The sequence below is a fragment of the Elgaria multicarinata genome, chromosome 2 (assembly GCF_023053635.1).
Source record: "Elgaria multicarinata webbii isolate HBS135686 ecotype San Diego chromosome 2, rElgMul1.1.pri, whole genome shotgun sequence".
Classification (NCBI taxonomy): domain Eukaryota; kingdom Metazoa; phylum Chordata; class Lepidosauria; order Squamata; family Anguidae; genus Elgaria; species Elgaria multicarinata.
This window is the reverse complement of record NC_086172.1, coordinates 76349649-76465252: the sequence shown is the minus strand read 5'-3', so window position 1 is coordinate 76465252 and position 115604 is coordinate 76349649. Positions and strand designations below refer to the sequence as shown.

At 47.3% G+C, this 115604-nt stretch overlaps 3 protein-coding genes and 1 pseudogene across 6 annotated transcripts; 2 read left to right on the top strand and 2 right to left on the bottom strand.

The window, feature by feature from the left end:
- The first annotated feature begins 3011 nt into the window (after positions 1 to 3011).
- Positions 3012 to 22950, top strand: DNPEP (aspartyl aminopeptidase). The gene is made up of 16 exons (XM_063118338.1): positions 3012 to 3052; positions 3545 to 3695; positions 3928 to 4006; positions 7161 to 7249; positions 7633 to 7746; positions 8873 to 8998; positions 13071 to 13201; positions 13947 to 14031; positions 14282 to 14389; positions 14978 to 15055; positions 16226 to 16309; positions 18871 to 19031; positions 20217 to 20256; positions 21187 to 21288; positions 21727 to 21894; positions 22785 to 22950. The coding sequence occupies exons 1-16, from the start codon at positions 3012 to 3014 to the stop codon at positions 22833 to 22835; spliced, it is 1608 nt and encodes a 535-aa protein (XP_062974408.1). The 3' UTR covers positions 22836 to 22950.
- A 3465-nt stretch (positions 22951 to 26415) lies between these two features.
- PTPRN (protein tyrosine phosphatase receptor type N) lies at positions 26416 to 67305 on the top strand. 2 transcript variants are annotated; one of them, XM_063116799.1, is made up of 23 exons: positions 26416 to 26587; positions 42209 to 42259; positions 43056 to 43169; positions 43585 to 43690; positions 45555 to 45738; positions 46569 to 46767; positions 47228 to 47320; positions 48718 to 48755; positions 49155 to 49480; positions 50543 to 50629; positions 51575 to 51654; positions 52330 to 52394; positions 52988 to 53200; positions 53882 to 54097; positions 55645 to 55792; positions 56267 to 56340; positions 57509 to 57586; positions 58882 to 59001; positions 59354 to 59520; positions 64660 to 64713; positions 65075 to 65139; positions 65398 to 65471; positions 66208 to 67305. In XM_063116799.1, the coding sequence occupies exons 1-23, from the start codon at positions 26473 to 26475 to the stop codon at positions 66277 to 66279; spliced, it is 2739 nt and encodes a 912-aa protein (XP_062972869.1). In that variant the 5' UTR covers positions 26416 to 26472; the 3' UTR covers positions 66280 to 67305. The 2 variants fall into 2 exon arrangements, with proteins under 2 accessions (XP_062972869.1, XP_062972868.1); XM_063116798.1 differs by having other exon boundaries at positions 46569 to 46884.
- Positions 67306 to 68427: 1122 nt separating this feature from the next.
- Positions 68428 to 90593, bottom strand: LOC134392451 (dnaJ homolog subfamily B member 2-like). 3 transcript variants are annotated; one of them, XM_063116793.1, is made up of 12 exons: positions 90416 to 90592; positions 88729 to 88797; positions 84550 to 84641; positions 81007 to 81116; positions 79001 to 79054; positions 78176 to 78292; positions 76744 to 76827; positions 76316 to 76421; positions 74166 to 74236; positions 72840 to 73082; positions 71219 to 71273; positions 68428 to 69340 (listed from the first exon to the last, which is right to left on the bottom strand). In XM_063116793.1, exons 3-11 carry the CDS (start codon positions 84612 to 84614, stop codon positions 71245 to 71247), a joined length of 879 nt encoding a protein of 292 aa, XP_062972863.1. In that variant the 5' UTR covers positions 84615 to 84641; positions 88729 to 88797; positions 90416 to 90592; the 3' UTR covers positions 68428 to 69340; positions 71219 to 71244. The 3 variants fall into 3 exon arrangements, with proteins under 3 accessions (XP_062972863.1, XP_062972864.1, XP_062972865.1); XM_063116794.1 differs by lacking the exon at positions 88729 to 88797 and having other exon boundaries at positions 90416 to 90593; XM_063116795.1 differs by lacking the exon at positions 71219 to 71273 and having other exon boundaries at positions 88729 to 88799; positions 90416 to 90591.
- Positions 90594 to 97418: 6825 nt separating this feature from the next.
- On the bottom strand, positions 97419 to 108754 carry LOC134393617 (dnaJ homolog subfamily B member 2-like; annotated as a pseudogene).
- Positions 108755 to 115604: the final 6850 nt, after the last annotated feature.

The window sequence follows — 115604 nt, the reverse complement described above, 5'->3', positions numbered from 1 at the left end:
ATCTAGCCAGGATAGTAGTTAGTTAGCATATTCTTTTGAGTTATTTTCTTATATGTCTGAATTTATCTGTGTGGGGAAGCAGTTTTTTTTTTTTTAATAAGATCAGGTTTTTGGTGGTTTGGGACTAGCGTGTCTGCCCTGCCTCTGTGCTTGCTTCTGTGCTCTCCCACCCCTCCCCTGCAATGCATGTTTAACCTGTCCCATCTATAAATGAACTGTTCCTCATGTAGGCATTATATACTCCAGAACTCTGCCCCAAAGAAAGTCACTCTGCCTAAAGGTCATCCTGAATTCCCCACTGCTGGAGGAAGTGCGTCAGATCCTAAGAGATTGCCATGGAATATGGAGTAACATAGCCTCTGAAGTATGATGTACCAAGATCATAGAATCATAGAATAGTAGAGTTGGAAGGGTCCTATAAGGCCATCGAGTCCAACCCCCTGGGAAAATTCAAATCCTGTATTTTGCCTTTGGCGGGGGGAGGGGGGAGAGAAAAGAGGGAAACAGTTCATCCCCCGGAAGCCCTGGTGTACTATCCTTCCAGCAGCCTGTCCCCTCTGGGCCACTGTGTTCTGCGCTGGCTGGTCATCGATTTTGTCAAAATGTGCTTGTTATGTGAGTAAAGTATCTGAAATCAAAATTAGCTGATTTACAGAGCCAGGCAGGGGGTGTGGGGAAAGATTTCCTGGAGTTTATGAGCAGGAGACTCTATTGTTGCAACAGCAGCTCCCCCAAGTGGGAATAGAACCAACACCAGGAGGGCAAGGAAGAAGAAACAGAAGATTGTGTGATTTTTGCATGAGACTTTTTGCCTCTAGAGCACTCTGTGTTTCCATGGCCTTGCCGTTCACTTGACCCTGGTGGGAAGCAACCTCCCTGCTGTTCTTTGCTGTGTCTGAAGAGCCAAGAAAAAAACAGCCATGGGGTTTGGGCATTAAGACCGTAAGTGGAAGTTCTTGGACCAAGGCATTCATGACTGGATCTTGTGACTGGCGGCGTGGGGGAAGGCAAATGCCCTGCGATGTCTCTGTTTCCTGTGACTGAATGGGTAGGAGGTGCCCTGCAGTGTTTACACTGTAGGTTCGAATCCTGGTCTCACCTTCTTTTGCCTCTAACATGACTATTGCTGGCTAGGCATGAAAAACAGGAGGGGGCATTCCCTCCCCCCCTTGATGGGGCTTGAACTTGCACCTCCTGCTTCCCAACTCTGTGCCCAGTTTGCTGTGGCTTGCTTCCCTTGTTTCCTCTCCTGGCCCCTGCTTGTCAAGAGGAATTCTCTCCTATGGTGGCTGGAGCTGCTGGGATTAGATGCAGCCCCCTCATGTGGCGAAGCACCAAACTGCTGGTGACAACGCCTCAATGAAGGGTGAGGGGAGCTGTCCAACAAGGAGTCAGTCACAGCAAGACTTCCACGTTGTTTCAGCACTGGGTAGTTAGTAAGGCTTCACCAAGCAGCTTTCTGGTTGTTGTTGCTGCTCCACCCTGTTCTAGCCTGTAATTGGTGGCCACTGGAGGTGTGGCTGTTGTTTTTCTCCATGTCCCCCTGCCCGCCCACCTCCTGTTCTGGGCTGAGTGAGTATAAGATTTGGTGGTGGCTATGTAGTGTTTGGAGATATCTGGTGAACATGGTGTCCCTCCCTATTCTGAGCAAATTTGGAACACCCTGGAGCGAGGCCTTCTTGGGCGTATTTTGCTGTGCACATCATGCTTACTTAAACATTGCTTGGTGCTTCATGCTCAGTTGACCATAAGAGGAAAGTAAGTAAAATTCCATAGATCATATTGGGATCATTTTGGGGGAGGGGGTGTAGTGATTTATAATAATGGCTGTTTGTTTTCCAGGGTAGACTCAAATAACCCTGAGTGTTTTAGATACACATAGACATACAGGCCAAGGTTCAGTTAGGAGAGCAATTGCATCAAGTGGCAGAAAGCAACCCAACTGCCTGAAACAGATAAGCATAGTATAAACTGAGTCTGAACTCTCCTTAGTAAGGAAGAACTGCTGAAGAACATTGGAGCTATGTTTTGTTTATTTACCACCCAAAGCTACATCTCACCACAGCCAAAAGCAACATGTGTTTTGCTTGAGTTAGCCAAGGGAAACCTGGTCAAGCATGTCCATGGTGTGAGCTAAAGGATATAAGTATTCCCATTGCTGGTCAATAGTGGCTTCTATAAGAGGGTAGCAAGGAACCTGGGCCACTAGACATCACGGTCACTAAGCTTGATTATCCCTGCAGAGTGGTACTGGGACTTCAGGTGAGATCATATAACTTCTGTTTCTTTTTCATTGGTAGCAGATCTGTGTAGATAGGTACAGTAATATTTGTTCATGTGTGCAGTGTAGTTTGGTTGCATGCTTTTATAAACCTTTGGACCTGCATTTCAAATCTGTATTCCTTTGAGTTGTAAGTACGACAATGGAACCAGTTACCTAGGGAGGTTGTGGGCTCTCCCACACTAGAGGCATTCAAGAGGCAGCTGGACAACCATCCAACTCTACTATTCTATGATTCTATGAAGGTACATTCCTTTCTTTCAGGCCAGTGAAAAGATCATTTGGGATGACTCAAAGGAGGAGATCCCTCCTGTGGGGTAATTTCCTGAGAAGATAACTGCCTGTCAGAAACAAATAACAGTTAAGAGTAACAGTTGTGCTGGCATATTGGTGGTATATTGATTCACCAATATACTACCACTGATTTGTGTATAGGCTCATTCAGAATGTCTTTCACCCTAACTTTCCATTCTGATATACGGGCACATTTTTTGTGCTTCCTGCCTGTGTATAAAAAAGTATGAGAAAAAGACATATAGTGGCTGCATTGTTGCCATCAATCTGCATTTGCCCTGCATTTGATTTAAAAAATCAGTTGTTTAAATTTAAAAAAAAATGAGTAAATTTCTCATTTTAAAAATAACAGTGACAAGCATCCTTGTAAAGAGTTCCTGAAAGTCGTTGATCAGAATATATGGAAGATGTGAACGCGGGACAGCAATCCGAAAACATGGCTTGCAAGATGGTCCCTGGTGTGAAGGAATGCAACGGGTGGGGCAATTGCACTGAAGTTCAGCAAGTTGGCGCTGATTAGCGCCTGGATGGAAAGACTCTTGGAAACGTTCAACTCTAAGTAGGATTTTACTTAGAATAGACCCATAGAAGTAAATGGGATTTAAGTTAGTCATGGCTGTGGCCTTAGCTAGACCTAAGGATTATCCCAGGCAAATGGAGGGGTCGTCCCTGCTTGCTCCCGGTATCCCCTGTGTGTCATTTGAATGTACAGGGATTGATTGATTGATTTTATTTATTTATTACATTTCTATACCGCCCAATAGCCGGAGCTCTCTGGGCGGTTCACAATCCCGACGATCCCGGGATATAGACCTGGTCTAGCCATGGCTTAAGTCAAGTCCCATTCATTGCAGTCGGTCTACTCTACTCTTCATAGGACTTTCGCTGGGTTTTACCCTTCGAGCGCTCTGTTTTTTCAAACTTGGAGCCAACCTCCCGGCCTTCGCGATCTTCCTCGGTCGTACCCAGGGCCGCCCGCAGGGGGCTCCGGGCCACAGCTTCCCTTCTCGAGTCCCCAGCAGGCCGAGCGGTGCGGGGCGGAGCCGGGTGCGAGCGCGGCCAAGCAGCCAAGCGAGCCGGCGCGGTGCAGGACGCGGCGCGGAACCGGGGAACCATGCAGGTACGGTAAAACGGCGCTGCGATCGGAGCCGCCCCGCGTTTGAGCACCGCCCGTTAGGTCTCCCGGGACAAATGGCAGCAGGGCCTCTTGGGCGGCGGCCTCGCCTCGGCCTGGGATCCGGGGCTTGCGCGCCCCTCTTAGCGAGCGGCGAGGCTGGGCCGGGCTGTTCCGGCGGTGGGGGCGGCAGAGGCTCCTTCTTCGCTGGGTGACGCGGACCTCTTTCCCTTCGCAGGCGCGCTCCAAGCAGGCGGTGCAGGCGGCGGCGCAGGAGCTGCTGAAGTTTGTGAACCGAGGGCCCTCCCCTTATCATGGTAAGGCGGAGGAGACGGCGGGCTTCGATCCCCGGAAAGTAGTTCGGCCCGTGTCCCAGCAGTAGGGAGCATGAACGCAGGAGGGCGTGGAGGCCTCCCTAAATCTGCTCCGGGCCCATCGCCCTGCTGCCGCCTCGGCGATTTCGGCTGGTGGTCGCTGCACTTCGGCTTTGTCGCGGGTGCATTTTTATATTCTCTATCTATCCTTCCTTCCATCCATCCATCCATCCATCCTGGGACTGAAAGTGACACGCACGAGGTGGACTCCCACCCAACACTGACCAGACCTAAACCTTTAAGCAAGGATGCTGAATCCTATCTTTTCAGACCATACCGTGGGACTCTGTCAAACTTTTGGCCTGAACACATTTTAATTCAAGGTGGATAGAAATCAATTATTTAAAATCAGCCACCACCAGATCTTTTTTAAAAATAAATAAATAAATAGGATTATTTTAAATTTAAAAACACCCTCCCCTAAATTTCTTATTCGAAAGATAACATAGGTGTCATTCTGCACACTCAAATAGCGCTAACAGAGCTCCATCGAATCTTTCCATTACACAAGCCCTTGTGCAACCAGTGACGCATTATGTTTGCACAGGTGGTTGCACAAGTGTGATGCACAAATAGCGCTACATAATGACACAGTTGTATACTGCCCATAGTTACAATTAAGCCCGTAACTAGACCTAAGGTTTATCCCAGGATCATCCCGGGTTCGTCCCTGCCTGAGCACTGGATGCCCTGTGTGGCACTTAGATGAACAGGTTTGACCCCAGGACAATCCTGGGATAAACCTTAGGTCTAGCTACAGCCTAAGTCTCATCATAAACATGCTCAACCTACCCTTATAGTCTGGCAAAATCCTGAATTAATGGCTCTGCCACACTCATACACACTAATAGGAGATTCTGTCAAACAAGAGCATTCGTTTTAGTTTTTCATCTCATCAAAGTGGCTCTGCTTGGCCAAGCTACACACTCTTGCTTCTTGACATTTCTGGCTTTTGCCAGAACAAAAATCACTTGTGCAAATATGCAGACTGCATAGGCTTGTTGTCGTTCTGTGGTTTTGTAGTGGAGGAGCTGGGCCAAGCAAGGCAAAGGAGTTAGTTAAGACAGAAAGACAATATACCACAGTGGATTAAAATTGGTCTTTTCTTTAAAAACAAACAAACCCAGAAATATTGGAGTTTTAACATTTTAAATTGGATTTTTTTAATTAAAAAAGTAAATGCTAGGTTTCTCCTAAATAATAACATTAAATAATCCTTGGTTTCAGATTCATTACCATTGTGGAGGCTCAAACAAGTTTTCCCTGGTTTAGGGAGGCTCATTAGGAAATGTTTTACTACACTTAAAAGTAGAGAATGGCTTATCTATCCTCTCCTCCTTGTGACTAAACCTGCCTGTTCCTTTGGAGCCTCTTCACTAGATGCTTATCTTCATTTAACAATAGCTCTATCCTCTCATGATGACACATGATAGCAGCACCAACTTTTCCCATCTATCTCACCGATTTCCTTTTCATGGCTGTGTTTTTTTCTCCCCTTTTATAACTTGAGAAATATGGAGAAGCTGCTATACCCACCCATATGTACTTGCTTTGGTCTGTGGCAGTGTACCCTCTGGGTTTTGGGTGGGGGTGTTATTTATTTCTTAGTGTCGCTGATGAAATGGTCTAGCTTTTTATTACTTTTTAAATTTGCATTCTTTATCCTGCCACAGGACTAGCAGTCTTTGAGACACAGAACAGTGCTCCCAATGGCCAAAGCAAGATACATATGAAATAGACACTCTGTTTGCAGGTTAAGGGTCTCTGCTGTACCAAAGACTTCTCTTTATTGACATGATACTGACCCCATTTGCACATCACAACAAACCACAGTTTGTTTTAGGGTTACAAGTCTGGATTGTTCCTTTCCCAACTACTTACAATTCCAGCTTCGGATGTCACAGAAACAACCCAGAGACAGAACAGCCTTGGGTTATTTTGCTCAGCAGAAGCATCTGGCCAACTGGGAACTAGTATGCTTGCTCGCTCCTGCTGTTCACAGCTATCCAGGATTTGTTTAAACCATGACGTGTGAACCAAGCTATTGTGTCAGATGATCAGTGCACCAGAATACACACTCATTTCTTTGTTAGGGTTTCACACAATCTTGGATCAGGGCACTGAGACGGCGCAAGGGAAACCTCTAGAGGAAAAACTTTGGTTAATAAATCCTTAAAAGGGGTAGATTATTGGCCTTCATGCTGGTGAGCACTTTAAACTGAGGAACCTAATCAGAAACTGCATTTTGTGTGGGGGTTTGCTTCCCCTATGTAGTTTCTTTGCTTTTGTCCAGCCTCTCCCTTCCTCAAGTAGCTATCTTACTTTCCTTAATCTTCTTTAATCAACGTTTGCCTGGACATTGAACTCTGTGAGCAGGAATGAGTTGGCAAACCTTTCATTGCAGAGACAGCAGCAAATCCTAAATATGCCTGTGAACATAGGTTGTGCTTGTTGCTGGGGTTGTGCTTGTTGCTAGTCCTAGAACAGGGGTGTTGCACCTCAGGTCCGCAAGGAAAATCTGGCTTTCCTGGGGTCTCAATCCAGCCCAGATAGCCACACACCCTTTCCCCTGACTGTCAATTGTTTGGAGGTATTCCCAGCGTTTGCTTGTGTTTTTTTCCCCATTCTAAAAAGCTGAATTCCCTTTTAGTTACCACCAGTAAGAGCTTTAAGCTAAAATATGCTGGCATTTTTGGTCCTGCCCCTTTTGCCTTTGGCCCTGCCCCGAGAGCTTCTCCGAAATGGAATTTGGCCCTTGAGCTGAAAGAGGTTCGACACCCCTGTCCTTGGATAACCAAGTCAGGATGGTGACAATAGGCTGTGACTGATCTGGGTTGAAAAGTTTGATAGCCAGCTGAATACCGAGTGGAGGTGCATTGTCCTGATGTGTCACGGGGTGTGTAGGTGGGACATACACATGCTCAGGGTCCTGTATGCAAAAGGGGGGGTTTCATACCGGGAGTGCCACACCCTCTGTTCAGGGGACCCAAATGGTTCTTCGGAGCCTACTCTGTTCCCTGCAGCAGCTTATGCTTGCTCAGCTGCAATGTATCCCTGTCCCCTTCATGGCTGCTTGTTTTGTTCTGCCTTCCTGCAGTGGTGGCTGAGTGCCGGAGCCGCCTGCTTCAGGCTGGCTTCCAAGAGTTGAAGGAAACGGAACACTGGGACATCCAGCCTGACCAGAAGGTGAGGAAAGTTAAAGGAAGCCAGATTCCAGCAGGAAAACTTCCTGACTGTTAGAGCAGTACGACAATGGAATCAGTTACCTAGGGAGGTTGTGGGCTCTCCCACACTAGAGGCCTTCAAGAGGCAGCTGGACAACCATCTGTCAGGGATGCTTTAGGGTGGATTCCTGCATTGAGCAGGGGGTTGGACTCGATGGCCTTGTAGGCCCCTTCCAACTGTGCTATTCTATGATTCTATGAAAGAGCGTTGGATGCACCGTTGTGAGTGGCCTTCTCTTCATGCCACTGATCTGATGTTGTGATTGGAGTAGAAGGAGGTGAGGTTGCCTGACATGTCACCTGAGAGACTGATGCTCCCCAAACTTTCTCTGTTCTTTTGCCCAGTATTTTGTGACCAGAAACTACTCCACGTTGATTGCCTTCGCTGTGGGGGGGCAGTTCCAGCCAGGCAATGGATTCAGCTTGATTGGAGCCCACACGGACAGTCCCTGTCTGCGGGTAAGCACTTGCACCACCCATGCTCAGGACTGCCTTGCCTGTTCCTTTGTGCCCTTGGCTGGATGTTCTTTCTGTTTCCCTTCCATTATCAGTCTCTCTTTCACTTCTCCCCCTCCCCATGCCCAGCATGGACTTCCTGTGAACATGGCTTTATATACCCAATATGGGTTCAATTGCTCTCCCGCCTCTGGCTGTGACTTTAGGTTTGCATCCCTCTTCTGACAATCGTTAAGAGGGTTCCTGCTTGTGTGGTGACAGTACCTATTCTTTCAAATGTCCTTCTCCCACTCTCTAAAAACAAAGAAATATCAATTAAAATTTTGGGGTTTTGTTAAAAACATGTGAATGGGTAAGTATTCAACACTGACATTCTGTTAATGCCAATGATGTTGCACTAGCGGAAACCAATGTTGATGCAATGGGAAGAATAAGACATAGGATGGGCCCTCCAGAGAGCTTATGCTTCGCTCTGAAGGATTCTCAAAGAGAAGCCTAGGCCCACCCAGCTGCAGTGCAGCTCTCCAGAGAGCCTACCTGACTCAAATGTCTTGCTCTTCATCAGAGCAAGGCATTCTGGGTAAGGTGGACTTGGAGATTGACTGTCACCATAACACTTCTTCTAAATTGTATAGCTATAGGCTCATTGCTTGGTTCAAGAAACAGTTCAAGGTGAATAACTACAAGCTTGGCAGAGATTAGTCCAATGATAATTTCCCAAGTCAGGATGTCTATGTTTCAGGATACAAGGCAAGGTCATTATAACCCAGGCAAGAAAACATTCCAGGCAATTCAAGACATGGTCCAAGAGCAAGTTACAAAACTAGAATTTACACACACATGCAGAGTTCAGTCCAAAAATAGATTCTACATTGGAATCTCCATAGTGTGTGTGTCAAGGCAGACCAAAGACAGAAGGGTCACGATAAGTCCAGGCAAGGGAGTATTATGGACTTTTAAGATGTCATTCCCAACACAGGTTCTCCAGCCTTTGTTCCAGCTCCCATAACAAATCCAGGGCAGACTACAGTCTCAAGTTCATGATAAGTCCAGGCAAGTCCAAGATTGTGGAGCTATCTGTGTGTGGGAATGTTGGATATACAAATGAATGTGTTTCTGTGTCACCTAGGTGAAGCGCTGTTCGAAGCGTAACCAGGAGGGCACAGTCCAGGTGGCTGTGGAGACCTATGGGGGCGGCATCTGGAATACCTGGTTCGACCGGGACCTCTCCATTGCCGGAAGAGTCATTGTCAAGGTCAGTGCAGCCTCAGCTACTGGGTCATGGTACTATGTGGCTACCGGCTCATAGATTCTTGGACTTAAGATAGCCTGAAGAGAACTTAAGACTTGTCCCATCTGTTATCCAGTGTCATGTTACATCCTTTTCATATGTTACCTCAGCAGCATGGGAGCCTCTATACCAGAAATGAGCAATTTGTGGCCCTCTACAATTCCCTTCAGCCCTTTCCAGAATGTTCTCCCATCAATGATAAGGGATGATAGGAGTTGTACGCCAAAACCTCGGGGGGGCGTGTGTCAAAATTTGGCTTCTTCCAGTGCCACTCCAGTAACATAAGAACCATGGGGAAAGTTGATGTAGTGACTCTTCCCTCTCCACCATCACCTTGAGATGGGTGTGGGAAGTAGCCCTGATTCCAGGCTCCTTTTATTTTGGTCACTTGTTAATACATATGCCAGGGTTCCCCAACTTTTTTGGACCCGTAGGCACATTTGAGAACGTGAGAAACTACTGTGGGCATCATGACAAAATGGCTGCCATGGTGGATGCAGCTAGTTTGATAATGGATGTGGCTTAGTCACTTTAATGGTCCCGCCTTGAGGACCTTTGATATATGCTTTCAAACTGTAGGCGCTGGTTGATTGTCTTTGGGGTTTTTAAGCCGTTGATTGAAGATTAAATTCTAACATGAATAGATACATTCTGAAGCTGTTTAATGAAGCAAAGTTTTTATCCTGTGAAGCAATCGTGCTACATGCATTGTTTTGATTGAGAAAGCTACAACAGCGGTGCTAATAGTGAATCCCCTTCACAGGGGACAGAATCCATAAAAACGTTATTAAGCATCAGCACTTTTAATCTGCTGTCTAATAAATGACCTGATCAGTGCTTTCAGACCCAGTAAACAGGAGTGTGCTCAGAGGACCTGGTTGCTTAGCTACCTTTGAGTAGGATGGGAGTCTGGTTCAAAGTGTGCAGTGCAGCATTTTGCTTGTGGTCCTTAAATCTCCATGAGACCAACCCCAAACTTTTAAATACTGTTTAAATCGAATCTCAGCTGAGCCGCTGAGAAGGAAAAGTTCTGATAAAAGCAGGAATGCTTGAATTTTGTCATTTCCTACAACACTTAAGCTGCACACCTGCCTAAGCGCAAACCCCGTTGAACAAAGTGGGATTTACTTCTGAGTAAACATGCATAGGATTGCCCTTTAAAGATGGTTGAATTCCATTTAGAAATAATAAATGCTGTGAGGAACTCGTGGTGGGCATGGAGAGGGAAGATAGGCAGGGTTTGGTTATTCATTTATTAGGAAAGACGCTTTGTACACGCTCAGAGGTCTTCCGATGTTCTCTCACTTAATAAGTGGTGAAAACTACTTCTGGTGCTGTCTTTGCTAGCAGCTTTGGAATACATGACCAAAATTGCAAGTGCGGCTGTGATTTTCCAGAATGTTCTTTTCCTTTTTTCTATCTGGGATGAGGCAGTTTCCTCTCTGAAGCTATATCAGTGTAGAAATCAATTGCCAGGTACATTTTCCCCTTTGCGTTTCCCCCCCTTTTTGTATTTTTTAAAAAACCTTCTAGTTCAGAATGCTTGATTTGTTTTGTTTTCCCCTATAATTTTCAATGCTCTGTGATTTAAAAGTTGTTGTTTTTTAAAGTGTATGTTCTAAAAATAAATTCCACTTTACCATAGACAGGTGGGTATGTTGGGGTGAAAAGGTTTGCAGGACTTCAGTAAATGCAAAATACATCTAACTTATTTGAAACCAGAACACAAAAATTGAAGGAATCTTACACATGTTCAAGGCATGCTGGGAATAAAAATTCAGGATTGAAAAGGGCGGGGGGGGGGTGTTTTATAGGATCACTCAACATAGCAAGATACACACAAATTTATCTTGCAGTGTTGAGTGATCCTATAAGTCAGGAGTGACCAGAAGGTAGATCTCCAGATGTTTTAGATTTCAATTCCTATGTGCTTGACTATTCACTATGCTGGCAGGGGCTTCTGGGAATTGAAGTCCAAAACATCTAGAGATCTACCTTCTTACACTTGCTATAAAGCACAGTGTTGATTTAGGCCAGCTGTCCTCAACCAATGGCCATGCTGACTGGGGATGATTTTGTTTATTTATTTATTTCATTTATATACCGCCCCATAGCCGAAGCTCTCTGGGCGGTTTACAAAAGTTAAAAACAGTAAACAGTAAAAAAAGTATATAAAATTTAAAAACATCAAAAATGTCAAAACAACAGTATAAAAACAACAGTATCCATTTAAAAACAACAGATCTGGGGTCCGTTAAAAAACAAACTTAGCATTGTTAAATGCTGATAGAAGCTGTAGTGTAACAGATCTGGAGGGCACCATATTGGGAAAGGTTTATTTAGGCTAAGATTAAGCTTTGTTTCTATGCCCCCCTCTGGAAATTCAGGACTTTCGTTACCCAAAAGGGATGGACTCCCATCGCCACACCTTACGGCACTCTCTGCCCACTCAGCCTGGGATTGATTTTTATTTGGGGGGGGGGGGGGTCAGGGAGCGGCTGCTTTTCATCTTGCCCCAACCACAGCTGTACTAGCCAGGCTTGTGAAACTGTATGTGTGTTTTCTTCCATTTTGGTTTGCCCTCCTTAGCTTCCCTACTCATGTCAGGCCCCAGCGCTAGGTTTTTACCACACCCTTAAAGCAGGCAGATCATCCATTCCACTTTGGGAAACCCTCTCTTCCAGAGTCAGATCTACATTACAGCTTTTCCTGTTCAGATTTCGAACTTGGAACCTATATTGTTGTTGGATGGAGCTTATAGACCACAAGAGGAGGAGGAGGAGGAGGAAGAGGTCTCCTTGCTGTAATTTAAAATAATGTAGTTCAGCAGAGCCCAACCAATTCCACTCCTGGGGATTAACTCAGTAATCTCTAGGTTGTAAGCCTAGTTTGAATACACTTCAGGGATTGGTGAGATCCCAGACAAATAGTGAAGTTCCTATTGTGCGGAAGGGAAGGGAGAAAGTGGGGGAGTAACAGATAAGTTAATTTTACCTGTTTATGCTTGCAAAGTCATTACAACCAATTATGAAATGTTGTGTGTAAGCATCTGCAGGGAAACTGTAATTGCTTGTAGCTAGCAGGAGTTTATTAAAAGCAGATTGTTTTCTGGGAAGACCTGCAAGCCATGATAGCTTGGAAAGACTTTCTAAAAGTTCACCTTGCTTTTTGCTTTTTTTTTAAAAAAATCCTGGTCCTCATGGTTCCAATAAAGTACTGAATGTTTCTGCCAAAACGTTAGAAATCAGAGCATCTTGTCTCAGGGGCACGTCTTTCTGAGAAAACACCTCCCAGGGAGTTGTGTTACAGGGAACCAGCCTGCCCATAGGCCTGTGTGACATAGAATTGTTTGCTTCTGTTCAAATCATGACTCACTGTGAGGTTTAAAAAAAACAAAGTGTCTTATGGTACCTTAAAAGACTAAGGCCACAGCTAGACCTAAGGTTTATCCTGGGATCATCCAGGGTTCGCCCCTGCTTGAGCACTGGATCCCTGTGTGTCACCTAGATGAACAGGTTTGACCCCTGGACGATCCAGGGATAAACCTTAGGTCTAGCTATGGCCTAACTTGTTTATTTTGGCATAAGATTTATGGGCCCTCTCCACATCAACCGATGCATCTGATGAAGTAGGCAGTGTCCACGGAAGCTAATGCTAGAAGGGATTATTCAACTCTTTCCCCCAACCCCAGTAGGGCTAATAGTGGGGGATGGGTTGGGGGGGAGACAGTGAAATATTAACCTCTTCCTCCCCCCACCCCTCAGTGTCACTGTGGCTTCAATCAAAACCAAAGCCTCTCCACACTGCTGGCTACTTTAAAGTTGGGGAATCCATCTGTTTTGGCCCTTGATGCTGTTTCCCCCCCCTCTTTGACTGCCACTTTTGTTGAATTGTTCCCTGGTGCTCTGTTCGCCAGCACCTTCTCAGTTACATTATCCTTCCTCCCACCCCCACAGCTATGACAACCTTGGCATCGAGAGAATGTGGCGAAACTGCCCACAGGCTCCTCTGACCTCCCTTCCGCTTTTGATTTCAGGACTTGTCCACAGGGCGGCTGGAGCAGAAGCTGGTGAGGGTGGAGCGCCCCATTCTCCGCATCCCACACCTGGCCATCCACCTGCAGCGCAATATCAACGAGAGCTTTGGGCCAAACACCGAGAACCACCTGTGAGAGTGTGAACAGTCTCCGCCCGTTACAGCCTTTTAGGACGGCACAGGGGCCAACCCAGCCCTTATGGCTGGCCCCGGCCGGCACTTTAGATTAACCATGGCTGGTCTGTCTACTTGCCTTCCACCAAGGGAGCCTACCCCAGGGAATCATAGAATAGTAGATTTGGAAGGGGCCTAAAAGAAGCAATACTGCGATTGAGAACATGATGACAGCAGAGTTTTGGTTCAGTTTTATTGTTTCTCACCCTACACGTCATCACAATATAACAGGCAGAACATATCCAGAATGTTACAGAAGTAAAAATAAGCCAGTTAAACATAGATGAAAGACAGTGACTGATAATTCAGGGCTGACAAATTAAAATTAACATTAAAAATTCTTTAGTCCTGTTTTCCAGATTTCTGCTTAGGAAACCAATATAGAATATACAAGGCTTAAAATTAAGTATCAGACAATCCATTTTCCCTAATTCAACTTATTTCATCTGCTTTACAATGACAGAAGAAGAGCTATACTGGATAGGGACAGTGGAAGTTATAGGCCAACACACCTGGAATGTGCCAGGTTGGCCAAGACTGGTTTAGGGATTCTCAAGCTGCCCAGGGGCAAAGATTTCCTTCCTGCTTCCTTGGAACCCCCGTGGCTTTGTTGAGCTCTGGCAGATATGGGCTCTAATTCCTTTGCGTGGAGTGCAACACGTAACTAGCTTGCTTAAATGGCCAACCTGCCTGCCTTTCGCAGGGTCCCGATTCTGGCCACAGAAGCCCAGGAGGCACTGGAGAAGGAGGGGTCCCTGATGCAAACAGATTGTGCCTCATCCTTCCAGGTGAGTTGGGAAGGGGGGAATGATGCCAGTGAATCAGCTGGTGGTGTGCAATAGAACGAAGGATGTGTATCGAGTGGGTAACTTGTAGCCCTCCAGATGTTTTGGCATAGCTGCTGGTGAGGGATCATGGGAGTTGTGGGCCAAAACATCTGGGGGGGCACAATTTGCCCACCCCTGGTCTATATTACAGGGGAGAATCTGTAGTTTTCCAGGGCACAACATGTGTCTTAGTGCAGCTTGTCATTTCTAGCAGAATCGCCACTCTCCGGCCCTGGTATCCCTTCTCTGCTCCCAGTTGGAGGTGAAACCTGAGCAGGTGGTAGAGATGGAGCTCTGTCTAGTGGATACGCAGCCTCCGGTGAGTGTCCTGTTTTTGTTGTTTGTTTGGTGGCCTCTGGGGCTTATTTTTGGACAGGGCTGCCTTTTTTAAGGGCCAGGTTACCAGACAGATGATGATGATGATGATGATGATGATGATATATTTATTTATTTATTTATTACCTGCTTCTCCCTCTGGATCAAGGTGGGGTACAACACAGAATACAAAACACCATAAAATAATATAAGTGATTAAAAACATATAAAACAAATACATTATTAAAAGGCATCTTAAAATTCAACTGGGTAGGCCTGCCGGAACGGGTTTCCTTGTTCTGTACAACTGACCTTGAGGGTCTTTGTCTATAAGTCAGTACTGATAAAACTTTAAATATTATAAAAATGAGATCCTCAGAGGGAAATGGAGAAAGAAAAAGAGCTTCTTATTCCAGATACCTCTTCTGCTCCTGGGAGATGATCCTGGCTGTTAACTTCCAACCTGTTTGGAAACACACAGGTGTACTGTGTGAGCATGAGAGATGGACAGACAGACATTGGGAAGAGAGTAGTAAAGGCAGGTCTGGATCCATGTTGTTGTTGTTTTTCCTTCCTGTGGCTCCTGTTCCAGGCACTGGGTGGCGCCTTCAGTGAGTTCATATTCTCCCCTCGCCTGGACAACCTCCACAGCTGCTACTGTGCCCTGCAGGTGAGTACCTCAGCTGGGGGCAGGACAGGATGTGATCCTGTTCTGTGGCCTGTACAGCTTCTGTGACACCCTCTACACCAGAGGAGCAGAACCTGAGGCTGGGAGGTTAAATCTGGCCCTCCTGTGGTCCTGATCGGTCCTCCAGGTTTCTCCAGTTGGCCGCCTCCCCTTCCTCTGGCCCCACAATCCGGTTCTTTGGTGGTTTCCTGTCTTCTCTAGAGGGTGGTTTTGTTTTTGTTTGTTTTTTGCCTCTCCTAAGGCTCCGGTACCGGCAGCGAGAGCTTTAAGCTACAATATGCTGGTATTTGTGTTATTTCTGCCCCCTTTGGCTGTGCCCACTACTGGAGTGTGGCCCCCAAGAGTTTGAGTGAGTTTCTCAGAAATGTATTCGGCTCTTGAAGAGGAGAGCTTAAGATCTGGGCCTGGAGGCGCTGCTCCTGCTGCTCAGCCATAAGAGGCTCAGGAGAACTGGGAGGAAATCAAAACCTTGTTTTCCCTGGACTGTTACACTTCTCTAGGTAGGTATTCCTGGCAGGAGCTGTAAGTGGACTTCCCTGCATTGTCCAGAGTACAAACTGTTCCAGCACCTTGCAGTTCCCTCTTTGCTCTTCTTTACAGCATTGGAGCCTTGCTGCTGGCTGTCTCCCCTCCCGACCCTTGGAGTTAGCTCTGCCCTTTTGGGGCTGGCCGGCACAGTAGCCAACATTTAAAGTGTGCCCAGATCCCAGCTTCACGGCGGCCACACTTGCCCATCCTCCCCACCCCCACCCCCACCCCGGCTTTCCCTAGTTGTTCTGGTAATGGGACTTCTGTGACGCTGGCCTAGTCCCTCTTCTTCCTGGTATCTTTGGGAGACGTCAAACCTGACCCAGAACTGACGTGGGTGTGGTGAGAGTGGGTTTGGGCAGAAAGCCGTTGGAACCCAGTTCTCAGCAAAATCCAGCATTATCTGAAATGGATCGATTCAAAACTATGTAGCTTCCATTTTCCCCCTCTTTTTCTTTTTTATGGTTTTGGTTTGTTGAAATCTTACAATAAAAAAGCCAATATGGCAAGACCCTGGCTGTGTGCTGAGAAACCAACTCGCAAGCCAGCAGAAAGTATTTCTGAGCATTGCAGGACAATACCGATCCTGTCAGCCAGTCCTTTCCCCCTTATCTGTCTCTACAGGCTCTGATTGAATCGAGCGAAGGGCCGGGAGCTCTGGCCAAAGAGCCAAACGTACGACTCATTGCACTTTACGACAACGAAGAGGTCAGTGTGACGGGTTCATAGATGGCTAAAGGCTCCTTTCTGGGTAGAACGTGGACGGGGGCGAGGGGGTGGCAGTTTGGATTTGGGCAGTGGCGTAGTGCAGCCAGGGCTCACAGGGCACGTTTTAATTAACAGGGGTGTTGATGTCATCTGCCACCTATCTCAGACTCCCCTGTCCCCTCTGAGCACAGCTGCAGTCCTCACAGTAGCTGGTGGGGAATAAATTTTCCAAAGAAACCATATATTGCTCCTCGTTGTAATCTAAAGTCCTAATGTAAAGCCCTTGGTGCTAGTAGTCCTGCTCCTTTCCCATTTGTTTGCCCCTCAGTCACCTCACCACAGAGGGGCTCATGAGAATTCAAACGTGGCTCACGCATAGTGGATCCCCCTTCAAAAATGTGCATGCGGAGTAGTGTGGTGTTACACCCCACAAGTCAGTTCCCTAATGTATGTCTGCAATTGGTAAGTCTATGGTGCTTAGAATGTTGACCTGAGTGGGTGGAGTTAGAATGTCTTAGGAGTGGGGAGGAGTGATATATAAGGGAATGACTGAGGGGATTGTGAGAGACTTTTAGGTACTCGTAGGCCGTAGCTAGACCTAAGGTTTATCCCAGGATTGTCCTGGGGTCAAACCTGTTCATCTAAGTGCCACACAGGGCATCCAGCGCTCAGGCAGGGACGAACCCGGGATGATCCTGGGATAAACCTTAGGTCTAGCTCTGGCCTTAGAGTCTTTAGCCTTTAGCGCTTGAATTCTCTCTGTGTTAGCTCTGTATGTTAGCTCTTGGTATGTAGAGTACTTGGGTTCTGGAGAGTTTGAGGTTCAGTATAGAGAGTGGTGTCTTTTGAGTGGGGTGTGCAGATAGACAGTTTGTGTAAAATAAACAATACTGATAATAAAATTCAAGAGTGAATGTGTGTGTAACAGGAAAGCGTATATGTGAATGGGTGAAAGGATTGGATGAGAGGTTTCAAAAAGGTTTTTAAATGTTTTATTTTGAAACAAAGCTTGTGAACTTTTAAAATAAATTTTAATTTTTTATTCTAACTACCACAAAAATCCCACGTGTCTGTTTGGCATTCATCATCTGAAGTTTAGTCATTTAGCACCCACTCTGACAATAATTCACCTCAGCACATATAATTCACAGCGCATTATTTTATTATTGAAATCCTTCTCCATTTAACCCCTTTCTCCACATAGTTTGGAGAAAGGCGGTGTTTGTCCATCGCCTCAGGCGTATCAAGTGGTGGTGCTTGGCTTGAGCAGGGAGTATCCGCGGCCGGGCCTGTTGTTCAGAGCCTGTGTCGTGACAAGTAGCCCCCCCTCCCTTGCATGCCCCGATTGGGCGCCTCTGTCCCCTTCCCCCTCTCCGGTGGTGGCGTCAGCCTAGCTGTGTGGCTGCGCCCGGGGCCCACCTGTGCCAAGCAGGCTATCCATCGTGCCACTAGCAGAGGGGCTGCCCTGCCGGTTTGGCGTGGAGGAAATGAATTGCTATTAAAGTTCAAGCTTTGAACTTTTTCGAACTTTCAAATTTTTTGCATTTCTGCAATGCTCAAGCTTCAGTTTAAAACAAAAATGAGCAAAATTGGTTGGGTAGATCTCGAGTAATAAGCCTTACACTACCGTGTTCTTACATAGATTTTGGAGTGATTTCATCTTCAAAGGGCAATGAAGACCCGTGGGTTCTTCAAAAGACCTGCTCCTAGCCAATAAAAACTCATAGAAATAGTTTGTTGATATGGATCAAGGCAGCTGCCTGCAGTGTTTTGACTCTCCTTAGGGTGTGGCTCTGGGCACTGTCATGACAAGTACCTGCGGTTCCAAATGTACCCCTACACCACTGGAGTTGAATGAATATAAATATTTGGAGAGTGGATAAACTGCATGGATTACTGCAGCCTTCCCTACCCTGATGCCTTCCAGATGTGAACTACAGCTTTATTGGCTGTAGACTTCTGGGAGTTGCAGGCCACCACATATGGAGGGCACCAGGTATGGGAAAGGTGAGTTGTTGTTGTTGTTGTTGTTATTATTATTATTATTATTATTATTATTATTATTATTATTATATCCTGCCTTTTCCCCAATACTGGGACACAGGGTGGCTTTACAAAATTAATACAATTAAAACATAAAAATAGAAATATACAAAAGTGAAAATAGAATCAAATCAACTGTAATATTAAAAAAAAATTAAAAATTAAAAGGCAAATAACAAGAAACAATCCAGTGCATTAACACAGGTACAAAGGCCTGCTGGAACAAAAAAATGTTTTGCCTGCCTCCAAAAACATAGCACGAAGGGAGCCAGTCTAGCCTCCTTGGGAAGGGAGTTCCAGAGCCTTGGAGTAGCCTCAGAGAAAGCCGTCTCCTGCATTCCCACTAATGGATGTTGAGTTAATTGATATTGAAAGGTAATATACTAGGAATAAGCAGAATTAGAGGTAGGAAGAGGGAACAGCTGATACTGCTCTCCCAGATAGGATCGAAGACGGAATTCTGGCCCGATCAAAAAGGCCCTCGATGGCTTCTTGACTGTCTTGTCCCTTCCTGGCAGGTGGGTTCCGAAAGTGCACAAGGGGCCTCCTCACTCCTGACTGAGCTTGTCATTCGTCGCATCTCAGCTTCGCCCCAGAACCTGACGGCGTTTGAGGAAGCTGTGCCAAAGTCCTGCATGATCAGTGCAGATATGGCCCACGCCGTACACCCCAATTATGCGTGAGTATGTTGCTGCCCCCAGCATGAAGAAATGCACAACGACTTAGCGAGTCGTTAATTTTTTTTTTATTAAAAATTAGGCATTGTCACGTAAGCTGAGTGGCTGCAGCGGTTTGGAATTTGTCATCTGCTGTTGAACTCTGCTTTCATTTGGAACAAAAGAAAATCCTAGCCTTCATCATTGTATAAACGGTTGTATCCAGTCTTAGTCCGGCTTAGAACAGACCCATCAGAAATGAGTGGGACTTAAGTTAGATGAACATTGGATAGAAACCCACAGATAAAAGTTTTTGACAGAATAATAAAATTGCAGGCGTGAGTGCAAGCTGTCTGACTCAGCCTTATTATTTCTCAGACCGGGAAAGTCTACATGATGAAAAACATCTCCCTATCAGGTTAGGCTAGCCGGTGTCCTTCCCCCGCAACTACAACGCAGCAGGTGGGCGTCTCCCCCAGCCAGCTGACCAGAGTTCCTGGGTCCCCAGCCGTTTTCTGATAAAGGACAGGGCAACTGGATGGGGCAGAGCCGGTAGCTGTGTCCAGCCCCTTGATAGCAAACAGCCTCTCTCTCTGCAAGCCTCATCATGCTTGTAGAAACCAGTTTAGTATTTTTGAAAGCAGCGTATGGTGGAAGGTGGTGAGCAGAGGCGCTCTTCTGCCTTGGAGTTTGGATTGTATTTGTTCCAAATTACACTCCAAAATGTGAATCCACCCTCGTCCCACACACCCCTTGTGCCTTGAGGCTCGATGCAGCTCCCAGCATCCCTATCGAGACATTTGCCCTCATCCCCTCGCTGGTATCCCGCACAAATAAAGCTCACTTCTCATCACTGAAGCACCCCTCTCCCACTCACCCTATGCAAATGGCCCTTCCGTTCTAATAAAAGACCTCTGTGCATAATTGTGCACAAAGCAGCAGCTCTCATTGATGCCATTTCACCACCATTAGAACGGCCTCGTTTCGAAATCCCCATACCTTGAAATGGCAATACCTTTTCCCTCATTAGTTTCAATTTTCCGTCCCGCCCCTGCAATTTCATTGCATATCTTCAAGCGGTGTGTGTGTGTGTGTGTGTGTGTGTGTCTGTGTGTGTGTGTCTGTGTGTGTGTGTGTGTGTGTGTGTGTGTGTGTGTGTGTGTGTGTGTGTGTGTTTAGCAGGGCTCATTTGATGCTCCTTTTTGCAGGGACAAGCATGATAAAAACCACCGTCCAGAGTTCCACAAGGTAAGCGATGGGGACAATGCATAAAATGTTGAAAATTAGGACAGGCTCTCAGCAAGCGGGATTCTGAGAGGCCCAGCAAGTGCAGGTTGAACCAGGCCGGAAGGTTGTTTCTCTGTCTCATTTTATAGCCAGTTGTGTGTGTATGTGTGCGGGACCCCAATTAGATGAAGCAATGGTTTTGAATAGATTCAGAAGCAGGGAGGTATCATCTCAAGTGACAAGGATTTGTGTGAGAATGGGCTTTAAGGAATACTTTGGGGGATTTTGCTTTTGGTCCAGTGGCACAGATATGGAGAAGTATGCCGAAGTTAATCATCTTAGTTCTTGGTAACAATAGCTTATTTCCTTTTGAGCATGAACAGGAAAAGCAATCCTGTTCACAGGGTGGGGAAGCAGAAAAGGGAGAAAAGGATACACAACGTATGCTTAACGTTCCCATTCTAGGAAGCAAAAAAATGTCCTTTCCATAGATTTCGCAGTATTTGTATTTTATCCCAGTGAATTATTTTTGAATTTATGTGGGGCAGGCGTGTTGTCCCAGGGTTTTGGAGATCGGGCGGCAAGCATGTGGTTGGGGACCCCAGGAGGGTGGCACATCACAAGAGAGACCCTGAACCAGAACTGAGGGACAAATGTCAGAAGGAGGCCCCTGGAAGGCAGAGCCCCAGCTCAGCAGCCATCTTGCCCTGGTATTACGTGGGAGTTCTATGGGTGGTACGGATGTCTATCAGGATGCTGCATTAATATGGAGCAGGATCACTGTGGGGTTAGGCCTCTGTCTTCCAGTGGCTTTCTTTTGGCCCTCATGCATTCTTCCCTCACTTGTGGTTTGGGCTTTTGGGGAGCAGAACCTGCTTTTTATGATGAGTGGGACCAAATCCCCTGGTTTTTAGAATGGGCGGTCTCTCTCTCTCTCTCTCTTTTGCACAGGGACCTGTAATTAAAGTGAACAGCAACCAGCGCTATGCCTCTACTGCTGTCACCGAGGCATTGCTCCGTGAGATTGCCAGCCGTGTGGATGTCCCCCTGCAAGTATGCATTGCTCTTCCACCTTAAAACTGCCTCTGAAGCATGCCCTTGCAATGGAGGGCCACTGGAGGGCAGGAAAAGTGTCTTGTGTAGGAAAATGGGGGAAGTGATACAAGGTGCTGCCTCCCTGCGCAGTAGATTTCACAGCCAGGATCCAAAGGGGCACGTTGCCCTGCTTGCCAGGGGAGATGAAACCAGAGATTTCGGGGGTTAAATGGTGAGGGCAGAGCTCCTCTCCAATTGAAGATATTTTGATTCCCTGGCTGTTTTCTTTTGCGTTCCTCAATACGTCAAGTGTACCGACACCAGTTCCTGGATACTGGGGTTGCACATTCCACTGCTAAGAGTCTTATCCCCAAAGACCTCCACTCTTGTGGTTCTCTCTGAGCAATGCAGATCCCAGCCAGCTGTTTGGTACCCCCTTTTTTGTGTTGATTGCAGGAATTCATGGTTCGGAATGACTCTCCTTGTGGCACAACCATTGGGCCCATCCTGGCCTCCCGTCTTGGCGTGCGTGTCTTGGATATGGGCTGCCCACAGCTGGCCATGCACTCCATTCGTGAGATGTGCTGCACCTCAGGGGTCCTTCAGTCCATCACTCTTTTCAAGGTGGGCAGCAGCGCTGTTGGTTCTGCCTAGGCGGCAGGGTGATGTCGCATGGGCAGGGGAACGGGATCTGCATTTATCAATGTATTTTATTGATGTATCACATTTAAATCCTACCTTTTCAACATGGAGCTCCCCCATCCTCCTTTTTATCCTCACAACCACCTTGTGAGGTAGGCAAAGTTAGGAACATAGGAAGCTGCCTTATACTGAATTAGAACCTTGGTCCATCTAGCCCAGTATTGCCGACACTGACTGGCAGTAGCTCTCCTGGGTCTCAGGCAGGATTCTTCCCCAGCCCTACTTGGAGATGCCGGGGATTGAACCTGGGACGTTCTGCATGCAAAGCAGGTGCTCTGCCACTGAGCTATGAACCCTCCCCTAAAGAGGTTATGAGAGTGTCTGGTATAAGAGGCAGATCTTCGCTGCCTCTCATGCCAGGTGGGTCTTCGCTGTCAGACTGAAAGGGGGTATGGGAGGTTGTGAGGGGTGGGGGTGGCACACTGACATCTGTAGAGAGACAAGGCTTGTGAGAAAAGTTCAGAAGGATTAGGGGGTCAGGAATGAGAAGAACTTGGCAGGCAGGATCAGCGTTTTTATATGAATTCAGGTCATTATCCCCCCCCCTTGAAGTTCCCTGGGTTGGGGGTTGGCCCCTGCTGCCTCCCACTCTCTATCTCTCCCTTGTAATCTTGTCTGTATGTTACCATGGCAACGATGGTGGCCTTGAGTCAGTGATTCGTTTCTATGGCAACATTGTGCCTCACGATTCTCTAGCTGCCATGGTGACGCCATCATGTGTGTGTTGACAGCTGCCCTGTTCCCCCACCCACCCCCGAGGGCACGTCTCTCCCTCCCCTCTGACCCTGACTTCTCCCTTTTCTCCTTCCCAGGGCTTCTTTGAGCTGTTTCCAGTGCTGGATCAGGGACTCCTGGCCAACTGATGGGCATCTCGAATGCAGGAAGAGGCATCCTACTCATCCCCTCCTTTAGGCTGGATAACAATTAAAGCGCATTTATGCCAGAGACCCCTATGTTGTACAGGGGCTGCTAACTGACTGCTTCTCAAACGTTGCACTTTTTTTTTTCCTTTCCAGCTGTACTCCATCCTGACATCATAGGGCTGTGCATGGCAGTAGGTCCTAAGCCGGAGAAACTATGGCATCAAATAGCTTGTTCTTGCACGTTTGCCATTCATAGAAACTTTGATCAAGATGTAGTGAAGTTCAAAGGGGGATCCACAGCCTCCCACAGCCTGGTGCCCTCCAGATGTGTTGGAACACAACTCCCATCACCCCCAGCCAGTGTGTTGGATTGCAACCCCCATCATTCCCAGCCAGCATGTTGAACTGCAACTCCCATCACTTCTTGCTGGCTGGGGATGATGGGAGTTGCAATCCCAAAGCATCAGGAGGTCACCAGGTTGCAGAAGTCTATCTTAATGTTTCATTAGGACCTGAAATTATAAATGACATTCCAGTGTTGATAAATGCCAAATGATGCATACATGAGTTTCTCATCCCACTCCCACATCCTTCGCTTGCACAGTGGTTGGGCTCTGAATTAGCTACTACCATGTGTGTGAAGTTGTTCTCTCAAAATGTCAGTACATGATGTTACTGTCCAAACAAATAATATAAGGAGCCACGTATGCACGATCTCTTCACATAGAGCAGGCTTGTGCTGATGTGCTTTCAGCACCATTTTCTATCCACATTCATGGTAATAGATATGTATCTTTTTTCCCCCTTACTGTATATTTTTATCCCAATGAGCTGGTTGCCCAGGGATCAGTGAATGCAAACTTTTTTACTCAATCTTGTGCCAGCCGAGTGCCTAGGAATTTGGACTATTCCGCCCCCTCCTCCCGGCCCCTCCTTATCTATGTGGGGAGCAATGGTGGCTAATCCCAACTAGTGACCGAAAATACAGACTCTGGTCTAAAGATATATACACACATGCCTTAAGGAGGGCCTGCAGTGTTGGTTCTCTAATCTCACACAGCGGTGTAATCAAAGTGGAAAGGAAATCGAAAAGAGCACACGCCTGCTCCTCTTCCTCTAAGCTTGTACACCATTTACTTAACATCTCCAGCAGATAAGCCTGTTCGGTTGGAACTGAGTAGGATCACAAACTGGCTGCAGTGCCCACCCTCTTACGTCAGGGGTGGGCAACTTGGTGCTGTCCAGATCCTTTTGGCCTAGAATCCTCATCATCCCTCAACGTCGGCTATGCTAGCAAGGGCTAGTGGGAGGTATAGGCCAAAAGGTCAGGAGGCTCACAAGCTGCCCAGCCTTGCTCGGTGTAGAAGGCAGGCTCTTCCACTTGGTTACAGTAGGGAAAAGTACCCAACCACCCATCTGCCAGCTACAGCCAGCAGCTGGATCCTTTGTACAAGCACAGACCGACTGCACTCCACATATACCAAACCTTCACGCTTCCTTTTTTTAGTTGTACCCCTGGCTCCCCCTTTTTTGTATCTGTTCTTTCTAAAGTGAACACGACGGTTGAAGGGGTGGGAAATGACCTCTCCCTGCTGTAGTCTGTGAAGTGGCGAAACTCATTAAGAGTTCTTGTTCTTCCAACTAAAGTCTGGCTGGAAGGAAACCAGAAAGAACGCCATGTCCAATGCTCCCCCCTTTTTTTGCTCTACTCCGGCTAAGAAAAGAGACAGTTTTTACTTCTTTAATGTGAGAAGTGTGCGAGTTCGTTATGAAAATAAACACGTTCTGAAGATAAACATCGCTGGAAAGAATAAAGTAGGAATAGCTTTATTCCTGCAACATGTCAAATTGCTGGTGTTAAATTGGAGCTCTTCCCCCTGGCAGCTCCTCAATTACTAAATTAACCAATGGAACTCTAAAAAATGAGGCAAATTCCTGCAAGATCTGATTCATGGTTAAGTGTAGCGTCTGAAAGACCATGCCCTTGGGTTTAGGGCAAGGATGAGGAACACATGGTCCTTCCAATGAGGATGGATTGCAATGTAATCCATCATTAAAAGTGTCCTGCATAATACTGAAAACTGGAAGTAGCATTTGAAACTCACAATTGATACCAAAGTCGGGAGACGATTGTACTGGCTTCCCTGGCAAACAAGTTTAACACATTTGGGGAGCGCATTGGGCTTTCCTCGTGCTGTTACTGGAACTGGTAAGGAAGAGGGGAGCAATGAGGGATAATTAACATCTGAAAATGTCATGGGTGGGGGACGACACTGGAAGTGCCCTGCTCATTTCCTGCAGTGCTGGTGGCAAAGACCTAATTTTAGAGCTTAAAGCAATTGCCTGGTTGTGCTGGAGAAGAGGAAGCCAGCCATGAAATGAGATGGGAGCCACCAGCTTCTCTGAGTGGCGCATATTAAAAGCTGTAAATCGTCTGATTGGCCATTTACCTACCCAATTGTTTTAGCAAAACTTGTTCGATATAGTGCAGCTCGCTAGAGACTAAGGAGTGACTGTGGTGTTTGCAACATCTTGAGAATATTTGTTGCTTTTTGCTTTGCAGTAATGGTTAGTGATTTGTTTGCACCATATAGAAAATGGACACAAATGAAAACGGAGCCTGCATCTTGATACGGTGCTTCCAAGGAACAAGCCTTGGAGGTGCAAATGTTAATGGGTGGTGCCCTGTGAGAAACGGTGCTATAGCACACCGATAGGAACCAGGCTGGTTATGCACGGTCCATCTAGTAGGCAAGGCTATGGAGAGTTTAAAAAGGCATGTGAATGAAGCATGCAGTAACGCCACATTGGAGGTTCCTCTTTTGAGCAAGTGTTGGCCCTACAGGTCAGCCTTTCCCAACCTAGTGCCCTCCAAATATGTTGGACTACACTTCCCATTATTCCCAGTGGTGATGCTATGAGTTGTGGTCCAACACTTCTAGAGGGCATCAGGCTGGGGAAGGCTGAGCCCCCATAAATCCACTTTTTAATCTCCCTCTATCCACTGAGGTAGAAAATGAAAGACAAGGTGGTGGGGCAGAAAGGGTGGATATTGCTGAATTTGAGATCTGCTATTTTGGAGTCGCTTCTTTGGGAAGATCGTGGTGGAGGTTTCAGTAGAAATGTGGCCAAAACCTAGCCTGTGTTGTGAGAGGTGTGATTCAACAACCTCCCTTACGCTTTGGTGATTGGCGTGAGTCTCAAAAGCATCAGCAGCTAGAAGTGTACCTGCCGGCTTACTATTGTGGTGTGCGTGCAAATAGCCGGAGGAGGCATAACAGGGATTTGGGAATGCGGTTGATATAATGCGAGGTGCGAGGGGTGGGGCCTGCCGTGTCACGTAGAGGCGTAACTTTTTAAAGCAGGGTGTGGCCATGAGTGGTTTGGGTTGGCTTCTTGGACAGAGGCGTGTCCTTTCTCTGCGTTCTGATAGGGCAGTCAGGCCCAGGCGGGCAGAGAGAGTGTTTTGCATGTTCATGCAGATTGGTTGGTTTGTGTGGTGGGGGACGCGTGTCCCAGCGTCGGTCTGGAGGGGGCGCTGATTGCTAGCTTAGGGATGGTGCAGCGGCCGTGCAGGAGGAGGCGGCGGCTGCTGCTGCTGCTGCTACCCGGGCTTTGAGTGGGGGCACCAGCCGGCATGGGGCGGTGTCGGAGTCAGCTCCGGGCGCTTGGCTCCTTCCTCTTCTTGCTGTCGTTCCTGGGAGCCCGGACTGGTGCAGCTGCTGGGGATCGCCCGTTGCCAGTGCTGCATGGTGAGAACTGGGGATAAGGAGGCAGGCAGGCAAGAAAGAGGGAGGGAGGGAGGCCGCCCATGGGAGTCGGACTGTGGGTGCTGGAAGGGTCAAGGGAGGACCTGGCTTGGGATACTCGAAGAAGCTGGAGTGGGCGGCTGGGCTAGTGTTGCGGTTGCCCGGCCAGCGGCTCCTCTTTCTTTCTCCCTCCATCTCTCTCCGCTGGCAGAGCCTGGGGAGAGCTCCTTCGCTTCCATATGGCAGGATGTCGCTCCTCTTCCCGATCCCGTGCGCGCTGCACCTCCCACGGTCCCGGCCTCTCTCCCTCTCCAAAATAAAACTCCCTTTTCCTGGGCATCAGGAAAAGATCGCTTCTAGCGCGGGGATGGGGATCAGGTCCTAAATATGGTGGGTATTGGAGGAGGGGGGCGGAGGAGGAGGAGGAGGCTGGCTGTGCAGGGGGAAGGGGGGCGAAAAGAGGGGAGGGACCGCTTTCAACGTTATCCTTCCTGCAGGCTGTTCCATCGAGAGGCGGTGGCAAGTGGGGGTCCCCTGTTGTTTTTAACCGTGTGTAGGTCCTGCATCAGTTCTCTTGATAACATCAGGCAGAACCTCTCCCCCCACCCCCACCACAATGGGCTGAGCCCCATACTGCCTCCACCCCCACCCCTTTTTTCCCCATTTCATTTTGCCCCTGAAGGCTCCAGAATAATTGCATCTTTTTCTTCGCACTAGGGGAGCCCGGGAGATGGTGGTGGTTCTCCCTGCTTCCCCTCCTGATATTGCTGTACATGCATTTATTCCCCCATTTCTTCCTTGGGATCCCACCCCCACCCCCTTTTCCCTAGTGCGGATTCAGCCCCCGCCAAAGTGATATTGTCACCATTTTGCGTGGCAGGCTGTCATGTGCACGTCACAGCGCCGTCAGGCTTGGCTGGCTCGTGTCTCCCCCACCCCTTTCCTCTCAGTTCAGTTCCAGAGCAGATCGCCTCTTCTTTTCTCCCCCACTCCCCGCCCGCCGCTGTGTTTTCCTCCTCAATTCAGGCACTGACGTCATTTTCGCCGGGCCTTTCTCTTCATCCTCCCCCCTCCCCCCTCCCTTTCTCTAGCCTGACCCAGCTGCCTGTTGCAAACCTTGCCATTGGGGACGGCTTCGTCCTCTCTTACCGCTGAAGAAGCGGGGATGCTGAAAGGGATTCCTTCTAGGAATTAGCATCCCCACCCTGTCTCCGATCGCATATCTGTGACAGTGCTGAGGAAGTGTAGCTATTGGTACCCATTCTGTGCCTTTTTAAAATTTGATTTTTCTGTTTCTTTATTGGTGGCTGCTTCTTTGCAAAATGGATCCATGGGTCACTTTTATGAGGTTGCAGCAAGAAATGGTGCAGGGGGTCAGTATTCCCCTTTGCCGGGCAGCTCTGAAATTTGGCAAAACAGAAAAGACAAAGTCCCTAATAACAGCTCAAGACAAACATTCAAGAGATTTAATGGAACAGTGCTAGACCAATGAGACAGTTTAATACAGTGTTTATAAATGAAGTATTTAATGCTATGCAAACAATCATACCAATTAATTTTATGCAATGTTTATAGAGTACATTACTAATATAACAGATGTGGTTGTTATGATATTGATATGATTGTTTGTATACTATCAATGCTTTGTTTGCAAACACTGTCTAAAATTAATTGGTATGTTTGTATACCATCAAGTGTTTTATTTGCAAACACTTTCTAAAATTAATTGGTATGATTGTTTATGTACCATCAGTGTATACGATGTTAATAAATAGTTTTGAACTTTGGAATTTGGGGAAATCTGCATGGGCAATTTCCCATGTTTTTGGTTCAAGACTAAACTGGCTGGGTGATTGATTAAAGAAGTTGGATGCACAACAACCTCCTGGAAAACCACTACGCGGCAGGGTCTTGCTATTTACTGTGTTATCTGTACAGCACCATGTACATCGATGGTGCTATATAAATAAATAATAATAAAAATAATAATAATGTTAGGTCAGCCTTCCTCAACCTGGTGCCCTCCAGATGTGTTGGACTTCAGCTCCCATCATCCCCAATCAACATGCTCTGGAAAGAATCTATTAGCCTGTGCCAGGGAGCTACTAACTTGTACATACCATGTTCAAAGAGGGAAGTGGTACCTTCATCAGTTGCTTCCTGGCCTTTATGTTGCATTTTGACCTGGAATGGTGTTACTTGGAGTAATTCCTCCCTAATATTTTGGGTGCTAAAGATGAAGTCCTTTACTGAGCCAGGGAGGTGGCATTAGGGACTGTGGTGTTGGGGATGAGGGTGTTGAAATGGGAAGTCATTCCCTTCCATGGCACCCAGTGATGGCTGTATTGAGTGCACTTGTTGGGCACTAGGGCGTTTAATACCGGGGAACCATGAAGGGAGGCTTGTGGTACTATGTAGGTTTTAGTCCTGGCTGGTGTACATGAAACAGGGAGGCCAGACTATGTATGTGAAATCAAATAAAGCTGAGGCAGTTCATGAAGAGAAGTATTGGCTGTGTCTTGTTGGGAAGGTTTAAGTCCAGTTTGTTCATCTTTTCCATGAACCCAGAGGATAAAGCACAGAAGTTCACATCACTAGCTCCAGGTATGACACAGTGTGTGTGTGTCTTGCTGCCTTTTTCTAATTCAAAGCTGACATGTGCTTTCCCCCAGGAGCTGACGAGTGTGTGTGATCTCTTTGGCAAATTCTCTGAAATTACTGCCTGGTCAGTATACAGGGCTAAAAGCAGAAATATTGATCTTGCTGCTTTCCTGTTAAACAGGAGTCTCATTCTCTATCCCTCCTTCTGGAAATTGAGTCTGGGTTGGCCTCAGTAGATGGAAGAACATTGGGCCATGTCGCCAGCCTTCTTGAACCTGATGCCCTCCAGATGTGTTGGACTGCAACTCCCATTATCCCTAGCTACTGCAGCCACCTGCCATGCTGGCTGGGGATGAAGGGAATTGTAGTCCAAGGCACCAGGTTGAGGAAGGTTGGCGTACTCTGATGTGTTACAGTGAGTATGGCAGGACTGAACGTTTCCTCCCTGCTGAAAAATGAATGGCTGAAGCATTTCCTACTTTTCTGAACCTTAGTTTACCCTCTCCTTATAGATGATGTAACCCTCTTTTGCTGTGTTAAGAGCAGCATGCCTGCCACATATATATACACACTTGCTTATATGGTCACTTATGGTTCACTTATATGGTTCACTGATATGGTCTAGGTCAGGCGTGGGCAACTTGTGGTCCCCCGGAAAGAAGCTTGTGATTCTGCACCAAGGCAAGCTGCATTCTATACAGAATTAGTGATGAAAAACGTTTCAGATTCAGTTTTGTCTGCGTAATCACTTGGTAAGTTGGTTTATCTGTATTGTCCTGCCGAAGGGTAAGGAGAATCTTACTCCACTTCTGCACCTGATTAGAAATCCAAGGAAGCCAGGAGGGGGAGTGGTAAAATTATCTTCACCACTTCTAAGAACAATGCAGACAACTGGCTTACCAAGTGATTACAGGCACATAGTGGTACGTTACCAACTGTTAAATAGCAGTCTTTATCCATTCACCACCATGCAGTGGTGACAGAAATGTTAAGGGTTCAAGGCAGTGCTATCTAGGCTACAGTTGGCTTTCTACAACCCTAATTGAAAACTAATGCATTATTAAAGTAGAAGTCATCCTGACCAACACTGGAGACACCTCTAATTCTGGATGCTTCAACAATTGCTAGCTTCTCCTTTCCCTTCTTCCAAGTGCCAGCCATGTCCCTTCCTCTGAGCAGAGAGAGCCATGGAATGCTGTACCTCATTCTGCATGGACAAAAAACAAGTGGGAGGGTGCAGATGGTGTCAAGGGGGTGTTGGGGACAGAGACCCTTGATGCCATGCAGCCTGCTGGATTGCTTTGGTAGGGGGGAATTTAGCCTCTGGACCAAGAAAGGTTTCCCTCCCTTGAGTTACAGCCATAAGACTCACAAGATACTGGCTCCCCAGATTTGATGCAGAATCAGCAGTGATCCTAAAACTGTCTGCCTTAACTGAAGTCAGACAGAGATCTGGTTTGATAACACTGAAAAGTTGGACTGTTAGAGGAGTGTTAGATGGAATAGGAAATAGTTACTTTTGCAGAACCGTCTTTTAAAAGCTTATATTTTTGTGCCTTGATGCCTTGCTGATAACTTGGGATATTCATATGATGATTCACAGCAGCCCAAACGTCTCTCTGGTCAAGATGGGAAGACATGTCTCATGGGGACACCCTCATTCCTTTTTTTTAAAAAAACACCACCCTTTCTGCTCCTTTGAGAATTCCAAGGCAGGACCGGCCCTATCATTAGGCAAAGTGAGGCAATCCCCCTCAGGCTACAGATGCTAGGAGACAGCAGTGGTAGCACCCCCAGCCATTCTACTGTCTTAAGAGGACAAAGCTGTGTGTGCCTCACAGCCAAATCCTACATCCCCTAAACTAGCTTGCTTCCCCAGGTATGATGAAGAACTCTATCCTGTTGCCAGTGTTGAAGTAAGGTCCAAGTGCCAGTCCAGTCGGTTTCTGTACTTGGAATGGAAGGGTTCTTTGTCCTTTGCCTCAGGGAGCAAAATGTCTTGGGTGGGCCTGTCCCTAGGTGGAAGAGTTGCTTTCCCTCTCTTTATAACCTGCTAGGGATGGAACACGAAGTACTCTTTGGCTAGTGCTGGGGCCCAGGGGAGACATTTGCAGTTTGATCAAGCATTTGTAAATACTGAGTTTCTCACGGCCTTCCACGTTTTGATTAGAAGCCAAATCCTGTTACCAGTGCATCAGCTGCAGTGATATTAAAGTGTGTGTGTGTGTGTGTGAGTGTGTGTGAGAGAGAGAGAGAGAGAGAGAGCAGTCAGGCATAATTCTTAATGTAGATTTAAAAATCTGTAAAGTTTAATGAAATGTGTTCCAAGAATAACTGCAGGCTGGATATACATGTTGCTGATACATCAGTGGGTTTGTTATACACGCGATTTTAGGGCAGGCTATTGAGCTGTATGCTCTCTACTTTGTTGCCTCGGTCTTGCAATATGCTGTGCTCTGTACTTTGTTGGTTTGGTCTCGCTGATGCAATATGTATCTAGCAGAAAAACTGGTTTTAAAAATATATATATTTTTGAAGTTCTCTTAATCTAATGCCAGGGTATGCAGTACTGGGATGCCTACAGAAAGTCTTCTGCAGGCTCTTTGCTGATCTGGCATTCAAGCCCTCAAGGGGAGAGCTCAGACCTCAGTGCTCAAATAAGGTAGCATCATGGCTTTGGGAGGCTTGAAACCTTGCAGCGTATAAATATTTTGGTTTGTGACTTTGAGGGCTCCAAGCAGTCTGAGGAAGACTGAAGGCCATTTAAACAGCAATGCTTGACTCTGGCTGGTCCACAGATGGAATTTATTTTCTGCAGCTATTATCCAGGATGACTCCCTGTGCCTGGATAATAGCTCTCCTGGATAATTCCAGGAGAGTGATCAAACAGTTGATCATGAGACCTCGCTAATTTGGCTGGGCAGGAATGGAGAGGATCCCCAGCACCACCAAATGGGGAGACTGCAGCCTTTTTACCCTTTTCATTCTAGATTCTTGGAAAGATCAGCCTGCTTTTTCTGTTCATCTTCCCCACCCTATCCAACATTTAAAGTGCCTTTCCCCCCATGAAATTGCTAGTTCAAGAGTGGGAAAACGGTGGCCCTCCAGATGATCTTGGACTCCAGGTCCCATATGGCCCAGTCAGCATGGCCAATGGTCAGGAATTATGGGAGTTGTAGTTCACAACATCAGGGGGGCATAAGTTCCCCACCCCTGTGCTAGCCTCTGCCCTCCTTGCAAAAATAACAAGGAGAAAGTAGTTGACCAGGCTGGCCAGATTTAATCCAGGGTGCCAATTATTAATGAAACAGCATTGGCATCAAGGAACCACTACCTGAAAATTTGGCTCCATTTCCCCCCCCCCCCCAATTGTATTTGGGATCCATCAGACACAGTCCTGCTGGATGGGAGACTTGAGCATGGCCCTGTGTTGTTTCTCTTGGGGATACCAAAAAGACTATCTTCTGTTCCCCACCCACCCCACTTGCTTGGATTTTATGCAGGCCCTGCTTAGGCACTTAGGATCCCGGGAGGAGATTGACTGCACTGCTAAAACCAGCAAATGAAGAGTAAGTAGCTTGGACAGAGGAAAGGCATAATGTTGGAACACTTTTATGTGAAACCTGGCCCTGCATTTCTGGTCCACCCTTGTCTTTTAGCCCTGTTAGCTGAGTGGGTAGGGGCAGGGTAGTCTTTTGGCATATGTAAAGAATGGGCATCAGTTGGGAGGGACATGCAAGGAAGTAGGACCCTTCCCATCCTTATAGGGAGGGGGGCTTCCCTACCTAATGAGGGCCACTGTCCAGTCCTCTAGTGTGTGCTCCTTCCTCGGCCTCATACTTTGTGGGGACCCCCTGCAAAGGGATTCTAAGGAGTCACCATTGCTTCCATCTCTTTGTAGAAGTGGCAACCAATCTCTGACCACCATCTTTTGACATTTTTGCTTAAATTGCATGATGTGGCTGTCTGTAGGAGTAGCCCCAGTTTGAAAGGTGCACATCCAATAATCTGCTGAATGTGCGGGTAGAATTTGCCTTGGACAGGTGTGCAGGCAGAGCCATCTTTGCTCTGCTTGACTGCAGATTCCCATCCCTCTGGAGACCTCTGACTCACACTGGCAAAGACGTCAGTGGTAATGCACGCGTCCGCTGCTTTGGCCTGCCGTGACTCACCAAATGGGCAGCTGTGATATTCAGTGTGGATGTGGCTGAGAAGAGAAAAGACCTCCCGGTAATCTAGTCTGCTTTCTTCTACTTTTTCGTGGTGTGATAAAGTACCAGGGGTGAAATCCCCAAGCTATAAATCTACATTTGGAGCTGTTTCTCCCTGTGAACCTCCATTCCACCTGCTGTCACAGGCTACATTTTCCCTGGAGAACCATGGGTGCCCTTGGCTCTGCACCCAATATTTTCCAGCGCTGGGGTGTTGTTTGCCTACACCCGATCTAATTCCATGGCCCCTTAAGATTTCTTTCCATTCCTAATAACTGTAGCATTAGTCTGTGTGGTTTTGATGTATCGGAACATCAGGAATGCCAAACTGTCTGTCGCAGTAGAGATTTCTGTGTGTGATTCATAGCTGCTCCAATTATCTCTTGATAGGAGAAAATGGTAGAAATGTCTAGAAGTAACTAAAAAATTCACATTGCTTGTCATTTTCAGAGCCGCTCTGGGATAGCTTTTAATGCTTATGAGATTAAGTTAACTCAGCCTTCCCTAAATGGGTCCCCTCCAGATGTTTTGGATGACAGTCTCTGCACCCTTGACTATTGGCCATACTGGCTGGAGCTGATGGGAGTGATAGTTCAAACAATCTGGAAGGCACCAGATTGGGGAAGCTGGGATAACCCCTAGTTTCTCAAACTGACCAGGTTTGCACAGACACTGCGTTCCGCTGTGGCTTAAGCCATGGTGAGTTGCAGTGCATGCCAGGTGCTATTTAGAATATGCAAGCCACATATCCTCCCCAATGTAAGCTAGAGCACATGTCTACTCATAAGTCTACTCATTCAGCTGCTTCCTCCCCAGGATCTGTCCCCTCTCCCTGACAGGGAAAAAGTATTTTCTCAAATCATCAGCTGGTTGGAGAGAAAAGCTTTCCCGTGCTGAGAAAGGGAGACTCTTTCATTGCCCAGCAGGGAAAAGCTCTTTTCTCTGATTGGCTGTTTATCTGAAAGAAGAGATTTTCCCTGCCAGTAGAGGGGGCACAGCCTGGTGAAGAAGCTGGCAGGCCAGATGGGAAGTTCCCCATGCTTACACTACATTAATGTATGGAGGGAGAGGTCTTTGCATTTTAGCATCAGAACATCAGAGTAACTATGAATAGAGCAACTGCAACCATAGCACACTATGAAGCCAGTCATGGCCATCTGTAAATGGCTGTCTGTATTCACCTGAGGGGGTGTATTAAGTAGAGTAGCTGATAACACTTCTTCCCAGAGCTTCTCTCCATGAGCTATTTATTGCATGCTCATGATTAGCCACTCATGGAAGTTTGCAAGTCCATTACATGAATGTCATCAACATCCAAGATGTCTCCCTGGGAATCTCACTAGGAGGAGGAGGAGGAATTATCTCGGATCTCCCAGTGTATAAACGCCGCATTGCGCTATAATTCCGCCACTAGATGGTGCTGTCTTATTAAACACAATGGAGCCTTTCCAAGAAGGGAAGTTTTCAATTCAAAATCATGTAGTCGCCTGTAAAGGAGTGTGTCATGATGGTGGGAAGACTGCAAAGGAGAAAAGCATCAGCAAGACTGTGGGATTTTTCCTGTGTGTAGAGAAGCTTCCAATTAAAAGATGGCACATTCCTGGCCTAGCTGTTGCTGTCCCTGAAGATGGCTGCCTTGTGATACTCTTCCCTTTGTGAACCAGGAGGGTTCTGTGCCTGGATAGTTCTTTCATAATCTTTGCTATGTCAAGAGCAGCTTCTTGGAATCCTTGAAAATGAAATTTGCAGGCTGTGGGTGGGAGTGAAGATGGCCTTTACTTGCACCAGTTCTGTTTGGGCAGTACCTTCACCTTCCTGCATGATGTACTGCTTTAGAAACAGAGAGATGGGCAAAGGAGGGTTCAGATGAAAGTAGTTCAGGTGATAACTCTGTGGAAAGTGATATAATAATAGTAATAATAATAACAATAATAATAATGTCATCATTATTAATGTTAGTGTTAACAACAACAGCAGCAATAACAGACATTCTGCTAGGGAGGCCTTTGGAAAATATCTACTCATAATTTTCAATTTTTCTTGGAGATTCTGCTCTGTGTGCATGGGAGGTACTGAGACAAGCAGGGCCTTATCAATAGTGGCACCAACACTCTGGTAGCCCCTCTTGGGACCAGTTCTTCTATTGCGATTAAATGTGTCACATAATAACCAAAGGAAGTTATACTGGCTCAGGATCTACATGAGCATCTACTGAAGGATGAGGCCCACCCATGTGTAGCCATGCTTTGTAGTATTTCCCTCACGGTTATTTTATTTTATTATTTTTGCTGGAGAGTCCACAATTTTCATGTGGGCTGTAGACCTGGCTCCCAGCTCTGAACTTAGCTTCACTTAGAACAGTGGTTCTCAACCTTCCTAATGCTGCGACCCTTTAATACAGTTCCTCATGTTGTGGTGACCCCCAACCATAAAATTATTTTCATTGCTACTTCATAACTGTAATTTTGCTACTATTATGTAGCAAAATTATGTAGCTCAGTTCCTAAGACCATCGGAAATATGTGTTTTCCGATGGTCTTAGGCGACCCCTGTGAAAGGGTCGTTCGACCCCCAAAGGGGTCGCGACCCACAGGTTGAGAACCGCTGACTTAGAACATAGATCTTGGAAATATACAGTTGGATGGGAGCTTGGAGGTCAACTAATCCACCCCCTTGCTCAATGCAGGAATCTTGCAACTATGGCATTCCTGAGAGATGGCCGTCCTGCCTCTGCATAAATGTTTCCAGTGAAGGAGAGGCTGCTCCACCATCCTAAATTCTGCTTCCCTGAAATTTCCCAGTGATGTCCATTCTGCTCCTTTCTTGCTGGCTTTTCGCTATTGGGTAAAGGCTACTTTTCAGAGAGCATTTCAGCCTCTTTGAAGCATCTTCTTCCGTTTTGCTGCTCTGCTTAACCAATTTAATTTTTACTGGTTATTGCTTTATTATTTTGCATATTACATTTGAGCTGGGGGTTGTTGCGTATTTTGGATTTTATCCCTGTTAGCCACCTTGTGATTTTATGGAATGATTTTTGAATATTGTTCTTATTTTGCCTAGCTAACAAAAACACTTAAGGCCACTCACAAAATTGAGAAGGCACATGTACATAAAACAACAATAAAACTGTAGCTATAAAACAGCACCATCATGAACTGAAATATAAAAAGAACAAAAATGCAAGCAATAACCATCTATGCTAAAAACCAACCCACACACATAGCTAATATTATTATTTACTAGATTTATATACTGCTTACCATATGTAAAAATATATCCCCAAGCTGTTTACCAAGAAACATTAAAATACATCACAATTAATAGAAAAACGTTTTAATAAAACATTTATAAAAGCATTAAAATCAGATACTCAAATCTTCAAAAATCCCTGGAAGTCCAGGAGCAAGGACGCCAAGCAAGTTTTCCAGAAAAGAGAAGTTTCAGGACTTTGGTGCCATAACTGAAAAGACCTTGTCCTTTTGGTTCAAAGAGGCAGGGTAGAAATACCTTAAATAAAAGTGTGGGAGGGAGCATTCTTAGAACGTTGCCAACACCAAGCCTAGTCTGGATGGGTGGAGATGGAGGCTTGGATTTATTGGTATAAACAGTAGTATTGGGATCCATATTGGATAGGTGAGCTATGCAATATAGCAATCTAAACGGCTTGGGGCCAGGTTATCTGAAGGAACGCCTCCTCCCATATGTACCTGCCCGGACCCTAAGGTCATCTTCAGGGGTCCTTCTCCGTGAGCCCCTGCCAAAGGAAGTGAGGCAGGTGGCTACCAGGAGGAGGGCCTTCTCTGCTGTCGCACCCCGGCTGTGGAATGAGCTCCCTAAGGAGGTTCGCTTGGCACCTACATTATATGCTTTTAGATGCCAGGTGAAGACCTTTTTATTCTCCCAACATTTTAACAGTCTATAAATTTTAAATAACATGGTTTTAAATTTGTAATTTTGCATTGCTGCTGTTTTTATCTGGTTGAGCTTTTATGTTGTATTTTATATTATGGTTTTATACTGTTGTTTTATACTTTGAATGGTTTTAATTTTTGTGAACCGCCCAGAGAGCTCCGGCTATTGGGCGGTATAGAAATGTAATAAATAAATAAATAAATAAATAAATCTCTCCTCCACCCCTCCTGCAGAGGCAGTGCTACACTTGGGAACCTCTAAAACAGACTTCCCACAATGTGATGCTCTCCAGATGTTTTGGACAACAACTCCCAGGGTTCCTAACCATTGGCCTTGCTGTCTGGGGCTGAAGGGCACCAGGTGTGGGAAATTGGTCTGATTTACATTTTATGCAGCAAACATGCCTACTGCTTGTATCCGCCATGATCCGTGGCATAAAGTGTGAAGGGGATGTTTGTCTCTCTAAATAGGTGATGGATACATGGGAGAGAGCCATGTCCAACTGAATCTCTGTGGCACATACCTTCTGTGTGTTCCTGTGTCTTTAGCAATGCGAGTCTTCATGTTTTATAGCATTCGATGGAAGACAACATACAATGGCAGACATCTGTTCCATATAATATCGATCAGTCCTTAGGGAGCTTTCTGGCTTTCTATGCTTCCTTCCACTTCTATCCATTAGCTGCTATTCATATTTTAGAAGTAAGAAAATTGTGCAACTTTGCAGTGCGGGGGTTGGAAAAAAGAGGAGGGGAAACACTGCAAATTTGACAAAAGAGAAAAGGACAGACTAACAGAAACTGTGATGTTCCTTCAGGGATGGTTTTGCCTTCATGAAGATACCTCTTCCCCCATGCCCAGAAAAACAGTTTTCCAATATAGTTCTCCGCCAACTTTTTTTGAGAGAAACTTTGTCTGCAGAAATACTTTGTCTTGTATATATCCCATGACTAATGTGGTCATTTTTTTGTCAAGATCAGTGACAAGGCCCAGCTATGAAATGAGAATTGCCTCACTTCTTACTTTACCAACTGTTTTGGAGCTGCTGCACATGTTCATGAATAGATAGAGAATTTGCTCCCTGTCTCCTGCGGACATAGCCCCCTATTGTAGCTGTGACTGGTTGCTGGTATGTTTCAGCACCATGGCTAGTTCCTTACAGACAGATTGTGCCTGGCTTTTTTCTCAGCAATAAAACTGCTTCCACACTAGCTGATGAGTCTGGAATTGGCATCCTTCGTTCCGTCGTTGACAACACTGTTAAAATGATGCATTTCATGGTGATCTGTACTTCTGTCTTTTCAGATCTCATTTGTGATGATGATGATTGTATTAAAATGCATCAGCCTGTCCTCTGATGCATTTTAATGCGGGGGGGGGGGGGGAGACGGGAGCAAACACTAATTAGGTGCATCTTGTTCATTCTCAGTGATGGTTGCTATGGCATTCCTGAATTGCCTTTAATTAGTCATTTCCTGTTTCCTGTGGTGGAGTGGGGGCTTGAAATGACTGGTTTCCTCATTGCATCCAGAGCCATTTCTCATTATTATTTTTATTGTGTTTCTGTGAGAGCAGTTTTGCAATTGTGATCCTAAAAATTAATTAATTAATTAGCTATTGTTTTTACTGGAAAGAAGAAATCAGTAATTAAATCTCCCTGCTGCAGTGAACAAGAACTGACAAGGGGCAAGTCAGCAATTCAACTGGAAGCAATTAATTAGCTGCTTTAAAAGAAAAGAGACTAGAAGAGGCAGGGAGGAAGCTCCGAATTAAGAGACAGTTGCGAGAAGAAGCAGGGCCTTTGGGTGGGACTAGCTTCTTAGTGAACCAATGGTGGGATCATGCTTGGGGAGAGTGAGCATTCCCAGATCTCAGTGGAGAAAATAGTGCTATATATTCAGTGTCATGTGGAATCATCATTTTCACACTGCTGCCATCTCATTGTAGAAAAGCGATACCTCAGCAATTCTAAAGAGTTGAAGCAACCTTGTTTTGTTTTATCAGAGGCTGAGAAGGTCCCCTCTGCGCAAAGTATATCTCCATAGTACATGGCGATGATGCATCTTTAGCTTTCAATTATCAGTATGCACCAAACAAGCAGTAGTCAGGGTCTGTTTTCAGTTCCCTTGACAGGAGGTTTCAAGCAAACTGTTTCTCTTATCTCCCACCATTTTGGAAACCTCAGTGGTAGAATCACACCATAGGCAGGCTGCATAAGTTGCAACCTACCTCAACATGTCACCTCAACATGTCACCCTCCAGATGTTTTGGTTGCAGCTTCAATCCTTCCTGACTATTGGCCATGAAGAAAGTTGTAGTCCAAAATAGGTGGGCAGACACTGAATCTCCAGATGTTTAGACTCCCAGAAACCCCTGACAGCATGGCCAATGGTCAGGAATGCTGGGAGTTGAAATCCAAAACATCTGGAGATCTATTTCCCCTGACCTGCTCCCCTCCAGATATTTTGAACTTTCAGGGACTTAAAAACCAAACTCCATCCTTTTTTACATCTTTGGTCAGTGCTGGCCATATTCAAAAGTTGAGGTTCAGGACTATATTTAAAGGTTAGAGCTTCTTTCACCAACCTGATGCCCTCTGATTTCAGGGGAAAGTTGGGTTGTCCACTGTAAGGGCATGATTTGCAGTGACCTACTCTTGGGCAAACCCCTTGGCCAATTCACAGCAATGATGCTACGGTGTGGCTGGTTGTGGGAAGAGTAAGAAGCCATGACAATGTGCTTTAGGTTGGCCAGCTAGAGAGGCCTTGGAGAATCTTGCATGCCATCTCCCCACCCACCCCCTTCTTGATATATGGTCTATTCTTGACTTGACCTTAAGGTTGAAATAAACAAAGGTCTGTGATGTTGCACATGGATCAATGATAACTTAAGGATGTTCATGGAAGGACAATTTCCCATTTCCTCTTCCTGTGGCTCTGGAAAGACTGTAGCCCAAGGAAAGTCAAAGTGGGTCCTACAGGCACCAGTGTGCCCTCAGACACCTTCCTTGGTGCTCACCAAGACACCCCAACTCCTAATTCTTTTTTTAAAAAAACATTTTTATACTTTCTCACTGGCAGTCGGGATTGCTTCAAAGTTGTTGTTATTATTATTATTATTATTATTATTATTTATTTATTTATTTATTTATTTATTTATTTATATAGCACCATCAATGCACATGGTGCTGTACAGAGTAAAACAGTAAATAGCAAGGCCCTGCCGCATAGGCTTACATTCTAATAAAATCATAGTAAAGCAATAAGGAGGGGAAGAGAATGGAAACAGGCACTGGGTAGGGTAAACAGGTACAGGGTAGGGTAAAGCTAACAGTATAACAGTATAACTAATAGTCTAAAGTCTGAGCAACATCAAGTTTTAAAAGCTTTAGGAAAAAGAAAAGTTTTTAGCTGAGCTTTAAAAGCTGTGATTGAAGTTGTAGATCTCAAATGTTCTGGGAGAGCATTCCAGTCATAAGGGGCAGCAGAAGAGAATGGACAATGAAAGTGAAGTGGGAGCCTCTAGCTGCTGCTATCTTAATTTCCGATGGGCAAGTTACTTTTCCTTTGTGGCTGGGCAGGAGTGGGCAGCCATTTTATGGTTGTGCTCAGGGCAATTTCCCACCTTTCCAAATGTGCCCACAGGCTCAAAAGGATGCCCACCCCTGCTCTACCTTCTCTAGATGGGGTGGGGGAGGAAATGGGAAACCCATCTTAAGATGTTCATGGAAGTAATCTTAAGTTCCAAGTCATGGATTTCAGTAGGCCATAAACACACTTACTACCAACAGTCAAGAGAATATTATTTGTCCAGTCCCAAGCCAAACTGCGTTGTGTCTGATCTGCTCATATAACTGATGACTGTTTCTTTTGTCTGTTTGCTAAACTGCATTTATAGATTTTTTTTAAAAAAAATCCTCAGTTAATAGCAGAACAGGTGTGGTGAAGTACAGCTGGATAGTTCTATACCTGTTCTTCTGTCATCTTTTTTTTAAAAAATGTGTTGCTAGTGCCTCCCAGGTATTCAAAGGTCTCTCTTTATATTTCAGTATCTCGTTAAAGGCTGCTGATAGATGTGTTGCCAGTTCCTTCTTTTTCAAATATCCATAAACCTCAAAGAATTATTGGAAAATGTACCTTTTTGTCAGTGTTTTATTTAGTTCAATTACCTCTTTCATGCTGGCATTTTCTTCTTTACAGGACTTTTTTTTTTTTTTTTTTTGGTAACAGAAAAGCTTTTCTGTATAAATTTTAGGCCAGCTGCTAGGTCTTCTGGAGTTTCTAGACTGCTGATATATTTTTATTCTCTATGGCTTTTTTAAAAAATAAAGAAATAATTTGTCACTTATTTCCTTTTTCATAGTCAAGTTGCTTTGTATACTTGTGCTGCTCACATCCAGTTACAAATGCATAATTTGTTTTCTCTTCATTTTCTATTGGTAGTATAGTTAGGATGGTCTTTCCTGTTTGCTTTATCTGTGAAATATTGCAGAATATTTCTGCCGTATTCAGTGCCTTGTTGAACTCTTCTGCAGTTTTGCGATTTGGTGTGATTTCCCAGAGTCATATCTGAATGATTATTGCTGCAGCTAAGAGACTTTGCAGTGATAACTTTGCTGCCCTTTGATGAGCTTCATCCAAGTAGTTCAATATGAAAGTTAGCTGGCGTGCTTGAGCCTTGCACCGTCATCTGATAACGATCCAATGAGAGTCAAATCCAGTACATTTGTACATAAGGACATCCCCACAGTAGGGGAAAAAGGTACTGGTATAATATGTGTACTGCGACTTGTATGGCTTGAAAACATTATCTCAGCCCCATGCAAGGAGTAGTAGTCAATTCCTTTTCTGTGAATTAACTACCTGGGGGAAAATGACGTCTGTCTCTCTCTGTTTTCCAGGCTGCCTATTTGACAGGAGACTGTGCTCCCAACAGGAAGTCTGTGTGCAAGGTAACTGGGCTAGGGATGGTTAGGTGGGTTACTATTAGATGCCTTATGGTCATTGGAAGCAAAAGCATCTTCTGAGGAGTGATGTAAGCTGGCTTTCGTCGCTGGGGTAAAATATAGTTTCTGTGTTGGTGAGCTGTGTGGAGGGAAGGGCACCTGTGCACAGGACCTGATCTGGAAGCCTATAGAACAGGGGTAAGCAGAAAGTAGCTTGGGATCTCCTTCTAGATCTCTGGGTGATTTGCAGTAGATCAGCGAGGGGTCCTGACTCCCAAAGCAATAATTATAATTAAGGCACCCTGTTCCTTAATTCTTAGCATTTGTCTGCCTGCGTAAGCCACTATTTTGTACTTAGCTCCAATTGATGGGTCTCTGGATTCTAGCTGTTGTTGTTTTTTAAAAAAAGGTCCTGCAAGTCTCAAGACTGCCCACTCCTGTTACAGAGTGATGGTAGGACTTGTCTCTTTCCATACTGACATACATCCTTGAGACACTCCTTGGTATTAAAGCCAACTTTCAGGTTAATTGCAGTGATGTAGTTATGTTGGTCCAGTTTGGGTATGTAGGTGGGGCTGGGGGAAGAGTTGACTATCTGCTTACCCTTCCAAAGTGAAATAATGTTCCTTTACCTGTCTCACAGTGCAATCCTGTGCATGTTTGATCAGAAGTATGCCCCACTGAGTTCATTATCCAGTTTGCTCTGGCAGTGCCTTGTTCTGTGCCCCCTTTCCTCTCTCCCCACCAACTTGCCACCCTGGGTTGTCTGACAGCCCATCGTGTGGCCATGTTGTCCTTGCAGATGGCTTGTTTGGTCAGTGCCAGCAAAGCGCGCTCCGGGACCGGCCCTACTTCCAGGTCACAGCACCTGTGCTCCAGCGTCTGCAGGATGTGCTACGGCACCTGATGGCACAAGGTGAGTGTTCACCCATTGGAGGAGCAAGAGGAGGAATGAGTGCAGGATGGGGGAATGGGCCAACCCTGCACAAAACAGGAGTGGCGGGGGGGGGGGGGTTAAGAGCATTCTGTGTCTTTTTCATGTAGCCTCAGCAAGTTTGTTTGGGACTCTTTTCCTCATACCAGATGCATGCTGCATGGGGCCCATGATCCCCCAAATGCTCACACTGTCCCTGTATTTTGCTACCCTGTCCCTATATTTTATAACTTTGGGGGATCTTTTGCTCAAATGTTTCATCTCAGTTGCAAGAGTTGTCATTCTTTGGAGTTCAGCTCTTTCCAAAGTTCAAAGAATATGCGTCCCTTCAGTGTTGGATTCCACACTTGGCTTTTCTTGCTATTGCTCTGATTTTAGCTCTCTGTCTTCATGCCAGGTTTATCGTGGCAGGATGATCTGACGCAATATGTGATTTCCCGGGAGATGGAACGCATCCCTAGGCTTCACCTTCCACCTTCGTGGGAGTCTGTGGCTGAGGACAGGTAGGGCAAACTGTTTGGTTAGGATGTGAATCTTCACTGAGTAGCTGCCATTAGCTTTTAACCACGATCTGTGGCCAAATTTGGGGATACCTGCTGTAGAGTAAACTGACTCCTTTGCCTTCTGGGGGATACCTATTGGAGAGTAAACTGACTCCCTTGCCTTCTGGGGGATACCTACTGGAGAGTAAACTGACTCCCTTGCCTTCTGGGGGATATCTTCTGGAGAGTAAATTGACTCCATTGACTTCTGGGGATACCTACTAGAGAGTAAACAGAATCCCTTGCCTTCTGGGGGATATCTCCTGGAGAGTAAACACCCTTGCCTTCTGGGGGCTACCCAGAATCCCTTGCCTTCTGGGGGATACCTCAAGGCAAGAACTAAGCAGCTGACACTGTTAGGGCGGAAGAACTTACCTGGAGAAAATGAGTTTATTTTATTTATTCATTATTAAATTTATATTCCGCCTCTTTTTCCTCTTGCAAGGAACTCCAGGCAGCTTACACGGCCCTCCAGTTCTCCATTTTATTCTCACCACAACCCTGTGAAGTAGGTTAGGCTGAGAGTCAGTGATTGGCCCAAAGTTGCCCAGTGAGCTTCATGGACTAGAGCCTGTAGTGGAATTGCTCCGTTTGACTCAGCAATTCCCCGGCTAGAGAAGGGGGGGTCTGACTCAGCCAGCCCAGACTCATGCCCCTTCACTGCCGCTTGTTAACCCTCTGAAGTCTAGGTTCTCAAGGAAACACACCACACTCCAGAAATAGGGACCAGACACTTATTCTTTACACTACACACTCCCACAAGGGTCCACACATAAAGGTAAACACATAAGAGGTTTGGGGAGAAAACATGGACAAAGGAATGACACACTTAGGACAGCAGGGACTAAAACCTTATCCTCCCCCTTTACACGCTCAAGCCTAATAGAATTCGCACTCATTCCCCACTTTTACCTCCCCTCAGCCGTAACTCTGGCAAGGTCCCTTGCCCAATTGTACCCAAACCTGGACTTAAAATAAAACAAACATATAACTCTGTGACTCAACCCCTTGTTGCTCACTCCAACTTGACTTTACATCACTCGAATTAGGACTCCTTCCCTCAGCGGCCGTGTGGAGCCTCCACCACCCAGCCAGCCCGGCCTGGATGTTCTGACTTACCACACACACACTGGACTCCTAACACCCACAGGAAAGAGACCGGACCCTTAGGTGCCTAAGCCTTTTATCCCTTTCTGGGACCCCCTTGTCACCAGACCCACCCTGACCAATAGAAACCCCATAGCTCCCAGACATTGCACAGCTGCAACTTGTTACTTCTCCCCCACCCCCGTACCAGCCTGGGGAGGCGTTATCAGATGCCAGGCGCTTCTCACCCAGCGCAACCTTGGCATTTCGCTTGCTACTCTGTTTTCAGACACAAAGAAACCCCTCTCCCTCTCCCTGGGATGAAGCAAAAAGATGTTCTCTTAAAGGGACCATGGGCTCAGCCCATGACAGAGCCCACGTCTCTTGAGTCCAGTACAACAGTATAACCACACTGGCTCTCCACCAGGCTAGCTCTCACTTTGATGGAAGGGTGTGTAAATACAAAGGAGATGAGGACAAAGGGAAGCTGTATATGTTGAAGCAGTAGATGTTGATGAGACTGGAGGAGTTTCATAGTCAAGTGGGGATTAGAACCCAGATCTCCTGAGTCTCAGTCCAACACTCTTAAGCACCACACCACAGTGGCTGTCAGAGGTGCTGGCTGTGATGATGTTCTAGTGTGCAAGAAATGCCTCTTGTTGAACTGTAGAATGTGAGTTCTTGATGCCAAGCAACACATGGTAACCAAACATCCTGTTCTGGACTGTTCTCCTTGCAGGTTCCCACCAGCCCACCGGCCTCCCAGGAGACCCCCTATGCCCTCTGAGCCTGTCTCCCTCCAGGGAGCTCGCCAGCCCCCTCTCCCTCCAGCCCTCCTGCAACGGTACCTGGAGCTCCTGCTGGCCTCTCAGCCTGAGCTAGGCTACAAGGATGCGTTCCTGTCCTCTTACCCTCATCACCAGGTGTGTCTTCGCTAAGGCTACCTGTCTTGTGAAGTAGCCCCAGCCCCAAAATGGATTTTTGTATAGGACATTTGAATTTAAAACTTAGGAGTGTGGGGGGGTGTTCCCGTGACTCTGCAGATGTTGTTGGACTCCAACTCTCACCATCCCCGACCATTAGGGTGACCATATGGAAAGGGGGACAGGGCTCCCGTGTCTTTAACAGTTGTATAGAAAAGGGAATTTCAGCAGGTGTCATTTGTATGCATGCAGCACCTGGGGAAATTCCCTCTTCATCACAACAATTAAAGCTGCAGGAGCTATACTAGAGTGACCAGATGCAAAAGAGAGCAGGGCTCCTGCAGCTTTAACTGTGGTGATGAAGAGGGAATTTCACCAGATGCTGCATGCGTACAAATGACATCTGCTGAAATTCCCTTTTCTATGCAACTGTTAAAGATACAGGAGCCCCGTCCCCCTTTTCATATGGTCACCTTACCAACTGTTGGCCATGCTGCCTGGGGTTGATGAAAATTGGAGTCCAACAACATCAATTAAAACAACAACAACCATTACCCTGAGAAATGCCTGTGGACTTTGCCACGTGACGCCTCTGCCCATGGTTATTAAAGAGAAGGATCGTAACTCAGTGACAGATCACTTGCTTGGCATGCAGAAGGTCCCAGGTTCGATCCCTCACATCTCCAAATAGGGCTGGAAACCCCTCCTGCCTGAAATCCTGGAAGGCCACTGCTGGTCAGTGTTGGCACTACTGGGCTAGGTGGACCAGGCCATTGGTATAAGGCAGTTTCCTCTGTTCCTCTGTTGCCTTTTCTGTGCTTCCGTTTCAGTTCACCTACTCAGATGGCACCTTCCAGGACCACGCCAATGCACACAACCCGGAGTCTCCCATTCTCCTGGACAGAGCTGCTGCTTCCAAGGCCCTGTTTGGTGCCAGCACAGCCCCTTCCTATAGGGGCCAGCAGGGACTGGATGGAGGTCAACTTTTCCAAGACCTTGGTGCACTTTACCTGACACAAGAGCAGGCAGGTAAATCCAAAGCTAGGGCTCCGCGCAGGCATGATTCCAGGACAGATGGACTCCTTCAAGACTACGGTGACAGCACTGAAGATGGAGGGAACCCCCAGGCACACCTGGCAGAGCCAGGTGAGGCCCTTCTTCTGTGCATCTTCACTGGGAGTCCCACAAGCACCTTATAGCTTACAGTGACCCTGTTCAGATGACACACTAAGCCACACTTTGAGCTAAACTTTATGGCTTAGCATCTCATGTGAACCATGACTTAGCATGTCATGTGAACCAGTCCTAACCTTGGTGGCTACATAACCATGGTTTAAAAACACTCACTAACCATTTGCTGCAAAAGGGTTAGCGGCCTAACCGTGGCTTAGTGTGTTGTCTGAACAGGCCCAATCTCTGCTGGGAACGCCCTGGTGGTCATTGGGAGGCACTGGCAAAGTCTTCATCTTTTCCATCTTTGCACCCACAGATAGAGCTGTACAAAGACTCACAGCAGTGCTTGCCAGTTATGGGATTAGACCAGAGGATGTGATCCGGCTCCTCCAGAATCCAGCTGAGCATGGTATTTTTATTTCTTTATTCATCAAGATGGCTTAGTTTAAAGAAAGAAAAAGCCTGTCCAAGGTGGCTTCCTCAATAGATACTCATTGAGGAACCCTAGAAGGATAAAAAAGCAAAAATTAACAAAATCAAACATAGCAATAAAAGATCTAGCCTAGTCAGTACTACAATCTAAAACACAATTGCCACTTAATAGCCAAAATAGTCCAAGAAAACATAATTAGGAGGCCAAAGAAAGCAAGTAAGGATCAGAGCCTTCATAAAAGCTTGCAGTGATGGGTCCCTCGGTGGCAACCCATTCCAAAGGTGTGGGGCCACTGTGGAAAAAGTCCTCTCTCATGCACTAGCCTGATTATCTGCCCTCAAAGGTAGGCAAATGAGCAGGGCAAATGATTCAGGCGATTTGGGACTGAAGGCATAAATAGGTGGGCTTATAGCTGGAGGAGAGGGAAAGGAGAACGCAGGTGATGAAATGGATCAGCCTCTCTGGGCTGCATGTCTGCCCTGATGAGGGACAGGGGGTTCTCTACTGCAACTATGTTGACCTGGGCCCAGCTCCACACAAATCCAGGGCTACGTTTGATTTAGAACTCAGTTCTAAAATGCAGCCTTCCCCAACCTGGTACTCTCCAGATCTTTTAGACTACAACTCCCAGCATCCCTTACCATTGGCCATGCTGGTTGGGGCTGAAGGAGGTTGAAGTCCAGAATTTCTGAAAGGCACCAGGTTGGGGAAGGCTGCTGTAGTTATACAGGAGAAGAGTGTCCTTGAGCCTGTGCACAATGCTTTTCCTTTACTGCAGACGTGGGAACCCATGGTCCTCCAAGTGTTGTTGGACTACAGCTTCTGTAATCCCTAGACTTCAAGAACATCAGGAGAGCCACTGGTTCCCAATTCCTGCTTTGCTGTTTTGTAACTTAAGCCCACCCACATTGTACATTTAGAAACATAAGAAGAGGTGCGCTTAGAGAAGACCAGAGGCCTATCAACTCCAAGATTCTGTTCACACAGTGGCCAATGAGATGCCTCCATGGGAAGTCCACAAGCAGGACCTGAGTGCAACAGCACCCTCACACCATTGAGCTTCATGGGATGACCCCATTGTATTATGTATTATGAGAAAGGGAGAAAATTGTCTCCCTGTTCATTTTTTCCACGCCAGGCAGGCATAATTTTATACTCTATCATGTCTCCCCTCATCACCGTGTTTCTGAGCTCAACAGTCCCAAATGTTGTAACCTTTCTTCAAAGGGGAATTGCTCCAGCCCTTTGATCATTTTGGTTGCCCCTTTCTGCAGTGGTTCTAAAGTTGACAGGTTTGACTTCCAGGCAGGCTTGAGCGTTAAGATCCCTCATCTTAAAAATGATGCCATTCTCTTTCCTAATTCTCTCCCCAGCTGGTGGCCTTGGACCAGAGACCCCAGAGTCTAAGCGGGTAAGAAAAGCTTCTTCTATAATTTGGTCTTGCAGGGTCTTGTGGGGCTGCTACCAAGGCTTTGGGGGGCTGCATACAGCCCGTGGACCACATTTTTTGCGCCCGCGTTCTAGATGCATGGGGCAGTTCTTGGCTCAAAGTTCTAAGGCCCTCTTAAGAAGGGTGTATTCGCACTTTCCCGCCCATTTCTGCAGGGGGTGGGGGGAAATGTACCTGGGGGGTCTGGGGGCACCATCACATGTCATGACGTGAGGGCGAAACTGGCCAGCCTGGGGTTTGCGGGTTGGGATGTGCAAGGCTGGTTGGAGTAGAGGGCCGGAGGCATCGCTGAGAGCTGGTTGGAAGTGCTGGGTTGTAGTACTTCTAGCTGTGGTGAGTGGTCTGTCACTTTCCCCTCAGGCAACAGAAGCTGAAATGCAACACGGGGAGGATGTGGAGCCCCCACCTTCCCGCGAGAGCTATGCCAGTGCTGTCCCCACAGAGGGGCAGATACAGGCTCAGAGGAAGACCCTGAGCCCCACCAAGGCCACAGCAGCCGTGACGACAGCTTCCCCACCACAGCCTGAGCCCCTGCGTCCTGGTGAGGGGGATACCGCTGGCCCCCAGGGGCAGGTGATGGTGAAGAAGAGCTACACCACCCTCGGGGGACGTGGCAGGGAGGAGGAGAGGCCAGAGACTACCCTGGCTGCTGCTGAGGAATACGGCTACATTGTCACCGACCAGAAGTGAGAGACGGGGAGGCGGCCACAAAAATGTGGGCAGGGCCAGCCCAGGAGGGAGGCGAATCCTCTCATGCAGGGGCGGGACTCCAGCTTCCATCAGCCCCAGCCAGCATGGCCAGGGGTCAACTGGAGGGCTGCAAGTTCCCTACCTTGTATTAATGTTTGACAGAGGAGAACAGATGCACTCCTCAAAAATAGGCATAAGATCAAGGTTCAGATCTGACAAATGTGTATTGAATCAGCTCCAAACAGGTGCTCCAGTATTAATTACATGCTGATATGTGCCAGTAGTTGGTACTACATATCATGCAAATGCCCATGAATGCACCTACACAATATGTTAAATACATAAAGTTGGAGGGGAGGGGAAAACTCACGGAAATGGTGCAGAGAGGAATGATATGATGGAGGTGAAGCTTGGGTTGAGGAATAAGGAACCTAGAAAGCTGCCTTATACGGAGTCAGACCATGGGTCCATCTAGCCCAGTATTGCCAACACTGACAGGCAGCGGCTCTTGGGCCTTTCAAGCAGGAATGTTTCTTCAGCCTACCTGGAGAGGCCAGGGATCGAACCTGCGGCCTTCTGCATGCCAAGTAGTCGTTCTGTCACACTGAGCTACTCTCTGTCACCCAGTCCAGCCTTCTCCAACCTGGAGCCCTCCAGTTAGGAGGACTACAACTCTCGTAATCAACCAGCTATGGGAGATGTGGGAGTTGTAGTCCAACCTACCTGGAGGATGTGATGTTGGGAAGGTCAGCTTAGTTCCACCAATCCTATGGGGTATTTTTTTTCTGCAGTATTTGGGCAAGTCTGGATTGAACCCTATGGTCACCACCACGTCTGGATGGTTGGGGGTCATGGTTGGGCCCTTCGTGACAACAACTGCAGCTGCTTTGGCAAATTGCTACGGTGTTTCCAGAGTGGGTGTCAGGATGAAATTGTACATCTTGTCCAGTTATACAAACGCAGGGGCGGTGTTCTCCGCTTGCTCTCTGCCAGCCACTGTGTCTCTCACACATGCTCTCCTCTTGGGTCCTGACCTACTCTGTCTCCACCACCTGCAGGCCACTGGGTCTTGCTGCTGGCATCCGGCTCCTGGAGATCCTGGCTGAGTATGTGCACTTGTCTACTGCCAGCTTCATCAACATCAGGTGAATGTCGAGGCTTAGCTGAGAGTTATAGAATCATAGAATCATAGAATAGCAGAGTTGGAAGGGGCCTATAAGGCCATCAAGTCCAACCCCCTGCTCAATGCAGGAATCCACCCTAAAGCATCCCCGACAGATGCTTGTCCAGCTAGTGTGGGAGAGCCCACAACCTTGGGGGTCCATCAGTAACTGGACTGTACCATTGTCTTTGGGAAGGAGCCTGGCAAGGCAGTATGCACAGGAGGGCTGGTGGCCTATCCAGAGGAAAGCGCATTTCCCAAGAAGGAGGCTCCTCTGTGCCTGTTGGGCTGCTGACATAGGAACGTAGGGAGCTGCTACTGAGTCAGACCATTGGCCCCTCACTTTCAGTACAGTCTACCGCCTGGTAGTGGCTCTCTAGGGTTTCAGGTAGGAATTCCCCCAGCCCTACCTGGAGATGCCGGGGATCAAACCTGGGACCTCCTGCATGCAAATCAGGTGCTCTGTCACTGGGCCACGGCCCCTCCCCTGAGCCACCTCTCCGGCCCTGGTGAGTTCCCACTGCTGGCTGAAGACTATACAGTGCTTGTCAGTTTATGTAGGTGGGGCTACCTGAGGTGCCATCAGAAGTTGTTGATTCAGCTCTGTTAACCTGGAACAAACAACCCAAATCTACATGGGCAGGGAACTAAAGGGCATCTTGGCCGCTCTTCCCTGGACAACCCTTTCTCAAGTGACCGTGTGCTTGCAATGAATTAGCACTTGGCCGGACTCTTGTGGGTCTCCAAGATCGTGATAGTGGCTTTGCGTCACGGGTGGCCTTTGTTTTCACCTAACTTCTGATTAGTGAATGATGGGCTATCTATGTAAACATGGCGGTAGCCCTCGCAACAGAGGCATCCTCGTTGGGGAAATGGCACACCTGGGTGGAAGCAGGAACCTTGCAACCTCCCACCTCTCACCCTGCAGTATTGTGGGCCCAGCTCTCACCTTCCGTATCCGTCAAAACCACCAAAACCTGTCGCTGGGTGACGTGACCAACAAGGCTGGTAAGTTGACTGTGGGTTGGCGCTCATCGTGCTTGAGAAGACGTCCGGTCTCCAGACCCCTCTTCCCATCCTGGATCTAAGAAAGGGCTGGTAGTCCTTGTCCAGTAGGTATGGGATGCCCAGCATAATGCACCCTCTTAGCTTGGGAAACCCTGTGCTGCTCTCCTGCTTTGCCTGCCTGTCCATGCCACTGCCCACCTGCCCAGATCTTCTCCACGAACAGGCTTTGTTTGGTGACTGCCCAGCTTTTGTGCAGTTTTTCCCTTCATTCCAAAAGGTTGAATTGCCTCTCCTAAGGCTTAGTTAATGGCAGCAAGAGCTTTCAGCTAAAATTTGCTGGTATTTTTTGCTGTTTTAGCCCTGCCCCTTTTGCCTTTGGCCCCGCCCACCCCCAGACTGCAGCCTCTGAAAGCTTCTCTGGTGTTGAATTTGGCCCTTGGGCTGAAAACGGTTCTGCACCCCTGATCAAGGCGGTCGCCTTTTATAAATCAAAGCAAGGAAGTGCACTGATGGACTGGCACTCTTCTCCCCGGGCCAGTCAAAAGCTCTCACTCTCCCAGCAACCCTCTGCCTCCCGCGCTTTTGACAGCTGTCTCCCTACAGTTGTCTCCTGCCCCCAAGGGTAGCCCTCCCACATGGATCCCTTTCGTCTGCCCTCCCCACTTTCCCATCTAGCACAGGTGAAGCCGCAGCTGGAGACCGAGGTGGGAGTGAAGATCCTACAGATGGGCGTCGGACAGGTAAGGCTGCTTGTAATTGGCTGCCTGGTCTCCTCTGAGCCTTGACAGCCAAGGTGGGGGGCGGGGGGGGGGGCGGCCTTGGAGCATTCCGAATCATTAGCCAGGCATCACCTGGCCAATTCTGAAAGCCAGCATTATGTGGGATGGGAGTGTGCTGGCATCTGTGCACCCCGAGAGGGAGCACGTGCCAATATGCTTTCCTTCCGGCATGCCAGGCCATGTGAGGCTCAGACGAAGCGCGCTGGCTTCCAGGGGCATAAAGTAGGGAGGGAGAGTTCAGTGGGGGCTCTCAGGGATTGCTGGGTTCAAGCAAGATGAGGGAATGGGAGCCCTTCTCCTCCCAGGGAGCAGCCACCATTTTGATGTGGCTCCATGCTGCAAGGCAGCTAATGGGGGATATGTGTTGACTAGAGCAGCCTTCCCCGACCCTCACGCCCTCCAGATGTTTTGGCCTTCAACTCCCAACATTACTGACAGTGGGCCGTAGAGCTGGTGGGAGTTGAAGGCAGCCCCAGAGGCTGTGGCCCGGACTTCTTGCGCCTCCTTTCCCCCTGGAAGCTCAGTGGTTGTTCTGATGCATCCTCTTCCCACAGCGCAACGAGGCTGCAACCTACCCACATCCCACCCACTTCGGCGACACCTTCCGCTCAGTGCTGCTCACCTTCGTCTTGCTGGCCTGCGTGGCTGGCATCGTCATCACCGCAGCCGTGGTCTTCTGTCTGCGCCAACATGCTAAGCAGCGTGAGAAGGAGCGGCTGGCCGGGCTGGGGCCCGAGGGTGCAGCGGACAGCACCTTTGAGTACCAGGTACTTGTGGCAGTGGAGGGGTGGGGGCAGCGGTCTTTCGCTGAGCCTGCTCTGGCTCCTGGCATCCTCCAGTAAACCCTGAAATCCTGGCTCCAGATTGCAGGCTGCCAATTTCTGCTAACCATAACTGACACATTCCATGATTTTCTATCCCGCTTGTCTTTATTTTAGCCACATTTCTAAGTGCAGGGATTAAGGGCTTTGGGGGCTTGCTTCTGGCCTTCACCTCATGTGGCACCTTGGCACTTTAATAAAACTTTTGCTAATATTTAGGTTTGAAGATTACTTGGTTCCACCCTTGCCTTTGGCTATTTTTTACTCCCCCACGGGGTTTTCCTTGCTTTTGCACTTCACCTCATGTGGCCTGGCCACTCCCTACAGCAATTCTTAGATCCAGTATGGCATAGTGCTTAAAGAGCTGGACTCAGACCAGAGAGACCCGAGTTCAAATCCTCACTGGGCCATGAAGCTCGCAAGGTGATCTTGGGCCAGTCACTCGCTCTCAGCCTAACCTACCTCAGAGGGTGGTTGTGAGGCTAAATACACAGGCGAGAACCATGTGACCCCCTCCCCCTCTGACCTCCTTAGAAGAAGGGTGAGACGAAAATGGGATAGATCAATAAATAAAATAAACGGAATGGCTGGTGTACAGTAACCATTGCAGCTGTGTCTTCCTCACAGGAGCTCTGTCGGCAGCACATGGCTGCCAAGTCACTCTTTGGCCGGGCAGAAGCCCCGCCGCCCCCCGCCCCAGCGGAGAACTCCCGTGTCAGCAGTGTTTCCTCGCAGTTCAGCGATGCGCCCCAGGCCAGCCCCAGCTCCCATAGCAGCACGCCGTCCTGGTGCGAGGAGCCTGTACAATCCAACATGGACATCTCCACCGGGCACATGATTCTGGTGAGGCCTATTCATTCCATCCATCATTTAATCTCTCGTCGTTCCACCCGAGACAGGCACTCAAGATGGCTAACAAAAATAACATCTGGATTAAGAACAGAATCTGGATGAAAACACAACATAAAATAAAATCAAGTAACAGCACAATGATAACAAGGAATAGACAGCCTGCAACCCATTAAAACCCGCTTCACCAACTACCCAGCTTACATTCCCAACAGAGGCCTGCCTGAATAAAATGTATTTTGCTTGTCAGCAGAAGGATAATAGAGAGGAAGCTGGCAAGACCTTCCTTGGCAAGGAGTCCCAGAGGCTGGGAGCAGCCACTCAGAAGGTCCTGTGTGTGAGCTGAGGGGCAGGCTTGTGTAAACTTGCCAGAGACAGCTTTCCAATAGCCAGAGATGCCGCCTCTACATCCCCTGTGTAGGAGATCACATGGTAGGTGAAGTGGAGGGAGCGTTCCCATCATGCCTCATGGCTCCTCTAAATCCAGCTAGTTAGCAGGAGCAGCAGTGCCCTCACTGACTTTACTCTCCATGGAGAGAAAAGGCAAGTGAGGGGAGACACAATAGAGGTGTACAAAATGATGCATGGTGTGGAGAATGTGGGTAGGGAGACATTTTTCTCCCTCTCTCATAATACGAGAACCTGGGGTCATCCCCAAAAGCTGATGGCCTTGGGTTCTCAAATCATGAGGAGCATAATGAAACGATGGATTTCACTATCACAAGATGTGGTGGTGGTGGTGGTCAGCAATTTGGATGGTTTTAAAAGGGGATTAGACAAATTCAGGGAGGAGAAGCCTATCAATGGCTACCAGTCCTGATGGCTATATGCTGCCTCCAGCATCAGAGGCAGTTTAGCTTTGTATACCAGTTGCTGGGGAACATAAGTGCGAGGATGCTGTTGCACTCATGTCCTGCTTGAGGATTTCCCATGGGCAGCTGGTTTGACCATTGTGTATGATCTGAATGCTGGGCTAGATGGACCCTTGATCTGGTCCAACATGGGTCTTCTTAGGTTCTTACAATCTTGGCCAACAGATATCAGCATTCTCCTTATGTTATGTATGTATGTGTAATACATTATAACATATACACCCCGACTGGGCATGTTTAGCCTGGAGAAGAGAAGATTGAGGGGAGACATGAGAGCACTCTTCAAATACTTAAAAGGTTGTCACACAGAGGAGGGCCAGGATCTCTTCTCGATCCTCTCAGAGTGCAGGACACGGAATAACGGGCTCAAGTTGAAGGAAGCCAGATTCCAGCTGGACATCAGGAAAAACTTCCTGACTGTTAGAGCAGTGCGACGGTGGAATCAGCTAACTAGGGAGGTTGTGGGCTCTCCCACACTAGAGGCCTTCAAGAGGCAGCTGGACAACCATCTGTCAGGGATGCTTTAGGGTGGATTCCTGCATTGAGCAGGGGGTTGGACTCGATGGCCTTGTAGGCCCCTTCCAACTCTGCTATTCTATGATTCTATGACTCTCTCTCTCGTAAGTGAACATCTTTAGGGGGTGATAACTACACTGTTGTCCCCTGCAGGCGTATATGGAGGACCACCTACGCAATCGTGATAGGTTAGCCAAGGAGTGGCAAGCACTGTGCGCGTACCAGGCTGAGCCCAATGGCTGTGACGCTGCCCAACATGAAGCCAATGTCAAAAAAACCCGTAACCCGGATTATGTGCCCTGTGAGTATGCAACAGCCACTGCACCCGGGCAGCCTAGAATGGGGGTTCTTCCTAGTACTCGTGTTTGCAAGATCCTCAGTGGTACGCCAGGGCCTTTGGAAAGGAGGTAAAGGTTGGCTTCTAGGCTGCCTAAAGCAGGGATGTGGGGAACATGGGGCTCTTCAGATGTTCTTGGATTGCAACCCCCATCGTTCTGGATCATTGGCTATATTAGCTGGGGTTGATGGGATTTGCAGTCCGACAACTTCGAGAGGGCCACATGTTCCCCATCCCTGGCCTAGAGTCTGATTTGTGTGATGGATGATTCACGGTCTTTTGGTTTTGGTGGGTGGAAGGCTCCTGCTCCCCAAGAATTCCAGCATCAACAGTGCTGAGGCCCAGAATATCTCCAGGGCCTCTGTCTGGTCTGGGGCAGGGGGCGGGGGGCAGGTGTGCTGTTTCACTGTGTTTCGCTGCTCTTTCTGCTGTTTGCAGATGACCACATGCGCATCAAGCTGAAAGCCGAGAGCAACCCGTCCCGGAGTGACTTCATCAATGCCAGCCCCATTGTGAGTGACAGATGCCTATATTCTCACCCTTGATAGACTGAAAGCTGTCTCACTGCCCTATCGTAAGAGAGCATCTCTGGCTGTACCTCTCTCCCAGCCAGCTCTAGCAGCACCCACTGCTCCTTTGTACGTGGCACTTCCAAAGCCCCCGGGCCCCTCCATGACCAAATCAAATGTGCCGAGTCTGACCCCCACCCCTTCCCATTCCCTGGTCAGCAGCTCTTCAGTTGAGCTCAACAGCCTTACTTTTCTGGACGTGTCCTTCTAGTGCTGACAAAGCAAGAGAAAGAGCCAGAGCCCTCCACATGTCGTCTCTCACCTGCCTTCCAGAATCAGATGCACTTTCTCGCTGCTTGGCGTGAAGTCTGGCACTTCCCAATTGGACACTCTCTATTCCACTAATGTAAAATGCAACCCTCTTTCAAACTGTCTGCATAATTTCTCATCTTTTGGAGGAAGTTTTATGCCTCTCCGTACCTTCAGCCACACGGACATTTTAGAAGTATATCTAGATTAGCATTGTGATTTAAGAACAGCAAAACACTACTATGGGCAGTGACCCAGTTCTCATATCAGGACTACCCCTGGGTTATTTAAACAATTATGTGGTAGTAGTCATGAATGACTGGCATGTAATGGTACTCATCATGGTACTTCCTGCTCCTGCTGAGCTAAACAAACCAACAATTCTCTGTCTCTGGGTTATTGATTGTGACATCCAAATCCAAAATTATGACTTCTTGTGGGAGAGACAACCTAGGCTTGTAACTCATGGCTCGTTCTTCACACACAACACCAACCCAGGACTTGTGATGTGTGAACTGCATCAGTATGTACTTGGGATGCACTGGCTTTGATTTTTCCCTTCTCTTCTCTTCAGCCCCCAGACTCATAATTATTTATCCTCTGATCTATTTGGGGAGATGAGTTGATTGCCTGTCTTAACTGCTGGTGGACTACTGAGCTGTGGTAGTAAGACAGCACAGGAATAACTTATATTTCTAACCATTTGGGGGGCACAGCCAAGCTTGGTTGCTGTGCTGGCCCACAATTTCTAGCAAGAATGAACAACATTCTCCAACCTGTAGCCCTCTACATGTGCTAGACTACAGTTTCCATCATTCTTCTCCATTCAAGAAGCCTACAGTGTGTGCTCCTTCCATTGCAGATTGACCATGATCCACGGATGCCAGCATACATTGCGACGCAGGGGCCACTGTCCCACACCATCGCTGACTTCTGGCAGGTGAGACACATCTGGGAGCCTAGTTGGGGAAGAGCTTTCCTGGGGGTGAGGGTGCAGAGCAACCTTTAGCACACGGGTGGGCAGAAAGTAGATCTCCATATGTTTTGGACTTCAACTCCCAGCATTGGCCATGTTGGCAGGGGCTTCTGGGGGTTGAAGTCCAAAACATCTGGAGATCTACCTTCTGCCGACCCCTGCTCTAGCATATGGAGACCATATTCCAGTGCTGCCTAAGAGAACACTCAGGCCAACTTTCTCCAACCAGGTGTCCCCCAGATGTTTTGGACTGCAACTCCCAGCATTCTTGACCTTTGGCTATCTTGGCTGGGGCTGATCAGAATTAGAGTCCAAAGCAACTAGAGGGACCCAGGCTGGAGAAGGCTGAGTGACATTGAACCTGGCCCAGCCTGCCATGACAATTAATTCAGAGCTACTAAAGAGATGGAGGCAAGTAATACCCTGTAGATTAGCTCTCCTCAACCAGATGCTGTGGACTTCAACTCCCATTAGCCTCAACCAGCATGGCCAAAGATCAGAAATCCTGGGAGTTGTTTTCCAAAAGGTCTGGAGGGTGCCAAGTTGGGGAAGCCATTTTAAGACATGGGTGGGATGGTACATGCTCCACACTGAGAAATGCCAAATACTGTGAATAAGTGGTGTAGATTGGCTAAGCTCCTCAGTATGTTTTGCCTTCTGCTAGTAATGGGTGGGAAGGGATTTTAATGTGTACATTTTTCTGATGTTGCTGCAAGCTGCTTTGATCAAAGTTTTACCATGGAGAAGCGGCACATACATAAAATGATGGTGATGAGGTGTGTGTGGGTTGGGAGGCAAGGAGTGACACAGAGACTGAAGCTGAATTACTGATTGCCCTGCTTGGCTTTTCTCTCTAAATTCTGAATTTTACTGGACATGGCCTATAGGTTCCCTCTGCCACCATTAGGGACAGAAACATGTGCTTTTGCTTTGTTTTAAATGGAAACAGAGATTTTCAGTAGGTTAAATTCTGTGCCCCATAGACTTTCAGGTGAAGCTACGGATGCATGGAGTTCACCCGGCCTTGAGGTAGAGGTCAGGCTGGACTGGTTCACATCCTGCCTGGTGTGAAACAGAAGTGGGCCCAGGCTAGCTGAAGAGAGGCTCAGCCTTTTGTCTCCTGTGTGACTGGTGGGCTGGACCTCAGCCTTGCCCTGGTGTCCACTTGGGCACATTCTCTTCCCACCCTTCCGTCTAGAGGAAGTGTGTCTGCCTTTTGGGGGGCTGAGCTGTGCTGATGCCTATTGCTTGTGTGTTAGATGGTGTGGGAGAACGGCTGCACCGTCATTGTGATGCTGAGCCCCCTGGTGGAGGATGGTTTCAAGCAGTGTGACCGCTACTGGCCGGACGAGGGCTCCTCGCTCTACCACATCTATGAGGTGAGCCAGAGAACCAGTTGCCTCCCCCACTTGGCCGGCTCCGGTTATGCAGTTGCCTTGGGACAGGGATGTTGAATATTTCTTAGCCTGAAGGCCATATTCAATTTCCGAGAAGCGCTTGAGGACCGTGTTCCGGCGGTGAGCAGAGCCAAAGGATAAAGGGGGGAGGGGGAGGAGGCAGAATGCCAACGCCATCCAAAATATCTATGTATTTGAGCTAAAGGACCCAATCCTATGCAGGTTTAGACAGAAAAAAGGCTGACAACTCCCAGCATGCCCCAGCCAGCCATGCAGTGAGCATCCCATTTCTCTTCCTCTTCCCCCACCCCCAAACCATGATATCTTGATTCAGGTGAACCTGGTCTCGGAACACATCTGGTGTGAGGATTTCCTGGTGCGCAGCTTCTACCTGAAGAACGTGCAATCCCAGGAGACACGGACGCTGACACAGTTCCACTTCCTGAGCTGGCCAGCAGATGGCATCCCCACCACCACACGGCCTCTTCTCGACTTCCGCAGGTGTGGGATTCCGCCCTGTCCCCTCACAACAATAGGATGGGATGTCAGGGTGGGCTTTGACACACGCTATCAGGTATAGAGTTGGGGAAAGATCGGAACATATATGGCTGAGTTCCAGCAAATGGCTTATGCCAAGCTTCAAAAACCTTTCATGGCAATTTCCGCCTTATGCCAATAATACATGGCCAACAGAAGGTCCCCCAGGGCCAATGTTAGGAGATCTTCAGGGAAAAGGGGGGGGGGGGAAGCAGACAACCTGGAAAGCAAAGCACAAGTAAATCTGCTTTGAGACTCTCAGGAATGGGTGCAATAAAATGACGCCATGACACAGAATCATTGGAAGCAGCAAGAACAGCACAGGGTCTCGTGTCACCTAAAAGATAGGGGCATTTATTGTGGCATAAGCTTTGGTAGATTACCACCCACTTCATCAGATGCATGAAGTGTTATCCTGAGTTACAAGAAATATGTTCTTGAATTTGAGGAATTGAAGCAGCCTACACAATGGTGGAGGCACACACAGAGAGAAATGGTGCCCGTTCTAGTTTATTATTATTATTATTATTTATTTATATAGCACCATCGATGTACATGGTGCTGTACAGATAACACAGTAAATAGCAAGACCCTGCCGCATAGGCTTACAATCTAATAAAGTTGTAGTAAACAATAAGAAGGGAAAGAGAATGCAAACAGGCACAGGGAAGTGTAAACAGGCACCGGGAAGGGTGAAGCTAACAGTATAGAGTCAGAACAAACTCAAAGTTTAAAAGCTATAGGGAAAAGAAAAGTTTTTAGCTGTGTTTTAAAAGCTGTGATTGAGTTGGTAGTTCTCAGGTGTTCTGGAAGAGCATTCCAGGCATGAGGGGCAGCAGAGGAAAATGGATGAAGCCGAGCAAGGGAAGTAGAGACCCTTGGGCAGGCAAGAAGCATGGCATCAGAGGAGCGAAGAGCACGAGCGGGGCAATAGTGTGAGATGAGAGAGGAGAGATAGGCAGGAGCTAGACCGTGAAAAGCTTTGAAGGTCAACAGGAGAAGTTTATATTGGATTCTGGAATGAATTGGGAGCCAATGAAGAGATTTCAGAAGCGGAGTGACATGGTCAGAGCGGCGGGCCAGGAAGATGATCTTAGCGGCAGAGTGGTGGACAGAGACCAGCGGACTGGTGTGAGATGAGGGGAGGCCAGAGAGGAGGAGGTTGCAGTAGTCCAACCGAGAGATAACCAGTGCGTGAACGAGAGTCTTGGCAGAAGAGACAGACAAAAATGGTCGAATCCTGGCAATATTATACAGGAAGAAACGACAAGATTTAGCTACTGCCTCGATATGAGGAATAAAGGAGAGCGAGGAATCAAATATAAAGCCAGTTTACCCATCATCCCCTCAGGATAGCAGGGCCCAGTTAAATTTGACACAGATAGTTGGTCATAGCTATCTGGGGTCCTCAGTAACTCTTATTGATCCTGTTCAGACAACACGCTAAGCCATGGTGGTTAAGCACTTTTAGCTAAACATTATGGTTTAGCGTGTCACCGTGAACCATGATTTAGTGTGTCGTGTGAACCATTCCTAACCATGGTGGCTACATAACCATGGTTTAAACACGCTCACTAACGATTTGCTGCAAAAGGGTTAGCAGCCTAACCATGGCTTAGCGTGTCATCTGAATGGGCCCAGCCTCTCCCTTCCCATCCCCAGCCTTACAATATGGCTGAATGCTCATCTTGTTTCAAGCACCCTGTTTTCCTTGCAAGTCCAGGGCTGTAAGGTCTCCTTAGGGGCTGTTCACACTTCCAGAGCCAGGGATGACATCCCACTGCTCTACAAGGTTTCCTTCCAACGCAGCTGAGGGCACCAGGTTGAGGAAGACTGAAGTAGGACATCTTCTGTAAATGAAGACAATGGTGCAAATATATGTCATTACTTTGCATGTTTTCCGACAGCCAAGGACCAACATTTGTGGGTCTTGGGTTCAGCTGCGGTTGGTGTCTTGTCTCCCTACCCCTGCAGTCTAATGAGGCCCAATGACTAAATACATTAATGGGGCAAAAGAAGGGGAGAAAAAACGTAAAGCAACAGAGGGGGCCCTTTTTCTTACCTGGAGTTCAGTTTTGGAGTAGTTTGGCAGTCACTGACTTCTTCTAAAGGAACCTGCTTTCAAAATTATTCTAACCTCTTTTATCCCCTCTGTCTTGTCCCTCCCATGCGCTCCTCTGATAAGTTTCCTGTCTTGTTGAATCCACCCATCCTCCCCAGGCAAGGGGACTCCTGTTGACTTAACATCTGTGCTGGTGGGGGCTGGTGTTGGGTGCGGAGGTGGGGCTGTTTTTATCTTACCAGGCAGCTGTGGCAAGAGGCATCTCTGGCACTGGATCTCACCGCTGTGCATTTTGGGAAGTGTTGGGGAGGGGGGAACCCACTCTTTGTGGCTTCGGGCTTGGAAAATGGTAGGGAGGAGAGATGGCCCTGGTGGCTTGGTGTGCAAGCGGCCCGGCTGCCTTCTGAGCTTCCCCTGCCATTTGGGGCCCAGCAAGCTGAAATCTGAGAGGCTCCTAGCTCACTCTCAGCTCTCCCTTTGCCTCCCCATCTTTTCCCCTTGGGTGCTGCTTTCTCTGCAAGGCTCAGTTCATGGGGCGTGTACTATGGAGCTCTCTTGGTTTTTTCCTCTTTGCCTGCATTATACCATGCTCTCTTTCCTTCACCACCACTGCTTCTCCTCCTCCTCTCTTTTTTTCTCTCTCTCTTTCTCTTTCATAGCCGCCAGTGTCATTTTTGTGATTTGCAGCTAGTAATCCTGGCCCAGTTGCATAGTCACAAAAGTGATCATTGGCCGCTGTGCCAGCTGCATGGAACAGGACAGGGCCCCGGCTGCTCTTGTGCCCCACCTTCTTCTGTCCACCTCCGACTTCCCTTGGCCACCAGGGCCAAAGAGAGACATGCCCCGAAACCACCTGCTGTCACTTACCCAGAGTTCCACTGGAGAACGGGGATGACCTGCACGGCAGTTGTGGGTGGATGAAGTGTCCGTGCCTTAAGACAGGAGTTACAGAGTTACTCCAGAGTTGCCCTGGAGTTACAGAGCCTCCAGGCGGGCAAAGAGCCCGTGACTCTCTTGTCACCATGAGTGTGTACTTGTAAAGGGCAAGTGGTGTCACTTTGATATGGAGCGTATCCCTTGCTTGATAAAATGCCAGTTGAAGTGGGAAGTGCATGTAATGTTCTATCCTAATTACCATAAAAATGTAGTGCAAAAAAACATTTCTTTTCCAGATACCAGACGCAAATTCCAGGTGGAAGTATTACAAATCACCCAGGAGATTCCTCTAGTATGATTTTTCTTTTCTTTCAAATGAGTCATGCCACACAGGTTTTGTGGTATTGTTTTAGGTCGAAATGCTAAAAAACAAACAAAAACAGTCAAACCCCACATACCTGGTACATGGTAGAGCAAAACGTCCTTACCTTCCCCCCAATGCCGTTTCAAAATATCCAGCCGTCAAATAACTCAAACATCACCCTCATATGTGCATTAGGTTTATGTGATATATTCTTTCTCATTGTTCACATTATTTGACAAGTCAAACTGACACCACGCAATGACTACGTGAGCGAGAGACTCCTATCAGTAGACCAAAATGAGTGGGGTGGATCCATACATGCATTCATGGGAGAGTGGTCATGGTGGTGCAGTTGGGCAGAGCCGTTGCGCCGGTCGCAGCGCAATAGGCATAGACTGAGGTCTGGCCTTGAAAAAAGCGTGCATGTGTTGGCTAAGCATGTTGCATGCTACGTTTCACAAGAGCCGAGCAGTCGTGCAACCCAGTTCTACTGGATCAGGGCCCCAGCGTTAGTGAGATGATATTATGCACACTGTATAGCAAGGGTCATGAATATGTTAAGAAAACGGTGGACTCTGATGTTTGTTTGTTTATTTATACTGTTCCAGATCTAAACGGATTCCAGAGGGGTGAACAGGAAAAGATAAAAGGATAAAAGAAATAAAACCCCATATTAAAAGTATTTTTACAAACACAAGAACAATAAAACTGGCTGATTAGTCAAGGAAGGCTTCCTAGAATAAAGCTGTTTTCAGGAGTCGCCGGAAACAGATCTCACTGTTGTGGAAGTGGAACATTATTCACTTCAAAGACATGATGAATGTGTATATGTGAGATAGATGATTTTAAAAGAAATAAAGGGCAAGGCAAGCAATCTCATTGGTTCATTTAACGTGTTTTATCAAATCATATGAATCATGCTAATAGTAACAAATTAGCTTAATATTTATTTATTAATTATTTTTTATTATTTGATAGATGCATATACTACTGTGCATATTTAAAAATATCTCTAAGTGGCATAATACACACCTGAAGGTGATATTTCAATTATTTGATGGTGGTTTGATGAGCTGGATTAACGAGGACATTTTGCTCTGCAGTACATCATTTAATAGGTGGTTTGACATTTTTAAAGCATTCTTGGCAAGGACAGAGAATATTAATGAGATTGAGAATCTTATGTGTTAAATTGAAAAATCCATATTGGGGGTTTTGGGGGGACACTTGGGGAGAGATTGAAAAGGAGCATTTTGTCCTGCAGAGGCTGCATAGTTTCATGGAGGACGTCCACCCTCACGTCGCTTGGCCATTTTAGCATTCCAGATGCTCTGTCTGGACCAAAACAGCATGTATGTCTAGCAGCTATGACTTTCCTTTTTTTCATTTTTAGCCTAGAGTAGGCACAGGGCCCCTGATCTGGATCAGGACCCTAGTATGGGAGGGGGGTATGGAGGCTTTTACGATCTGGAACAGCCCCCCCCCCCGCCTACTCCAGACTAAAAATGAAAAGAAAACTTAGGCGCCAGACACACTTTTAACGTAATACCTGTTTTGGCCCTGATAGAACACCTTCCAAAGCAAACAATTTCCACCTGCTCTGTGCTGCTGCTCACTGGAAGTGAAATGTTTTCGGCTCACTGCGGGTCACCCTCACCCCCACTTCTAATTCCTCCTTGGCTGTGCAGGGACGGGGGGAGGAAGCTTAATCTGTATGACCTGCCTCATGGCTCCGAATGGGATCAGTTGGAACCAAAAAGTAGGGCTGCTGTCTGACCCCAACCTCTCCTTGTTCCGGCAGGAAGGTGAACAAGTGCTACCGGGGCCGCTCATGCCCAATCGTTGTACACTGCAGGTAATGCCCTGGCAAGGGGGAGGGAGGGTTGGGGGAGAATTAATCTCAGAGCAAACAGAGAGGGTTGTGTTGCTATGGAAACGCCACCCAGCCAAGGTACAGAGAACCATTGTCTCTGCCAGCACGCCAGAAGGTGATGTCTTTTGCTAGGTGGGGAAGGGTCATTTATGCAGCTAAAGCATCCCCAGTCAGCCCCGCACATAGAAGAAAATGGTATTGTCAGATCTCTAGGTCCACCTGAGGGGACCAGCAAATCTTTGCTGGGTTGTGGAGCCTCCCCTCTTCCATGTTAGTGGAGGAGTGTCGTGTGCTTCTGCGTTGCTTGGTTCCTTTGGGATGTACATCTCCTTATCTTTTGCAGTGATGGCGCAGGAAGGACCGGAACGTATATCCTTATTGACATGGTTCTGAACCGAATGGCCAAAGGTGAGAGGGTGGGAGGATAAGATGTCCACAGGGCCACTGCACATGCAAATGTCATATAAATTATTTGGGGGAGTCTCCAGCCATTTCGTTTTCCATTTCTTCTATGTTTTACTGTCTCCTCTGCATCTACCCCCCTGAATTGTTTTCACATTCCATGACCTCCATTTTGCAGTGGAGGTCCCTGTCTCCACAACACACCCATGCAATACTTCTTACCCTTCACCAAATTTTGACTTTACATTTCCATCCCCCTGTTAGGAGTGAAGGAGATCGATATCGCAGCCACCCTGGAGCATGTGCGGGATCAACGACCTGGCATGGTGCAAACTAAGGTACTTTGTGATGCTCCCTTTCTCTTGGTGGGAGAACCCTATGCAGTCCATGGCAATGAAACGGAAGCATCTGCTGTGGATTGGCGCTGATACAAGAAGCTGACTACGTGGAGGGAGCTTGAAGCATGGGATAAGAATGCACTAGGGGGAGGACAGGCAGGGGGAGAGGTGTAGGCCAAGATGAAGTGATTTCCAAGGGGCAGATATTGTGCATGAGAGCATTGGGAGTGGGTGAGGGATTTCAGTCAAGAGAGAGTTTGCCTGTATTTGATCTTCAAGCTTAGGAGAGTTAGGACTCAAGGAAAGAAGATGCGCTCTAGCCACATCGCTGTAGAGCAGGTGTGGGGAATGTATGACCCTCCAGATGCTTTTGGACAGCAACTACCACCAGCCCTAGCCAGCATAGCCAAGGGTGAGGGATGACGGGATTTGCAGTCCAACATCTGGAGGACCACATGAGCCTCACCCCTGCTTGATAGCAGGGATGGGCAGAAGGTAGAACTACAGAGGTTTGGCATTTCAACTCCCAGAAGCCCCTGTCAGCATGGCCAATGGCTGGAAGTTGAAGTCAAAAACATCTAAAGATCTACATTCTGTCCATCCCTGCTGTAGATGGCATGCATGTCTCTTTTCTAAGTTGGAGGGACTGAGGACGTGAAGTATGGGAGCACAGATGCCCTTGCTAGTTTTTCTGTACACCTGTACCATTTTAATCAACTGCCTCTATGCTCCCCAGGACCAGTTTGAGTTTGCGCTGACAGCTGTGGCAGAAGAGGTGAATGCCATCCTGAAGGCGCTGCCACAATGATGCCCCACTCAGCGTACCCCAGCTTGGTGACTCCCCAACTTGACCCTTTGCCTCTGCTGTGCCGTGTCCTTGCCTGGGGTGTCCTCCCTTCATAAAGTCTAATCTTCATGTTGTTGGTCATGGCTGCATTTAAACTACCTGTGGAGACACCAGCCCCTCACCCTTCTGGGCCTCCCGTCACTCTGATCACCAAATTCTCTTCATGTTGTTGAGTTCTAGCCCACCCATGTTCCTTTGAAACGAGCCCTTGGTTGATGTCAAGTGAGCTCTTTTCTACTTTGCACTCCTAGAGACAAGTCAGTTCTCTAGTACAATGGTGGGCAGAAGGAAGATCTCCAGACGTTTGGGACTTCAACTCCCAGAAGCTCCTGCCATCATAGTCACTGGTGAGGAATGCTGGGAGTTGGAAGTCCAAAACATCTGGAGATCTATTTTCTGCCCACTCCTGATCTAGTGAACATAGTTGGGTGTACCCATACACAGCAATAAGGGTCTGCAATTCAAAACACAAGTTAGGCACTTTTTTAAAGCTCAGTGGAAAAATGATGGGCTTTAGAGTGCCTCCTTTGTGTTTATGGCTATTATGGATTTGCCTGCGTCTACAAATGTGGGGTGTGTGGAGTTGAGATAGCTGTGCATCCATGCAACCTTTCCCCCAGTTCCAAATGCTGGTTGGCTCCAGAGACATAATGGATGCTGAGGAACCTGTCCCCCTTCTATGTCTCACCCCTTGCACCTACTTTCTGGGCTGCCCAAAGGGCCACATCAGGGGAAGGGATATTGCTTCTACCCTGATCCCTACCACTTGCATACCTGTAGCCCTGGACCCCAGCCCAGCCCAGCCACAGCAGTTCCCTCCCTTCCCCAGAGCTGGGGTGTGTGGGGGAGGACGCTCCATGGGGGAGAAGGCCCTGTAGCTGCCTCCCACTGTGTTGTCTCCCTAATTGTTACTTACACCAAGAGACATTTCTAGAGAATCTAATTTTGTATTTGATGTGAATAAAGTTTTTGTGTCGCGTTTGTGCAGCTGCAGCCCAGCCTGGCCATGTTGTGTATAACCGAGGAGGAGGGAGAGGGATGTTACGTACTCCTACCGAGGTCTCTGCAAGCAGGGAGCCACCCCATGTCAAGCTAGGCAATGTTGCGGAGTGGGGACATCCACAACCCCAGGCTTTTTCATTGCCGAGGCCCTTCCTTGAAGGGTGGGGATACCAGTGTAACTTGGGGGTGCTTCCAGAGGAGGCTTTTGTGTGTATGTGCAATCACCCTATTTGATTCTCAGAACTTTACAGGGGGTCCAGCTGATGATTTTAATTTGTAACCCTGCCACATTTTCTCACTGCTGCTTGATGTTTCTTAACAAACAAAACCCAGTTAAGGCTGGAAAAATGAAAGAGCTGCACAGTCTCTTTTGACTGGTAGTGCTAGAAGCCTGCCGTCTGGAAGCTCCTTTCCCCAATTTGGCATCCTCCAGAGGTGTTGGATTACAAGCCCCCATCATCCCCAGCCAACATGGCCAATTATTGTTGTCCAAACATCTGGAGGGAGTCTGGCTCCGATTTCAATGGGGATGTGAATCCATTCTAGGTTTCAGTCAGACCTAACCACACTCAATAGGAGCTTTCCAGGGTGCTGAAACCTATTTTGGGGGTTAGATTCAGCACCAGCCTCTACTTCTTTTAAAGCACACAAAAAAGGGGGGGGACTCTACCTAGGCAGAAAGAGTTTTTATTCTCTGCTTACGGAGCTGTACTTTTGAAATTAAGTCCCACTGTCCCGCAGGCTTAGCGCTAGGCAAGTGTGTGCAAGCAGGAGGGCTTACTGCACAAGGTTGCAGCCATAAGCTACATAGAAAGAAAACCTTGCAAAATAATCCCAGTTGACTCCCACTTTCCTCTCCTTATGATGATAAGGATAGTGTTTGGTAGTGGATAATGGGAGGAAAAGAACAGCTTCTACCCTGATTTTATACACTACAGCAGCACCCCTGCTCTGCAGACGCGCATGCTCTCTGACAAGGGGCACGGGACGGGGGAGGGCTTACTGGTTTCCCACATAGTCGCTTGTGCTTTTAATGAAGTTGAAATGCTTGATAGGGGCTGATGCAATTTCTCCCCAGCACCTTCCCAGAGATTTTCCAACACACCATTCATTGCAAAGAAGTTTATTGATAAATGTCTTCCATTCTATACCAGGCCAGCATTTTTGAGTTAGAAAAGAGACCACTCTCACTCCTCCAAGTTACAGACACGTTGAGCAAGGTGTGTGTTCACTATAGCCCTGGGTTTTCCTCCAACTGGGGGTGGGAGGAGAGGAGAGACGGCCACGGCTCTCTCTCTCTCTCTCTGCTGTCAGAAGTGGTGGGTTGCCCTGTGCTCGCTTTCTCTCTCCCTGCAAGGCCTGGTCTGGAGGAGTCCCTGCTGCTCTGAGGGGGAATTTGGTTTATAGCCCTTGGTTCTCTAGAGCATCAGGCCCTCTGCACCCAGAAAGGGAGCGCCATGGCCATGGGACTGAAAGCCACCACCCCTTGTCTCTGCCCTCTAGCCCCAGCCCGCCACTCCCACCCGTGCAACTACATCAACATGAACAGTGTTGTGCTGCAGCCAAAGAGTCCCTCCCGCAGCTGAAGAGGGCCCAGCAGCCATGCTTAGGAGGGGATTCTTGCTTTCCACACCCGCCACAGTTCATACAGCACTGCTGAGAAGGTGGTCACTGAGCATCCTCACAGCAAAGTCCATTCCACTCCTTAGCTGGGATCCTCTCTTACGAGGGAGGAGGGCGCCGGTAAAGGGGGACTACAGGCCGGAGGATACCCCACCAGGAGTTAATTCAGGAGCAGCCGAGGAGGCTGCGCCCAACCTGGCCCTCACCAGCTAGTGAGTGCTACATAACACGCAGCAGAGAGAACTAATGGGGAGGAAGTCGCACACTCAGCCCCTGCCAGTCCCCCCGGGCAGGGCTCAAGGAGGGAAGAGAAAGCGAAGTCCAGGCTTGAGTAGCCTTCTGTGAGCACGAATGCTAGAGAGGCAATCCCCATGGCTCTTCCAGACTCAGAACACACCTGGGGAAACAAGCAAGGAGACAGGAGAGGAGGGAGGGGAGGTGGAGAAAAATACAAGACAACCAAGTGAATCGGACAGCAGTGAGAAGTGGGTGAGAGCAAGCCGTGCCTGGGCTGCAGCACATTCCCCCTCCGCCCCCGCCCCCTCCAGAGGACTGGCTCCGCGGAACAAGAGCCTCCCTCCTGCAGTTCCTACTGGCAATACTGGGAAAGGGGGTGTTGGTGGGTCAAGGCACAACGGCTGCATCCCCATGCAAGAGCCACCGTCCTTAATTGTGGGGAGGAAAGGGTGCTCTAGAGCATGCAAAGAAGGAATGAACCTATCAGTAGAGCCAGCGGCTCTCGTGAGCAGCAGCCTTCCCAGTAACTCTAAACATTCCTGGTACAGGGGCAAGGAGCGCAGAGGGAGGAAGAGCACAGGGCCTCGAGCTACTGCAGGTCGCTTTCATCACCTGGATGAAGCCTTAGAGTCAATTCACCCAACAACTCTTAGGCATAGGGTTGAAGCTGTGCTTGTAGAGACATGGAGCCTTGTAGTATGTGCAGAATTAGCCCCACCTCTTCCCCCCCACACACACACAATTGGTTTGTTGTATTTATGACCAGTTCTCCCACCAATGAGCTGAGAGTGGCTTATTGGCACCTAGGCAGCCTGGTCCCTTCTCTTCACCAGTGGAAACATGTCACGAGGCTTCAGGCTTTGCTCAACTTCACCTGCAGTGCTTCTGGAATGATGGGATGAATGTTGTAGGGGGAGGCAGACCTCAGGCATCCAGGGCCTACTTTGGTTCTCTTTTACTAGAACCTCAAAATCTACCAACTGGAGCCTAGTGCAAAAGACATACACTGAGAACTAGGGGATTCTGAGCCCAGGGATTTGTTTTGAGTACCAGAACTAAAGGGAGTCACAATCCTCCAGGCCAAAATGCAATCCTAGTTACCTTTCTTTATTCGAGCAGCGTCATTTAGGATGGCAGGATAATTTTGTTGTTGCTTTGGTTGAACAATTGCCAGCCGGAAATCCTTGCCAAATTGACTGCAAATCACCCAGAGAGTGTTTTGCAGCCTGTTGTTTCCCAACTACCTTCTGCCCCGCACCTAAATTAGAGACATGCCTGCAATTTAAGCTCATAATAAATCAGTACCTAGGCTCCACTTTGCCACAAGCACAGGCTCAAGCCATTTCCTCACCCTGTGGATTGGATCGTGTGACTCAGCCCAAGGAAGAGTAGGGTTGCCCTGCCTGCTGAATCCAACCACTGGTGCCTCTGACTCCCTTCCCCAAAAGGTAAACCAGTGCAGGCATATATCTGAGAAGGGGGACACTAAGGCCTGGTTCAGACAACACGCTAAACTGTGCTGCTTAACCACAAAATGGTTAAAGGAAGCAGCACAGTTTAGCATGTTGTCTGAACCAGGCCTAAGTCTACACGGCAGCACGTGCTCCCACAAATCAAAATCTCCAGGGCTGTGTATATTCTTGTATCTCTGCAACCCAGATTAAAATACTGGAACCAAACAACCTAAGGTCTGTAGCCAGAATAATGCAATGACATTTATCTATGGATATCTGCCCCCATTTTTCCTTCCTCTTGACTCTACATGGCAGTTTTTTTAATAATCTGGATATTTCAGGATTAAAGGACGTGACGACAGAGGCGAGAGAATGGACAGAAGGATGGCCCATATAGGTAACCCTTTCATCCTAATCTCCAGAAATTCACTTTAAAGGGTTGGGGGAGGGGAGCACGTTATTAGGTGCACTTGCATGGCAAACATCAGGGATGTAGGAACTATACACAGCCCGGCTATTAAACCATCCTGAAGAATTTTGCCATTTTCTAACTGATCAGGTAAAATGAACGTTTTGAGGGTTACCTGCAGGGAGGCAGCATGGAGGGGCGTCAGACAGAATATGCCTGTCCGTCAGGGTCTGTGGCATGGAAAGCACAGAAGGGAGGGATGGGCAGGTGAGCAGACAAGCGGCGGCGGCGGCGGCAGCAGAGAAAGAAAAAGAGGGCACCAACAAGTTACATTCCTACGTCAAGCATCCACCGAAACCTTATCCAGGGCCTGCCACCAGGGGGAGACAAAGGGAACAGGAAGAGAGAGGCTGGGCAAACTGACCAGACCCTCTGGGGCAAAAGAGGGGGCGGAGGGGAGGGAGGAAATGGGAGCTACAGCACAAGTAGGTGATACAAGACACCGAGAAGCAGGGTTTAGGGCAGGCAGTGGCTGAGCCATGCCTGCAGGGGTGAGACGCCATGCACTTGGTAAATCATACAGATAAAGAAAAAGGAAGCCATTCAGTACTCCTCAGTCGCTGTTCATGGTCCTGGCAGGACCACGATGCAGCTAGGGAAATGGTTCTAGTCCCACATTCAGTGAGAAACAGGGCATGTCTTTCGAAGACCCTGGGACACCAGCAATCTGAGTTGGCCATGGTGGAGAGAGAACGTTGCCTAGGATGTTCAGCCAGTATCGCCCACAGAGAACGGAGTACTCTTAGTCTTTTACACTTTGCCCCATGAGTACCTGGCTCTGGTTCTATACCTTGTACATTGCATGGCCACCATCTTCAACCCAGTTTTATGCTCTCAAGGGACCTTGAAGTTCTGTTGCTGCTGTCCACCCACTTGCACCCCCCACCAACCCTGTAGTGTTTGCTAGAGGATGAAGGCACAGTATCGGGGCTAGGGACAGGGGAGGGGAGATCATGTTATTGCAGAAAAGGCAGAAAAGTCACCCTGTGTGCTCCAGGGCCAATTGGGAGAACATGGACCCAACCCCATATTAGCCATCAAACTATCATTTGGGACAGAAACCAAAGAGAGGCCAACTCCATCAAGATGCTAAGCTGGTGTAATACCCTGGGGCAGAAGCAAGACCTTTTCTTCCCATACTGCCCGGGGCTCAACTCAGACAGGCAAGCGAGCAGCGGCAGCCAATAACAACCCTCCCCTCCCTCACGCCATAGTGAACCTATCCAGTACAGGGGAATGAAGGGGCCATGCAGCCAAGCCATGCAATACACCAGCAGCAAGGCAGAGAGCGCCGTCTGAACTTGAGCAGGGCACCAGGGCATTCGAGGGCAGGAGCTGCCGGGGCGACGCCTCTCCATGCCAAATTACACACACGCCATTCCAGAACCTGCTCCTGCCTTTTACTCAGGTGGTGCCACCTCTTTGACTGGGTGGGCCTCTGGGCAATTCCCTTCGCGGCTGTCCTCAAGGAGAAAGCCACTCCCCCATTGGCCAGGGTCCCGAGCGCACCAGCCAATGAAGACCCAGTCTCAGGCCAGCTCACAGGAGGCGGCAGTTTGTTTCCTTCTTCTTCTTGGGGGAAGGGTCTCGGCCTTTGCCCTTTCCCCGTCCATTCCCTCCCACGGCCCCTGACTGGCTTTTAGACGGCCCTCCCGCCTGGCTGTCCATGACAGGACTCCCTTGTGGCAACTGCGTTTTTCCTGAGAGGGACGGCTTTTTCGTGGGGCTTCTCGCACCTGCTCTGTGCTGCTGGCCCTTGGCCTCCATCTCAGACAAGCTGTAGGCCATGGCCAGCTGCAAGTCCTCGTCCTCCTCCTCACTGTCCGTGTACAAGATCACAGGAGACGAGCTGGGGGATGGGCGCTTAGGAGGGGGGCGCTGAGGTGCCGCCGCCAGGGGAGATGGCGGCTTCCGGTTCTGCAGGGCCTGCTGCTCCCGCCGGCTCAGTTCCAAGCCTAGTGCCAGGTCGTCCGGAACACCTGCAAGGGAAGGGTGTGAGCCAACAGTTGAAGACGTCAACTCCCCCACTGCCTCAGCCCCACCCAGATAGGCCAACACCCTAGAGCAGAGGTGGGTATTTTGCAGTCCTCCCATTGTTTTGCTTACAACTCTCACTATACTTCATCACTGGCTATGCTGATTAGGGCAGATGGGACTTTGGTCCCTCGTGATGTTTTAGCCTACAAGTCGCCCACCTATGCCCTCGATCGCCAGTGGGTTAGGCCCTACTACTAGGTTGCAGTCAGACCTAAAGGGGGTCACAACAGCAACACTACCGCCATACAAAAATAGAGTAATTAAGAAGTGGGTCTCCCCCAAATGCATGATTGAGCTAAAAGTGGGGCCCTGGGTCTGGAAAAGTCGGAGACAACTTCAGCTGCCCTAGAGACACCACACTTTATTTGAGCTCTTTGAACGTAGCATTAGGCAGAAGCCCATCTAAAAGCCTTCCATGCCTTTCCCCAGTTCTCCCACAGTTCTCTCCACCAGTCCTCAGTCCCAAACCTGGCATACTACATCATCTCCCTCTCTTTTCTACGTCTAGGCCAAGGGGTAGGCAACCTGGTGCCCTCCAGATTTTTGGACTACAGCTCCTATAATCTCTGACCATTGGCCATGCTGGCAGGGGCTTATGAAGGCTGTAGTGCAAAACATTAGTAGGGAAACAGGTTGTTCCACCACTGCCTGAAAGCCGTCCTGTCCCTCCAGCCAGCCACCATTTTGAAAGAGGCCGCAGAATCATTGGGAAGATCCCTCCCATTCCCTAAATATTCTGGAAGCAGAGATTCTGGCAACTTAGTGCTCTGCAGGGAGGGCAAATTTCCTACAAATTTATCTCAACGCTGATCACTCTTGCAGATTAAATGTCACTCTGAGAACAACCCGATGGGGACAAGGGTCTATTACTTTGTCTCCCAGGAGACAGATTGAGTTCAATCAAGAAGACATCCAGGGGAGCTCAAATTTCTGGTGCAGCACTGGAGAAAGCAGTGCAGTCATGACAGTACAGAAGACCCTGCTCCAGAAACTCAGGATCACCCGCCCCCCCTGTAACTGCTCACCATTAATCTGGATGGATTTCAGCTCCCCGTTTTCTTCCAATTCCAACCTCTCCTGCCCATTTTCGACAATCCTGGAGAACATGAGAGGGAAGGAAGGGGAGAGATAGAGAGAGATGTGAAGAGAAGGAATACGTCAACCCACAAGCAACCTGCCCTGGGCAATGCTGAATTGCTCTGGGCCTGCAAACCCATCCATACCACCAGACTGGTATGTCAAGGCATCCTTTTGCTCTAGATTTGGGATAATCAAAAACTACAACAACAACGGTCCATTGAAAATTTCATTGGTCAACATTCTTCTTTCCTGCAAAGTAGCCTTTTCAATCAGACTGCAGGGCAGGGAACAACAGGGAAAGGGAGATCATATCTCTTCCAGTCCATTCTCTTGAGATTAGGTGGATTTCTTCAAACAGGGGGTTACTAGAGGGTCTGTGGTTCAGCTAACAAGACAAATAAGCCTCTAGGCCTCTTGTACAAATATAGCCAGTAAGCAGCTAAAAAAGTTCAAATAACAGGAGCCAGGGGATTCCTGCAATTTGCTGGCTATTTTAAATTTTATTTTATGGATACATTTCACCGTTGCCTTTTAGCTCTAACAAGGGCCCTTAAGACAGTTTACAAAAGAAAATACTAGGAATTCAAAGAAGAACAGAATTAAAACTGAACATTAAAACCAAGTGGAGTTAAAAACAGTCTCCATTCTCAAATTAAAAACCATTAAAAGCCATGCAGAATAAAAGTGTTTTCACTGCCTGCCCGTAGAAGTCATAAGCTCTACCCTCTTTTGGGAGAGAATTCCATAAACAGTGTTGCCACAGAAAAGGCTTTGTTCCTGTTAACCCTCTTTTGGTGGTGGGAGGGAGTTTACAGGAAAGTTCATATGGGAGGATGCCTCTTTCAGACACCCTGTCTCTAAATCGTTTATAGCTTTGCAGGCAAGAACCAGCACCTTGACTTGGGCCCAGAAACAAACCAGAAGTCAGTGTAACTGATATAAGACAAGTATAATATGGCCTGAAAAATGTACACTAGAAAGCATCCCAGCGACTGCATTTTGCAGCACCTGAAGCTTTCCAACACACCTTAAGGGCAGCCCCAAGTAGAGTGCAATGCAGTAATCTAATTGGGAGGTGAACAAAGCATGCATTACTTTGGCCAAGTTCACCTTCTGCAGGAAGGGGAACAACTAACTGGTGCACGAGATGAAGCTGGGCTGACAAAAAGTAGTCCTGGCCAAAGCACCCACCTGGGCCCTAAGGTGCAATGCTGGCTTCTGGAGCGCTCCCAAACTGCGAATCAGAACGTGTGCTACCCCATCCAGAACAGGTTGCGTTTCCAATTCTGGTATGATGAATGGTTGCAAGAAGGCACTAGATCACATATGCATGAAAGAAGGAAGCCATGCACAATCGGAGACAAATTGCTTTGCTCTTCCTTTCTTTTACCCCATTTCCCTGGTGCTGTGGCCTTGGCTTCCAATATACTCAAGCATTTGAACATACAGGCAATACGACCAGTCAAGAAGTAACAAATCAGCAGTACAGGCCTTGACCAATGACAAGCAGCACTCACTGGCTCGGTTCACACAAGATGCTAACCCACCCAGTGTAGGTTGTTATTGAACTGTGAGTTATCATCTTGTCTGAACGCAGTGCATTTTCTGCAGCGTAGCTTGTTAACCATGCAGTGAAGTTTATTTTTCTCAAACAAGCCACCTGAGCAACCCATGGCTTGTTGGTTTGTTCAGGGTGGTTAACAAGCCACACAAACCACCTTGCAGAAAAAGTGCTACGTTCAGTCAACGTAATGCACAATTCAACAACCACCTAAACAGGGTTAGACGGACCGTTGATCCGAGTCAATAGAAGGCAGCTGCTATTTATCTCCCTGCAGCTGGATGAGAAGTCGCTTCCTCTTGTGGAAAAAAATTAGCTATAGAGCACGGGGTTCTACAAACAGGAACTCAAGCCATCAGGAATGAGAAAGAAAGGGGGGGCTAGGACTCAGGGAGAGAGTGGTATGAACGGGCTTGATTATTCTCCAAGAGGGCCTGAGACATGTCTTACAAGACCAGGTGATGGTGGCTGGAAAGGTAAAACAAAGAGGGAAGCAAAAAAGGGGGGGAAAAGGCCAAGCTAAGCTTAGCTTACCTCTTGGTAGTGATGCGCTTGCCATTGATGAACCTCGTGGAAGTAGAGACAGAACGGAAGCCCATTCCAGCGTTGATGCCAGGACCAAGGCCTGAGGTGAAGAATTCTGCAACAGAGATCACCATAATAACTTGCCAGGGATGGCCCAGCTAGCACAGGGAACAGGGAAAGAAGACAGAGAGAAACCCAGCGAACAAAAGGAAATACTGGACAAGCAAATTTTCTTTTGTAGCTTCCAAGGGTGGACAAAAAGGGAGGCTTGTGAGATGACAGTGAAGTGGCCACCAGTCACGTGATGCAAGACTCAATAGGATTAAATAGCCACAGGGCAGGAGACCAGGTCAATGGGACTTAGAACCAAGGAGTGAATCTGAAGGCCCCAGTGAAATGGGGTGGAAAGGTAGGTCCTCCAGCAGTTCCTTGCTTACCCGGCGACGCTGAGAAGGGTGAGAAGAATGGCCCCGCTGCCGGATGTCGGGGTCCCGGCCCACGCAGGTCTGAGAATGGATCATCTGGAGACAAATCAAGGGGAGAGATCAGCCACAACTACCAAAGAGCTCTTGGGCAGAGATGCCTCCTCAAAGTGTGCAGATCCTGATTCTTTGTTTCCTGTATCTGCCCACAGCTCAGCTTCTTGGGAGTGAAGGCAGCAGGAGACCTTGACGGTGAGGATGGGCTGTGAACACCACCAGGGATTTACGTCATCTTACCTTAGCCTCCATTCCCTGAGCCACCAGAACCACCAGTTAGCAGCAGTGGGTCTGGTGAGCAGTTCCAACTCCACCCTGCATGGAGAAGCATTTTCCCTTTCCCAACACTGAGCTCTTGGAGACAAATTATCTAAACTAAAGCCAATGCCAACATTTTGCTCACAATTAGCCTGCCTCTTGGAAGGAATCTGCAGGGCCCGCCCTTCCGTGATGCAGGGTGAACTGGCTCCCTGTAGGATTTGGCTGCCTTTTAGGATTTTGCTTTATTTGTACTGGTTTTAAAAATTACATTTTCCAAAGGAAACAAGAACAGCAGCATACCAAGCAGCCAAATGATACCAACCTTCCCTCTTCCTTAGGTCAACAAAAATGGCACAGCAATCATTAGTATTTGTTGACTGCTCCAAAAGGTTTAAACCTCTTCCACTGTTGCTCAAACGTAACACAAGACCTCCCTCCCTGACTAACCCCTAATAATCCAAGTTAATTGATTTAGAACTGCGCATTCTCATAATTTAATATAGTACTCTCTAATTCTTGAGATCCGGCTAGATTTCCAATACTTTGCATATACTACTCAAGCAGCAACAATCTTATAATGAAAATAAAAATGTTTATCATCCTTTAAAGTTTGTTAATAAAAAAATATTGGGTCAAGAGCTGACATAGGAACATAAGAAGCTGCCTTATACTGAGTCAGACCCTTAGTCCTTTTAGCCCTGTACTCTCAACACTGACTGGCAGCAGCTCTCCTGGGTTTCGGGCAGGATTCTTCCCTAGCTCGATTTGGAGATGTTGGGGGTCGAACCTGGGACCTTCTGCCTGCAAAGCAGGGGCCCTTTCACTGAGCTACAGCTCCTCCAGATTTTATTACTAATGCCTTTAGGGTTTCCTGGCCATGAATGTATACCAGTTGCTGGGGAACACAAGCAAGAGGGTGCTATTGCATTCATGTCCTGCCCTGGGCTGCCCACAGGCAATCCGGTTGGCCCCCATGCAAACAGGATGCTGGACTAAGCAGGCCTTTGGTCTGATCCAGCACAGTTCTTTGCATTCTTATGAACAGGGCCTTATCTCCCTCTAGAGCCCCCCCCCCCCCCACACACACACACTAGGGAAGGGACAGCATCTTAAGGGTTAGAACATATACCAAAGAAGTCAGCAAAAGGATCTCGTCCCCCAAAGAACTCCCGGAAGACGTCATGGGCGCTGCGGAAAGTAAAGGTGTATTCAGGCCCTGGATGAGCCCTGGAAGCGCTGGGCCCACCTGGAGAAAAGAAGCAGAGAACAGATGTCAACATATGGTTTGTTTGTTTTTCTTCTCAAAATGAATAAGAAACAGCCTCACAGTTTTACCAAGGCTGAGGCTTTGGGGCATTGGCTAATTAACGTATTTTCCATCCAGGCTTCTCAAATGCACAGCCTCTGCCAGCTGTGCACTGCAGCCCCGCTGTTTCTGCAGGCCTAAGCAGATAGGTTGTCCAGCACCCATTCACATTTGGAGGGCCAGGAGCAACTCAAAGGACCACAGAGTGGGGCAAATCCACTGTATACACACACAAAAAAGCCAACAAGAACTGCAAAATCCAGCATGCTCTTGGGCACAAAGAGATCCCAACTGTCCAGACACAGACACCTCCGTTCTCTGGGCCATGTAAGGCCTGGGTTCAGAACAAGCTGCTTTGGTTTCATGCCGGCAACCAGCCAACGGCTCGGCGATGTCCTGTTCCCAAAGCAGGTACCCAACCCTGCTAGGTTCCCCCAGGAACAACTCTGTAAAAGCCTTCCATGAGAAGGAGCTGATGAGGCAAGCATGCATTTCTGAGCTGCAAAGAACCCAATGACTGCCATTGCCTTCTATTTTACTACCCCCTTGGTAATGTGGATTGCTGCTTATACCCCGAATCTCAGTTCTGAAACACCGGTGGCATTTGCTTCGCCCCAACAGAATTCAACTCTTGACCAGACTGCTTACCTGCCCCCACGAGCCCCTCTTTGCCATATCGGTCGTAGACTTCACGCTTGCTCTCTGTAATCAGAAGGCATCTGGGTTAGGCGGGTTACCCTTAGAGAAGAGATGTGACGCGAGCAAATGTTTCTGGCCTTGGCATGGAGACACACACTGGTCATACATATGTATCATGGGCAGTGGTAAATTTGGAAGTTCAGGCACTCCTCATGACAGTCCCTGGAGCCACATCCCTGATGGGTGTCCAGAAAGGCAGGCAGGCAGTCCTATTGACCCATATTGACAAACCAGGTCTAGCAGTTCTCACCTCTACCAGGAACAGGTCCTTGAGGAAGTTAACGGGTCTAAATGGCCCATTCAAGAATAAGCCACCCCAAAATACTCTGTGTCACAACAGGGTGAAATGTCTTGTTGCAGGGAAAATCCATTTCCTCCCCAGCTACTGTGAGGGCTGCAGCCATGCTCAGAGGGAACAGGCGAGTCTGAAGTGGGCGGCAGATGACACCGTTGTCCCTGCTAATCCCAAAGTGCCAAGGCTGCGTCCCTGTAGGGCCTGGCTCCACTACACCACTGACTGTGGGGCAGAGAATGCTACTGAAGCCAACAGTCCTCGTCTTCTCTGACAAAGTCCTACCCATGTTAATAATTCAGCACTTACACAGCATGCTCAGAGAGCTTACATTACCTCAATAATACTTTCAATAACCCTGAGAAGTAAGCCAGTATTATTAGAACCATATTCCAAAAAGAGAGCTGAGGCCAAGTGAGTGTAGCTAGCCGCATGCAGCTTATGTTTAGTCTAAGCCACCAAATGGCCATGCTGGCTGGAGAATGATGGACTTGTAATCCAACACATCTAAAGTCTAAACTCTGGAGCTTCTCATTTCAGGGGAAGCCCAGTTTACCTCAGGTAGCCTGTCCTAATGGTCCAATGTATTTCAAGGCTTAAGTGAATGTACTCAACTTCACCCACCAGCTGCTGTTTCCTATATCAGGCAGGGCTCTGCAGTAGATTGGCAAGAGCTTAGGAAGATGGGAAGCTGCCTTATACTGAGTCAGACCCTTGGTCCATCTAGCTCAGTACTGTTGTCACTGACTGGTAGCAGCACTCCAGGGTTTCAGGCAGGATTCTTTCCTAGCCCTACCCAGAGATGCAGGGGACTGAACCGGGGAATATCTGTAATGCAAAGTAGGTGCTCTACCACAGAACCACGGCTTCTGACTCCCAGTTGTTTAACAACAACAGTGATAAAAAGGTCCCCACCCTAAGTTATATTGCTGCATTAAAGAAAGCTTGGGACAACCAAGAGTGGTTTTTTTGGGGGTACGAAGACTAAGCTCCATCCAGTTTTAGTACTCAAAACAAAACCCTGGGCTCATAATTCTTTCAGTCTATGAGCGTCATCAAATGGGGGGAAATTGCGGTTCCCTGCCATCGCTTCTCTGCCCCTACTCCTTACCCACATTACTTCCTCTTTCTTCCCAGAGAAGAAAGAGGAAGTAAATAAAGACCACGTAGCCCATTCAGGGGGGATTTTTTATCATGCCGCTTTTCCAGCACACAGCAGGAAATGGGGGTGTATTCCATCTCCAAAACAAAGTTGTATTAAAAGGGGTCCATTTTGTGATGGAAAAAAGACAAGAAGGAGTGGGAGGCGTGCAGGAGGCAGATGGCGGCATCTACAGGATGAGCGCAAAACCAGCGTGCGATAAAATGGCAGTCTGATGACACACACACCCATATGCCTTTTGCACCAGGCTCCAGTTGGTGGATCTCAAGGTTTTAATTAAAAACAAAGGACCACTGCATGTCATATCTGGATAGTCTCCCCAAACATGTAATTGAGCTTCCAGGTTAGAGCTGTGAACAAACTCTGCTCCTTGAAGGAATGAGAAATCTCCTCAGCTTGCAGAAACGGACCCACGTACAGGGTCAGAAGCCTGAAAGAACCAAAACAAACAGAAAGGCTGAGGGGGTTCCGGGGAGGAAAGTAAAAAGGCCACTTTCTTACTGTCTGAGAGTACTTCGTAGGCCTCTGCTATCTCTTTGAACTTCTGCTCAGCATGCTCCTTGTTATCTGGGTTTTTATCCGGGTGCCACTGCAGGGCTTTCTTCCTGTACCTGTTTAATCCGCAAAGATACAACGACGTAAGGTCCAGTGCCACAGAGACCCCCTCCCCTTCTCTCACTTCGGCCTGAGCACTGTCTCCACATAGCTGCATCCCTCCATAGTCCTCTCCACCTCGACCTTCTCTAATGGCCTGACAACATTCTACTCCTACAAGCAAAGAGAGAGCCTCAACTCTGCATGGAATGAAATGATCCTCGCTCGCTTCTGTGTAACGTTAGACTCTCTCTTCCCACAGGAGCAGGGAGTCCAGTGGCCAAGACAGGAAGCCCCAGCTCAAGGGAAAGCAGTTATCTATCATTGCACTTCCAGATGCTCTCCAGTAGGGGGCACTTCACAAACAAATAAACAGCAAAGGATACTGAGTAGTAGTAGTATTTTTATTGGCTTAAATATGTAGCGTGCAGCTTACCCGTTTTCTTTTTTTTACTTACAAGTAAGCACATGGGGACCTGATCCAGACTACAACTATTGCATGTGGGTAGGTGGGTAAACCTTTCTTTACTAGCTGCTTGTTTTACTAAATTCCCTGTTCCGGAAATATAGGAAGAAAACCAAATGGGACTCCCCCCACCATTTTGTTTTTAGCCCCTGCACCAGGGGGGTGGGAGAGGAATTCAGGAAAACACATGGAGGATCCTAATCTGGATCAGGGATGCACTCTTACTTATAAGGAAAAAGAGAGAGCATGCCACACATTATGTATTTAATACACTGTTAGCTTACTCTTTAGACAAGCCACCCATAAATGATTTCTGAAACAGAGGACCCACAGAAGGTCTTCTATGGCAGGAGTGGGGGATCTGTGGCCCTCCAGGTTTTGTTTGGACTACAACCCCCAACAGCTCCATCATGTATGGCCAATAGTCAGGGATGATGGGAGTTGTAGTCACTCCTGCCCTACAGGGAGCAAGAAGCGGGTCCAGATATTTGGCTCATTGGATAACTTGCTTCAAGAGTTCCTGCCATACCTCTTGTCCTCTTATAGATGTGCTGCTGCCTTAGGGAACATCCAGGCTGCATTAGCACAAAGGACAGGTGGGCAAGTTCACAAAAGTGGATTTCGGACACCTTGGGAAAGGGGAAATCACTGATGTAGATATTTCATGCTATAAAACTTTCTCCACGTTGCAGTTTAGTTCCTGCTTGACAACTTTTAAATTTTGTATACTTTTTAATGTTTATTGTTTTTAACTGTTGTAAACTGCCCAGAGAGCTTCGGCTATGGGGCAGTATATAAATTATTATTATTATTATTATTATTTATTTATATAGCACCATCAGTGTACATGGTGCTGTACAGAGTAAAACAGTAAATAGCAAGACCCTGCCGCATAGGCTTACAATCTAATAAAATCATAGTAAAACAATAAGGAGGGGAAGAGAATGCAAACAGGTACAGGGTAGGGTAAGCAGGCACAGGGTAGGGTAAAACTAACAGTAGAAAGTAACAGTAGAAGTCTGCACAACATCAAGTTTTAAAAGCTTTAGGAAAAAGAAAAGTTTTTAGTTGAGCTTTAAAAGCTGCGGTTGAACTTGTAGTTCTCAAATGTTCCAGGCGTAAGGGGCAGCAGAAGAGAATGGACGAAGCCGAGCAATGTAATACATAAACAAATAAATAAATAAATAAAGTTCCCCTAATTGGGCATTTCTGGCCAAAGAACATTTAGATCCTATCACTTCCATTACACTGTAATATTGTCATACGTTTGTAGAGGTGTACAAAATTATGCATGAAATGGATAGGGAGACATTTTTCTCCCCCTCTCAAAATACTAGAACCATGGGACATCCCATGAAGCTGATTGATGAGAGAGCCAGGACAAATAAAAGGAAGTACTTCTTCACACAGCCCATAGTTAAATTATGGAACTCGCTACCACAAGATGTAGTGATGGCCACCAATTTGGATGGCTTTAAAAGGGGGTTGGATACATTCCTGGAAGCGAAGGCTATCAACGGCTACTAGCCCTGATGGTTGTGTGCTATCTCCAGTATTTGAGGCAGTAAGGCTGTGTGCACCAGTTGCTGGGGAACATGGGTGGGAGGGTGCTGTGGCACCATATCCTGCCTTGGTGGTCCCTGGCCGATGGCTGGTTGGCCACTGTGTGAACAGAGTGCTAGACTAGATGGACCCTTGGTCTAATCCAGCAAGGCTCTTCTTACGTTCTTATTGTCATTCCTATTCAGAAGGGCAGAGGAGGGCAGATCTCCAGATGGTTTGGAGTTCAACTCCCAGCATTCCTGAGTACTGGCCATGCTGACAGGGGGCTTCTGGGAATCAAAGTCCAAAACACCTAGATATCTACCTTCTGCCCTCCCCTTGCTGGTCCCATACTCCCAGGTTGTCCAGAGTGTTTATCTCCCACAACCTCACTTTCTAAAAAAAAAAAGTAGCTTTACAAAAAAGGCTCTCCCTCTCCCATGTGTTTATCTTAGTGTGAGGTGGATAAAAATCAATTCACCCAAAAGATCAGATTCCTTCCCACACACACACACACACACACGCAAAGTGTTAATTCTAGCAAGTTTCTCTTGTAAAAATTAAAACCAATTCTGAAATTTCACAGTTGCCACTCACCATCTGTAAACAGATTTAAGTACTGTAGTATAAACAACAACAACAACAACAACAACAACAACAACATATGGATTGCATGAGCAAAGGTTTTGGATCAATAACTGATGCAGCATAAAGGTCCTATTGAAGAGCATATCAACATATTTTAATGGCAACATCAACCAATCAGTATATGTTCGGGAAATATTTGAAGCAAAATTTGGAAAGCTGATTTAAATGACTTATTTATTGTAGTTATGCTAGTCTTCACTTTTTTACAGTGGTCCTGCAAGATAAGAGCTTCTGAACATTTAAGTGAACACAAATTGGACAAATGTATTACAAATCAATCCTCAGTTGCAAAGTCCCAGGGAAAGTGAATTCTGGATGTGTGGCATCTAGTTATTTGTGTTACAACAGCCCTGGGAGCTAGCAATGGAGCTCAGATCGATTCTACCAGGCCTTAAGCCTTCTAGGTTTCCCACAGGGAAACCGAAGTGGAACCAAAGGAGAAAGGAGAGAAACCAAGGCAAAAATACAGGAAAAGTTCAACACGCAAGGCTTCTTGTGAGAGCCAAAGGCAAAGTTGGCAATAAAGTTGAACTCCTGCATAACAATCCAGTATCCCCATACAGTAGGAAACGCTGCACTCTGGATGCTCTCTGTTCTTGACATTAAGGCAATCGTGAGGGCCTCTTTTTGTCTATGACCCTATTCTCTATCTGGGCTCACTGTGCCAACACTACCACATACCACCTCCTAGGCCACGCTGAAACACACTCTACCACCACAGCAGGCACAGGGTGACAAAAAATACCTCCCAACAGTTAGGCCCGGTGAGCAGAAAGAGAGAAAATGCAACTTACGCCTTTTTGATGTCATCTGGTGAGGCATTACGGGGCACCCCCAGCGCTTCATAGTAATCCACCATGGTGTTCACTTGTGCTATGCTGGAAAACTGGAGTGGGAGGCAAAGGACAGTATATAAGGCTCCTCTTAAAGCACCTCGTAGTTGTTGTTGTTGTTATTATTATTATTACTTACCATTTTTCCCCTTGCAAGGAGCCCAAGGCAGCTTACATGGTCCTCCTGCTGTTCATTTTATTCTCACAACAACCCTATGAGGTAGGTTAAGCTGAGAGTCAGTGATTGGCCCAAGGAAACCCAATGAGCTTCATAGCTGAATGAGGACTAGAACCTGGGCCTCCCAAGTGCCAGTCTAGCACTCAAATCACTATACCACACTGGCTCTCAAGGATAGCCTACCTCACCTATGAGAATCCAAGAAGAATGACCTACTATACTGATCTGAGCCCTCCAGAAACACAGCAAAGGGACCCACTGATACACCTGAATCAAAAGTCCTACAATTCCTGGGCTCCTTGAAACTCAGGGCACTACTGCAGCATGGAAGCTTGTACATGTCATGAGAGCCAGTCGCTGACCCTCAGCTTATAAGCTACCTCACAGGGTTGCTGTGAGGATACCATGGAGAGAAGGAGGGCCAGGAAAGCTGCCATAGATTGAAAGCAAGAGGGGGGGAAGGCAGGCTATAAATATATTAATGAATAAATAATAATAAAATGTGTTTTCTACCAAATTAGGGATGAAATGGTGATGAGGGGTAGGAAGGAGAACCCGAGGGAGGGGGAATGCTTTTTTCTGTCTAAACATGCATAGGATTGCACCTTAAGCCTCTTTTAATGCCATCCAAGTAGGTGGCTGTTATTACAACTTGGGGAAGTAAATTCCAGTTTAACTATGTGAGAGGCAAAGAAGTGTTTCCTTTTAACTATCCTGAATCTTCCACCATTCAACTTCATGGTACGAACCCGGATTCTAGTGTTATGTGAGAATTATCCATGGTGTGGAGAAAGTGCACATCATGCACAAATTTTTCTCCCTCTATACTTTCTTCACCCCATGTCATAATTTTATACACCTCTATCACACAAACCCTTACACACCTTTTTTAGAAGTTAAACATCTTGAAATCTTTTTGCAGCCATGCAAGGTACATAAAGATCAATGAAGGCTTAGAAAATGCAGTGCAGCAGACTGGGATTTCAAGTAATGTACAGGCAGGAATCCCACATCAGCTCCCAACTTCTTTGCTACGGTCCTTGACCATTTCCGAACAGGACAGGATATGCCTCATCCCTCCTTCTCCTTATCAAACTAGTTCCTAACTTTGAAAACATTTAAGAACCCAAGTATTTAAAAAAGGAAACAGTAATAAGAAATAATTTAAATTAAATCAGGCAAATGCCTAATATGCAAATGCCTAATTCGCATATGCACCAGCTCACTAAATCCAAGGTTGTTTATTTTAAGAGAACAATTCAACATCACCACCAATTTGTGCTTTAAGCAAGATCCGTTCCCCCAGGGACAGTTCCCTGTGCTGCAGGGTGTCAAGTTCATCCCCAGAAGCCAGCATGTAAGGCAGACTCTGGCATCTGAAAACCTCACAGTGCAAACCAAAAACCAGCAAGCATTTGGATGTTTTCACTGGAGACCTTTATTAAATCCTATCTTCGCTTCAATGGGTTTGAAAAGTGAAAGTGAAACTGACGTTACCCCAAATACTCACTCTCAAATCTGGATCCAACCCAAGGGCTTTTAAACAGTTTCACTTGAGTTACATCAGTTCTAAATCATACCAGTGATGAATTAATTCTAAATAACGGCAATAAAACTACAAGCGCATAGCGATCTTGGCTGATGCCTCCAGAAGCCCAGATAAGAGGTCTGGTTCAAGCTGCAATACCAATTGGTCTTTCTATCTGTTGCCTTAGGCCAGGAGTGGGGGAACTTCTTTCAGAACCAATTCAATTTTGAGGAGGGATCAGGTGAGCCACTTTCCAAGGGTGGGCGGAACTAAAGACAAAGAGAGCAGGGCCAAAGGCAAAGAAGGTGGGGCCCCAGCAGCACACGGTAGGATAAAGCTGTTACTGCCAGTAACTAAGCCTTAGGAGAAACATCCCAATCATTTACAATGGAGAAAAAGTGGCACAAAAGCAGAGAAACCACCAAATGTTCAATGGTTGTGGGAAAGGGGGCACAGCCATTTGCAAAACACAGAGGGCCAGATTTTGCCCCAGGTCTGAGATGCCTCCACCCCTGCCTTAGGCCCAGTGCACTCAGAGTGCCAGGGTTGCTTGAAACACAGTGATGTGCCACCAGCTCCATTTGGGAGACCGGCTTGTCTTCTTTCAACCACAGCTAACACCTTCTGTAGCTGAAACTGCCTCAAACTAAGCAGGAAGTGGCTTCACAACAATCGCCTTGTCACATGGAGATGTTTGTCTTTTACAGCAGCCCCACCGCACCCCTGTTCACGCTGTGGGTTAGGCCTCAGAGCAGAGAAATCGGAGGTCCTGCCAGAGAACTACCCTTGCAGAGAGACAAAGCGAGCAAGCATCTCAGCTGACCCAGCTCCACCACACCAAAAAGGGTGCTGTCAGCCCAGCCATTCCTCGTTAAGTGTCTTTATGCCTTAAGCGGTTTAGCAGCCATTAGGTTTTTAAGAGATTAGGCGGCTGCAGGAGGAGCAAGAAGAGCGGCCGTGGAAACCCTAGACAGAAACTCTGCCGAGGAGTGTTATTGAATTAAGAATGTGGCCGCCTGATTGTGAAGCTCAGCTTGCCTGTTGACTCGGGGATCCACGCTTGCCAGTTCAGCTTTGGCATTTAACGCATAATCAGAGGTTTACAGGCTAGGGGTACACTGGGATGAAATAGAACAAGCGCCGAGCGCACAGCCCCTTGAATCTTGGATATATATACTCCACCGTGTACTTTGCAGACTAGTTGTGCCAGGGCCAGCTCCAGACATTTTGCTGCCTAAGACAAAGGGCACCAGAAAGCCCACCCCAACTTCACATACAGAGGGTGAACAAACTGCCAGTGGAATCTCACTTCAGCACTGGCAAAAGGTCAGCATGCCAGTTTAGGGGACATAAGTCAAGGCTATGTCCCATACTGACCATGCAGCATAGCGGGGGGAGCTCAGGAGGAACAGCCATTGGGGAGCTGCCACTGTTTTTCTCCACATACACACACATTCCAACATCCCCTGCCTGCAGTGGCCAGAGACCTCACTCTGCCTAACGGTAGGGACGGCCCTGTCAGCTACTAAAATGATCTCCTTGTCTTGTCTTGTCTTTTTTTTTATGCTGCTACACATCAGCATTACCTTCCTTTGAGCTCTTAAGTCTTATCTTTTTGTTTATCTGATTCAAGATATACAGCTTCCCTTTGTACTAATCTTGTTTCTATTTATATGGCTTTTCATCAAAGTGAAAACCAGTGCAGTGTAGCGGTTAGTGTTGGACTGGGGCTTGGGAGATCCGGGTTCTAGTCCCTACTTGGGCATGAAGCTCACTGGGTAACTTGGGGCTAGTCACTGACCCTCAGCTTAGCCTGCCTCACAGGGTTGTTGTGAGGATAAAATGGAAAGGAAGATGACCATGGAAGCCGCCTTACATTCATTGCAAGAGAGGAAAAAACAAGATATAAATATAATTAATAAATAACGTGTTTTCTACAAAATTCAGAGTTAAAATGATAATTGGAGGTGGGAAAGGGAGAGGGAGAGAGAGAGAGATGCCCCCTCACAACCTCATTCCAAATGTCAGGCTATCCCTTCTCTCCTCTTCTGCTGCGTTCTGGCCAGACTCTCAAGGAGAAGGCACCCTGGTACAGCACACATGTTTTGAATGCAGAAGGTCCCAGGTTCAATCCCTGGCATCTCCAGATAGGGCTAGAAAAATTCCTGTTGAAACCCAGAAGAGTCAGTGGCCCAATCCAAACCTGTTTTCTCCTCAAACATGCTGCCCAAGTTCAGACAAGACAACAAGCCATGCCCAGGCAGGTAATTTGTCAAATGATGTCCAGCATGATGCACCACAGTTTAAACAAGCCACCATGATCTTGCGAACTGGGCCAGTGTTGGCAATATTGGGCTATCAATGGACCAAAGGTCTGATGTGAATCAAGCAGCTTTCTGCATCCTCCCTCCCAGAGCTTTGGCCCCTTCCTTACCTTCCGGTTGCTGCTTTGCTGGGCTATTAGGGCAGAGACAGCCTCCACAACACAGAGCGGTTTTGCCTCCTCTAGGAAAGAAGCAGAAAGATTTCCTCTCCCTTAACACTGAAGTGCCAGTCCTTATTTTCACATGTAAGGTGGTGGAGTATCTCCCACCATGACCTGCACATCTCCTCCCAGTTCTGGGCTCAAAGGGGTGGACTTCCAGGCTAAAGAATGTGATCCCAAGCCACTTGCCCCAACATAGCACATTTCTTCTACAGAAACAAGGAAAATTACACTTTCCCATAGCTTTTATTTCATGGTACTTTGCATCATTTGCATAGAATAGCGTCACCTTAGATTACTTCAAAAGTTTCACAAATTAAGGGTGCAATCGCATCTTCAAACAGAAAAACATCCAACAACTCCCAGCATTCTTCAGCCAGTCATGCTTGCAGGACTTCTTTCTTTTTTCTGTCTAAACATGCACAGGATTGTGCCCTAAGTCATCTCCCAGCACTTACAGTTTAAACTCCTCGTGCTTAAATCAAATACTTTCATCAGCAGCTTTTGGCAGAGGGCTTGTCTAGAAACTTAGCCATTACTTATTTCAAGAGAGTTGGTCTTAAAAGCAAAACAAAACACTCCTCTCTCACCAATTTACGCGTAAAACCCTACCTTGCTTGTAGCAAAAAAGCCTGCCGCGTTCAGACGGCGGCAGCCGGAACCCCGACTCTCAACCTCTCTTCTTCTACACAGGAGGGGTGGGGGCGTTTCTCATGATGGAAATATGCATTTTGTCCCAGCGGGCCTCCGTTTCTCCCTTTGTTTTGCCTTGTCCCGTCCGACCAAATGCACAACACATCCGGCCCCGGGGGCCGATCGCGTTTCAGCTTCTGGAGTGTTCTAGCAGCGCCTTTCGCCCGCGCCACCTAGGCCAGCCGCTGAACACCCATTTCCCTACCGGCAAGAAGAACTGCCCATGACACGCATTCGCCGCCAGCAGCAGCAGTACCTTTGGGTAGCAAACGTTTCTTCCCTTTGCAATTTGGGTCAGGGACGGCCCAGACGTTCCCAAAACGAGACGGTGTCCCTGTTGGGGCCCCCGCCTTTTTTCCCTGCGCACCTCCTCCATCTTTAACCCTAGCCACTCCGAAGGACACTCCTCATACCCTGCGTTAATTAAACTGGAATAGCAACTACGGACTGGCTCCGTACACGGATCAAAATTCTCCACTTGATAAACATGTTTTGAAAGGAGTGCCGGGGTACGCGGACGGAGAAGGCGGGGCGTCATTATTATTATTACTATTATTATTACTATTATTATTATTAACTACGCTTTAATCACCCTGAATGCGGGTACCACTGGGTGGTGGTAGGGAAGGAACGAAATCGGAGAAGGGCAATTATTACCAATCGAGCAACTTCGAAACACTTCCTAGCTGTTTCTGCGATGCACTGGCAGGCAAGCTCTGATCTGCCGCTCCAGACTCCTCTACTCCGGGGCGACCTGCATTTCTGGAACGCTCCATACTGCCAGGGTCTTGAGGGGGCGTACTACACCCCACACACACACTCCACCCGACCCACCCCTTACACTACTGTAAGGCCGATCTCCTCGCTTTTGTTTCATACAAAGGCATACGGCGCCTTAGCCAATGCCCCCACCCGTCATGCAGGGCTCATCCAAGCCACATACCTCACCACTTGAGGAGGCTCAGTCCGGATCGCACCATGGCCACCGCTACACCCCGCTCACCCTAGACGATGGACACAATAATGTTGCTGCTGCTGCTGCAGCTCTAGTCTTCGCTGCAGCTGTCAAGCGAAAAGAAGGCCGGCGCCTAGCCAACAAGCCCAGCTCAGCCCTGAGGATTGGCAGGGGCGAGGGCCAATAGAACGCGCGGCTCCATTGTGATGTCAGAGTGTTGCACTTTGAACTGATGAGGTAAGGCAACCCAACCACAGACAACAGCTGGTGGAGACGCCGGTGGAATTCTCTGGACTGGGCGGCGGGTGTTGCTGAGGCACGCAGCAGAGTGTCGCGCTGCCCATCCCACGCGCAGCCTCGGTGAAGCGCGCGCGCATCCTGGCATGCCAGGGCGCGCGTGAATTCGCACACGGGGCGGTCTGCGGAGGACTCCCTTTAACGGATCTGCAGGTTTCTGTGTATTCCATGCTGAGTTCTCATTCCCAAGGGAAAGCAGGCAGCCCTGGGTCTTGGGGTTCTTCTTGCCCTTTCTCTCTCTGAATATGCTGCGGCTGAGTGCTATATCTGTTTGGACTCCACTGATGTTTTTTCAACCTCTGTGTTGTGTTGCCACATGCATGCCCCCATTATTGAGAAGGGTGAGAAAAGCCATTTATAATGTACAAACACACCTAAATTTCAGATTGATTCTTTTGGATGATCACAAACTAATCAATTAGACTACTACAGGGACACCCTTTTAATACAATTAACTTAAGGTACAATCCCATGAGAGTATTTAGGTCTGGCACAGTGGAGTGCAGATGAAATAGTTGATTCATGTTCTGACCTATGGAAATGCTGCACATCCCAAATCCTTAAGAGCGGAAATCCTAGCAGCACATCTTCTGCTGTATCAGGGTTGAACCCCAGAATCTGTTTTTCAATAGAAGGATTTAGCCCTGAAATGTGAAGAAATAATGGGGCATCTACTTCTGAGCAAGTGCAGAGTATCTGTCTCTCACCACCAAGAAATTTCAAACAGCCCAGACAAAGCTAATGCTCCCTCTCAAAGGGGGGAGGGGTCATCTCTAGGTAGGCCCAAGACCTTAAACTTATTATTTTAGAAAGCAGCTCAGCAGTAGAAAATCAAATGCACGTGGAAACTAGTGGGTAGCAGTAACACCACTTAAGAGGTGATGTAGCAACTTAGGGCAGGCAAGATGGATGGAGAAGTCAGATGCAGTGACTCAGCATTTGGGGCACTGCTGGCAATAGCACTTTCAGATCTCCAGGATCCAGATGTAAGAGGTGTGGCTTGGGAGAGTTATGAGGTGGAGCCAATTCTTGAACAAAAAACAAACACTGATGTGTGGCTGGACCTGGAAGAATGGCCCAGTAGTTAAAGGGTGGAGCTGTGAACACTAGCAAAAAGTGTGTGTGTGTGTGTGTGAGAGAGAGAGAGGTCATAAACTTAATGTGAATGAGTCATATTAAAGAACTTGGGATGCAATCCTATGCATGTTTAGACAGAAAAAAGTCCTACAAATCCCAGCATGCCCCAGCCAGGTTGTAGGATTTTTTTTCCTGTCTAAACATGCATAGGATTGCACCCTTAAACACTTTCCTCAGTTAAGAACATAAGAAGTGCTCTGCTGGATCAGACCAAGGGTCCATCTAGTCCAGCACTCTGTTCACACAGTGGCCAACCAGCCATCAGTCAGGAACAGCACCCTCCCACCCATGTTCCCCAGCAACTAGTGCACACAGGCTTACTGCCTCAAATACTGGAGATAGCACACCACCATCAGTGCTAGCAGCCATTAATAGCCTTTGCCTCCAGGAATTTATCCAACCCCCTTTTAAAGCCATCCAAATTGGTGGTCATCACTACATCTTGTGATAGTGAGTTCCATAATTTAACTATGTGCTGTGTGAAGAAGTACTTCCTTTTCTTTGTCCTGGATCTCCCACCAGCTTCATGGGATGACCCCGGGTTCTAGTATTTTGAGAGAGGGAGAAAAATGTCTCCCTATCCACATTTTCCATACCACGCATAATTTTGACCACCTCTTTCATGTCTCCCCTTAGCCTCCTTTTTCTTCAGCTAAACAATCCCAGTTTATGTAACTTTCCCTCATAGGGGAGATGCTCCAGCCCCTTAATCATTTAAGTTGCCCTTTTCTGCCCTTTTCCCAGCTCTATAATATTCCTTTTTAGGTGTGGTGACCAGAACTGTACACAGTATTCTAAATGTGGTTGCACCATACATTTGTATAAAGGCAGTAGGATATTGGCAGTTTTATTCTGAGTTCTTTTTCTTATAATGCCTAACATGGAATTTGCCGTCTTTACAGTGGCCGCACACTGAGTGGACATTTTCATCAAGCTGTCCACCACAATCCCAAGATCTCTTTTTTGTTTGGTCACTGCCAGCTCAGATCCCATTAGGTTATACTTGAAGTTGGGGTTTTTTGCCCCAACATGCATCACCTTACACTTGGGGCTCCATCACACCAGCATTATAGCCCACTGTCGCCCTGTGTTGTATGTTGATGAATCACATGACGTTGTCCCTTTCCTGCCCTGATCTTGCCTCCCCCCCCCTTAGTGCTGTTTTTTGGTAGTCCAGTTCTTCTGGTAATGCAAAAGGACACTGCTCTACCCTCAACGTGTATTTTTAGGGGGCGTGTGTGTCTAAAGGCAGTCTGGCTAACAAAAAGAAGGGCAGTGTGATTCTTCACTCAGCCGTGAAGGGGGAGGGGGAGGTCCCATTTAACTCTATGTTCTTACTCCTGAGTAGGCATGACCAGGGCTACATTGGCACAGTGATAGCTCTTAAGTAGAGTTTTCAGCATGCCAAGTTTGAGTGAGATTGGTCCATCCCTTGATTTTTTAGGATTTTTTTTAAAAAAAATTAATTCCCCCCCCCTTTAAATCCTTTCCCTGGAAGTTCACAAGTACAAACAATCACTTTCCTTTCCTTAGTAAGCCTGTCTCTGTTCAATGGGGTTTACTCAAAGGTAAGCATGCATGGGATTTTAGTATGAATTGGATGTAAATGCAGTTGAAATCAATGGGATTTACACAATGCTGCAATCCTCTCCAGATAGGATGCTCCAAAGCCTCCAGGCAGGGTGAGGGAAACAGGCATAGCCTATGCAACAAGGAATACCTACAAAGGTACATAGGAGAGAGACTTTTCCCGAAGTGAGCTCAGTAGCAAAAGAAGCTCCTTCCTAGGAAAAAGCAGTGCAAGACCAGGAGTGCCCCATGCCAATTACTAGGGAGGGCCAGAGGTGTCCAACAACCAGCAGCTAATGAACTGTAGGGGGAGGTACAAAGGAGATCTGAGAACGCATCTCAACAACGGAACAACAGCAATACACTGGTGCGCAGGAGAGGAGAGGTATAAAGATGAATGAAACATAAAAGCACAAAGGTATAAGTGCTCAGGGTTTCATACGCTATGGAAACGAAGGCAGATAATTTGAGGGCAAACATGTAGGTGTGATGGAGCTCTTGCTTACATTGAACCACATCTGCCATTTGGATGCCCACTCTCCCAGTTTGGAGAGATCCCTTTGGCGCTCTTCACAATCCCTTTGTGTTTTAACAACCTTAAATAATTTGGTATCGTCGGCAAACTTGGCCACTTCACTGCTCACTCCTAATTCCAGATCATTAATAAATAAGTTGAAAAGAATTGGTCCCAATACCGATCCCTGTGGGACCCTACTATTTACTTCCCTCATCGGGAGAACTGACCATTTATACTCTGTTTTCTGTTCTCTAACCAGTTACTGATCCATAAGAGGACCTCTCCTCTTATTCTATGACTACTAAGTTTGTTCAGGAGTCTTAGGTGGCAGTGTCATGACACAGGCTCTGAACAACAGGCCTGGCTGCGGACACTCCTTGCTCAAACCAAGCACCACCACTTGATACGCCTGAGGTGAAGGACAGTCATCACCTTTCTCCAAACTATGTGGAGAAAGGGGTTAAATGGAGAAGGATTTCAATTATAAAATAATGCGCTGTGAATTATATGTGCTGAGGTGAATTATTGTGGGTGCTAAATGAATAAACTTCAGATGCTAAATGCCAAACAGAAACGTGGGATTTAAACAAAATAATTAAAATTTATTTTAAAAGTTCACAAGCTTTGTTTAAAAATAAAACATTTAAAAACCTTTTTGAAAACTCGCATCTAATCCTTTCACCCATTCACATATACGCTTTCCTGTCACACACACATTCACTCTTGAATTTTATTATCAGTATTGTTTATTTTACACAAACTGTCTATCTGCACACCCCACTCAAAAGACACCACTCTCTATACTGAACCTCAAACTCTCCAGAACCCAAGTACTCTACACACCAAGAGCTAACATACAGAGCTAACACAGAGAGAGTTCAAGCACTAAAGGCTAAAGACTCTAAGGCCAGAGCTAGACCTAAGGTTTATCCCAGGATCATCCCGGGTTCGTCCCTGCCTGAGCGCTGGATGCCCTGTGTGGCACTTAGATGAACAGGTTTGACCCCAGGACAATCCTGGGATAAACCTTAGGTCTAGCTACGGCCTACGAGTACCTAAAAGTCTCTCACAATCCCCTCAGTCATTCCCTTATATATCACTCCTTCCCCCTCCTAAGACATTCTAACTCCACCCACTCAAGTCAAAATTCTAAGCACCACAGACTTACCAATTTCAGACATGCATTAGGGAACTGACTTGTGGGGTGTAATGCCACAGGGGGACTTTATCAAAAGCCTTTTGAAAGTCCACATGCTTCTCCAGCAAGTTAGCAACAATGTGGCCAGGGCAATTAACTACTCCTGTGCACTGCATTTTTTTTATGCAGTTGATGGTGCTAGATATAGAAATTACATATGCAATAGTGACCCCAGGCAGGCATGAGTCAACTAGTTTAGCACACCTAGAAGCAACCAAGTGTGCATGGTGATGAACTAGTTGATGGCTCTTGAGATTTAGCTTCCATCCCTGAGAATTTACCCCCGACTCTGAGATCTAGCGAAACTAACTGCTGCAAGTCCTTGTTAGGCCTTTTGGGAGACCTGAGCACCATGCTTTCCAAGGCGTGTTACTCATCACTTATGGATGGAAGCAACACAATCCATGCAGTCCTGTGCATGAACATTCAAACCTATGAAGAGGTGCCAGGTGTGCGTGAGGAATGTCAGGCTCTCACAGTAGTCCAGAAATATGGGGGAAGCTGTGCATCAGATTTCTATGACAAGAGTCAGAGTGGAAGTTTAAATCAACCTGACCTGTATTTTTTTTTAAAAAAAAAAAAAGCTTAGGTTTATGCTATCAATGTGACATTGGTTTAATATTTAAATACATTAAAATACGCAAATATCCCCTCTGGGAATAGAGCCCACTCCAGACAGGATGCACAAGAACACTGCCCTTTTTATGGCCTGGCAAGTGTGAATGCTAGAACTTGTTTATTATTAAACAAAGGAAAGTAGCCACTCTTGAAAGTTTGCCCTCAGTGCCACAAACCCAAGCTTGTGGTGCGATCCCAGGCAGGGGCTTATTTGTTATTAATTATTAGTATTACCTATTATTATTGCATTTATATCCTACCGTTCTTCCATCATGGAACACAACACGGGGATTCCCAGGTGGTCTCCCATCCAAGCAGACCTAGACCTGCTTAGCTTCAGCAAGGTGGCTGCTTTATGTGCCTCCAAACCATTCCCTGGGACCATGCGTCTTTGAGCCAAGGATGGGTTCTCTAGAGCTCAGCTCCAGAATGTATTCATTAAGGCAGGTCTCATCCAGAGAACAGGTTTAGTGGGATTTTAATCTGTGTGAGCACTTGCTGCTAAAGTAGAACAGCCTCCCGGCCTTGCTGGCATACATCTTTTTCAATTACTTTCATCCCAGGTTATGGTGGAGAACAGAGATTAACCATCAACTTGTTCAACAGGTTGGTGTTGTACTGGTGTGATGTGTCATCCATCTCACACATCAGCAGAGACTTTTTTTCGCTCAGTCTGCAAGCTAGTAGGAAAGATGATTGTCTCTAAGTGAGTGCAAACCACTGAACCTTTGCCACGAGCTTCCATGCATCTGGGTCAGAGGGTGTGGCTTTCAGCTGGGCTTGAACTCCTGTACCTTCCCCACCACCACTGGAATAATCTCTCTAAAGCATCTGTGGAAATGCATACATCTCTAGAGTTTAAAATGCATCCAAGAGATTGCTTCCTATTGCCTAAGGTTGCCAAACCAAGACCCTAAGAAATCTTCTGTACTTCAGAGGCAGAATTTCCTCACTCCAGTTCTGAATTAGCAGGAAAAGCTATACCTGGTGGAATTTTTCCATCTATTTAAACTACACAATCTGTATACAGAAGCCCTTTTTTTTAGAGCTGGGATCTAGCTCTTATACATCTAATACATCAGCCTTTCCCAATCTGGTGCCCTCCTGATGTTTTGGACTACAACTCCCATGATTCCTAAGCATTAACAATGCTGGCTCGGTGGTGCTGATGGGAGTCCGAAGCATCTGGAGGACACTAGGTTGGGGAGCACTATTGCACTGTTATACACTGAGCACTATTTACAGTCATAGAGACACCCTGGTTCTCTAAGTATCTGGACCAAGGGTGATTCCTCCTCCTTTCATGCATGGCAATTGGGAAGGGAATGCAGAGGAGCCATAGAGGTGGTTCACCTATCAGGCAACTGTTGTTGGTTCAAGCTCCCCTGCTCTTTCCAGATATGGTATCCCATTTCGACAAGGCCTCCCAATACCTGCGCTCAGAAGAGCCAAACCCTGGGGTCCGAATAAATCCTGCAGAAAGAAATACCGATGTGCCGCTGAGCTTGGGCAAACTGTTCAGCTCCCAGCACCACAGCTAGACAGGCAAGGCAAGCCTGCTATTCCCCAGGAAATAACGCAACTGTGGAGACCGACAGCCAGATGGTGACCTTTAATGGACACAGGTTGCTCACTTTCCTCTTGTATTTTGGGGTTCAGAGAAGAGTGCACATGATAGATTCCCTTTCTCGGTGAGAAGGAACAATGTCAGGAAAGACATACCGCATATCACTAAGGGCAGAGTCATTCTCCTCCGGGCTAGGCCCAAGCTGAACCTTTGCCACTGTGGTGCTGCCTCCTGCCTTGGGCCCTTCAACTGGCTTGCTTTCCTTCTCCTTCATGTTGTCTCCTGCCCCTGGACTCTTGGCTCTGATAGGCAAGGGAGCAGCAGCCAATATCTCACCGGGCCCCAGTGTCCTTTTGTGTATTCGCCGAGTGCTTCCTCGTCTTTTCTTGGGGATTGCCAGGTGCTGCCCCACGTTCTCCATCTCAGACAGGCTGTAGGCCATGGCCCGATATAGTTCCTTGTCTTCATTCTCGGGGTAGGCAAAAGAGGAGCCGGCACTCTGTGGCCGGGGCGGAAGTCGGATATCAGCCGCAGAACTCAGCACCTCAGGTTGTTCCTGCTGGATGTGTTCCACCCTGGCCTTCAGGTTGTTGGTGAGGTCTGGAAGAGGCAAGCAAAGGGGGAGGGGAAGAGCAAAAAGAAAGAGACCTTCCCATGCCCTTCAGCTTGGGAGGCCCAAACCCACGGCAGCTTAAGAGGATCTCATGTTGTGCCCCAGTGCTGCATTGCAGAGGTTGCACACAAATGAAAGCACATGGAATAGGGGCAGCATTCCCAGTTCCTTGCCCCATCAACAAGCTTGACCCAGGGAGGACCCACAAGAAATATGAATAGAGAATCCTGACCACACTAAATCTCTCCACTTGAACCAATAGGCTGTGGGTAAAGCATGTGCCAATGAAAGCCTGGTTCAAGATAGTCTAATCCAGAAGTTGGCAACTATGGCCCAAGTGCTACGTGCAGCCTTCACCCATTGGCTGGCATCTCCTCTTCCTTCCAGTATCAGCCACCACAAGGGGAATGAGAAGGGTGATCAGCTGGCAAGCCATGGGAGGGAGGGTGGAAAGGCTGGCTCTGGCCCCACCCACCAGCAGCTTTGTCTCTGCCCACTGCCAGCGTGCGCCCCCAAAGAGACACCCTCTGAGGCAATGCAGCCCTCAGTGGAAAAATGGTTGCCCGCTCCTGGTCTAATCCTTACCCGGCTGTCAGTGTATAATGACATGGAATGCCCTCCTCCCTCCAGAGTTCACCCAGTCTAGAGTGGGCACCAGGTATTCACACATAGACCTTTTCTGCACTGAAGATCTTCCCTCCCAGGCACATGCCCTTCCCTAGTGTCCCCAAACTTTGCTTTCTTACCATGCACTTCTGCCACTTTGAGCTCCCCATTCTCATCAATCTCTACCCTCTCCTGCCCATGCTCAAGGATCCTGCAAAAGAGAGCGAGATGGTTTCCCCAGCTGTAGGAGGAGCTGAAGCACTTGCCATACAATCAACAATGTGCTCTTCATTCCCCCTGCGCCCACGATGGAAAGGCATTCTTGGCGACAGCTTCCCCAACTCCTTCCGGCTAAAAATTCACCATAATCCAAAACTGAGCATTTCCCAAGAACTGCTGTAAGATTTAACCACTTGAGTTCGCTCTTAAGGATTAAGCTGAGATGGAGTGGATGTTTTCAGTGTAGTGTTTATAAGAATATTTTAATTAATGTTTCATGCCATACAGTTTTTACATTCCACAAGCCAGAGGACAGAGGGTAGGCTAGAAATCTAAATATATAAATAGATGATTTGGCTGGACAGAGAAAATGCACTTGAAGTAAACAGGAAAAAAATTAACCAGCTGTTCTCTGCTGGGGTCAGAGTTGGTTATTTATATTGTTCAATGTCTTCATCAGTAACTTGAACGTGGAAGTGGTAAGAGCAATTATCAGATTTGCAAAGAATACAGAATGGGAAGGGTTTGCAAACATTCTAAAGGATAAGCAATATATTCATAATTATCCCATAAAAAGGGAGAGCTGGCAGGAAGAACACGAAATTCAACAAGGACCAATGTGAAATGTTACACACCGCATAGCATTGACACGCTCTCGTTTGCAGTATTGTGTTCAGTTCTGGACACTACAAGTTAAAAAAAAAATCCCCACTCATAATGATTCATAAATAAACAACAAAAACATAAAACGTTAAAGGGTCTGAGTATATTTAGTCTGTACAAAAGAAGATTCCGGGGAAGGGGAGGATGTGCTGACAGCTTTTAAATATTTAAGAATATACAAAAAAGAAGGGGCAGGGAGGGACAGGAAAACAATAATGTTCTTAAATTTCAGGGTATTACTTAGGTTAAACATTAGTATGAATCTGCTATTTGTAAAAGTAGCTCAACACACATGAGGCTGAAAAGTGCTGATGAGCTTCTCTTCTCTTGTATTATTTGCACTGCTTGTGAATGTAGTACTTGATGGACAGAACACAAAACAGGGGTCTGTCTTCACGGCGCCAGGTTGGCGCTACCTCTCTCCTCAACCCCATGCTTTCTCTCTCCCAGGGTGTCATCGGGTAATCCCAGCACTGAGGAGGGAGTGTGGGGTTTCTGGGCAGCCATCCAGGTCCCAGACCAACCCCTCCTTCTTCCTGGTGGGAGTCGACCAATCGCTGGTCGCCTACCACCAACCTCCACCCCTGGGTTGGCTGTGGAGCAACATTACATGGCAGAAGCACCGTGTTGACGTTACTCCCTTTGAAAATGTTGGGGTAAATTCCCGACTTTTTCAAATCAGAGCATTGCGGGGAGGTCCTGCGGTGGCTGGGAAGCTGCGCCTGCACTTGCATTGGCTGCCTATACGTTTCCGAGCCCAATTCAAGGTGCTGGTCTTAACCTATAAAGCATTACATGGCTTGGGACCACAATACCTGATGGAACACCTCTCTCCCGACATGAACCTACCCGTACACTGCGCTCAACATCTAAGGTCCTCCTCCGAGTGCCTACTTCGAGGGAAGCTCGGAGGATGGCAACAAGGGAGACAGCCTTCTCAGTGGTGGCCCCCCAATTATGGAATGATCTCCCTGACAAGGCTCGCCTGGCGCCAACAGGGGCCAAATCTACACACAGAAGAGACGGAGGAAGAGGCGGCAGCGGCGAAAAGTTCCCAGGGCTCGGCGGCTTCGCTGGTGAGTCCTGGCCGCCGAGCCCAACTCCCCGCCGGCCTCCTGCTGCCGGTGAAAGAACTACCCGGGTTGGAGAGCTCGGCGGAAGCCAAGCCCAACTCCCCGCCGGCCTCCTGCTGCCGGCGAAAGAGCCACCCGGGTTGGAGAGCTCGGCGCTCTCCAACCCGGGTGGCTCTTTCGCCGGCAGCAGGAGGCCGGCAGGGAGTTGGGCTCGGCAGCAAGGACTCACCAGCGAAGCTGCCGAACCCTGGGAACGTTTCGCCGCCACCGCCTCTTCCTCCGTCTCTTCTGAACAGGTATCTGCACTAGGAGTTTCGGGGCGCTCTGAAGCACCTTCAGGGCGCCCCGACGACTGTGTGTAGATTTGGCCCTGGTTATCTTTTCGGCGCCAGGTCAACAAGACCTTTCTCCTCCCGTGCATTTAACAGCATTTAACAACATATGCTAAGTTTGTTTTTTAATGGACCCCAGAACTGTCATTGTTTAAAATGGATACTATTTTACACTGTTGTTTTTATATTTTTGATGGTTTTAAATTTGTATACTTTTTAATGTTCACTGTTTTAACTTTTGTAACCCGCCCAGAGAGCTTCGACTATGGGGCAGTATATAAATTTAATAAATAAATAAATCTAACCAATGGGGCACAGATCCACAGCCACCTCGGGGCTTTCCCTGTGTGTAGACAGGCCCCAGGATGCGAATGTACATTCTAGGGTCAAACATAATGCCAACTCATGGGCTGACAATACACAAATGAGCTCTGTGTTCACACATTCCCTCCTCTCCCTCTGCTTTCCCTTTGCACGAAAGGTGGGGAACGTTAGTTATTGGCAGTAAGAGCTATAAGCTAAAACATGCTGGCATTTTGGCCCCACCCATTTTGTCATGCCCATCACTGGGATATGCCCCCCCCCCAAGAGCGTGTCAGATATTGAATTTGGCCCTGGGGCTAAACAAGGTTCCCTGCCCCTGCTTCGCACGATCTGCTTTAATGTTTCTGCTTTTGCAGAAACTTTATTTTGCCTTTGCATCTGATTCTGGGACAGGCTAGCTCCAGTGCCACCACCAGGCCCTCCTTGTCACCCTACCTCCTGGTGGTTATGCGTTTGCCGTTGATGTACTTTGTAGATGTGGAGATGGAATTGAAGCCTATTCCCAATTCAGCACCGGGTCCAAAAGTAGTGAAGAAGTCTAGGATTAAAGGTAACAACAACAGCATCACTACTGATGGGACGGAGAGTTGCTGGCTAGTGCAGGCCCCAATAATGCCAGCAGGATGATAGAGGCCATGAGCATACATTTGCTACTTAAGGGACAAGGTGGGGTGGGGTACAAATTTAACATGGGGAAACGCTTCTCAAATATCAGATATCATCTGTCAGGTATGCTTTAAGGTAGATTCCTGCAATGAGAAGGGGGTTGGACTCGATGGCCTTGTAGGCACCTTCTAACTCTACTAGTCTATGATTCTATGATCCTATTTGAAAGGTAAGGATGAACGGCATCCCTATGAATGGACAGAGCCAGAGTGAGCTAGCAGAAATCGAAAACAGAAAGCACTTGGAGAAACACAGAGGATAGGTTCCATCAAAGCCTGCAATGACCATTTCCAGTGCCTGTGACCGATTGCCCACTGAATTGCAAGAGCTGTTCAAGGGTGCAAGGCAATGGGGCATGAATATGCTTACCTGTCTGGCCTGGAGCGCTGTAGGAGCAATAGGAGTAGGTGCCACCCCCCGGCATGACCCACTGAGAAATTCCTCGTTGTTCATCTGTAAAGTATGGAGTGAATTAATAAATTGAAATCTGTGAATTAACATTTTATTATTACTACTATTATTTGATTACTTAGTGTGGTGGGCTTAACTAATTTAACTCTACAATTCAAATTTGCACTTATCCTGCTTTCTGATTAATTAATATCCTAAAATTCAAGCCTGTTGCTTGTTTATTTTTGTACCTTTTTAATGATGACACCTTTGTTTGAATCCTCATGAATAACTTGAGCTGGTGCGCGTAATTGCCACAAGGATCGCCATCTTAGTCTGGGCATCTGATGATGTGGACAGTGTCCAGGAAAGCTTACGCCACGACAAATAAATGCATTTGTCTTTAAGGTGCTACAAAACCTTGTTGTTTATGTGACCTGGGGGGGGGGGGGGATCTACACTACTGCTTTTAAACTCTTTAAAGCACTTTGAAAACATTTTGAAACCTGTATATGCAGTGTGTCCTGGGCCCCAACAGTTGTCAAAACTGTTATAAAGCGCTTTAAAGCAGTAGTGTAGATCCCCCCATAGTGATTAGAATGCAGGACTGGAGAGACTCAGGTTTGGCCCTGAAGCTCGCTGGGTGACTTTGGGCCAGTCACCTCACAAGGTTGTTGTGAGGATAAAATGGAGAGAAGGACCATGAATGCTGCTTTGAGCTCCTTGGAGGTGTGTGTGTGTGTGTGTGTGTGTGTGTGTGTGTGTGTGTGTGTATGTGATAAACAATCAAATAAAAGACCCTTGGGTTAACAAGACGTTTGTCTCATGAATCTGATTCTTGCAGAATCTAGCTATTTCTTCACTGGAAAAGGTCCTGGGTGTTGAGGGAAGAGCATCAGCCACTTTGGATGCCCCCCCCTTTTGTTTTTTCCAGAAAAGCAGGGTATAAATAAATTAAATAAATAAAAACATGGCCATATCTCATAGGCAGAACTCATCAGGCTCAGTCCGTGTCATCTCAATGTAAAGAAGGATCTCAGGCACCAATGAAGATTTATTTTCCTTTTTTTAGCCCTTGCAGGGGGATGGAAATTTAGGAAGCAAAAGTTTCTGGGTGCGAAGGTTTAAAACCTCCCCTAGCTGCACACAGTGGTCCTGATCTGTATCGGGCCCCAGGCTTACTTCAAGGTTTTAAAAAGTCAGGATCAGCTGCATGCTATGTATTTAAGGAAGCATGTAATTTAGCCCTCAGGCAGCAGGGTTGGTGAAGATGATCTCTCCACATAAGAATTGCTGTCAATCAGAGCAGACAGCACTGAGCTAGAAACACCGCTTTCGAAGGCAGCTTTTTATTTTAATATCTTGTCCCCCTTATACTAGGTGAGGCACATACCAAAGATGTCAGTGAAGGGATCTTGTCCTTCGAAAAATTCTCGGAAGACCTCGTCTGCATCCCGAAAGGTGAACATGAGGTCAGGAGTCCCAGTTGAGCTCTGATAAAGCCCCATTCCTTGCAGAAAACAAATCAGACACCTTTTGTCATCATTTCCAGGAAGGAAAGAAGGGAACGAGGATGGCTTGTGGAGGACAGCAGGGGAGAGGATTTCCCCTTTGGCCATAGACCCAGAAGGAACAGATCTCTCTGCTGAATGCAGAGTGGAGAGCTGGCCAAAAAGGCGTACAGCAGTGGAGGGAAACTACCATTCTCCTCAATAAAAGTTCCCAGAGGGGAAGCCGCATTTGTCTCTTGCAGCAAAAACAAGAAAAGGGGGGGGCAGGACTTGTAGCAACTTGAGGTTCATCAGGCGAGCGTTTTATCGCACGCTCGCTAGCTACTGCCCACTTATGAATGTGTGCACATCCTTTAGACGACAGCGTCTGCCTCCTGCATGCCTCCCGCTCCTTCTGCTAATTTTTCCATTGCAAAATGGACCCCCAAATATCCGATTTTTTTTAAAAAACGGAATGTGCTGCGATCTCCTGCTGTGTACAGGAAAAGCGGCACAATAGAAACAGCCCCTGAATGGGCCACGTGGTCTTTGTTTACTTCCTCTTCCTGTTGGGGAAGAAGAGGAAGTAATGTGGGACAGAAGCCGGGGCGGAGAAGCAACATTATTATTATTATTATTATTATTATTTATTTATATAGCACCATCGATGTACATGGTGCTGTACAGATAACACAGTAAATAGCAAGACCCTGCCGCATAGGCTTACAATCTAATAAAGTTGTAGTAAACAATAAGAAGGGAAAGAGAATGCAAACAGGCACAGGGAAGTGTAAACAGGCACCGGGAAGGGTGAAGCTAACAGTATAGAGTCAGAGCAAACTCAAAGTTTAAAAGCTATAGGGAAAAGAAAAGTTTTTAGCTGTGTTTTAAAAGCTGTGATTGAGTTGGTAGTTCTCAGGTGTTCTGGAAGAGCATTCCAGGCATGAGGGGCAGCAGAGGAAAATGGACGAAGCCGAGCAAGGGAAGTAGAGACCCTTGGGCAGGCAAGAAGCATGGCATCAGAGGAGCGAAGAGCACGAGCGGGGCAATAGTGTGAGATGAGAGAGGAGAGATAAGCAGGAGCTAGACCGTGAAGAGCTTTGAAGGTCAACAGGAGAAGTTTATATTGGATTCTGGAATGAATTGGGAGCCAATGAAGAGATTTCAGAAGCGGAGTGACATGGTCAGAGCGGCGGGCCAGGAAGATGATCTTAGCGGCAGATTGGTGGACAGAGACCAGCGGACTGATGTGAGACGAGGGGAGGCCAGAGAGGAGGAGGTTGCAGTAGTCCAACCGAGAGATAACCAGTGCGTGAACGAGAGTCTTGGCAGAAGAGACAGACAAAAATGGTCGAATCCTGGCAATATTATACAGGAAGAAACGACAAGATTTAGCTACTGCCTCGATATGAGGAATAAAGGAGAGCGAGGAATCAAATATAAAGCCAAGGCTACGAGTTTCCTTGACCGGAGTAAGCGTGACATCGTTGACAGTAACAGAGAATGAGAGGTGAGGAGAAGGTTAATTTTCCCGTGTGATGACGGTCCTTAAAGACTAACAAATTTATTCTGGCATAAGTATTTTGTGGACTGATGAAGTGGACATTGTCCATGAAAGCTTATGCCAGAATAAATGTGTTAGCCTTTAAGGTGCCACAAAATTCTTTGTTGTTCTTGATATAAGGGCAGTCTCTCAGTGCATGCATCACTTGCAAACAGTAAAACAAGAGGAAAACTCCCAAAATAAGAGTAGAGGAGGAACAATTCATAAAAGGAAGACAGATAGAAGAGTTGATCAATCATGAAACCAATCCAGCCAGGTGGCTGTTTCTCCGGGAGAATTTTTATGCAGTGAAAGTTCTACCTCCAGCTGAAAATAAAGTAATGTATTTTCAGGGGAGGAGGGAGGAGGTGTAGTTTGTGAGTCTAGTATGTAGCACATGCCAGGTACACGTGGAGAATATGCTGTTGCATCCACTAGTGCAGGGTTCTTACCTGTGCTTAGGCCCATAAGCCCTTCGAGCCCATAGAGGTCATAAAGGTCACGCTTATAATCTGGAAGAGAGAAGGAGGAAGAAGATACCACTCCCATCTTTAAGTGTGTTCAGCTTTTGTGACAAACCTGTACATTGGGTTGGATTGGGAACCTCGGATAAGGCTTGCAGGCTGGAGGTTCCCCACCCCTCCAGCCTATTCAGATGACATACTAAGCCACGGTTAGGCCACTAACCCTTTTGCAGCAAATGGTTAGTGAGCATGTTTAAACCATCATTATGTAGTCACCATGGTTAGGAATGGTTCACATGACACACTAAGCCATAATGTTTAGGTCAAAATGCTTAACCACTGTGGCTTAGCTTGTCATCTGAACAGGGTCTTTATGAATTCCAAAATACCGCTGAGACCCCCCATCCTCTTGCTGCAGCACTGGCACCATGGCCATAACCAGCAGCAAAGCATTCAGCAGCAGAAAACACTGAACTTCTAGAAGTGCCCCGGACACGTTTATCTGATGCTTCTTTATCAAAGACAGAAGGAAGAAAGGCTGACTGGTTGGCCAAGCAATTACCCAAAGGGATCATCTCAGGGGACATGAGGTGAATGGGGAAGGGGGCTGCACAGTAACCCAGGGTGGTTGAACTGTCAACAGGCCAAGCTGTCACTTCTGTGGCACATAAGGAGTGAGAACTGGAAGGCAGCCATTGCTCAGGAGACATGTGAACACTGTGCACACTGCAGAAAATGTCTCTAGGAAAAGGCAGGACATGGGGCATAGAGGAGCACACAGGGAACAGGGGAGTGTCTATACAATGATACATTGGCGCCATGAGCCCCCAACCCCCCGCACTTGTGCTCCTCCAGGGTTGTCCCCACAGCGAGGAGTTAGCGCAAGGTTTGCTTCAATCAGAGGAGGAGGAGGAGCTGCCGCCGCCCTGTGCTCTGCTGCGCTGCTGCACGAGCACCACTGCACATCCCCAATCCCCCTCCCGTTTTTCTTTCCCAACCTGGGGCTTCCCCTGCCAAGCATTCCTGTCCTCTTCACTGCGCTTAGAAGCACCCGTAGCTGCTAAACATTATAGTACGCAATTCGAAAGAAATGCATGCCTAGTTCCACATGCTTATTGGGAGTTCTGGATTTCAATTTCTGAAATGCAAGTCTCCCAGACAGGTGGGAAATACTTTTTTCCTTTTCTTTTCCTTCTTTCTTTCTTTTAAGATGAGAGACATTTCAAAACCAGTTTCCTCAGCCCCCATCCCTCCCGCCGCCAGAAGAAGAAGCGCACCGTGGCGCACCCCCTCCTCCCTGTCTGGCCAATGGTGACCGATCAGGGATTGCCATTGGCTGGGACACACCTCCGCTGCAAGTCTGGAGCAAGGCGACAGACGGAGATGCACCATCATCGCCTTGCTCCACAGAAAAAAATCGGGGTAAGTCCCTGACTTTTTAAATTCGGAGCTTCAGGGGAAAGCCCTGGGATGGCCCCGCAGTGGCTGCTGTGTCATATATTTATGACTGAATGCCACTGCAGAGCCACCCCGCGGCTTTCCCCTCATATAGATAACCCCCAGCTCAGAGATGGCCCAACCCCAAGGATGGGGAATGGAGAGAAAGGTCTGATCTCTTACTGTCTGATAGCACTTCATATGCTTCTGCTATCTCCTTGAATTTCTTCTCAGCATGTTCCTTGTTGCCTGGGTTTTTATCTGGGTGCCATTTCAGTGCATGCTTCCTGTACCTAGAACATTCCAGGGAGAGAGACCTGACTGTAGGCTTACCATGAAGATAAGCCACCTTAACCTCACACATTGTGCCAATTAGCAGGAGACTTGGAGGTTCATCAGGCAAGTGTTTTATGGCACGCTTGCTCCTGCCCACTTACGGATGTGCTTGCATCCTTTAGGACAATGTCCGCCTCTCGCTTATTCTTCCATAGCCAAATTGACCCCTTTTAATCTGACTTTTTTTTAAAAAAACAACGGAATGTGCCGTGATCTCCTGCTGTGTGCAGGAGAAGTGGCTTGATTAAAAAAACACCTCTGAATGGGCCAAGACACCTGGGCTACACTACTGCTTTAAAGCACTTTATAACAGTTTGAACAACTGTTGGCGCCCAGAACACACTGCATATACCGTTTTCAAAAGTGTTATAAAGCACTTTAAAGCATTGAGGGCGGGCTTTTGTAAATTGCCCAGAGAGCTTTGGCTATGAGGCGGTATATAAATTAAATAAATAAATAAATAAATAGATAGTGTAGATCCGGCTGTGGTCTTTGTTTACTTCCTCTTTTCCCTCCAGAAAGAATGAGAAAGTGCAGAGAAGTGATGGTGAGGAAACACAATTTTCCCCCCATGTGATGACGCTCTTCGCCTTTCACCACCAATGTCAGTGAGATCCCTACTCTCAGACATTGAGATATTCGTTGCTTGACAGCTAAATAAATCAGAGTTGGAGGGGAGACCTTTAGTCCTGACCTCCGCTGGAAATCACTGAATCCCTTAGGCTGAGTCTTTGCCTAAGATCTGAATTTTATTTCTAAGGACAAAGAGAGGCAATCTAGATGGTCTAGATTGTTCTAACAATGAGAGGCAATCTAGATGGTCACCCCTCAACTCTCAGTGTATGGAGTAGGAGACTTCAAACACAGCTCCAGGACCTCCAATGAAAAGTGTACGTGGACCTCTAACACATCTTGGAGCATCTAAATCAAGGTTCTCACAGCCACAGGAAAAAAAGGCATTTGCGTTCCCCTCATCCCATCCAAAGGATCAATGGGAATTGCAAAGGGAACTGGCTGGTTGGGGATGCTGGCACATTATTATTAACAACAACAACAACATTTCTATACCACCCCATAGCTGAAGCTCTCTGGGTGGTTTCCAACACACCAAGACCGGAGAGGGTGGGCTTAGCTTCATTGTTCCCGGTACAATATAGCGGCACCGAATGCAGGGAAACGGAACCCCGAAGAAGGGCAACTTACGCCTTTTTAATGTCATCTGGGGAGGCAGTTTGTAGGACGTCTAGTGTTTGGTAGTAATCGACCATGATGCTGTTGATTCTCTGCAGAGGCCAGCTGCAAATCCAGAGAGAACATGGTGTGACGGCGATCACCCACCCATTCCCATTCCACAAGGACACTGGAGAGACACTGCCAGATCTACACTTAAGTCAAATCATTACAAACTTTGGATAGAATGCAGGATAATATAACACTATGAAAGCAGTATATGGAAATTGGATTGTGCCCCAACAGTTATCAGTGCACTTTAATACCGCTATAAAGACCTGCAGGGTTGTTCCAGCAGCAAAAATAGCCTCCCTTGAGGGTGCCCTAATACACAAACTGTTCAAAACTAGTTCTAGCTACATGTGCAGGAGTGTCATTCAGCAGGAGCAATCCTCCCTCCCTGTGTTTCAGATCGCCTGTTCTTACTCCTCAGGGGTAGCTACATTAATGGCCAGGCAGCTCCCTGGTTCTACATCTAGACACACCATTCCAAAGAATTAAATGGTCCCCAGATACTGAGTAAACATGCCAAAGGCACAAAACTCGTTATAAAAGACCGATTGTCTGAACTTTGTGGATAAAACAGGTAGAAATTATGAGTTATAAAAAAGCAATTGTCACAATACTTCTAACATATAGAGAGCGCCAGAGAGCTCCGGCTATTGGGCGGTATAGAAATGTAATAAATAAATAAATAAATAAATAAATAAATATAGAGCTCCATCACGCCTACTTTTATTCATGGTGCGCATCCGCAATTTCCACTTTCATGTTCTTGAGCTATTTCACCTTGTTTACCTTTTTTGTGGCTCACACTTTCTGGTATCACCACTGTGCTCGCCCCCCCCTGCCCCTTCTCCTTCCCCCTCCAGTTCATTGGTGCTTGTGGTTGATGGACATTCTGGTGGGCGTGGGCACCTTCCCCCCCTTGCTCTGGTTTTGCTGTCTACTGTTTTAACGATTTAGCATTTGATCAATTAGGCCTTTCTGCCTTTCGAGGGGGAGAAATAGCAATGGAGAGCAATGAGAGTGGGGTTGGAGTGGGGTACATTTGAGTGACTCAGCACAAGCCCGGTCGTTTGAGCAACTCAGTATGCCCTCCTCCTTTGTCAGGAAGACCGCCCTTCAATGCAGATGTCCCCAAGAAGAGAGGTTCTGCGACATAGCATTTGGACAGCAATGCATGGGAACAGAAGAGTGGTTCTATCCTGCATGGAGAGAAAAATGCTGGACTTTCCCACCCTAGAAAAGCACAGAAAATGGAGGGGAAGAGGTGAGATGACGGCAGGACAGAAATGACGTCGTGTGAGGGTCATGGGGCAAAACAGTAAACAAGGCAGGATGACAGTGCAATAAAACGCTGGTTTGATGGAGTTCAGAGTGCCTTTTTGCAAATTAATCTTGCATGTATCCAAGATAAGGCTTTTAAATTTTGTGGAGGATTTCCCCACCACCATGAATAAGGCCATGGCTAGACGAGGGGTTAGAGGGCGACGATCTCACAATTTTATGATCACGAGATCATTGCCCTTGTCTACAAGCAGCGTGTGACATCGCAGCCGCCATTTTGGTTTGTTTGTTTTTAAAGGGAAAGGAGTGCACAAGCGCTCAAATGAAAGGTAGGGTTTTTTTAAGAAAAGAAAAGCCCTCCCCTCCCCCCACCCCCGATGGGCACAGAGCTCCTGAAGAGCTCCGTGCCCGGTGCCCAGTTCCTGGCTCCTCGCGGTTACTCACGAGGAGCCGGGACAACCCACGACGCCCAGCTACACGTTCCGCAGTCTCAGGATCATCCTGAGACCACAGGGAAAAATGGTAGGGCGATATCCCTGGCCAAGGGAGGGATCATCCCTCCCTTCTCCCGTGATGCCCTGTGCGTCATGTGGATGCACAGGAATGATCCTGGGGCGATCACCGGGATATCGCCTGGTCTAGCCATGGCCTAAGTGCTAATCTGGCATGATATCTCTGTTTATTTATTCATGGTCAGGGTTAGTGTGAAGGGTAGGCATGATTAGGGGCATGCTAAGGGCCCACACCCCAATAGGGGGCCCCTGATAAGAGCCCCCTGGACTTTCTCCTCTTCTTCCCCATTGCAACCTACTTGTTCAGACAATGGTGGCTGTGGGAAGGAGGAGCAGGAAATGCCATTGCCTGCTTATTCACTGGCTCTCTCTGCCTGCCAAGCAAGTAAGTGGTAGCAATGATGAGAGAAAGGATAAGAAGCAACAGCAGCTGGAGATAATGGTGGTGGAAAGGTAGACTCACTGAGGGGGAGGGAGTCCATTGAGGGCGGACTCCAAGAGCCCTCCAAAACCTGGAGGTGGCACTGACAGTCAGTGTAATATAATGATAGGTTCCAATCCCTGCAAGCTAGGTAGAGATTCCTAGGAAAATAGCACATTGATTGTAAATGACCTTACTTTCTAAAGCCAGTTCCTTTGAAATCAATGCAGTTCTATTCCACGTAAATGTATAGAGGGTCAAACTGTTAGAATACCAAGGCCATGCTTTGTGAGTTTGTGCAATTATTTTGCAAGTTGTTTGTAGGACTGGTTGCCCACACTATCCATCACTGAATTACACATTTTGACTTCTGGTTCAAGAATGCAGTTACCCAAAACCAGAAGGATTGACTTCCTCCTAATTCTGATCTCATTCTAGGGTCTCTGCACCCTTCTTTTCTCCATCTGCTTGCTTAGAGATTCTGGGGGGATCTACACTACTGCCTTTAAAGAGCTTTAAAGCACTTTGAAAACGTTTTGAAAACTGTATATGCAGTGTGTCCTGGGCCCCAACAGTTGTCCAGCTGTTATAAAGTGCTTTAAAGCAGTAGTGTAGATCCCTCCTGAGCTGAGCTCATCCTACACTAATGCTTGACCCCCTTGCTGTGGAGGTCAGCCTTCATCTCATTGCTCCAGGAAGGAAAGAGAGGGCAGCGTGCTATCTGCATCATGGACTCAATAACAGTGGCTCCTCATACCTGCAAAAGCCTCAGTTTCTGCCTTTGGCCTCCTCCGCTATAGGAAAGGACAGTAGGAGCTCTCCATCACCCTTTTACATCTGTCCTCTCTTGATCAGCATGTGCTATAGCCAATGGCAAGCTTGTGCAGATTGTGATGTCAAGGGTGTGAGGCTGAAAGCTCCTGCTCACGACGACCAAGGTGGATAGTAGCAGCAGAGGGTCAGTAAGTGAGGGAGGGAGACTCCAAGCCAAGGCACGTGGGTGTCCTAGGGCAGCAATGAGGGGCTACATTCTGGGTCTAATCACTCATGTAGATATGACATTGTTCTGTATGAGCTGGTTTGGTGTGAGATTCTTCTTCTGCTATGCTGCTCTTGTGTTTCCCATGAGCAGGCAACACACCTACAAGAAACTAGCCTTTTAGTCAATTTCAAAAGACAATTTAGGCAATGGTGCTGCCAACAATCTTACTTGCAGAGAGAAATAAGCCCAATTAAGGGAGGGCAGTTCAGGCTCAGTGGGATCATCCCCCACTTAAAAAGCCCTCCATGAAGGAGTTCCAAGCTAAAAGGGTCTGAACAAGGAAGTGTGCTATTGGACAAGGAAGTGAGGACATCTCTAGAGTTTTCAGATGTTTATCCCATTCTGCCTCTGGGGCTCAGTATAGAAAACAGCCATTTTAAAAGAGCAAAAAATAAATGACAATATGCAGATAAACACATACTACTCATAATATCAGTAGTCTTCCCCAGTTGCTGATGCCAGCTTTGCTAAAAAAAAATAAAAGGAAAAAAAGAAGAATAGGCCTTCAAGTGGCCCTAAAGACTCACACCAGTTTCTTTTGGCCTACAACTGAGTTAGGATTCTACTGGGAACATTCTGTATATACAGTACTGTCTAGTTTGCACTGTTTGTTCTGATTTTATCAGAGTTCTTATTGTTTTAGTTTGTGTTGTGGTTTTAAGTTTTGTTGTACACCGCCTTGGGAGGGTTTCCCCTAAAAGGCAGCTTATAAATCTATTTAATCGATCATTAATAAGAAATAAATAAACACCAGTCCTTTACAACATTCAGGCACCAGAGGAAGGGATTCCAGACCTGGGAAAGAGCAACCGTAAATGGCACTCTATGTGTCTGTCGATAAGCTTCTTGCGGAATGGAGGGCACTGCAGGAAGGCAACCACAATCGATAATCACAATAAAGGAGGCAGAAACAATATGTTAGCTATGTTAGGTAGCAGCTATTTGGGTACTTAACCAGAAGCTGAATTGTGCATTTACAGCAATAAGAAGTTAGCCCTTGCTAGAGTGACCAGATACAAAAGAGGGCAGGGCTCCTGCAGCTTTAACTGTTGTGATGACAAGGGAATTTCACCAGGTGCTGCATGCAGACAAATGGCACCTGCTGAAATTCCCTTTTCTATACAGCTGTTAAGATACAGGAGCCCTGTCCTCTGTTTCCATATGGTCACCTTAAACTATAAAGGATTACAGACACACACATGTCTGCTGTAATGGACTCAGCCATAGCAGAGGTAGACAGTAACTCTGCTGCAGTCCAGCTGGATAAAAATCTGATATGTTCAGCATAGCAACACAGCACTCTCCCAATACATCAGGTAATTACTTTCATTGTGCTCTGGCTGATCTCTGTTGTCTGCCAGGTCAACCAGAAGTAAATAATATATTAATTGTGTTGCCTCTGGCTGGCTGGCTCAGGATTCAGGACAGGGCAGCTGAGCCCACAACCCCAGTGGGATTGAGACAAAGCTGGATCCAATTAGGAAGGCTATTTTGTGATCTCCGTTATGCTGCCTCAGATCCCAAATGCACATGATGAGGATCAAGTGGCTGCAACTCCCTACTAGCATTTAGTTAAAGGTGATGTGCCATGTGGAATCTTCACACTCTGAATTTCTTCAACCCTGCAAGTATCTCAACCCTGCAAGTATGCCTTGAAGCTCAGAGGGGGTGCTGGTAGCACCCAATTGCAGTCAGAAGAAAACCTTGCCTATCTCCAAGTGGGTCCTCTGGCTAGAACTCTCTCCAACAATAGGAGAATGTTGTCTCAGCAGGGAGCTAAAGCCAACTGAAGCTTTATGTAGGCCAACAAGACCTGTAGTGTGGTCAGCACTGCCTCTCCTGAAAGAGCTGACTGGGCTAAAGCCCCCCCCCCATTTTGCTGGGGATTCATCCTCTGTGTCAGTGCCGGATGCTCTGGCAGGGGGGGCTGATTAAGGTGTCTTTTGTCTTACCCCCAAGGAATTACCCTGTGCCTTGTTCTCATCAGATTGTACATTGGAAGGTCTACACCCTTGGGGTCATGACTGCAAGCAGCAGACTGTGAACTGAATCAGGGCAGGTCCATAACAACATAATGTATCTTCTTTAGTTAAACATTAATGGGGTAACATGGAGAGAAGACACAAATCTGTGGCAGCCACATGCTCCTCATAACACATTATTTGAGCTTCAGGTGTGGCTCAGTGAGTTAGGCAAGACTTCCACAAAAGTACTCATAAACTGCGGTGCTCCTCCATTTTGTCTTGGGCATTAGGGGACTGAATTTCTAAATCACTCACCTGCTTCATTCTGTCTGCTCTTAAGGGAACCGTCAAGGCCATGCTTGTTTTCTGGAAGGCAGAAGATATATCATGAGATTATCCACTTCCTCTGCAGATGACTAAAGCACATGATTCACAGGGCCAGCCCAAGACATTTCATTGTTTAAGGCAGAATAGCAAAAGGCATCCCCATGTCACATTATTTTGACACCTGAGACAGAAAATCCCACAAGCACCTCTCCCTCAGAGTAAAAATACAAAAATAAATAAATAAATAAATAAATAACACATTAAATAATTTACAATTTGCTGCTCTTTCATAACTCCCAAATTGGATGCCTGAGGCAGCAGTCTAAATCTGCCTAATGGTAGGACAGTAAAGTGCCATCTCATGAAGGAGGAACATGTTATATCCTTCCCCTCAATGACTGGCCATTTGACAATATTGCAGTAGATTGCAGCACAGGGATCCATGAAAATGTCCAGACATGCTAAACAACACTGTGGACATCACCATATGAGGATAACATCCCACATCCCTACTAGGCCTTCTGCTTCCATATTCTATGCAGGATTAAGCTTGGCTCCTTTACACAGGTTGATAAAGGCTGTTTTATTTCTCGGCAAGTTCTATATGTTTCTTTTTACAGTCAGTAGATCCTGTTGCTGTTATAGCACCATTACGGAAGTACAACCAGCAAGTAAAGTGCTTCATAACACTTCCTAGTGAAAAGGCAGAGTTTCCCTGCACTTTACAATGGTGGAATAAAGGCCATAAACTGCAGGAGGGCCCCTGGAGGTTGACAACATCATATAAAAGGCCTGCAAACTTCCACGAGTAACCAATCTTGATCGCATGATAAAAGCTACATGTAGAGAAGCCCTGTATCTAAAGAGGAATTTATATTGCAGAAGAAAAACCTATTAAGAGTACAGAACACACGGTTGAAGTGACATTTTCCAACAGCACAGCTACTTTAGAAAAGCTTCTGAAAGTGATTCCGAAAAGGCAGATGAAATGTAACAATGGGACACAAAAGGGCATCAACCTCCTGTGCATGTAGGTTGTCCCTCCATGTAACCAAGAATTGTGCTGGGATTGGAGAAAAACAGAGTGAGGGTTTCTATCTACTCTATATTTGTGCCAGTCCTAGACTAGTTTAACTCTCATCCTACACACACACACACACACACACACACACACACACACACACACACACACATCTTGGGAAATGTAGTTTGGTGCTGGTGCTGAGAAGTTTCCCCACACAGAACTGCAATTTCAGGGATCCCTAGAGAGAAGGATGTTGCACCAGTATCAGTGGTATAGTGGTACATTTTCAAATACAGGTGCCAGTCCCA

Coding starts and splice junctions, on each gene's coding strand:
- LOC134392451 (XM_063116794.1), bottom strand. CDS start 84,614: ATGGTGGATTACTATGAAGCGCTGGGGGTGCCCCGTAATGCCTCACCA. Junction 81,117..84,549: donor CCAGATGACATCAAAAAGGC/GTAAGTTGCATT, acceptor CGGATTAAACAG/GTACAGGAAGAAAGCCCTGC. Junction 79,055..81,006: donor CTACGAAGTACTCTCAGACA/GTAAGAAAGTGG, acceptor TTCTGATTACAG/AGAGCAAGCGTGAAGTCTAC.
- DNPEP (XM_063118338.1), top strand. CDS start 3,012: ATGGCTTGCAAGATGGTCCCTGGTGTGAAGGAATGCAACGG. Junction 3,696..3,927: donor GGAACCGGGGAACCATGCAG/GTACGGTAAAAC, acceptor TTCCCTTCGCAG/GCGCGCTCCAAGCAGGCGGT. Junction 16,310..18,870: donor CACTTTACGACAACGAAGAG/GTCAGTGTGACG, acceptor CCTTCCTGGCAG/GTGGGTTCCGAAAGTGCACA.
- PTPRN (XM_063116798.1), top strand. CDS start 26,473: ATGGGGCGGTGTCGGAGTCAGCTCCGGGCGCTTGGCTCCTTCCTCTTC. Junction 50,630..51,574: donor GCCAGCTTCATCAACATCAG/GTGAATGTCGAG, acceptor CTCACCCTGCAG/TATTGTGGGCCCAGCTCTCA. Junction 54,098..55,644: donor CCACCGGGCACATGATTCTG/GTGAGGCCTATT, acceptor TGTCCCCTGCAG/GCGTATATGGAGGACCACCT.